Source organism: Bubalus kerabau, chromosome 15 (assembly GCF_029407905.1).
Source record: "Bubalus kerabau isolate K-KA32 ecotype Philippines breed swamp buffalo chromosome 15, PCC_UOA_SB_1v2, whole genome shotgun sequence".
Classification (NCBI taxonomy): domain Eukaryota; kingdom Metazoa; phylum Chordata; class Mammalia; order Artiodactyla; family Bovidae; genus Bubalus; species Bubalus kerabau.
Genome location: NC_073638.1, coordinates 30,172,622 through 30,314,959, shown reverse-complemented (window position 1 = coordinate 30,314,959; position 142,338 = coordinate 30,172,622). Strand labels below are relative to the sequence as shown.

At 53.3% G+C, this 142,338-nt stretch overlaps 1 protein-coding gene across 1 annotated transcript; it reads left to right on the top strand.

Moving 5' to 3' along the window:
- The first annotated feature begins 67,347 nt into the window (after positions 1-67,347).
- Positions 67,348-136,184, top strand: NECTIN1 (nectin cell adhesion molecule 1). The gene is made up of 6 exons (XM_055548381.1): positions 67,348-68,191; positions 121,518-121,868; positions 122,385-122,687; positions 123,264-123,381; positions 124,961-125,112; positions 135,640-136,184. The coding sequence occupies exons 1-6, from the start codon at positions 68,113-68,115 to the stop codon at positions 136,182-136,184; spliced, it is 1,548 nt and encodes a 515-aa protein (XP_055404356.1). The 5' UTR covers positions 67,348-68,112.
- The last annotated feature ends 6,154 nt before the right edge of the window (positions 136,185-142,338 follow it).

The window sequence follows — 142,338 nt, the reverse complement described above, 5'->3', positions numbered from 1 at the left end:
AAAGGAGCTGGACCTGCCTGGAGGTTTGTTTGGGGTCACTGGAGACTGTCCACCCCAGAAATGCTGCTTTCCAGCTACCATCTGTGGTCCTCAGATCACACTGCCCACTATTCCAGAGCTGTCTGACCTCACAGGGTATACGTGAGTGCTAAGTCACTCAGTCGGATCCGATTCTTTGCAACCCCATGGACTGTAGCCCACCAGGCTTCTCTGTCCATGGGATTCTTTAGGCAAGAATACTGGAGTGGGTAGCCATTCCCTTCTCCAGGGTGTCTTCCTGACCTAGGTTTGAAATTGGGTCTCCTGCATAGCAGACAGATTCTTTAGGATCTGAGCAACCAGGGAAGCCCCTCATAGGGCAGTGGTCCCCAGTCTTTTGGCACCGGGGATCAGTAACGTAGAAGAGTTTTTCCACAGAACAGGGTTGGGGGTGGGCTGGTTTCGGGATAATTGGAGTGCATTACCTTTATCATGCCCTTTATTTCTATTATTATTATAGCGGGTCCACCTCAGATCATCAGGCATTATATCCTGGAGATTGGGGGCCCCTGTCATAGGGCTCGGGGGGTTACATTCATTGGGACCCCCTGGGCCCCCAGAGCTTCCCTTCCTCCCTGCCTCCACCCTCAACCTCTGGGCTGACCCATCAGATCTGCTTCTAGGATGACAGCCAGTGTGCTGGGAGATGGGGGTGGGGACAGTCATTATCACAAGCCAAGAAAGTCCACAGACCAGAAGCTAGGAAGAAATAGTCGGTGTCCCTCCCACCACGCCCCAGTGAAGTCAGAGAGGAAGGGATTTTCCGTTGAGCGCCGTTCTGTTCTGCGACTCACCCACCACTCAGGATCGGACGTAATCCCCACTCCTCTCCCTCTCTGCACTTCTAAAACCAGATGCTCCATGAATTTTGCATCAGGTTCCCAGGCAGAGATGTGCTGCAGACGCTGCAAGGCTACTTTCATGTAGTGCTGAGGGATCTGTGTGTGTGTGTGTGTGTGTGTGTGTATGCACACGTGCATGGGCCCTCTCTGTGCATGCTTCTGCACACACTGACGCCAAGCCCTTAACTCTCATGTGCATACCCTTGTGTGCACACACACTCCTCTACACTCACATGTCTGTGTGCACACCCCCCATACATTCACACTCACACATGCATACAGCCCTGTGTGCGCACACACTCCTATACACTGACACTCTTATGCACACACACCCCCATACATTCCCACTTGCTTGCATACACCCCTGTGCACACACATACTCCTATAGATTCACATTCCTGTGTGCACACGTACAAACACACCTGTGTGCACACACACTCCTCTACACTCATGTTCCTGTGTGTGCACACACCCCCATACATTCAAACTCCCATGTGCACACACACATGTGTGTACACATGGCCCTGCATTCCTAAAGTACTCAGTCACACTCTCAGGGAGGTCATCACACTGTCACAGACATCCTCGCCCGGGAACTGGCACACACGTGCACTCCGGGCACACACTCTCAGACTCTCCAGCGGCAGCCAAGGGCTCCTCTGAAGAGCTTCCTCATCTCACTGAGAACAAATCCACAGCTGAGCCGACACGGCCTCACACCCACAGTTGGCCATCCACTCCTCCAAACACACGCAGATGCCCATCCCCAGGCGTGACTCACCAGCCGACATTTGGGATGAATGCTCACTCTGCCTTTTCTCTCCATTCATTTAAAAATTCTTTTTTAAAACTATGTATATAGACTTACAAAGCACTGTTACGTAGATTATCTTAGTTCTTCCTCAAATAGCCCCAAGAAGGGGCATTATTATTAGTATTATTAGTATTATTATTACCATTTACTAGGAGCAGATGAAAGCTCAGAGAGCCTCGGGTTCCACGGCCATACCGTGAAGACCAATGTTCAGAGAGGCTGAGGCCTTTCCAGGTCACGTGAGTTGTATGTAACCCAGATGGACTTGGATTCCTGTCTGTCCCATACCTGATATTCTGCTTACCCCTCATAGACTTGTCACTAGCCCACACAGCACCTTTGGAAAGGTACTAGGAAAAGGTGCCCCTCCAGGCAGACAGAGCCCTGTGCCAGGGTGCCCACCTCAATGACCAGGCGTGGGCTCCAAGTCAGACCTCACTCGCCTCCTTGGCTGGGCTCCTGAGTGCTGATGGGTGCCTGGACAAACCTGCTGGGCAGCCTTGATCCCCCCGCCCACCTCTGAGGACCCTAGCATGTCCCCCTTTTCCCCTATGCACTGGCAGGGCCCCTCTCCAAACCACCTCTAAGGAGCAGACCCTCACTTGACTTTGACCCCAAACCACTGACCCTGGCCCAAGACCCTGGCTCAGGAAGCCCCTCCTGCCAGGGTCCTGAAGGAGGGTCCCACAGAAGCTTCCCACTCCAGGAGGTTCCCCAGCCCCCTTCCCACGTGGCACCAATGTCAGCTCACACAGACCACTTCCTCCCTTCAGAGTCCCCTCAGCTTTGACTCCCACCCTCTCCCTGGGAGCTTGCTGGGGCCCTGCATGCTATTTGGTAAATAAATCAAGAGCAGCGGGAATAATATACCTGTCAAACAGCAGCTAGCTTCCAATTTCCGCTGTCAGCCCTGCCCGCCGTGCCATGCCAAGCCTACTGACACTCTGCCACATGCAATCCATTTCCCAAGGTCCCCTCTGGTGGGAGGGGTGGGCCCGTCAGAGCCTGCGGCAGGGCAGACCTGGAGAGGAACTTCCAGCGGCAGACCTGATGAGAGAGGGGCTGAGGATGAGGTGTGGCTGCTGGGAGACCAGGGGAGGTGGGAAGGAGGGGTCCTGGTTAGAGTGACCCTTGGGGTCTTCTCTGCACAGGAAGGGTCATCATACCCCATCACACCAGGAACAACTGTCCAACTCTGGGCCTTCCTGATAAACAAGCAGGCTGCAGCATCCAGAGGTTAGATTCTAGAAGTCAGGGTTAGAAAGAGTCCTGGGGTCGGCGACTCCTGTGCTCTGCCGCCAGCTGGCTGATCTTTCATCATTGCTTGTACAGAGGTTAGTCGGTCTGCACAGGCCTTCCAGAGAATTGGCCACGACAAGTGTTTTTCTTGGGAAGTCCTTTTTCTGTTCCAACCTGTCTTCTACGGCTTCTGACCAACTCCTTTGCTCTGACTTTGCAGGACAGGTCAGTGATGAGCCTTCATGTTCCAGGGCCTCCTGCCACCCCCCACGCTCCACCCAGCCTCTCAGCCCCACCAGCCTCAGATGGAGAAGCTTTATCTCTCCTCCTGGTCTTCAAACTTTGCCTGTAATCCTCCCCAGGCCCTCAGTGACCCGCAGCTGTGTGACTCAGATGGATATAGGCCTCAATGAATATTCTCAGGACACCTGGGGACTTTTACATACCATTCCCTTAGGGGTTCCAAGCAAAGTGTCTCTTCCACTGACAGCTCCCCTGCACCAGGTCAGTGCAAGAGAAGATGCTCTGGAAATTGGGCTGAGGGTTGAGGGCTGGGGCCAGAGGTGGGAAGCAGAGATGCCTCCTGACCACATCCTGAAGACTGTTCCTCCCTCTGGATCTAGCACATGAGACAGAGTTAGGGCCTGAGCCCCCACAGCTGAACGGTTTGCAGGATGATATAGTCTGTAGAACAAAGGCACAGTTTCTCCTCCTGGAGCATTTTGTTGTTACTTCAAGCATGAGAGAAACTCCCCCGATCACAGGGCCTGGGCCTCAGAAAAGCAAGGCACCAGCCAATGTCCCAGACTCAAAGCATTGCTGTCCTCTCCCTACGGCCCTTCGCACCCCACTCCACACCAGTGCCAAGCCATTTTCTCCATTTTCCCACAAGCACTGGGCACGGGTCTGTTCCCCCAGGGAGTTCTTCCCTCCCAGTCTCACGCCCTTGGTGTAGACCAACAGAGGTGGAGGAGCTTGAAATCCTCTAATCTGACTTTTCATCTTTACAGAGGAGGAAACGGAGGCTCAGGAGGGTACAGGGCCTACTGAGGAAGCAAAGCATGCTGAGTGATCTCAGGCAAAGCAGCCTTTCTGGGCCTCAGTTTCCTCATCTATAAAATGGGGAGAGGACACCTAGAATGTAGAGTCCATAGAAAGTACACTCCTTGAGGACGAGGATTTTTCCTTTTGTCATTACTGCTATACCCCCAGTGCCAAGAATTATAGTAGGGTTTTTTGTTTGTTTGTTTTGTTTTTTTTGTTTTTTTTTTTTACTGAAATAGGGCTTCCTGGTGTCCCAGACGGCAAAGAATCTGCCTGTGATTCAGGAGACCTGAGTTCGATCCCTGGGTTAGGAAGATCCCCTGGAGAAGGGAATAGCACCCCCACTCCAGTATTCTTGCCTGGAGAATCCCATGGACAGAGGAGTCTGGCAGGCTACAGTCCATAGGGTCACAGAGTTAGACAAGACTAAGTGACTATCACTTTACTTTTCATATCCCCAGTGCCAAGAATTAAGTAGGTTTTTTTTAACTGAAATATATTCAACATAGATAACATTTTGTAAATTTAAGATGTACATGTTGACTTGATCCATTTATATGCTAATAAGATTGCCATTGTAGCAATAATCAACATCTCTATCATGTTGTATAATCATCATTTTATAGTAGGTTTTTGATAGTAAGGATCTTTGAATGAAAGAATATAAAAGCATTTAGTAGTTGTTCATTAAATGATATCCCCTGTTATCCAAGATCATAGCCAAGCCCAGGTTTCCTGACTCCTGGTGCCAGGCCACTTACCCCTTCTCTGCCCTACCTACATGACTTCTCTTCCTCTGCCCACGTTTAGCCCCTGACTTCTCCTTAGGGAACTGGAAATGGGGGAAGAGAGAGGGACATTCTCCAGGATAAAGGGGCAGGCCTGAGCTAATCCATGCCCCCTACCACATATCATATATTATATATATATATATGGGCTTCCCTGGTAGCTCAGCTCAGCTGGTAAAGAATCTGCCTGCAATGCAGGAGACCCTGGTTCGATCCCTGGGTCAGGAAGATCCCATGTAGAATGGATAGCCCAGTGTTCTTGGGCTTCTCTGGTAGCTCAGATGGTAAAGAATCCACCTGCAGTGCAGGAGACCTTTGTTCAATCCATAGATTGGGAAGGTCCCCTGGAGGAGGGTATGGCAACCCACTCCAATATTCTTGCCTGGAGAATCCCACAGACAGAGGAGCCTGGGGGCTCCAGTCCATGGCATCACAAGGAGTTGGACATGATTGAAGTGACTGAGCATGCACACGTACACACACACACACACACACAAACATATACACACATATATGTACACACATACACACATACATACACATATATACACACCCCTCTCCCATCACCACCGCCGCCACCCCACCCCCGTGAAGATCAGAGACAGAGCAGCTGGGGGAAGAGCACATTTGTTTCCATGTTGTGCAAAGGAACCAAAATAAACACAAACAAATTTGGCAACACAGCTCAGGGTGGGCCAGCCCCCTTCCGCCCTCCCTGCTGGGCCGCTGCTGTCTGCTCTCGGATGGGAGTGTGAGTAACTCTAGCCACCCACTGAGCTGGGAAGCCATCCCAACCCCAGTCTCCAGCGCAGACCCGGGGGCCAGGGAGGCAGGAGCCCCCCACCCTTGCTGCTAGTTCCGGGATCCTAGCGCCTGCAGGGGGAAGGCCTTCCTTGGCTGTGACAGGTAGGTCAGTTCTATGGAGGCTACCGGCACCCTCAGTCTCCTGCACACGCCTCGGGAGGGTGATGGAACATCACTCGAGTTAAAGGAGTGTCCTGCCGGTGCCTGGGGCTGTGAGAGTTGCCTTCTCGGGGCCAGGCTGGACCTGGGAGAGCAACCGAGCAAGGGGCCCCAGGGCAGAGCCCTCCCCCAGTCCAAACCAGGGGAAGGAACCAAGAGAACACAGGGGAACTGTCCCCGCCTCCACAAGGCGTCTCCTTGCACCCAAGGATGCTTCTTCCTGCGTCCCCACACCAGGCACTCTTAAATCCTGTTTCTCTCTCCCTCTGACATACAGCCTGCAGGCACATGCGTACGTGCACACACGCACACACACACACACCAGGATCTGCTTCCCCAGAACAGGAAGCTGGTCTCTGCCCAGGACTGAGGGCGGGCCCTGCAGGCGGACAAGTGTATCCAGGCAGTGAGTGAGGCAGCTGTTGGGACTGTGTTACATCTTGAGCGCCATGCAGTCTCCCCACCCCCCTGCTATCAGGGAGCTGGACAGGAACAGGCAGCGGTGGGCCTTGACCCCAGCCCCACATACATGCCCCATCAGCATGGAAACCACAGGTTCCCCCACACGTGTCTGTCCTCACCATCGCCCCTTCCCACCTGTGCACACACACAAAGCCAGGGCAGAGGAGGGTCTGGATTAGAGGAACAAGGGACTGAAGCTGGAATGGTGTCAGCCAGGACCCAGAGCCAGGTTGCGCACGACATGCCTTTTTGTAACACACACAGAGATGTTACACTTCATCCTCAGCCCCAGGGCATGGTGATCCTCTTCCGCTCCTCGTGGCCCTGCTTAACCATGCCTCCTCCTGGAAGCCTCCCTGGATTCCCCCATCCAGTCCTCTCCCACTGCTTGGCAGGGGGCAAAGCTGCACTGCATGTGCTGTGGAAACTAACCAAACACTTTCTTCATGCGTTCAAGTGAATTATACAAGCATGATACTCATGTGCAAACACAAATGCACGCCTGTGCATGCATGCACACACAAGGAACGTACCCCACCTCTCGCCCCATTTCCAGCTTCAGATGCCATCATTCCGTTGCCCTGGCAGCATGGGTGTGAGGACACTAGCTTGTGGGGTGATGACCTGGTGACCTTGGTTCTTCGCTAACGTCCCTGCCTAGGATCCTGAGACAGGATCAGGCACAGCCCCAGGTCTGCCTCTACCGCTCAGTGTCCAGCTCTGTGATTTTAGGCACATCCCTCCATCTCTGTTCCAGGGCTCCTTGTCGGCCGAGGGGACATGAATAGGAGCTACTTTAGAGCAAGTTTTGAGGTTGAATGAGATCACAGTTCAACCTTCAATGCCGGTTATTCCCATTATATCCCTTCATAAAGGATTCAGGAGACAATGCAGATGAGAGCAGATCCAAGCTCAGTGAACCAGGAGTTGTTTTTAAACGTCCCATCTCTGCAGACAGTGTTAGGCTCTACTCCAGAGCAGGACAGGAGAAGCCTGGGCAGGCTGTGTCTTGCCAGGACCTGGAACACGCCTAGGATAGTGACGGTGCCCACACCAGCTCACTGTAGCCCCCGCAGAGAGCTCCTCCCCATGCACAGGGCCGTGCACACAGCTCTGGCTGCCCCCTGATCACCCCTGCTCCCCAAATGCACACCATGTAGCCTGTTGGTCATTTAACAGGGCACTGGGAGAGAACATGAAGGGGCTGGAGGTAGGATAGCTGGAAAAGGGGCAGCCCTGGTGGCAAAGGTCAGAGCACCCCAGAGTAGTGTCTAGTCCAGCCTGTGGTTACACAGGCACCCTCAGCAGACACAGGACTGGGCTGGGGTCACCCCAAGATGCCTGCCCCAGCCAGAGATTTCTATAGGCTTCCCCAGGCTCCAGGTCCGCTCTGCTGCACACATACGGTGCACACATGTGTGGCCAGCCCAGAAGCCACTAAGTCTAGGATTTCTAAATCTGGAGAACATGGTGAGCTCTCCCTCCAGGGGACCCTGTGAATTCCCACAAATAACAGGCAGAAGTGCATGTGCATGCACACACGTTCACGTCTACATGTGCGTACACGTATGCTTATGGATGGGGAAAGGAGGTGTTGTCCTTACCAGATTTTCAAAGGATCTATGCCCCTCTAAAGCTAGAAACTATTATCTTACCTTAATAGTTTATTTAGCAGCTGAGAAAAACAAAACCCCCAAAAGATCACCCCTTAGTTTGGTTCCCCTGGGGACAGCCTGAAACCCTTGGCTAGGGATGCCGAGAAGACCAGAGGACCTGCCCTGCAGACTCACACAAAGCTGAGCCGTCTCGGCCTCTCCCTCCATTTCTGGGCTGACAGCCTCGCCCCCCAACACACCCACCTCCCTCCACAGTGCCATTCTGCCAGGCCCTTCGTGAAGGACAAAAGAGAAGAAGGAAGCACTGGTGGCAAGACCTCCGCCCTGCCAGGCGCCAGACGAGGGGCCAAGGAGCATGTGGGCACAAGCATGAGCTGCTGCGCCCGCCCCCCCGCCCCCGGCGCACCTGCTCAGACAGTCCGCTGGCCCCCCCGGCCTGCCTTGGGGAGTGATGAGTTTATCTCCGCGAGACAGAGAGGTAGGACTGACGGCAGAGATGACTCGGGCTGAACTCCTCCGTAAGCAGGCTCCCCGGGGAAGGGCTAGGAGAGATGCTATCGCCCCTGGTTGTCAGTCAGTCATCAGGAACCCAGGCTTTGTGAGGCCCCCTCCCTGCTCCCCAGCTCCCCAGAGCTCAGCCTGGCTGTCTTGGCTGCTGAGGGAGCTGTACATATCCCAGGGGCACCTGGCTCCAGGGCCCTGAGGACACAGGAGGTGAAAGCCTGAAGACACAACACCCACCCTCAGGAAAAGGAAAAAGAAGCCAGGCCAGCCTTGCTGCTCTGCCTCTAGATCCTGAAGCCTGAGCGGAGCTCTAGGGTTTAAGGAGCGTCAGCAGTTTGAGGGTGGAGGACACGTCTGGGCCAGAGGGGACACGTCTGGCCATTCCTGCGGGTGCCCCAGGAGGCCTTGTCTCCAGGTCCGCACACCCCGCCACATGTTGCCTCTCACGCTGGTGGGGACTGTCAGCTTCTCCCCTGGAACTCCCCTACCCTACAACTGCCCACTTTACCCATCCATCCAGGTGGCCAGGGCCGATAGGCACGGCCTCTCAGCAAGCCCAGGGTTCAGGGCCCTTCCTCTGGATAAAGGAAAATGGGCCAGAGAGCTGGAGAGTTGGGGACTGAGGTTTGCATCTGCAGGCAGCCCAGCTGATCTCCCAGTGGTGCGTCTGGCCCTGGGCTAGCAGCTTAGGGATAGTGCCTGGAGGTGGAGATGAATGTAGGTCAGGCAGGAAAGGGGCTGAGAGGTCGTCTGGGCCTCTTGAATGGGGACAACAAAGCTGGAGAGACAGGAGACCAGATTAAGAGTCGGCGGACTTCCGGTCCGGAGCACCATGCCGAGGTGGCACCAAGTGGTGGCCATTGTAGCCAGCCACGGTTCATCAAAGGTGACTTCCGTGGGGGCCCCCAGGGCTGCAGCAGTCAGCAAAGACTCCCTGGACGAGGTCCTTGAATCAGCTGCCTCTGCCCTCCTGGCTCTGCCCTCTGCCCTGCCCCCCACTTTCCACCAGGCAGGGGCCCCAGCTCCCTCTTTGTCTGTGAGCCTCTTCAGCTCTGCAGTGAGCAGCCCACCTCCCCAAGGTGGGCAGCGCTTGGTGGGAGTTGACCAGAGACCCTGGCAGCTTCCACCCAGAGCTGGAACATCCCAGCTCCCAGTCTGTCCCCTCCCGCCCTCACCCCTACCCTCTTTTGCACACGTTGTTGAGCAGGAAGCTGTGTGTTGTAAGGAGCAAGTTCTTTACGGTGTGTGCCCTCAGGAAAGACACCAAACATCTCTCAGCTTCAAAACAGACAGTTAATGACCACCTTGTGTTGTCATGAGCGTTAGAGATAGTGCATGCAAAGAACTTGGAAGACCAGACACTCCATAAATGGTCATTACTAGCCTCATGGTTGTTGTAACTCTGGGGGTAGGGGTGGGAGAAGCAATAGGCGCTCCCAACAAGGTGACCATTACAGAGAAATCCCTCAGTGAGGACAGGACGCCCCTGGGCCCTGGGCTTCCGCTCAACACCCCTGGGCCAGGGCCGGCGTGAAGAACAGAAACTGAAGCCCGGGGAATGCAGAGATGGGAGAGTCTGAGAAAGGGCTGGCCCTGAAGACTCCTTTTCCTGGTCTGAGTCATAGAACATGAGGCTCAGAGGGACCTCAGGCACCACTCAATCCCAAGTCTCTCTCCCCATTTGACAGAGCAGGAAACTGAGGCCCAAGTCACCCAGTGTCTGAGAACAGAGCCCCAGGCTCTTGGTCCATTGTTGTATTCGTGACTCAGAACCAGCTGCTGTCCTAACCTCACTCACGGGCACACAACCACCTCCTCATCCACTTCCCTGGAAACGCTGGATTTTTCTGATCTAGAAGAAAGACAGCCTGCTTGCAAGAGAGACCTCTTGAAAAAGATAGATTGAGTTGGAAAATACTACAGGAGGACACAGGCATCTCCACCCATGAGACACAGCTGGGCTGGGTACCTGGGGCACCTCCTGCAGCTCTGGAATCGCCCTCGCTGCCATTCAGAAACACAGTCAGGCTTCCTGACTGCCTGCACCCAGAAACCAGCAGCAGGGGGCGAAGGAGGCAGGAGCACCTGAGCGCAGCAAATGCTGGGGCGTCTTGGGGGCTGCGGGATAGAAGGACGTACTGACACCAGGTGGAATGGTGAGGAGCTCGAGAAGCCGAACCCTGAGACAGGAGTTCTGAAGGGACACCCAGAAACAGAAAGGGTCTGAGAGATCAGGCCCACTCACCATGACTCCCAGGCAGGTGCTGGCTTCCCCTCCCCCACAAGGACTGGATCACATCTGTAAACCTACCTGGAAGGTACCTATGAATGAAGGGAGCAAGTCACCTCTCTCACTGTAGCCGACCTCTGGACGCAGTCACTCAGAGTAGGTGCAAGCATTACCTGGGGACTCAGCATTGGAAGGCTGCTGGAAAGAGGGGGCTCTGAACCTGAGCAGGAAGGAGGTGCAGGTCCAGGAGCAGGAGAGGAGAGGGTGGAGGCAATCGATCATGACCATGACCATGACCATTGACCATGATCATGACCAGCAGCACTGGGACCACTCTGCAAGGACACAGGTCCAGGTGCCCTATTGTGGGCAGCTTGACCTCCTCACCCTGTGGCCAGCATGTCCAGGGCAGAGAGCCCCTCTAGCCATGACCTCTGCCCCTGCCGTTGTGCTTAGCACCATGCTGGCACAGGCAGAGCCCACTTGACAGAGGCTGGGTAGGCTTTGAGCTGATCCACTCACCCGGAAGGTGCTAATTGAGCTGATTAATTGAGCCAATTACCTCAGCCTCCCAGGAGGGCCGGGAGTAGGCCTGGCTCCTGGGGACCAGGTGTGAGGCTGCAGGATGGGCTGATGGAGGGAACCACACTGCAAGAGGCAGAGGTTGTGCTCTGCACCCCCAGGCCAGGCAGCCCACACGGGGGCAGAGGGGAGGACCAAGCTGAGTGTGGGCTCCTGGAGAGAGCCGTCAGAAGAGCAGGCGGGGCCGGAGCAGATGCAGGACCACAGGACAGGAGGGGAGTGTGCCAGGTGAATGACTGCATGAGGAAATGAATTACCCTTTCTGGCCGCACCTTCTGCTAATTCTGGGGTGCGAATGAAAGTGAGAGTGAATGTGACGCGTGAGTCCTCGCTACCGAGCACTGCAGACTGACATGCGGGAACAGCGCGAACCGGCCGCTGCCCGTCATCAATGGCCGGTCTGCCCAGCCACCTGGGAGGCAGGCCCAACAGTTGCTGCCAGTTTCCAGATAAGGAAAATGGGGGCAAAGAGGGTGCTCCTGGGCTCAGGTCACGCAGTTAACAGTAAGGGAAGCAGGATTCAATCTGTCCTCCCCTCAGAAGCTCTGTGGTATAAATGTACAGCGTGCGGTGTGTGGGGGGCTTGAGAGTCAATGAACGTGAGCCTGCGTATGCAGGAAGGTGAGACTGAGCGTCTGTGAGTGTGCAGACCGGGTGGCTGTGAGGGAATGTCTACCTACTCCAGTATTCCATCCTGGAGAATTTCATGGACAGAGGCTACCGTCCATGGGGTCACAAAGAGTTGGACATGACTGAGTGACTAAGAGACTAACACTTTCACACTTAAAATGGGCATATTTTGTTTTATGTAAGTCATATGTCATATGTCCATAAAGCCGGGCTCACATGTGCATGAGGGTGGGGCTGGCGGAGCATGTCTGCCCACAGACGGGCACCTCAAAGAACACGAGTCCCCTCCTGGGACCACCAGCTCCACCCCAGGCCCAGGCCTGACTGAAGGCCAAGGACAGTCCATTGACCCTGGGGAGGGGGTGACACCTTCCAGCCTGGGAAGGACACAGTGTCCTTCCATCTCCTGCTTCTCTCCTCCTCACCATTATTACCACAGTCCCCACCAACATCCTGGCTTGTCTGAACTTGTCCAGTGCTTTCCCACTTCCACACCTGCTCCCTTCCAATTCTGTCTCCATGCATGAGCCAGAGGGCTTTAAAAGACACACAAATCTAATCATAACCTGTTTGTGTTTTGTTTGCGCAAACAGTGTGGACATCTATTTGGGTAACGGAAACTGTAATCGTTTCAGGACAACAATGTGCTGTTTTTCAAATACTAACTTTATTGACATATGACTTACATACAACAAAATACACCCATTCTAGTCACTCAGTCGTGTCCAAACCTTTGCAACCCCATGGACTGTGGCCTCTGTCCATGGAATTCTTCAGGCAAGAATACTGGAGTGGGTTGCCATTCCCTTCTCCAGGGAATCTTCCCAATCCAGGGATCAAACCTGGGTCTCCTGCATTGCAGGCAGATTCTTAACTGTCTGAGCCACCAAGGAAGCCCATTGTAAGGGTATAGGTAATGAATTTTGACAAATATATACCTGGGTAACCACCAGCCCATTCCATTTCCATCATCTCAGAAAGTTCACTTATGTCTCTGACCAGACAACCCCCTAGCCCCCTCCCATGCCTGATCCCATTTCTATCGTTGTTAATTTGTTTTGCCTTTTCTAGAATTGCCACAGTGTGCATGTGTCAATCATTAATACATTCTTTTCCTTGTTCTGTAGTAGTCCATTGTATGGATACACCATTTGTTTATCTGTCCACCAGTTAATGGGTGTCTGAGTTGTTTCAGTTTAGAGGCTATTTATGAATAAAGCTTCTATGAGTATTGCATACAGGTCTTTTCGTGTATATGTATTTTTATTTCTTTTGGGTAAACACAGAAATTGAAATAGAAACACTAGATACGGTAAGTATGCCTTTAATGCTATAAGAAACCGCCACTGGCCCTTAGGACAAATTCTGAGATTCTTTAGCCTGAACAAGGCCCTACATGCCCTGGTTCTCCTTTCTTTTCAGTCCCATCTCCCCTCCCTTCTTTGCTTGTTTATTGCATATCAACCACTCTCTTTCTTGCTGTTCTTTCAAAACACCAGGCTTCTTTTGACCACAGGATCTTTGTATGTGCTGGTTCTGCTCCCTGAGATGCTTTTCCCACTCTTCTGTTCTTCAGGTCTCATCTTAATATCCATTTCTCATGGGGAGAGGGGGGCCTTCCTAACCACCCCTTACTTCATCTTCCTGCGGTGATCCTCATACCTGCTCAAAGCTTTCTGTGCTTTTTTCCTTATAACATACATCATCGTGTTTATTACATATGATTATGTGTAGGATGTGTGATTTCATGTTTAAAGTTCCTCCCCTCCAGTCACCTCTATGTCCTGTGAGTGCAGAAATCATGCTCATTCCCTGTGGGTCTAGCACAGGACCTGACATATACGAGTGACTCAAAAGATATTCCAGGGAATTCAGTTAAGAAGCCTGAACCCCACAGGCCTAGGATGGAGCTTCCCTGCCCTACAGAGGAGACTGGAAGCCCACCCCTTACAGAGAGGCCCAGGCAGCCAGGCTGGGCAGTCATATCACCCCGGATCCAATGATCCAATGACTGGTGGGGAAGGGAGGGAGGGAGCAGAGGAGAGCAGGAGGGGGAAAGAGAATGACTCATCTACAGAGACACATGGCATGGGGAGAGGAAAATGCAATTCAGCAGCTTCTTGACCTTCCCTTTGTGAGGGACAAATGCTCCAGCCCCAGTGAGAGGGGGCGGCAATCGGGTACTCCCAGGGCTGGGAGAACATTTGCCTTGGCCCACGAGCTGTAACAAGAGAGATTTCTCAGGCTCCCCACCCTCAGGTTCTGCCGCTGCGTCCTTGTCTCCAAGCTCCCCAAAGGTGGCTGTCCCCACCTCACCCCAGAGGCTGTGTGTGGCTCTGAGACCGGGAAAGAGAGAATGGCTTCCTCCCAGGACCACTCAAATGCAAAGAAACCTTTTTTCCCAAAAGGCAAAAGGGATATGAATGGCTGGCCCCAGCACAAGGCACCAGGATGAGGTTGCAGGCAGGAACACCTTGGCCATGAGCAAGGCAGGCCTGGGGGAAAGTCTCAGAAATTGTCTGCTGTACATGGAGAAGTCAGGCCCACAAAGGGGAGAGAGGGTGGACGCAGGAGCAGGTATAGAGGCAGCGCCTGTCCGTAAGGCAGAAGGCCTCTTGGCTCCGATTGTGTGGCCTGACTCACTGAAGCAATTCTCCTGTCGCTAAACAAGAAATCTAGATGGGAAGGGCAGGCTCTCAGCCCAGTGGGGAAATGGTCTGCAGGCTTTGCAGGGCCACAAGTGCTAATGGACAAGGACCTCCCTATGGGGTCATCACCCAGAGTTTAACAGAAGCAAATCAGGCTTTTAGCTTCTCACCGACCAGATCTCCCCTGGCAGTTCTCTAACCTTTTCTCCTTCATGTAGGGCTTGGTTTATCATTCCTGAGGTGGTCAGAGTGAGTCACCCCCATCCCCCAACCCAGACCCCTTGCTCCCATTCCCTCCTAGGACACACTCAAGATAAAGCCTGTTAGCCTGGCTTATGCCGCAAAGGAAGCAGTCAGGATCTTGACTGTTGGAGCTGCTGGAGCCTTGGAAGGGTTGTTAGCAGATGAATGGGGCAGCGAGAGAAACTCAGCGAGAGCCCCGGGGCTATTCATGAAGGTCAGAAATTCTCTGGATTCTTCAGGGTATCAGTGGGGACAACCTGAATATGAGAGCATGGACTTCTGGGTGAACCTTGGTTCCCTAATCCCAAAATGGGGACAGAAGCACGAACCTAACTAACACTTGTCAGGATTAAAGAAAGTAAATATTCCAAAGAATGATAGTTCATATGATGAATGTACATTAAATTCTATCACAGTCCATGTTTAATCTTGACATTTTAATCCTCACATGTACAAAGAGTTTCATTATTTATGAAACACTTTCACATTTATGATCTCATTTCATCCTTGTAACAATCCTAGAAGCACATGGGACAAACACTCTGAGCCCCATTCTATAGACAAGATAACAGTGACCTAAAAGCATAAACAAATTGGGCAAATTCCACAGGAACTCACGAGTATACAAAACCAGAATGAAAACCTCCTGACTTCTGGTCTGGATTTTCTTCCCCAGGGGACTTCCACTTTGCCATGCACATCCCTAGCAGAAATTTGAAAGTGAATTAAAATCCTTTCCCACAAAATGTCAAATACTTGAGGAAGACAATAGATACAGGAGCATATTCATTAACATTCCTTAACTATTGCTGTGTAACAAATAACCCCAAAATTTAAACAAAAAAAAATATTTATCATCTCATAGTTTGTGGGGGTCAGAAATTTGAGAGAAGCTTCGTGGGCTGGTTCCAGCTCAAGCTTTCTCATGAGTTTACAGTCAAGATGCTAGCTGGTGCTTGAGCATCTGAAAGCTTGACTGGGGCTGAAGACTCACTTCCGAGGTAGCTCATTAAGATGGGTGTGGGCAGGTGGCCTCAGCTCGTCCCTGCATCAGCTCCCTATAGGGCTGCTTGAGTGCCATGACATGGTAGCTGCTTCCCCAGAGTCAGAAGAGCCACAGTACTTTTTATGACCTAGTCACAGGAGTCACATACCATCACTTCTGCCTTATGCTATTTGTTAGAAGCAAATCTCAAAGTGCAGCCCACACTCAGGAGAGGAGAATTGGGCTCCCCCCTTTAAAGGCAGCATCTGAAAATGTGTGGACATATTTTAAACCACCATAAAGGATTAACCACTCTCAGATAGGCAGAGTGTGCTCAGAGCAGGTGCAGGAGACAACCTGCAGGTTGGGACCAGTAGGCTGGAGGCCCTCCCAGCAGCACCAGGAGGACCCCCCACCCAGCCAGAGCACCCGACTCCTGTCCTCATTGCCACACAACTTGGGCTACCCTGGATCAAGGGGACCAGGAGCCCCAGGGCAGTTGCTGAGATGGAGGAGGACCGAGTTTCCAGGATCTGGTGGAGGCCACCTCCACTCAAGCCTGAGCACGTGAGGGGAGGAGAGACTGGGTACTTCACGATCCTAGCCCCAGGCTACCCTGCCTGAAGCTGAGACGGGGGAGGGCTCCATCTCTACTCTGCCTGGGTAACAGGAACATTTCTAAGGACACCCTTGACAATACTCACCGGTATGGAAAGGAATCTGCCTTCCACTGGATCCTGGCTGGCTTAGAGGAAAAACTTAGGGTCCCCAACTCCCCCTTCTAACAAACCTGCCCACTTAAAATCCTGAGAAGCCAGCATCTTATACCACCTACCCACTGCCTGCTGGCCTCATACTATTGGATGAAAAGTAGACACCTGACCCAGCAAGAGACAAGTCATTGGCTGACCAGCAGCCAATCAGATAACCTCTCTTACGATTTTTGGCACTAAGGGCCCAGAGTCTAGGAGCTAGTCTGGGGCAAGGCCTGGAGCTGGAGGTCAGGCAATTAGGGCAGGCTGTGGGGGGAGGCTGGAGCAGCTATTTTAGGAACATGTGTTGATGAGCAAGCGAAGAAAGCTGATCTGCAAAGTAAGGCAGGAAAACGGAGCACGGAGAGCATCAGGGCTGATTCACTGTGTGGCATCAGAAGGGAGAGCAGGCAGGAAGGGCAGTTCACTCGGTGCCCAGGTGCTTCTCAGCTCTCCTGAGACCTGGGTGTTCTGGCTGTGGGTCCCATGAGGCACACTTGCATCCTTGTGCTAAATCCCTTGCTACTGAAGCAAGCTTGAGTGGTTTCTTTTTAGGCAAACAATCCTGTCTAAGACCTGAACGAGGGGGAAGAAATAGAAGGACTGTGGCCTGGTTGCAACACCACCACGAAGGACATTTGGGTAAGAGTGTAACATTCACATACACACACACTCTTGAAGCCCAGGGAATCCAGAGAAACAAAGCATGACACCTCTCAGCTCTCACGCTGATGTTTTTTCCAATACCACCACCTCCCTGTGTTCCTCCTTACTCTTCCCATGGCTGGTTCCCAGCAGCAATGAGAAATAAAATCTGACAGATGATTCCCCTCCAAGTTCCTTCTGGGCTGAGGTGAACAGAAAAGACAATATGATCCTAAGCAGCAGGTGTTGGAAAGACAGTATGGCCCTTGTTACAGACAAGGTGGCCCAAAGTAGATGGTGTTGGTGTTGTCCTGGGCAGTGATGCCAACAGCCAGTGGGAAGGAGAGCGGAAACAGAGGGACTGGTAGAGTGCCTTAGAAAGCTACTTCCTTCATTGTTCATGGCTCCTCTTGCCCTGAGATTGCATCATTCAGCCTTCAGTTCAGTTCAGTCACTCAGTGGCGTCCAACTCTTTGAGACCCCATGAATCGCAGCACACCAGGCCTCCCTGTCCATCACCAACTCCCAGAGTTCACTCAAACTCATGTCCATCGAGTCAGTGATGCCATCCAACCATCTCATCCTCTGTCGTCCCCTTTTCCTCCTGCCCCCAATCCCTCCCAGCATCAGAGTCTTTTCCAATGAGTCAGCTCTTCGCATGAGGTGGCCAAAGTATTGGAGTTTCAGCTTTAGCATCAGTGCTTCCAATGAACACCCAGGACTGATTTCCTTTAGAATGGACTGGTTGGATCTCCTTGCAGTCCAAGGGACTCTCAAGAGTCTTCTCCAATACCACAGTTCAAAAGCATCAATTCTTGGGCACTCAGCTTTCTTCACAGTCCAACTCTCACATCCATAGATGACTACTGGAAAAACCATAGCCTTGACTAGACGGACCTTTGTTGGCAAAGTAATGTCTCTGCTTTTGAATATGCTATCTAGGTTGGTCATAACTTTCCTTCCAAGGAGTAAGCGTCTTTTAATCTCATGGCTGCAGTCACCATCTGCAGTGATTTTGGAGCCCCCAAAAATAAAGTCTGACACTGTTTCCACTGTTTCCCCATTTATTTCCCATGAAGTGATGGGACCAGATGCTATGATCTTTGTTTTCTGAATGTTGAGCTTTAGGCCAACTTTTTCACTCTCCTCTTTCACTTTCATCAAGAGGCCCTTTAGTTCCTCTTCACTTTCTACCATAAGGATGGTGTCATCTGCATATCTGAGGTTATTGATATTTCTCCCAGAAATCTTGATTCCAGCTTGTGCTTCTTTCGGCCCAAGAAGCTTCTTCTGTTTCTCATGATGTACTCTGCATATAAGTTAAATAAGCAGGGTGACAATACACAGCCTTAAAGCAACATGAATTTCTGCAACAATAACCACACCCATCTTCAAATGAGAGTTAAGTGGAAGACACTTTTGAATTATTCATCGCCTCATTCAGCAAACACTTATTGAGCCCTTTCTATTTGTCAGGCCCTGAACTAGGTACTGAAATCTTGGGCTGCAAAATCACTGCAGATGGTGATCAGCCATGAAATTAAAAGATGCTTGCTCCATGGAAGGAAAGCTATGACAAACCTAGACAGCATAATTTAAAAAGAGACATCACTTTGCTGACAAAGGTCTGTCTAGTCAAAGCTATGGTTTTTCCAGTAGTCATGTATGGATGTGAGAGTTGGACTATAAAGAAAGCTGAGTGCCCAAGAATTGATGCTTTTGAACTGTGTTGTTAGAGAAGACTCTTGAGAGTCTCTTGGACTGTAAGAAGATCCAACCAGTCTATCCTAAAGGAAATCAGTCCTGAATATTCATTGAAAGTACTGATGTTGAAGCTGAAGTTCCAATACTTTGGCCACCTGATGAGAAGAACTGACTCATTGGAAAAGACTCTGATGCTGGAAAAGATTGAAGCAGGAGGAGAAGGGGATGACAGAGGATGAGATGCTTGGATGGCATCACCAACTCGATGGACATGAGTTTCAGCAAGCTCCAGGAGTTGGTGATGGACAGGGAGACCTGGCGTGCTGCAGTCCATGGGGTTGCAAAGAGTCAGACACAACTGAGCAACTGAACTGAGCTGAACTAGGTGCAAACTCTTTTTGGTCTGTGCTGCTGGGTCTTCCTTGTGGCACACAGGCTCAGCTGTTGCCGAGCACATGTTTCTTTACTTGTGGCACATGGGCTTAGTTGCCCTGGGGCATGCAAGATCTTAGTTCCCCAACCAGGGATCAAACCCATGTCTCTTGCATTGGAAGTGGATTAATCACTAAAGCACCAGGGAAGTCCCTGAACCGGATACAAACTTGAAACCAAGCCAATCCCTGACCTCAGGGAGCTCACAGCCCAGGAGGAGTGATGAGAGGTAGAGAGCACTCATAACTGACACTCATGACAGAGCTTTCAGAGCTCTTGGGAAAGCGTCAGGCCGTGAAGAATGGGCAGGATCTGTCATGGGAGAGAAAGACATCATCATGAATGAGGCACTGGAGGGGCCAGCAGGATGCGGTGAGGAGAAACCTGTGGCAAGGATGCAGGGGGCCTGGGGTGTAGTTCTGATTCTGTCATCAACTGAGAAAACCCCTTCCCCTCTCTGGGCCTCAGTTTCCCATCTGTCGACAAGGGAGCTTGACTTAGCGGCGCTGGCATTGGAGAGTCTATGGTGGCAGATGCTGGGGGGTGAGAGGAAGTTGGGAGGAAAGTTTTTACAGTTTGATTTTGTTCAGTGGTTTTCTAGGCAGCTTGCCTGAGCCAGATGGGCAACTGCCCCTAGTCCAGGCCAGGGGAGCCCCATCTGGTAAGACTCCACCTCATTTTTCTTTCTGTGAACACATTGTTAATTCAACAGGGGGTGGATTCTGGGTGCTAGCCCCTCAGGTGAGGGTCCAGGGGTGAAGTGCTCTGTGGCCAAGAACCTCCGATAGCTTGGCAAGGTTCAGTTGCCCTCAGGGAGGACATCCTTGTGTTCACCCTGTGTGGTGAGGTCATTCACATGGGTTTGAGAGCAAAAAAGACACCAGTAGGTTGCTCAACCACATTCTCACTGGATGACCAGGCTCCCAGAACATCTATAACTGCTCTGTTCCAAAGCCCACTCCTCAACAAAGGGGACAATACACTTTGTGATTATGTTAATCTGCAATTTCCCTGAAATGGTTGGAGAAATGGTGGTGCCCTGACCACCTTAGGGGAACACGGGCAGCATGACCCTGGGACTTATACCAGGAACACAGAATAGCCCAGCGTGACTGCTGCTGATGGTGCCTTGGAGGGACGTTAGACCAGAGCAATCGATCAAGGTCAAATCATGGAAGGTCTTACATGCTGGGTTGAGGAGTTGGGTTTCAGAGTGCGGGGGTGGCTGGTGGGAGATGAGCTTAGGAAAATATGCTGACATCAGTGAGTGACACAGACTCAGAGGCCCCAGTGTCAGAGGGCAGGAGGGGGCCCCAGCAGCTGGGAGAGGGTCTTCCCCATGCAGAGGGAGAGGGAACGGAAAGCGGCAGGAGTGGGCAGATGGGCGAGATTCTACAGGAGGAGGAACCCACAGGACTTAGCCATTGTCTAGAAGGGGGAAGCCATGGACAGGGAGAAAAGGGAGGTAGCCTGGGAAAGTTCCAGCTTTCCTCCCAGCGTGGATCCATCAAATCATACCTCTCAAATCACAGAACAGCATAAGGCTGTCTACATAGCACAAAATACGGACGACTCAAAACAGTTAGAAAGCCCCTGGCTGCTATCTGGTCCCCAAATGTCCGGAAAGCCATTCTGCTTTTCGTCTAAATGCTTGCAAAGGGCAGGGGAGTAATTTGGCTTCTCTGCCTTTAGCCCCCACGGTCCCCCACAAAGCATTCTTCAGGAAGGCAGCAGAGAGCCAAGGTGCTGGGCAAAGGGGGAGCCAAGCCCCTGCTCTCATCAGAAACCACGCCGGTATTTTTAGCACTGCAATCAACAACAGGGCCCGCCTCTGGATCGGCTCAGGCAGCCTGGGCCGAGCAGGGCTGTTAAAAATGGAACGGCACATGCTGCAATCAGTTGCGGCGGGCGAGGGGCACCCGGCGGGGCAGCAGCTGTGGCATCTGAAGCTATTGGCCCTCGAGCTGGCGAGGGGGAATAGGGGAACAGCCTCCCAGATCAGGCTGGGGTTCTGAGGTCACACGTCCCATACCTTCACGTCCCAGACCCACCTGTGATGCTCCTGAAGCATCCAGGAGTTAGACCCCTGCCCCAAAGCATTGCTTTCACTCCGGCTGTTTACTGTGCCAGAAACCCCACCATTAGCATCAGTACCTGCCCTCTCCCAGCAGGCTTGTCTGTCACGCCAAGGCCAAGTGCCTGGGGAGCCAAGGGTGAAAGGGGGAGGGGATACAGACCAGGGATGCTCAGGGCCGGAGGATGGAGGAACCCCGAGGAAGCTGGACAGCACAGGACACAGGGGGTCTATCGTGTCCACTAAAACAGGGGGGACCAACTCTTGCTGCCTCTGCTGCCACTCACTTCCCTGTTCTAATAGGAAAGGGAGCTGCACAGGGAGCCCCAGCCAAGACAGTGTCCCTTCCAGGGCGGGGTGTTGTAGTAAGCAGCTGGAACAGTGTGTTCATCACACTGAGACCCAGGAGGCCTGGGTTTGGAGCCACTTCTATCTGTCTGTGATAGCTTTCGGGGCTCAAGCAAGAGCCTCCTCTCTCTGGCCACCATGGCTTTATCTGTAAAATGACAAAGTGGGAGTAAGACATAGACACCCCATATTCTGAGTTGGCAGCAGGCTGGGTGCAGAGCGATGGATTCTTCAGGGGTTCTGGTCACACCTCCTCCCCCATCTCAGAGCAGAGGACTCCTGGCCAGGATAGAGATGGGCCCCGCAAAACACGGGGACTCTTGGTGCCTCCTCCCAGAGCCCAAGGGACCAGTCGTACTGGGATACTTTTGGCATCATGATCTTGCCCCAGTGGGAGCTGAGAGGGCTCTGTGGGGGTGCAGAGAGAACAGGAAATGAAGCGGGAACCCAGAGTTATCAGAGCAGAAGGGACTCCAAAGGTCAGGCAGCCCCGTACCCTCATTGTGCAAACCCTGGAGCTGAAGTGAGCTCACAGACAAAGGGCACCAGTGACCCAGGCAGACATGTGCCTGCATGAAGGTGGGCATGGGACAGCCGGAGCCAGGTCAGCCCTCTCTATCCTTCCCCTGGACGCTGGGTCCTTCAAGTGCTCCTTCCCTTGGGGTCTTTAGAACCCCCATTTGCCCCCAACCGAGCCTTCAGCCTCACAGACGGGCTGTGGGGGCTTTGCAGTCATCTGTCAGCCAGCGTGTGGGTGGGAGGGTGGGATGGTGGTATTTATTGAATCCGTGGAGGAGCGTAAATCTGCATCAACCTGCCTCAGAAGTGTTCAGCTGGCAGGCGTGCTGTCTCGGAAGACACTTCACTGCCTGTCCTAGAACCCTTTACCCCCTGCGCCCCATGCTTCCTTCAGTGGGACAGATTCAGGCCTGACAAGCCAGGCACCTCACATGAAGAGGCACCTTGACAGGTCACTCCTTCCATCCCCCTGCCTCACTCCCCTGGTGGCAGCCATGCCCCGTCAGCATCTTCTTCGCGGAATACCCTAGACAAATGTGCTCCAGGGCTGATGGGCCCTGCAGATGTTCAGCAGCTGGATGAACCCCCCTTCAGGCATGGGAAGCCCCCCGGCTGCCTTCTCTGCAGGGACCTGTGCTCCCGGAGTCAGTGGCAGGAGGAAACACCCCAGTGCTCCCCACCTGTCTCTGACTGCCCTACAGGCATCATGTCCTCCCACCTGGAAGGTGGATACCCAACCCCCCCGGGCATGCAGACTCAAGCACCCAAGGCTGGCATATGGCAGAGCCATGTACGTCACTATGGAGTGGGTTGATGATGCATCTCGTGTTTCCTCAACACCTCAGAAGGCGGGATGAGAATCTGCTGTCTGACAGCCTCAGGCCCCACAGCCTGCAGAAGGCTGAGTCGCATATCTACCGCTGCAGATGGCTGGGCAAAGTTGGGGGAGGGGGCGACTGGCTCTCTCGCTGCCACTGCTGTTCAGCCTGGGAGATGGGTGATGCCCGCCCACCCAGCAGCAAGGGAAGAGCCGAGTGCCGCCCCCCCATCCTGAGGCTGTCCTGCTGGGCAGCAGCAGGCTTGGCCACTGCCCTCTCTGAGTCTTGGGAAGTTCTCTGCTGATGGCTCGAAGTCCCCCCAAAGTAGCTGGCTACACGGGACCAAGAGAGGGGCCGGCCGAGATGCAGCAGAGGGTGAAAAGAAAGAAACTGCATGAAGAAGAACAAGATTGTCATCTCTCCAAAAACAGCCAAGGGAACAGCGACTTCTCCCAAGAGAAAAGAGGAGCATCCACCCTCGAAGCCACGTAACAGTCAGAGCTGAGAGATAAGAGGTCTCAGGAGGGGCAGTGCAACAAAAAGGGATGAGAAGGAGAGAGTGGGAGATGGGGCTGGGAATGCCTCAGTGTCTTCACCTGCACAAGGTCCCTGAGGTCTCTCCTGGCTCTGACTCTATGATTCTAGAAAGGCAAAGACACTGATCAGCGACTCCATTCTCAACCTGTCCCTCCATCCTTCTCTACTCTGGGTCCATCCTTTGAGCAGCTCTCAGGGTCTGCCTGGGAGACCCTGCGTGCCTCTCAGTCTTTCCCACATCTCCTTGTTTGCATCTGCCTCTCTCTAGTGGCATCACCCCAACTGAGGGTCCTGTGCAGGGACGCGCTTCATGGACTTGAGGAAGCGAGCACCCACAGTTCAGAAACACTGGTTTATAACTAGGAATCAGCTCTGTAGAGAGGATAAAGCTGGTCACCAGTGCTGTGCAGAAACAGTAGTGGAGAGAAATGAGAAGGGGACCCATCTACTGTCCTCTTTAGCACACAGGAGATTCTAGAGCAGAGGGCTGCCTATCCTGTAGGCACTGGTGGGATCAGTGCCGGGTGATCCAAGGCAGCAGCCCGGAGCATCAGGAAATGTCACGGAGACAGAACACAACTCTGTAGGAGAAAGCTTGGATTCTCCTCACTCACCTCCACTCTGTGCTGTGTCCAGGGCACTCTTGCTCTCTAAACTGTCTGAATCCCCTAGAGGACTTATGCCAGCTCCTAAGTTTTCTAGAAATTTCCTGTGTATCTGTTTTGTCTCCCCAGCTGAACTATATATAGTCTTTGAGGCCAGAGACTGTATTTTATGTTTCTTCAGACACCCCACTATCTATTTCCACTCCGAGTACTTGATGGAATCATGGCATCTCAAAGTGGAAAGTGACTCCCTGAAGTTCTCCTGCTCAACTTCTCATCCATGCAGCATTCCCTTTTGCATCAACCCAGCTGCAAGAATATATTCCCTTGGTCACCTCCAGTAATGGAGAGCTCAGTACCGCTTAAGTCACCTATTCCAGCATTGGATGGGCAATTCCATTAGAATAAGAGCTTTTCAATATTCTAGAACAGCTTGGGGGTGGGGGTGTGAGAGGAAGGAAAGGTGATGCAAAATAGAATGTAGGGTCATATAGGCTGAAATCTTTTATGCAAAAAGAAATATAGCACCTTCTATTTGTGGGAAACCTGAGAAAGCAAGGTTAGAGCCTTCTGGTGCTATAGAGAGGAAGCAGAAATGATCCCCCACTTTTGCAGGAGCAGGTGACAGAAGCACAGAGGACCAGTCCCCGCTGGTTACAGAGTGAAGAACAGGAGCAATTGAGCCTGAACCCAAGCTTTGGGGTCCTATGGGCTTTCTAGACCCTTGCCACCCAGCAACGAGGCCTGGGGTGGTGTGTATGCCACGTGCACTCAGATGGCCTGTTCTCAGCACTTAGAGCTGTTGAAACGTGCTGCCCACGCTACCTGGGACTACTGAGCACTGGGAATGTAACCAGTGTGAAATGAGATGTGCTCAAGGTATAAAATCTGCCACAGATTTTGAAAAGAAGAATGTAGAATATCTCATTAATATTTTTAAATATTGAAATGATACTGTTGGGTTACATATATTATTAAAAAAAAAAAAAAAGAACTGCTTAAGCTGTGGCATGCCGAAATGGAACTAAGACACACACATAGAATATGAACTCCTTGTCAGTGTTAAGGGGTCCAGAGAATCAGTGGCCCAGGAGTTTAGGAAAGAGAAAGCTCACTGCAGTGTGAGGAAGGGGTTAGGGAGGGGTGATGAGGTGGCCATGGAAGAATCGGAGGTGGACAGATGTTAAGAGGAAGAGACCCACATGGTGGGGAAGTGGGGTGCACTGGCAGACCAGCATGGCTGGGGAGAGAGGTTCCTTGTGAGTGCAGTAGAAAATTCATCAGGGCAGGAATGATAGCTCCCAACAGAAGCCCATCCAAGGATGAGGTGGCCATGGAAGAATCAGAGGTGGACAGATGTTAAGAGGAAGAGACCCACATGGTGGGGAAGTGGGGTGCACTGGCAGACCAGCATGGCTGGGGAGAGAGGTTCCTTGTGAGTGCAGTAGAAAATTCATCAGGGCAGGAATGATAGCTCCCAACAGAAGCCCATCCAAGGTCCTGTCTTTAATTATGTCAGGATCCCAATCCAAACTTCACTCTCTGTGGCCTCTTTTCTCAAAACTGGGTCAATAAATTAGTCACTGAAAGTATTACCACCTGCCAGGCACTCTGTTGTGTGTTAGGGGCACAGCAGTGAACAAGATCTTCTTCTCCATTCCTGTCTTCAAGGAGTTTACAGTTGGGACATCAAACAGGCAGAGCGTGACCTCTGCAAACCCAGTTCTAGCACCTGTAGCCCTGGAAACATGTCCATGGGTCCTCCCACCGAAGGATCAGCCCAACCCCAAGACTCCATCGCATTTGCTGACCAGTCCTAGGCAGTCAAGCCTTCTGAGAGTCCAGTCATGAAAAACCAGTTCACCCAGTATCTTCAGGCCCCAGTTCTGGATCTGCTGGGAGCTCTGAGCATTGGCACCCATAAGCACTCAACCCACAGGCCTGGTGGGGGCACCAAAGGGCATGAAGGGCCGTCCTGGCTTCGCAGCCCTATCATGAGCCCTGTCCAAGGTGCTGAATTTACTGAGCTTCTCCAAAGGGGGAAAATACTGCTTTGACTCTACTATCCAATCAGACATTCCCCAAGAAAATGGGACATGGACTTTAGCTTATGTTCTCAGATCTGCCAGACTTGAATTCTCAGTCCTGTCTTTCCATCTCTCAGCCAAGTTCACTGAAAGAGTTGCAGAAGGTAGGAAGATGAGGGCCAGGCCCAGCCCTCTCCCCAAACCTTCCAGCCTGACCCAAAGGAAGCCAACAGATGCAGGAACAAAGCATTCCTTGGCTTTCCTGAGTTGGATTCTGTCACCCATTAACATGACTCATTGAATCTCCCCTAAACAAGAGGAAGTGAATATCCTAGTGTCATCCCACAGATAAGAAATAGGGCTTAGAGTTCTGCACATACACTGACACAATATGTGCACAATTAGTGTATATTCTATGGCCCTTCCTGACTCCACTCCCCTCCCCTCCACACACAGACACACACACACACACATACATGGACACAAAGAAAAGAACTAAGAAAACAGTCCACTGGATGGAGACTGCCTCAGTGTAAGAGGCTCTGTCACATTGCTGGCCCCATCAGTAGGCTTTTTGGCAGCCCGTTCCAGTCATTATGACAAGGGCCATCACTCAAGGAAGGAGCTAGATGAAGCTGCTCAGAGGTGGAAATATGGAGGAGCCATCCTCATGCCTTAAATCTCCTTCACCAAAGTCCTTGATCCCTCTTTACCCTTTGCCCTGCAGTTCTGAACATCTAGTGACTGTCCCTGCTTCCAGAGAATAAAAGTACAGCAGGAAAAATAGAAGCTAGATAGGAAAGCAGACGCTAGAGCAGGATCCAAGGAAGGTTAGCTTTGTATGACCTTGAATAAGTCATTTTTCCTCTGGGCTTGCATCTCACTCTTTCTAGGAAAGTGAATGATTACAGAGGTCCCTGACAGCCTCGGCATTGAAGGCTCCAGGGTTACATGGGTTTGTCCTCTGGAGCCTGGCATGCTGACAACATGCACATCAGAGCCAACATGAACAACATATGTGCCAAAGGATGGCAATTGTGTCTGTGGGAAATCAGCCTGGCACTGCCCTCTATGGGGACATGGAAAGAACACAGCCCTCCCCTGCATCCCAGGACAGCCCACAGGATCTCTCTATGTACATTGTTAAGTAACAAATGCAAGAGCCTGGCACGGTGCCTGATCCATTGCGGCTACTGCAGAAGGGCCCAATTCCCCTTCCTTCCCCTCTCATGCCTGGAATGTTTATCTATTTTCTTAGAGGATGGTGACGACAGGGGGAAATCGGAAAGAGGAGGGGGATGAACAAGGTCAGGGAGGCTGGGAGAGTGAGGGGGACAGAAGCTGCCATCATTAATCACCTTCCTTGGCAACCTGCATCTTGTGAATCAGCATCTGTGATACTGATAAAGGCTTCTGGAGGGATGGTGGTGACATAGTCAGAGACAGGATGTGATTGCCTGGGGGAGGAGGAGGTAGGGGTGAGTCTTGCTTTTAGGGTTTAATCTCAGTTGGATACACACACACACATTGCCGTTCTGCAGGCTGCAGAGCCCCCTCCTCCTGCTGCCACCCCATCTGTGCTCAGGCTGCAGCCCCTCTGTCTACTCCCCTTGGCCAAGCAGGACAAGGATGGCAACTGCTACTTAGTATTTTACACGTAAGAATTCCAGGAAGCCAGTCCCATCAGAGGGGCAAGGACTGTGCAATGAGGCAACCTGGCATAGTGGAAAGTGCAAGAGATGGCCTAGGACACATGCGTCCCCTCCCAATCCTCACATGGAGCCTGCTGGCTGAATGAGAGGCCTTTGGTTGATTCCCAGTAAACCTTGCCACCAACTAGCTGTGTGACCTCACACAACTCGCGTCTCCTCTCTGGGCCTTGGTTCCATCATCTGTGCGATGTTTGGGTTGGATCCCCAAAGCCCCCGCTGGCTCCAGCAGCCTGTAATCCTCTGATTCTATAAGCTATGTGTGTGTCCCAGCAGATGGCCAAAGGCAATAGTCATTGGTAGAGCCGGTTCCCACCAATTCCCTGTAAGAAATGAGCACATAGAGCAAATGCTCTTTTTGGTTCCTATCCATGTGGCAGTCACTGTTTATAATTAAAATTTTGAATTATCAACTGTTTTCATTATAAGCAAGAAAGGGAAGCGCAGAGCAGAACAGAATTGCAGGTGGGGTCTGTGCAACCCTTTTGTTCTATACCTACCACTGTTTCCTATCTTTAAATATCCAATTTCTCTCTCTCAGTAAAATATTGTGATAGGCACAATTCTAAGGTAGCCCCAAGATTCCTTCCTCCTCGTGCACACACCCTGTGTAATTCTCTTCCCTGCAGTGTGGGTGGGATTCATGAAGATGATGGAGTGAAGTAATTAAGGTCTCAAATCACTTCATTTTGAGTTAATTAAATGGAAGGTTATCCTGAATGGGCCTGACTTAAGTAGTGAAAGCCCTTAAACAGGGACTGGCCCTTCCTGAGCAAGGACAGAGTCTCCTGGTGACCTTAAAGAATGTAGCTGCCATGTGGTAAGTGAGTCTATGAGACCCTACAGGGCAGCAAACTGGGTGCTTCTAGGCATCAAGAGAGGTCCCTGGATCACAGCCAGCAAGAGAATGGGACTCCAATTCTACAGCTGCAAGGCACTGAATTCTGCCAACAACCACGTGAACTTAGAAGAAGATCCCACCCCACAAAGAGATCCAGATGAGCCGACACCTAGATTTCATCTTTGTGAGACCCTGAGCGGGGAACTAGTTAAGTTGGCCTTGGACTCCTGACTCACAGAATCTGGGACATGATAAAATGCATGTTGTTTTAAGCTGGTAGTTTAGTGATGATTTGTTACCCAGCAATTGAAAATGAATACAAATATCTAATAAATAAAACTCCACGCACTAACACTACTTAATAGGATTTTGCCTGTATCCGACTCTAATGCCAAGCAAGTGTGGCTCACCTTCTCTGCTATTTGAGAATTGATTAAGACCTTCCCTCTGACCCCAGTCACTGAAACTAGGCTGCAAAGATGGTGATGCTACCCAGGGAGATGCTGCCTTCTCCCAGATGAAGGCTATGGCATCTGTCCAGTGCAGTGCCAGCACAGGATGGCAGAGCCCACCCCAGGGGACAAGCGCCCTTCTATTTCTCCCAGCCAATCTGGTGATAGCATGCAAATGACTCTGTTAGCTCCCAGGGCAATTGATGGGCCACGCCCTGTGTTATGTAAATTGCCTCTAGGAGGATGTCCACTTCCACCTCCCATAACATAGCACCTTGGCACCTGGTCCTGATGCCTGCCCTCTGTACTTCCTCCTCCTGTGTGCTCCCTCCTGCCCCATGGGATACCAGTGCTCACTGCCTTTGCCTGGCACTTCTGCCTTACTGCAGCAGACGCCTTATCCAAAGTGACACCAGAGGGCGGAAGGACAGGGAACCCAGCAGAGGGTTTGGAATGTGCCATAGCAAGACTCAGGGGATGAGAGTGGAGCAGAGGTTCCACCCCCCTTATCCAAGCGCCCCTCCCACCCTCCTCTTACCCCCACTACAGATGCCTTACTCCTTCCCTGATCTGCACAGGTTGAGGTTGAGCCAGGAGAACTTCTGGAAATGAGTAAGTCCTGTGGTGCAGTCCCAGGGCCCAGAGTCTCTTGATTTTCCCCATGCTTTTGCCTCAACATGCCAAAATGACAACTGCCCCCAAGTCACTGAATAGAAGTCCCTGTTGATTAATTCTTTCCCTGAAAAGTGCACCCCTGAACTTCTCTGTTTCCCTATCTTCCTTCCTTCATGCCCCTGTCCCTACTTCCCCTTGGAGCAGGCAGAAAGTGAGAAATGGGGCCATACAAGATGGTAGAGTTTCTAAAACTCAGCCCAGAAGAGCTTGAAAGACCCCTACAGTTTGTCATTTTATTAAAAGCAAAGAAATAGTCCCTGTCTATAGAAACTTGAGAAATACAGGAATAGAGAGAAAAGAAACTGGCTCATCAAGAAGCCATTGGCCCTGAAAAAGGACTTGCTGTGTTTGATTTAGTCCTTGGGGCTTGTTGGTACATATCTACAAAGGCCCATCCTCCAAGGCTGAGTTCCTGAACACTCAAAATTCACAACCATTCACTCTAGTGCTTCTGGGTCCATGCTGCTGCTAAGTCGTTTCAGTCATGTCCGATTCTGTGCAACCCCATAGACGGCAGCCCACCAGGCTCCCCCGTCCCTGGGATTCTCCAGGCAAGAACACTGGAGTGGGTTGCCATTTCCTTCTCCATTGCGTGAAAGTGAAAAGTGAAAGTGAAGTCGCTCAGTCGTGTCCGACTCGTAGCAACCCCATGGACTGCAGCCTACCAGGCTTCTCCATCCATGGGATTTTCTAGGCAAGAGTACTGGAGTGGCTTGCCATTAGACCAAGTAACCCCTCCTCTGAACAGAGCAGACCTTTTGCCTCTCCTACCTCTGTATAGGCTGGGTGGAGCCTCTCCAAGTATGGGGCTTGTTCGAGCTGCAGGTTCTTGGCCTTCAGCTGCATGCACACTGAAGTTTGAGACCCATTGTCTAGTTTCTTTGCCAGCATTACTCATATCCCGGTACCAGGTGAATACCCAGGGAGAAAACTATGTAGGAACAAGATTATATCTTGGTTCATTTATTGGATTATGTGATACTTACTGGGCAATTTACTTAATCTCTCCAAGACTCAGTTTATGCAGCTATAAAATGGGAACACCCATGTTGCAGTATTCTTACAAAGATTAAAATGACATTTACTTATTCCACATTATGAATTAAGCCCATATTCTGTACCAAGTACAAAAATAAAATGAGAGTCTCTGTCTTTCTAGAATTTAATCTTGTAGGCAGAGATGGCTTAGATATAATACCAAAATGCATGATCCATAACAAAGGATATTAAAAAATTAGGCTTTAGCAAAATTAATAACTTTTATTCTTTGGAAGACACTAAGAGAATGAAAAGACAAACCAGAGACTGGAAGAAAACATTTGTAAATCACATATATGATAAAGCACTTGTATCTAGAGTTTGAAAAGTACATTGCACTATTCAATAATAAACAACCAATTTGGAAACAACAACCCAATTTTGGAAAATGGATGTAAAATATTTAAACAGACAGTTTACCACAGAAGATCTACAAATGTCAAAGAAGAACAAGAATAATTCCTTAATATTAATTCATCATTGAAAGTGAAAGTGAAGTCACTCAGTCGTGTCCGACTCTTTGCGACCCCATGAACTGCAGCCCACCAGGCTCCTCCGCCCATGGGATTTTCCAGGCAATAGTACTGGAGTGGGGTGCCATTAGGGAAATGCAAATTAGAACCACCATGGACAACTACTACATAGCTGTTAAAGTAGCTACAAATGAAAAGATTGACCACACCAATTTTTGTCAAGAATGTAGAAGAACTTAACTCTCATTCACTGCTGTTGGGAATGTGAAATGGTATAACCATTTTGGAAAAGAGCTTGTATAACTTTTTTAAAAGTTAAATATGATCCAGCCCTTTTGTTCTTGGGTATTTACAAAAGAGAAACAACTAACACATAAATGTTCATGCAGCTGAATTTATAACAGTCAATCCCTGAAAACAACTCAAAAGTCCATCAACAGGTGAACAGATGAACTAATGGTGGCTGCCCTGTACAGTGGTGTGTTACTCAGCAGTACAAAGGGATAAGCCATTGATTCATGCAACATGGATAATTCTCTAAATCATCATGCTTTGTGAAAAAAGCCAGACTTTCCCCCCAAAAGAGTACATCCTATATGATTCCGTTTATATGAGATTCTTAAAAATGAAAACTAATCCACAGTGACAAAAGGCAGATCAGTGGTTGTCACCGGGTGGGAGAGAAAAGGTTGGGAAGGAGAGGAGGAAGGAATTTCAAAGATACAAGAAACTCTGGGGATGATGGATACATTGACTATCTTGACAGCAGTTATGGCTTCACCCATGTTACATATGTCAAAATGTATCCACTGAACATTTTATCTCAGTAAAGCTGCTTTTTTAAAAATATAGTGGTAGGATGGAATATCTCATGGCTGCTAGAGATTAGCAATCACAGAAGGCTTCTCTGAGGAGGTGGTATTAAGCTGAAATCGAGTGATGAGAAGCAGCAGCAGAGCAGAGAGGTCTGGCGAAGAGCATTGTAGGCAGATGGACCAGAGTGCACAGAAGACTTGGGAGGCAGGAAGACTGGCTTGTTTGAGGAGGAGACTGGTCCACTGTTGGGGAGGGGGCAAGTGATGCAAAGTGGGATCAGACAGGCAGGTAGATCCCAAGTTAAGGAGAGCTTCATAGGTCAGGTAGAGAACTGCGGATTTGTATATGAGAAGTCAGATCACAAGCAAAAGAGTGACATGACTCCCATTTTTAAAGCTAATCTATTTTGTACTAAGGGCATGTATTACCTAGTAAAGCTAAAATATATATTTAGAACAAAATCATTTTTGCTGTTACATGGAAGCTGGATTGCAAAAGGGGCCCCATTAAAAGGCAGCTGCAGCTGCCAAATGAGAGGAAGATTGGACTAGTGTGGTGGCCATGTGCATGGGGAGGATGCCTTTGGTCTCTACCCTGGAGCTCCGGTCTAGACCTTATCCGTGGGGGCAGGCGGTGGGTAGACATCAAAGGGAGTCGGTGTGAGCTGTTGGCCCTCGGGGCCCATTAGCTCTCTGATTTCCACAGACCTCCCCCATCGTCTTCTGCCCCCGGGCAGCCCCACAGCATCTGGTACAAACCTTGGCATTGCTCTGGCATGTCTTACAGTGGTTGGTATGTGTCTGGCCCAGGAACTCTTCTTCCAACCTCTGCACCCAGTGCCTGGCACAAGGCGAGCACACAGCAAACACTTGTGGAATAAATAAACGAAAGAACAAATGTCTAATCAGCAAATTCGCTCATGAGAGTGGAGTGAGGAAAACACTGCAACCTGCCTTGGCCTTGATGTCAGACCTTGTCCCCCACCCCCTGCCCCACCCATCCCAGCTTCTACCCCCACCTTCTCCAGCAGCTTCCCCGCTCTCATTCCCCAGGAGCAGCAATCACGTGGCCAGGCCGCTGGGCAGTCAGTGCTGGCCAACTCCTGCCAGCCAGCAGCAGGGCCTGACCTAGTTTAGAGCCGGCCGAGGTAGATGAGCCAGCGTGAAGAAGCTCCTCAGGGCTTAGCATGCTGAGCTCAGAGGCTGGAGTCAGCTTTGAATGTCAGATATTTGGACAGAACAGTGTCCAGGGGGCTATCTGAGAATGAGGTGGGGGACCCGTCCAGAGGAGCCTCTTTGGAGATGCCACTCTTTTCCTGGGACCCCAGTCTTGGGTTTTCAACCCCTTTTAGGGGGTCCAGATTGTGGGCTCCAAGACTTGACTCTCCTTGTCCCATGGGGAGGACTGGGGTACACTGGGAAAGAACAGGGGGTAGAGATAACTCCTTGAGCACTTTTTCCGTGGTCCTTGTCATTGATCAACAGACTAACCCAAGCATGTTCTAAACAGTTTTTAAATGTCAGCAATGTAGGCCAAGCATAGAGCTACTGTTGAGGGTCCCGAGGTGATAAAGACATTGTCCCGGCCCTCAGTCACTCACTGTCAAGAGTCAGGCAGAGACAACAACCAATCCACATGCAGACCGATGCAGTTACAATGGAGATGTGCCCAACTGGGCAGTGTTCCAGGGGGAGCAGAGGCCAGGGGAGGCCTCTCAGTGGATGTGGGTCTTAAAAAGAGATGCGAAGGATCGGTAGACTCTTTCTAGATGGTGAGGTCAGTCCTGGCAGGGGTCAGCGTTTGGGATGTTTGCAGCCTGATGGATGCAATGGAGGCATAAAGGTGGTAAGGCTGCAGGCAGAGCATGGGGAAGACTTAAGACGGTGGGGCGGAGTAGTGGGGAGCACATGTGTGATGAAGCTGGAAGGGAAGGCTCAGGCCAGACCTTTAGGGGACAGTCAGGAAGGTCAGGGGAGGAGGGGAGGATGCGGCCAGCCCCAGTGCTCTGGGGCCCAGCTTGTGCCTTTTATCCCCAAGTCCTCACTCCTTAGGCTGGATACCTGCAAAGCCACGTGCCCCCCAAGCAGTTCCTTCCTCAGGGATGTGGACCTGTGCCCTCTCTGCTCTCCCTTCACTGCCCATGACCCCCTCCCCATCCTCAACCTACTGCTGGGTACAGAGGTAATGGTTGAGAGTGGCAGACACAAAGCTGAAGATGGGCAAGGCAGAAGGGGAGCAGCACTGGGGGCGAGGAGCTATAGGTCTCCCTGGAAGCTCATCAGTGTACTCTCTTGGGAGAGGTAAGGTCTGAGGATCTCCTGCATCACAGGATACTGCTGCATCCAAGAGTCTGTAGGGTACCATATCTGGACCAAGCCCACAGAGAGGGGCTGTGGGATCCTCAAAGCCTGGATACTGCCCATCAAACCAGGAGCTAGGAAAAGAGCCTGCCCCTGAGGAAGGTTAGATGGAACTATTGAGGAAACAAGGCTCCCTGTCCCTTGCTGAACACTCAGACCCTAAAATGTGGCATCTCCCAAAGGCTGGGCACCCAGAAGCCCCTAACTGTATCCCAGGGGGTCAGGAATGCCACCAAGCATGGCACCCAGGAGGAGGAAGGGAAAGAGGGCCAGGCAGCTGATCCCTTGGCTGGCGGGAGTAGGTCCTGAGTGCCTGCCTAATGTGGTGTGACACCCAGGACCCCATGGCAGCATAAATATCCATGTCATGATAACTGAATCTGACATGTCCTCCTTGACGCTCCTGGTGTTCGCCTTCCCCAGCCAACTCTACCCTCAGACACACCAGGGGCAGGGCCAGGCCAGGGAGGGCCCCAAGCCCCGCTGTTATCACAGCAGGCTTCCTCTGCAGGGCAAGCCTGCCCCTACACCAGCATGGAGGTGAATGGAAGGGGATGCTCCCTGGCCTGTGAGTCAGCTCGGATGAAGCAACAGTTTAGGAGTGGAACAGGGGCTGGGAGAAGACAGATGCGTTGGTACATCTGATGCAGGTGAATAAAGGCAGTTTGGTGTGACGGAAAGAGCCCTGGAAGTAAGACACCCAGGTCTCATCCTAGCTGGGACACTCACTTGGGCAAGTCTCTTAACCTCCCTGAATCTCAACATCTTCATCGATAAAAGGGAGAGCAATATTTCTATTACAGAGGGATCTTGCAGAAAACAAAGTGGATACATATGGGGGAGCTCATTGAAAGGAAAATGCTGAACAAAGATCAATCAAGGTTAAGGAAAGATGAAGCTAGATCCATTGGCAGTGAGTGCAGGGTGGGCCACCAGGCTAGGCAGGAAAGTCAAGTTCTCCCTCTTGGAAACAGAGGTGATCTGCTGCGTGGGTCTGGCTCCACCCATTGCCCCAGGAGATCCTCAGGGATCAAGATTCTGAGGGTTCATCCTACCCAAGTCTTAATCAACTACCCCTTCCCACAGTCTGAAGATCAGACTGGGGACCCCCAAGAACACAGATAACCCCATCTGAGCTCACTCACCCTGGGCTTTCTGATGGGCAGCTTTAGAATCCACTTTGACCTTCAAAAACCCATGAGTTACATTGTATCAAGTGGGACAAAGTAAGAAGATATATCCCATAGTAACAGTAGCAGTGTGCATGTGTGTGCATGCTCAGTCAGGCAGTTGTGTCCCAGTCTTTGCAACCCCAGGGGCTGTAGCCCGTCAGGATCCTTCCTCTGTCCATGGGATTTCCCAGGCAAGAATACTGAAGTGGGTGGGTTTCCACTTCCTCCTCCAGGGGATTTTCCTGACCCATGGATGGAACCTGCGTCTCCTGCATCTCCTGCCTTGGCAGGTGGTTTATTTACCAATGAACCACCAGGGAAGCCCCAAGAGTAGCAATAGCTTCTAGCATTTGAACAGTATGGTAGAATTTACAAAGCAACTCCACTGTAATGACCTGCTTTTTAAACCTTACTGCCACCCTAGGAAGCAGGTGCGAAGTTATTATCCCCATTAGCAAGTGAGGATACTGAGGCTCAGGGAGTCAAATAACTTGCCTAAACTCACACAGCTGTGTGGCGACAGAGCCAGGCTCTGAGCTGCTTCTCTCTCCTGACACCCCACCACCAGCCAGGTGACATCACCTGAGTACCCACCACTGTGCAAGCGCTGTGAGGGCCACTGGTGATATGAGTGCCACATGGGACCCTCAAAACCAGAGACAAAAACCATGGAGGACAGAATTCCATGACTTCACATCAGGAAGCCTTGTGGTATCTGACCCAAGCTCCTCACTCCATAGATGGAGAAAGGAAGACAGAAGTTTCTAGAACAAGGGATGGCAGACTTTTTCTGTAAAACACAAGGGTAAATATTTTAGGCTCTGCAGCCACAGATGTCTCTGCAGCATATGATTCTTTGAGTTTTTTTTTTTTTTTTAAGCAATTCACCCCTTAACAAATGTAGAAACTGTTTTTAGCTTGAGGGCTATACAAAATAGCCCAGCTGTAGGCAGGATTGGGCCCACAGGCTATAGTTGGCCAGTCCCTGTTCTAAGGGATCCTACAACCAGTTGCTTCCTGAGCTGGGTTTCATTCAATGAAACAATTTTTTGAGCACCTGATAAGTTCCAAGCCCTATGCCAGGAACTGGAGGCACAGAGAATGATGTCATATAGTCTGTGCCTTCAGGTTGCCTACAGCTGGTGGGGAGGCAGACAGGTGAGGAAATAAGGTCACCTCAAGGCCTGATGGGAGGCTATACAGGATAAGATGCTCAGAGCAGACTGAAACCCACCACCTCTTCCTGGAGTCACCCGGCTGCCACCCCTCATGATGGCAAACATCACAGTGTATTTTAATCTCTATTTACTTCTCTCTGCCCCTCCTCCTAGTCTGTATATTACTTGGGGACAATGACCTGTATCCATCCATGGTGTCCACCCTGCCAGCCCAGCACCCAGGACAACGCCTGGCAGTAGTAAGCACGCACTATGTGCCGAATGAATGAATGAGTAGCAGTAACTACAGAGCTACAGCTCTGGTGCTGGGGTGGGGTGGCTGGCGAGACTGAGGAGCGTTCACCCTGTCCCCCGCAATTGTTGAACAAAGCAAGTTGATTGAGCCTAGAAATCCACCCCCGGGCACCAGCAGCCTTCTGTTCTGCTCTATCTGCATCCCCCTGGTCCTCTCTGCAACTCTGACCCAACGCTGATTCACAGCAGCCACTAATCACACCCCAGTCAAGCATGCTTAATTAAGCCCCAGTTATCCACAGCCTCCTAGCAAGAGGAAAGGATGGGACTCCAGTCGCAGGCCAGGCCAGAGGGGGCTGGGCTGGGCGTGGGAGCTGGCGGGGAGAGGCATGCAGGGGACAGCTAGCCGTTCTCTGCGGTTCTGCAGTAGCAATGGTCATGATTATAAAACCGGTGCAGCCCTCCAGACTGTGCTATGTCAGGCATGGCTCTCATACTTCCTGTGTGTTAACTGAAGCCTCCTCAGAGCAATCATGACATCGGTACTATTATCAGCTCCATTATACAGGTGAGCAGATTGAGGCTCAGAGAGGCTCTGTGACTTGTCCAAAGTCATACATACTAGTAAGTAACAGAGTTGCAAGGACTCTCCTTTTCCTGTTTTCCACTGCCCCGGGGGAGGTAGTCTTCAGGAAGAGGAAGGGCAGCCATGTCCAGAGCCCCGACCTCACTGCCCAGCGGCCTGGGCTCCTCTGGATAGTAAGGCCACCCTGACTCACACAAGGAGATGCAATTCCACTTTAAACTCAACCCACATATATCATATACCTACTATGTGCCGGCTCCTGGAAACAGGAGCTGGAGAGCTGGAGTCTGTCCTGGAGACAGACAGCGTCCCGCCCCTAAAAAGCTTGCAAACCCATTGGGTGGGCAATGTCCATACTGCGGGAGCCAGGCTACATGTACAACAATAAATATACATCCTCGTGCATGGAACTGGTGAAGAAAAGTAGCACCTACTGAATACCTCCTGGTATCAGACCCCAGGGATATCACATCATTTACTTTTCTATCATAACCTATAATCATATATGTATTGGTGTGATTATTTATTAAATATTATTAGTGCTATTGGTGTGATGGATTATTCCACACTATACCATGTACTCCATGGTACTAGCCAAGTGTCCCAGCATCAGACACAGTGCCTAGTGTAAAGTTGGCACTCAATAAGCATTTTTAAATAAGTGAATGAATGAAACATTCCCTGCCCTCAAGGAACTTGCATTCTAGCCAGGGAAGTGGAGCTGTGAACCCATGGTTGCAGTGCAGTGGGATGGATGCAGGATAGGAATAAGAAGACAAAGGTGTATGGGAGCAGGAAGAACAGACACACTTGGAGCAGGGGAACTAGCAAGGTATCCCACAAAGGGAGATGTGAAAGCCCTGTGTTTTTAAAAAATATTTATTCCTTTTATTTTTGGCTGTGCTGGGTCTTCACCACTGCGTACAGGGTTTCTCTAGCTGCAGTGAACGGGGGCTGCTCTCTAGTTGCAGTGTATGGGCTTCTCATTGCAGGGCTTCTCTGATTGTGGAGCACAGGCTCTCGGCGTGCAGACTCAGTAGTTGTGGCACAGGGCCTCAGTTGCCCCTCGGCATGTGGGATCTTCCCAGACCAGAGATCAAACCAGTGTCCCTTGCATGCAAGGTCGATTCTTAACCACTGTACCACCAGGGAAGCCCCCTGAAGCCTGGTCCTGAAGAAAGAGCCAGAGCTTCCCAGGGAGCTGGAGGAGAGGGAGGCAAGGTGAGGAGATCCTTAGAGCTGAGAGCACAGCCTGGGAAAGACAGAGGTATGACCCATCAGCTTTGTTAGAGAAACTCCCAGTGGCTTCGCGAGGCTGAATTATGGGTAGGGTGTGAGTGAGAGGGAGACAAGAGACACAGCTGGGGAGGGGACTGGACCAGATCTCAGAGGGTTTTGCTGCTGTGCCAAGGAGATCGGACCTTATTCCTTAAGCAGTAAGGATTCTGGCAGGATTTAAGCAATGGAATATGTGATTCAATTCATTTTAGAAAATGGCCCTGGCAGGGTGTGGAGGATGTTCTGGATGGTGAGCTTGGGGGAAGGCAGCCCAGTCTCAGCCCAGAGACTGGAGAAGGACTGTGAGGGTTTAAAGTGACAGAAACAGTGGGTCTGGGCAGGGAGGCGAAAGGCATAAAAGTGAGACCAAATGAACAGACTGAGTGACCATTTGAGGAAAGAGGTCACTTAAGCTCTTAGAGTCTCAGCCTCCTCCTCCATCAAATGAGGATAAGATGATCTACCCAACAGGGTCATTGTGAGCTTTCTCGGAGCAAAGACTAAAGGCTCACACGGGGTCTGGCAGGCGGTAGAAAGCTTTCTCCTCTTTGTACCTCGCTGTTCCTTTGTGCCACGTTTTAGGCTTTTGCAGCAGAGTTCGAGGGAATGCACAATCCTGGGATAGGAGGGAGGCAGCCGTGGGCTCTGGCAGCACCGGGGCACGTGCCCCGGCAGAGGGATGGGGTGGCTTGCCCAGAACAAGGCAGCCATGGCTGTAGGCCTCCAGGTCCCAGGCCAATCAACCCAATCGGACCTGCTGCTGGTACACAGGCTTTTCTCTGCAGGGAATACTCAGCACAGTCACTCATGTACCCTGCTCAGCTCACTGAGAAAGCAGCAACCACACCAGGCCTTTCAAGAAGAGGGATTTAAATTAGGGATTTAGTTGTACAGCTGGAGAATAGGTCAAAGTGAAAGCGTTAGTTGCTCAGTTGTGTCCTACTCTTTGAGACCCATGGACTGTAGCCCACCAGGCTCCTCTGTCCATGGGATTCTCCAGGCAAGAGTATTGGAGTGGTTGCCATTTCCTTCTCCAGGGGATCTTCCCAACACAGATATCAAACCTGGGTCTCCTGCATTGCAGGCAGACTCTTTACTGTCTGAGTAGGACAACCCAGAGATCAGCAAGAAACCACCGCCTTCCTAGCACTGGATAGAGGGGGCAGTGTTTCAGGAGCCCAGGAGCCAAGGCCTCCAAGCAGAAACTGGACCAGCTGCTGGCCTGCCAGAAGGAGCTGGGCCATGCAAGAAGGGGTTTTTCCACAGGAGCCAAAGAAGAGACACGGATGTCACAGAAATCTGGCTGGAAACAGAGTAAGGGGCAAAATATCCTGGCTTTCCCCCTCCTCCCATGCTCTACCTTACTCCAGCGCTTCCGATTGGCTGAACCCATCCAGAAACCAGCAGTTAAAGGTACATGGGAAATGTAGCTCCTTATGCCACAAATTAGGGCAGAGAAAGGCTGGACATGGGTCTGGGAACAACAAGGAAATGACCAGCATGCTCATTCATTTCTTCACTCACACCACTTCACTTCACTTCACTCACCCAGTAGACATTTATTGAGCAGTATGTGCTGGGGATTGAGGTGCGTGCATACTCAGTCATGTCCGACTCTTTGTGACCCCAGGCACTGTAGCCCACCAGGCTCCTCTGGCCATGGAATTTTCCAGGCAAGAATGCTAAAGTGAGTTGCCATTTCCTTCTCCAGGGGATATTTCCAACCAAGGGATCGAACCCATGTCTCCTGCATTGGCAGGCAGGTTCTTTACCACTGAGCCACCTGGGAATCCCTAGGTGCTGGGGAGATAATGATAAACAAGAATTCTGTGTCCTGCAACACCTGGACTGCACCCCTTTATAGCCCACGCCCCACTGGCCATGGGTACCTGCTCAACTAGGCTGCAGGATGGGGTTGGTGTGGAGTTTCTGGAACCCCTGGGAAGCTTCCAGTGTGCAGAGAAGATGGATGCAGGCTCTGCTTAGGCTCTAGATCTGGAGGAGCAAGAATCTCAGCCGACTCTACCTCCTCCCCAGCTGAAAGCTCACAGCTCAGAATGCAATGTCTCCAAAAAGGAAAGAAAACCCTTAAATCCCACTGTTTGTCTTTGGAGCCTGGGAAGCAAGGATCTAATGAACATGAAACGTGCAGGCCGCTCAGAAGTTGCCTTTGAAACCTCCCCAGGCCGGCTTTGTCAAGGAGCGGCATTGCCTTTCAAAGCTGCCTGGCTCCAAACTCCTCTCTCCTTCCTCGGTAGCAGGCAGTGGCTAATTAGCTGGAGATGTTAAATGCTCCTTAATTCACTGGAGAAGTCCCCACGCATCCGAGGAACTCGTAGCTGGGCTGGCGAGCTGAGTACTTCCACTCCCCCTACTCTCTCCCACAGGCAGTCCCCGCCCCTGCCAGCCTGGGTCCTCCAGCATCTCCTCCATGCCTGGGCTCGCCCTCCCCACTCCTTTGCATTGGGCTGTGTCAAACACAACCTCTGTTTCTTGAAGTCTTATCTTCTGGAATCTGCCTCTTCCAAGAAGCCTCCCCAGATGTACCGCACACATGATGACCAGCCACACCCTGAGTTTTCACCCTCAGCGGGGTCCTTACCTTCACCCTTCTTCATGGGGCCAAGCCAGGCTGCACTCACTGCCTACCACTCAGCACAGTGCTCCTGCAGGAAAGAGCTCCAACCCACCCCAGGGGGAGGAGAGGCCACAAGGGAAGCACATTCAGGGCTTCCCCACATAGATGTCCACAGACTGGTCATCTGGCCAAGAGTCAACCTGACCTCATGGTACTTTCTGAGACTTTGGAAAGGATAGGCTCCTCTCTGGGCCTCTGTTTGTCGTCTATAACAAGGGGTTGTACTAGCCCAGTGCTTCTCAAACTGCAGCTGCCATAGAATCATTGGAGGGTTTAAGCGTAAATTGCTGGGCCCACACCAGATCTCTGACTCAGCAGGATTGGGGTGGGAACTCCTGAGAACCTGCATTGCTAATAAGTCTCCAACTGTTGCTGCTGCTTCTGGTCCAAGGCCCATACTGGAGAAGCAGTGGGCTGGATGGATGAGTTTTAAGCTATATTTATCAAAGCTCCCTGGGGCTTCGGGAAGCTCACTCGCTCGAGAGACGGTAGGAGTGGGAATGGGGGTGGGGGACGCTGAGTAGGCTGGGCCCCAGCCCCCGGCCCCAGACGTTTGATTCTAACCAGTGGTGTTTGTTTGTACGCCCAGGTAAGGTTTAGCCAGAACCAAGTTTTCATGCTTTAAGTGAAATGTTTGGAACTTGCCGACTAGACTAGTGATCAATGTGGCCCCTTCCAGCTGCGATGTTCCAGGCCCCCGTGTTCATTCCACACCTCTCCTGGGCTTCTCTCACCTCTTTTTTTCTTGTTTACAGTCAAAGGGATTGGGGAGCACAGTAGGAACGAGACTGTAGATTCAGGTCTTTACTCTTGCAGGGGATGTGGGGATGGGCGGCGAGGCTGTGATCTCGAGGTCATTGTCATGGCGGGGTGGGGGGGACATTTCAAGACAGAGATGCACCTCAAAGTGATGTGAGTGTGTGCACATGTGTGCAAGTGTGTGCATGCATGTGCATACATTTATATGCACATTCACAAGCCCACAAACACACACACACATGCTCCTCTACTTACAACCCCCACCCTGAAAAGGAGCCTGGGGCCAGTTCCTGGAAAACACAGTGGAGCTGCTTTCAGATGGGGTACGGGTGGTGCATGCGTGTATCTGCATGTTTGCATGGATGATGTCTGTGCATACAAATGAGCTACAGAGAGAGATGGGAAATGATCAGGGTGTGGACAGATTTTAAATAAAGCAGAGGTCTCCTAGAATCTCAGCCTTCCAGAACTACACTGGAGACCATCAGTTCCAAACCCCTTGCATATCCGATAAGGAAACTGAGGTTCTTCTGGAGCTAGAACCAGGGTTTCCTGGCTCCTGGGTCAGTGCTCTGCGCCCCACCCCACCCCCACCTACACGGTCTGCAAGGACGTCAAGCCTCTCTCAGGCACCAGGATGATGTCAGCTGAAACCAATGAAACTTCATGGCAAATGGACAAAAATGTTCACCAAAAGGATTCCAAGGCAAACAAATCCCTTCCCAGCCCTGCCTGCCCCCACCCACATCGCCATCCTTGGCCAGCTGCTCCCGGAGATGCCATTTCCAGGGGGCGACTGCCCAACCCCGCCGTGGGGCTGGGAGAGCCTTCGAGGAGAGCACAGAGGAGGAAAACACGGGAAGAAACCACCCAGGCCTTTGAAAGATTCATGGGGTTCTCTGGAACTCAGAGTTGTGTGTGGATTAGAGAGACATTAAAGATCAGCAGACAAGCAGCTGAGAAGCAGAGGAACAGAAAGAGGGTGTGTAAGTGTGTGTCTGTGTGCACGCGTGTAACGAAGACACACAACAGATTATCAGACTGTGCATATGTGTTTGTGCAAACCCAAGAGAAATCAACAGACAGCAGCATGTTCTGCAGGCTGAGGAGGAACACATATGCGAGCACACTCGCACACACACACCCAGACACACACACACACTGGATGTGTGTGGGGCTGGGAACAAGGGAGCTGGGGTGAGGCCAGGAGGTGAAGGGCTGTTGGAGCAAGCCAGCATGCAGGCCGTTTGTGTCCGCAATGGAGTGTGTGACACAGGATGTCAGGGCACGTCTGTACATGTGGACAGGGTGGAGCCCGCCCCAGGGACCCAGAGAGGGAGTGGGGAGGGCGGGCAGCCCACAGCACCCGACGCCCTGCACACACGTGCCCTCATACTTCTGGGGGCCAGGCAGCCCCCACACCAGGTCCCCTTCTCTGGGACCCTGCTGATGGCCCCCCTCAGCCGCTGTGAATGTCCCCTCCTGCCTTCGCCTCCCATTCTTGCACCCCAGCCCTCAGCGGGGGAGTTCCCTCCTTCCACCCCAGGAGTTAATGTCCCCAGAAAATGATAGTCTCCAGTCTGGGACAAGTCTCTGCTCTCTGCCAGCAACCATGAAATCCCTGCCCACACCCAACCCACCCCCTACTCCCACCCACTTCTATCTCCCAGCAGGGCAGCACAGACCTCCAGTTACACAACCTCGACATCAGATCTTATCTCTGCCTCTTACACTGTGTGACCTTGAGCAATATTTAGGCCTTTCTAAGTTCTAGTTTCTTCTGTTTAGAAGAGGGGAAAAAAAGAATAGTGCTCTTGTGAGGATTACGTGAGATAACCCGTGTGAAGCCCCTTGCCTTGTGCCAACCATAAAGTACCTTCCCTTTCTAGCTTCTTAATGTATGCTCCCAGGGGTAAGGGTTTTGTTTCAAAGCCACAGGGACTTCCCAAGCAGCCCCAACACCTTGAAACCCTAAAGCTGGAAGTGATCTTAGAAGTCATGTGGTCTAAGCACCTCATCCCTTGTTGTAAGTGAAAACACGAGGCTTAAAGACATGTAACTTACATCAATAATGGAACTGAAACCAGAATACAGATCCTCTGCTTGACAACCACCAACTTTCAGTTTTCTCTCTTTAGCCAGAGCCAGAGGATATTCACAGTGATGTTCCTGGAAGGTTTACACCCCCTTGGTTTGGAGGTGAGACTGAGCCCTGAGGTGTGAGCTGGGACAGAGGGTGGAGAGGGAGGGCTCTGCAGGACAGAGCCATGTCCCCCTCAAGTCCTTAGCAATTCAGCTCTGGCCCCAAACTTGCAATCCCCATTAGCAAAGCCAAAGCTCTGGAAAGAATTGGATCCCCTCAGCATTTCCCTCACTCCCACTTAGAAGCAGCTTTCATGATCTGTCTCATGTGGTCCCTTGGGAGGTTAACTGCCCCCCATCCATTGTAAGTAATCAAAGGGTTTCTTCTACCTACACCTCCTTGAAAGGTCATGGCAGGCTTCTCCACTTCTTAATATTTCTGTAGCACAGACCCACAATGCCAGGCAGCTGCCTGTCTCTCCAGACCCCTGTTAGGTAAATTAAAGTGGAGGAAGTCTCGTCAGAGAGCAGGCCTCTAACCTGATTCTGACCTGCCTGGACACTCTCTGGATTCCATGCCTGCCTGCAAGTGCAACAAGTTAGGCAACACTTTAGATAAGAAAGGGAATGCGTGTGTTGTAAGCCACTTCAGTCGTGTCCGACTCTGCTCGACCGCATGGACTGTAGTCCGCCAGGTTCCTCTGTCCATGGGATTCTCCAGGCAAGAATACTGGAGTGGGTTGCCATGCCTTTCTCCAGGGGATCTTCCCAGCCCAGGGGTCAAACCTGTGTCTCTTACGTCTCCTGCACTGGCAGGTGGGAGTGGATCTTAGAACTCTTGAGCCACTGAGGGTCTGGCCAAGCCCATGGGGTCTAATGAAACCCTATGATTCATGAGGTGAAACACACAACATCATTGTAAGAGAAGAGAAGAGGAGTGAAGTCACTCAGTTGTGTCCGACTCTTTGCGACCCCGTGGACTGTAGCCCACCAGGCTCCTCCATCCATGGGATTCTCCAGGCAAGAGTACTGGAGTGGGTTGCCATTTCCTTCTCCAGGGGCTCTTCCCAACCCAGGGATCGAACCCAGGTCTCCTGCATTGCAGGCAGACACTTTAACCTTTGAGCCACCAGGGAAGCCCAAGAAGCCCTTCATTGTAAGAAGGTTCAAGTAAAACCAGAGCTACATTTTTCACACAAACTGATGATGATGTCACTTTGTAGCCTGAGATTATAAGCAGGGAGCCCCCAAAACTGCAATTTGAAGTCTCACCCGTGGGGTGGACACTCCGCCTGGGACCTCTTCCCAACTGGGACTCCAGATTGCTGTTAATGAGGGGCTTCCCAGGACACTGTTTAAGTCTGGATGTTGGTTGGCCCAATTTGGTAACGTATGTGCTGTTACTTTTCACTACTGTTTCTACATTTTTCTTCTTTTAATGACTGTATATTGAAGTTAAGTCAATTAATCCTCTATTAAATATTGAAACTGTTTATTGTGTGTGATGAGTGGTTTCTTTTGTTAAGGAATCCTTTGAACCTGAAATGAAAGTAAAACTTTCCGCACAACAGCCCCACATTTGTCTCTTTATCTGGCTCTGTGTTCTTATCATTCTTCAGTCATGATAAGGACCCCCAGAGCTGAGGAAGACAGGATGATGCTGAAACACAGCCCCTCGCTGGAGGACAGGAGTCCCAGGGGAGGAGCTGAAGGCTGGTTCCCAAGAGGACAGCAGCAGTCATGCTCCTTGTGTTTGCTAGTATCACCCAGGACGGGAAGGTTCCTGGGAGAGGCTAGTGCATGGGCGGGAGGTGAGACCAAGGCGAGGTCTGTCCACAAGAAGAGCAAGGCATGCCGGAAACTTAAGCAAGGGGGAAGGGGAATGCTGAAGGAGGTGCAGGGGGGGATGGATGTGGCAGAAACCAAGGAAAGGAGTACAGCTGGGGAACCCACATGGCAGGAACCTGGAACCAAAAAGTAGAAGCACTGCCAGATTCACTTTCCTCACCCCCTCCTGCAGTGACAAAGCAGTCCCCCACCCCCACCCCAACGGCAGGAGGGACACCGGAGCCCTGGGAGGAGGTGGAGGTCAGGACAGGAAATTCAGGTTCCTGAGCCCAGGCCTGTTCTTGCACTCCCTTAATCCTAGAGAGAGGCAGCCAGGAACCAGGGCAAGTTAGAGACTCCTGAGTACACAGTCACCGCCTACCCTTCAGCAGCTGGCTGGGGAGAGGTTGAGCAATGGAAAGGAGATTTCCTCCAAGGAGTCTTTGCAGGCCATTTGTGTCCTACTCATCAGGACCATGTAGCTTAATCTTCAGGGTCACACCACTCACTCCCTTCTCCAAAACTCATTTGTCCAAGTGTAGTACACGTGACAAACACCTAACGTGTTTCATTCATTCTTTCCTTTAGAGAAGAAAGTCGTCGTCCTTGAAAGCAAGGACTCTGGAGCCAAACTGCCTGGCTTGATCAGCTGATGGCTGTGTGATCTTGGGCAAGTAACTCAACCCCTTTGTACCTTCATTTCCTCACCTGCAAAATAGGGATAATATTAATAACTACCTTATAGGAACACTGTGAGGTTTAAACAGGCCAATAAATGTCAAGAACTTAGGATAATGGCCAATACATAATAAAAGCTAAATAAGTACTGACTGTACTTATTTAGTACAAGTGTATTTAGTACAAAGTATTATTTATTCAAGCATCAAAAAGTTATTGAGCACTGGCTGTACTAGATGTTGGTCTGAACTCTGGAATCCTATGACGAGCCATCCAACGTGGTCCCTACCCTCAGGAGACTACATTTTAGTGGGAAAGACAAACATTCAATAATCACTAATAAAATTTACATATTTACAAATTGCGATAAGAGCTGTTAAAGACAAAGATAGAGAGCTATGAGAGCATATAGGAGACCTAACAAATTTGCTATCTGGGGTCTGATGTTCCTCTCATTCTTCCCTGCTCATTCTGACCATCCTGGGTTGGGGGGGGGAGGGGGTTGCCATTGTCATTGGCAGGCACCCATTAAGGACAAAGCTCATCTGTGCCCTTCACGGTTCTGGCCACAACCATGCCCACCACTCATCCTCTGCATGAGACGCCCAGGTAGGCTGAGTCCCCATCACCCTGCCTGCCACCACCACTACCCCATTTCTGGACCTGCTTCTGAGCAGAGCCAAAGTCCTGCTCTGGTGCTCACTGTGTCCAGTCAAGAGCAATTGCTCAGAAGGTCATGACTATCAGTCAGGGGTCCTACCCGCTAGAGAAGACTCTTGAGAGTCCCTTGGACAGCAAGGAGATCAAACCAGTCAATTCTAAAGGAAATAAACCCTGAATATTTATTGGAAGGACTGATGCTGAAGCTGAAGCTCCAATATTTTGGTCACCTGATGTGAAGAGCCAACTCACAAAAGACCCTGATGCTGGGAAAGACTGAAGACAAAAGGTGAAGAGGGTGGCAGAAGATGTGATGGACATGAACTTGGGCAAACTCCAGGAGATAGTGAGGGACAGGAAGGCCTGGCACGCTGCAGTCCATGGGGGTCGCAGAGTCAAACATGACTTAGCCACTGAACAACACCTGCTCCCTTAGAAACTGTCCTAAGCCTAATATCTAGCCAGGAAGATGAAGCCAAGTATTGTGCTAGATACATTACAATTCATTTAGCAAATGTATTTCAGTTCTCTTTTAATCATCACAACAACTTCATGAAGTTGGTATTATTATTATTAGATCTAATTTACAGAAAAGGAAACTGAGGCTCTGAAAGGTTAAATCACTTTCCCAAGGTCACACAGCTTATTCGTTGGAACAGCTAGGACCCTGACCTAAGTCTGCCTGACTCCAGATCTGAAGTCTTAAAAAAGCATAGTATGATTTTTTCAATAGCATGAGTAATAATACAATAGCTAACACTTATATAACACTTTCTATGTGATAGGTACCCTTTTATACACTGAATGTCATTAAATCATTTAACCCTCACAATAACCCTATGAGGAAGATGCTATGGTTAGTCTCATTTTACAGGCGAGGAAACCAAGGCACAGAGAGCTTAAGCTGTGTGCCAAGGTCCATTTAGATGAGTCATAAAGTCAAGTCAATCATGATGAGGGTCGCAGAATGGTAGGGAGTGTAACGAGCTTAGCAGCCTTACGTGGAGCCTGAGGGAGGAAGGGATGAGCTCACGGCTGCGGTGGAGCCGCTGGTACCTGGGCAGAGCCTGTATCTCTGCCCCCTGCAGCCTCCCTCACCCACCTGCCTCCAAGGATGCATGTCTAGGCTTCCCTTGGGACCTGGCTGTCTCCTCCCCTCTCCTTGGTTCACCCGTGTGAGCCAGGGCGTGGACACCACCCCATCCAACTCTATCTCCCTTCTATTCATGGGACTCACCACCTGGCCCTGGGCCCCCATCACAAGGCTCTATCAGCAACTGAGTCCAGTGAGGCTGCGAGTCCAGGGCTGCTCTGCCCACAGTGATAGAAGAAGCAAACAGAGCAGGTCAGCTGATGGCCAGCTCAGAGGCCTCAGGACAGGATGGCCCCTCCACACCACTGGGGTCTCTTTCTCCAGAAGGTGACCTCAACCCAGTGCAGTGGGCCTAGCCTAAAAAAACAAACCCCAGGCAGAGCAGGGGCAAAGGGTGCCCCGTGCAATGTCACAGCTCCCAGCCTAAGGAATTTCAGACAACCAGCTTTCCTGTTCCTGGGTACCCCTCCCTCCCATTCCAGCTAAGTCTCTGTCCTTCTCAGGCCCTTCAGGGCCAACCCTCCCCCAAAGAACAGTCTCACCTCCATCTTCATCACAGGATGAGCATGGGGTGATGAGCCAGGGAAAGGAGAGGGCATGGATTAAAGGTACCAAGGACCTGGGGAGCTGGAGAATTCATTTTACTTTTGTCCTTGCATCTGTGGCACCATCCTGCCAGTACCTCCAGGGCCGCGGGGCCCTCCTTCTTGGCTCTGCGTGGCTTCTGAGAGCTCAGCCTCCTGAAGACAGAAGGGCTTGATCGGGGTTACCCCAGTGGGAAAAGGGGAGCCCCATCAGCAGGAGGGTCAGGTGATGTGGGAGTGCAGAGGGAGGGGAGCAGGGGCAGGGCGGCGAACCGCCCGCAGCCCCACAAGGCCACTTGCTGCTGTTTCTCCCTCCTCCAGCCCCTGGCTTGAGTCTCCAGAGGTCTTGTGTGGAGGACAGAGCAGAGATGAAGAGGAAGGAGCCGCTGCGTGAGGCAGAGAGGACCCCATGGACTAGCTACTGACTTGAATGGCCCCTATGGACAGGAAAGCAGGGCCTGTGTGGATTGGGGTGGGAGCTACAGATCCTATTGAGGACATGCCCTCCCTCCAAGTGGCTTAGAAACATCTAGATGAAGCCTTGCGCTGAGCTGGCATGTTTCTACCTCCCAGCTGGACCACAAAATAGGAGGAAACATCCATAAAGTACCCGAGCCGCCTCTGAGGCCCCAAGCCCTGCCAAGGGGCTGCTGGTTCCCCTCTAATTGATCTTAATTTCCATGATTTGCAGGTCCCAGGCTCACCAAGGGCCCATTCCCCACTGTGATGGATGGCAGGAATTGTCGGCCTGGTGAGCTGGCTCCCAGGGGCTCTGGGCCAGTATAGCAGAGTCCTTCGGGGTGCAGGACAACCCAGGCCTTCACCTGAGCCTACTCTTGCCAGGTCACTGCCGATTTGTGTGATGCCTCTGCGCAAAGGAGAAAAGAGGTGCCTCTTTCTCCAAATGGACATAGGCCCCACCCCGGTGTATGGCCATGAGAAGGGCATAGGCTGGATTTCAGCCCCTGTCCACCTCTCGACTAAGAATCCTTGCACAGTGTACAACCTGCCCACCCGCACAGAGCTATTAGACTTCAGGGAGTACACCCACTGAAGGAGCCTAATAGACAAGTCTTAACCTCTCATTTCACAAGTGAGGAAGTACAGACCCAGGAAGGAAGGGTCATTCAGCCAAGGTCACACATCAGGCTGGAGGCAGACCCAAGACCAAAGATTCAGGCATCCCAACTCCCAATCTAGGGCTTCTCCCTCCCCCTACTCTATCCAGTTCTCACTCTTGGGGACAGATGGCAGAGCCGAAACAGCAGGAGAGCTCCTGAAAGCAGCGCCTGGGGAAGCGTTCTTGCACTAATTAGAGGAGAAGTGATAACCTCATCCCAAACTCTGTCTAGACATAAAATTGAACATAAAACTCCCTGAACCATGTACCACCTAACCCTTGGCTGGTGTGCAACGTGAATATAGCTCTTCCCCAGTTATTCTCTGTCTACAACCTCATCTATCCTAGGCTACTTCACTGTCCGGATGTCCCTGAATGTCTGTCTAGGCTAGTACATCTGTCTTAGCATGGGAACTCCCAAATGAATTTCTTGCTTCTGGAGAACTCCTGTACACATACAACGGCTCAGAAGATGACTTTTAATTTAAACCAAGGTGTAGGCAGTGGTGATAGAGGAGGAAAGGAGGAAAGGGGTTGGCAGAAGAAGAGAAAGAAAAGGATGAAGAGCAGTCCCTAATGCATTAGTTCCTTGTCCTGGGATTCCAGTTGCCTGTAATATGACTGAGCTGTGCTTCAGGGAAACGGTGGTGAAGATACACACCTCTGCGTGTGCACAGCGCACTCTCTTGCTCTCTCTCATTCTCTGGGTGCTGCCTGCAGTATAACATGGTGATTAACCTCAGCTGGAGCCAGACTTCCTGGTTCTGAATCCTGGCTTTGCCACTACCTGGCTATGAAATTTCAGGCAGAGGACTTAACTTTCCTGTGTCTCAGTTTCTTCCTCGGTAAAATGGGCTAACGACAAACATGACCTCAAAGAATTTTCTGAAGATTATAAGGGTGAATACATGGGCAACACCTAACGCAGTGCCTGATTGATAGCAGGTATGCAGTAAACATTGGCTGTAACATATACATTGGGGTGCTGTTTCTTGACACCTTGTCTTGCCCCTGTTTTCCTATAGTGTTAGGTGGGCAGGGGTGGGAGGAGATTGTCCAGGCTGCCTGAAACAATTCCCAACTCAGTATTCCAATTGTCTAAGCAGAGATGGATTTCCTTAAGAAGTAGTGAGCTCCCTGTCACCGGGAACAATCAAGTGGAATCCAGACGAACATTTGGCATGGGTGTGGCAGAAGTAGGGTGGGGGTGGAGGGGTCTCTTCCAAAGTCCCTTCCAAACTCAAAACACTATGAATATAAGAATAAATGTGCATCTCCTGGCACCCCCATGGGCACAGCCTTGCATACAAATGAGGGCATACATTCAAGGGTGCACTCTCCACACTGACTTTGGGGACCAGAAAGAAGTACCTCACACCAGGCAAGCCAGCATCCCCAGCCAGCCCCTCCCCTAGCACCTGACCTACTCCTGTGTACACACAGCAGCCAGGTGGCAGGCAGGACCTTTCAGGGAGGCGCTGAGTGGGATTTCAACAAACCTGTTTCCTACCACTCCCAGTTATCTTTTTACAGGCACCCACTGCCAACCTCCCCACCCCCACAGCAGGCCAGCTCCAAGAGAGCGCGTGGGAGCAGGTGGCCAGGCATGGGACAAGGTAACTGGGTATTGATTTTACCTCTGATGTAGGTAGACTAATTGGGAACCTAGAGCAGTCCTGGGAACTCTGGCCTCTAAAGCACCAGGGTGTACAGAATTCAGATGCTGCAAGAGGTAGTTCAGTTCAGTTCAGTCACTCAGTCACGTCCAACTCTTTGCGACCCCGTGGACTGCAGCACGCCAGGCCTCCCTGTCCATCACCAACTCCAGGAGTTTACTCAAACTCATGTCCACTGAGTTGGTGATGCCGTCCAACCATCTCATCCTCTGTTGTCCCCTTCTCCTCCCGCCTTCAATCTTTCTCAGCATCAGGGTCTTTTCCAATGAGTCAGTTCTTTGCATCAGGTGGCCAAAGTATTGGAGTTTCAGCTTCAACATCAGTCCTTCCAATGAATACCCAAGACTGATCTCCTTTAGGATGGACTGGTTGGATCTCCTTGCAGTCCAAGGGACTCTCAACAGTCTTCTCCAACACCACAAAATTTGGATGCTACAAGAGGTAAGGACTTCCTTATTGCAGAAGGAATGAAGAAAGAATTTGTAGGAGGGTCAGATTAGAATTGGAAAAGACCCTGATGCTAGGAAAGATTGAGGGCAGGAGGAGAAGGGGGCAACAGAGGATGAAATGGTGGGATGGCATCAGTGGACATGAGTTTGAGCAAACTCCAGGAGACAGTAAAGGAGAGGGAAGCCTGGTATGCTGCAGTCCATGGGTCACAAAGAGTCAGACACGACTGAGTGACTAAACAACAACAGATTAGCAACCGCCCTTCCAGACAAACCTATTCCTACCCCTGTCTTGTTCTGACTAGCACCCCACCTCACACAGTCCCCCAACACTTCCCCTGGGTGCTGTGTGCCATCCATTAGCCATTCTGTGCAGAGGGCCGAGTGCAGATAAATCAGAGCAGCAGCACATTCAAGCCTTCCTATCAGCCCAGGATGCTCTGCTGTATATTATTTGTCTGCAGCAGCTGCAACAGTTCTTCTTCCTAAAAATCCTGGCTTCGCCTGGTATTAAAAAGGGCCCCTAAGTGCCAGGAACAGTTTGCTAGGAGAGGAGACCACACACTGGGGGGAATGAGGAACTGGGTCAGCCTGGGATGAACCTTTTGCTCCTGCCCTGGTCCAAAGGTGGATGCAAAAATTAGGTGGGGGAAGGGAGGGAAGAGAAGGCAGAACAGGAGGGGGACAAGGAGCCTCCCAAGGATGCAGAGAGCTTTCCCTGAGGACCAGTGCACCAGTCTCCACTCTCCAGGAGGTGGGGTGTATGTGTGCGTGCACGTGTGTGTGTGTGTCTGCTGCACATCCCCTCCAGCTTCCCTACCACAACCCAGCTACTCTTCCCAATCAATGGCCTCTTTGTGGCTGAGAAGGTATGGGGAGGGTGTGGGTGGGGGGAAGCCACATTATATGCGCCTGGGAGCACACGACCCCAGCTTGCTACCCTCGGGTCCAGGGCTCCCAAGAAGGGTCTCCATACCTCTGGACTTACAAGATAAGGCAGTCAGGGGCAGTGGCTGGAGTTTCCCTGACTTCCGGAGGCAGTCGTCTATCCCACAGTCCCGGGAAGACGAGCTCTCCCTGGGCCCACGCCCGCTAGGTGGCGCTGGGCAGTCGTGCTCCTCCCATCCCCCCAGGCCACCCCAGCAACTTTGGAGGCCCCAGGACGCCTGGAGGTGAGCAGGGGTGGCTGGTGCTTCAAGGTGGGGCAGGGAGAGAGGAGTCCCATTCCCTCTCTCATTTATTCATGTCCAAGGAATTTATAAGGCCTCAGTCCTCAGGAACTGAGGATGCCCTTCTCTCTCTTTTAAATTGAAGCATAGCTGATATACAATATGGTGCTAGTTTCAGGTATACAAACAAGTGATTTAGTTATACACATATATATGTCTGCCTGCTCAGTGGCTCAGTCATGGCTGACTCTCTGTGACCCCCTGGCCTGTAGCCTACCAGGCTCCTCTGTCCATGGGCTTTCCCAGGCAAGAATACTGGAGTGGGTTGCCATTTCCTACTGCAGGGACTTTCCTGACCCAGGGGTCAAACTCAAGTCTCTTGGGCCTTGGCAGGCAGGTTCTTTACCACTGCACCACCTGGGAAGATTCTTTACCACTGCACCAATCTGAATATGCTTCAGATTCTTTTCCTTTATAGGTTATTACAAGGTATTGAATATAGTTCCCTGTGCTACACAGTAAGTCCTTGTTTATCTAGCTTATACACAGTAGTGTATATCTGTTAACCCCCAGCTCCAAATGTATCCCTCCCCACCCTTTCCCTTTTGGTAACTATAAGTTTGTCCTCTATGTCTGTGAGTGCGTTTCTGTTTTGTAAATAAGTTTCCATTGTATCTTTTTTTTTTTTTAGATTCCGCATATAAGTGATATTTGTGATATGTGATATTTGTCTTTGATTTATTTCAGATTTAGTATGATAATCTTTAGGTCCATCCATGTTGCTGAAAATAATATAATTTCACCATTTTATGACTGAATAATATTCCATTGTATGTGTGCATATATACATATATATATATATATTTCCACATCTTTGTCCATTATCTGTCGATGGTGCATGTCCTGCTCTTGAAGTTCTAAATGCCCCTCTCCTCCAGAAGCCCACAACCTCAGAGAGACAAGAGATCCAGGAAATGTGAATCCAAGGTAATCTGTGCCAAAGGCCAAATGGAAGTACAGCCAGTGCTCTGAGTTCAGAAACAGCTGTGGGAGGAGACAGAACAGAGCTCTGGCAGGGGTTATCTTGACCATTCTGCTCTGGGCCAATCAGATGGGTGAGAGTCATCCATCCCTTCCAGGGCCAAGCACGGCACTAGACCCTGAGCATCTGACTGTGACTGGGTAACACAGTCCCTGTCCTCAGAAAGTGTGCAGATGTGTGAGGGAAAGAAACACCAGGCAGATAACCACGCAAATAATTAACTGTCATACATGATCAGGTGTGTGCTTCCCAGGTGGCACTAATGGTAAAGAGCTTGCTTGCCAATGCGGGAGATGTAAGAGATGCTGGTTTGATACCTGCGTCGGGAAGATCTCCTGCAGAAGGGCAGGGCAACCCACTCCAGTACTCTTGCCTGGAGAATCCCCATGGACAGAGGAGCCTGGCGGGCTACAGTCCACAGGGTCGCACAGAGTCAGACACAACTGAAGTGACTTGGCACGCACACACCTGTACAAGTGTATAGAGACTTAGGGGGGAAGATTCCGCTCTTACCCTGGGATGCCTGCTCCAGTCCCAACCAGGGTTGGAAGCAGAAAGTTTACATTATAAAGAACATAAGGCCACTCCCTCTTAGCAGACAGAGGAAACAGTTGCCTAACATCCAAAGCACAATCAAGGCTAGGGTGACGTTTTCCCTCTGGGTAAACTGGGAAAAGAACCAATGTTTTCTGAGTGCTTAGTTCCAGGTAACAGCCTGGTTGATGGCTCCTCATTTAGTCTTCACTTCACTCTGTGGAGTGGATGTTAAGCCCACTTTACAGAAAAAGAGGCTGAGGCTCAGGAAGGTTAAGGAACTGGCCCAATTTGCCAAAAGCCGGTCTGAGGAGCTAGGATTGAAATTCGTAACTACCGGGGTCCTAATTCCACTCTTCTGCTGTAACTCGCTGCCTCTGGGGCCATGTTTGGATGCCCAGCTGGGGGCCAACAAAAAGAGTACAGGGGAGGGGAGAGAGAGAGAGAGAGAAAGAAAAAGGAGCCTGGCATGCTAGGACATCACCAGATCAGGGCTCTTGTCACCACCTCCTGTTCACATAGCCAGCCCTTTCTCAGCATCCTGACCAAACCACCACCCGCTTAACATTCCGCTCAGTCTCTATTCCGTTCCGACTCCAAATGTTTATCAACACATGCTGTAATGTAATCAGCTCCTGGGAAAATATACACCAGGTAATGGATGCTGACAAGAGTGTCAAACAGATGTCCCCTCCCTGTCCCTCCCTCCCAGCCAGAGTCGGCACACCCAGGAGGCTGGGGAACGCCTCTTGTCACACCAACCCTCCAGCCCCGGCAAGGGAGGCCCTCCTTCCACAGTGGGGCACGGTGCCGAGGGCTCACACACCTCATCTCATCTCATCCTCATGGCAGCACCTTAAGGGTGGTCTTATGGTGCCCATTTTACAGATGCAAAAACTAAGGCAGGAACCAAGATGATGAGGCCGGAGTGAAGCAACAGGACCATCAGAAGCACGAGAAGGGAGGATTATTCTGCCTGTTCATTCACCAGGAGGCCACCTCCCCTGTGGAGCAAAGGCCTTTGAAGAAAGCTGTCTCATCACTTTCAAAGTTCTTGGATCCGAGACCTCAGGGCCTGGCTTCCATGGGCCTGACAGGCCAGGTGTCGGGCTGGTGGTTTGTTCTGCGTTTCTGTCCCAGCCAGGTTGGGGAGGATGCTGCACGGGTCCTAAAGGCTTAGGACAGGGCAAAAGAGACAGGCTTGGGCTGCAGTGTGGCAGGAGAGAGGGGTCTGAGGGAGGCCGAGGTGGCTGCTTTGTCCTTTTCCTCTCCCTTTCTCCTAGAACCAGAGCTCAAAGACCCAAGGGCCAGCTCAGACAGAGGTGAGAGGAAGTGCGTAGAGCTGGGGACAGCCCCCCCACCCCACCCAGGACCTCTGGGCCCTCCGGGATCAGCTGTCCATGGCTGGATAATCCTAAAGGAAATCGGCATTTGCTTTTCCCTCCAACACAGCCCTTACAGATGCTCCTTTCATCTGACAGGAGTTGTAAACCAGATTTTATGGGATTTCTAATGAAGACGGTTTCCCTTTATCAGCCTCCAATTCCCACTCCTCAGCATGGGTCAGCTCCAGCAAGTGTTCCGACCAGGAATCCAGAATCTAGCACCAGGCCCCCCGCCCCCCCTCCAACCCCCCACCCTGAGTACTGCTTTCCACAGCCACAGCTAGAAGCTGTCAAACAGGCCTTGGAGGCCATGGGAAGCTCAGCTCGACGGAGAAGTCAGAGCTGGGTTCCAGGCTGCCTCCCAGATGGTGTATTTAACCTCTCTGCTTCTGCTTCTTCAACCGTAAACCTGGGGTAATAATGCCTGTTCCACCCACCTCCCTCACCAGGCCGCTGTGAGGATCATATGAGATTATAGCCCTGAAAGCCCTTTGAAAAATATAAAGCAATCACCCAGCCTGGTTTGGCTATTATTATTATTGCTGTTGTGATTGTGTGTAGGTGCAGCTGGGAAAGTCGATTATGGCAACTTGTGTGTCTCTGAGAGAGAGCTTGTTTGTGGGCACAGGGGTGTATGTACCGGGTTCGTGGAAAGATGGAGTTCTTGTGTCAGCATCTGCCTTTTTAAAGATGCCTACGGGCAAAGTATGTGGCTGTGAGTGTATCGATACATGGGCACTCATTCAAGTGTCTTAGTATAATATCACATCAAATGTAGCAATATAACAATCCTACGTGCCAGGCATCTCGATGAACACTTGAGGTGGGGGTTGGGCCCGTGTAGGTGTACAGGCATCGACGTGAGGCTGGGTATGCAGCAGCTGTGACATCTGCGTGTCAGTGCTGGGCGCGTGTCGTGTAATGTGTACCTATTCATTTCATGCACATAGCAGGGAATCTCTCTGTGTGCTTGCCTGAGTTTCAGGGAATCTGAGTGTGCGTACACAAGTATGGGTGTGCACATACATGCTTATGGGTACACAGCCATGCTTGCACACCCAGACACACCTCCCTGTACCTGGGTCGATGGTGCTAACTGTGATTTACCAGCCACCTGGGCTGAGGGAGCCCCGCAGGGCCTGAGCTCACCGTCACGCAGCCATCAAGCCCACACCCACTGTGGTGACAGCTGCGTGCCTGGGAGGCCCACGCTACCCTCCGGAGCCCCTGCCTGTGCCAGGCAGGAGGGGCCCTGCCAGCGGAAGATACAGACTGACTATACCATGCTTGAAGCCACAGCAGGACCCAGCAGATGGACCAGACTTGGGGGGGATGGGGGCGGAAGACAGCTGGGACTGTAGGTCCAGAGGACATGGCTGTAACAGGCCAGACCCAGTGCCTGGCCCAGAGCAACATCTTGCCATAGTAGGGGTGGGATGCTGAACGGGCTTCCCTGGTGGCTCAGACAGTAAAGAATCTGCCTGCAATGCAGTAGACCCCAGTTCGATTCCTGCGTCAGGAAGATCCCCTGGAGAAGGGATAGGCTACCCACTCCAATATTCTTGGGCTTCCCTGGTGGCTCAGAGAGTAAAGAATCCTCCCGCTGCAGGAGACCTGGGTTCGATCCCTGGGTTGGGAAGATCCCCTGGAGGAGGGTATGTCAACCCACTCCAGTATTCTTGCCTGGAGAATCCACATGGACACAGGAGCCTAGTGGGCTACAGTCCATGGGGCTGCAAAGAGTCAGACACGGCTGTGTGTCTAAGCACAGATAAGTGGCCAGGTGTGAAACATCCTTGCTTTCTCTATTGCACCCACCGTGGCTCCTCACTGACCTCAGGATGAAGTCCAAACTTCAGTGTTCAAGGCCCACACTACCTGGGCACACACCTCCCAGCCTCACCCCGCCCCCAGCCCTCCTCCCCTTGCACTGCACCCACCAGACTGAACTCTCAGTCCTTGGATGCACCCAGCCCCCTGGGCCATCTAACTGCCTTTCCTTCTGCCTCCGGTATCTCTGGCTGGCCTGTCCTCACCCCTCAGGGCTCAGCTCACCTCCACAGGAAAGCTTCCCTGACTCTTCCTGACCTCTTAGATTAGGGAAGGGTTCCCATTCACCAGACACTCCCCTGGGGGCCTAGATTTCCTTATCTTCCCACTTCCTAGTAGAGCCTTTCTTCCACATTAGACTTTGACCCCAGCCTCAATGGAGGTGTGAACATGTACTTGGCTTTATTCCAATGCCTAGCATGGTACCTGATCATAGGTGGTGCATAAATACTTAGTGAATGGATTATTGTTAAAAGCCTTTGAGAGAGTGCTTGCCTCAGCGCTCCATGTCTATACATCACAATGTGTATATAAAGTGTGTATAAACATGCTCCTGGGCTTTCAGATCTCAAGGCCGGGGAGAATCATCCCTTCCCCTATGGCCTCCCCCATCCCACCCCACCAATCAGCATCAGCACCATCATCCCCAGTTGGGTTGAAGATGGTAGAGTTTACAAAGTGCTTTTACAAAGGTCTTGGCAGTCATCAGCATCCTTTTACACACGACGAAACTGAGCACAGAGAGATTAAAGTGCCTTATTCACAGGGGACCAGCTCACTCTGGTTTGCCCAGATCTCTCCTAGTTTTAGCACTGACAGTGTCCTGGGGACCCCCTTAGTCGTATGTAGGCAGAACATGACAGCTGGTCACGCTTCTTGTCTAGGATGTAAACCTAGGGCTCCTGACTCCAAATCACGTGACTGTTCCCTGACTGCCTCCTGAGGGTCCTTAGAATTCAATGGCCTGCCCTTTGGATGTCCCCTCCAAGCCACTTGGCACTGTCCTGGAGCACCTCTTAGAAGCAGGTGCTCAAGGAGTGCAGGGCATTAATATTAACCTAAATCAAATACAATTGAGAGAGAGGCTTATTTCTGGAGGAAAAGCACTTTATGTAACATAGAAAAAATTAAACCTATTATTAAAATAACTTCATAATGATATTAAAGCAAATTTTTAGAATAAAAAAAACTTCACTCAAAAAGTTTTCATTTCTCCATATTGCCTTTGCACTCTTCTCTCTCTAGGTGTGGATTTTTTACAGAACTGAAAAGTGCAAGCATCATATTTGTTCCTTTCTTCACTTCACATTACAGAACTCGTGTTTAGATTTGCTTCCTTCTGAATCTTCCACGTCACTAACACCCATTAGCCTAGATCACAGGGAGTCTGGGCTCAGGGCTGCCTCCTTCCTGAAAAACCCCTTTCTCAGCAGGGCTTGCTAGCTCAGGGCCCCAGCTGGGCTTCTGCAGGTTGCCATGTAAACACCGTCTCTGTGCATGTGTGCTGTTTGCAGGGCAGAGGGACACAGTGTTCATCTGATCCTGAAAAGATCAGCACCCTTGAGAAGAACACTCAGACTCACATCCACTCCCAGGGCGAGCGTCCACCATGCACTTTCTCTGCAGGGCTTAGGCTGACCCAGGAACTCTGCTCCCCACTCTGTTCCATTTCTTGGCTTCCATATGGCTCTCAAAAAAAAAAAAAAAAAAAAAAAAAAACAGGTTCCTCTCAATGAGTAGTCCCTCCTGATAATTATCCTGACCCCAGATCTAAAGGGACCTAGAGAATACTATGAACAGAGGAGCCTGGCAGGCTACAGTCCATGGGGTCGCAAAAAGATGGACATGACTGAGCAACTGAGACTTTCTTTTTTCAGATCTAAAGGCACTGTCGAATGGGAAAAGACTGTGGGTGGGAGGTTGAGTGCCTTCTTCCTTTCCGTAAGTCTTTTTCCCTTTCACGTCTTTCTGCATCAGGACCACTCCAGGCTGGAGTTCACGCATCCTCTTCCCGTTTCTTGGTCCATGCAGATCCTCACCAAAGCTCTCTTCTCAGCACCGCAATTGAGTTTGATGTATTCCCACCCCAAATCAGGAATGATCCTGCTGTCACATCCAGAATTCCTTAGGATTTTGGATGTGCTGATTCAGAGGAGCGCTTGGATTTGCCTTCAGGAGTTCCATCTTTCTAGAGAATTGGGTGGTTCAAGAGGGAACTGGGGCCTTTCAGTCATCACTCAGAGCTCCAGCCCCAGAGCCATGGAGATCTTTGGGAAACCATGGCCGGAGAGGCTAGCAGCCTGTTAGCCATCGAGGTACCGCTTTGACACAGTAGATCGTCGAACCGGGGGCAGCTGCTTTCAGCTGATCTGTCGTCTTCCAGAGCAATGGCGGCCGTGGCAATAGAGAAGCTCTGCAGGGATCTCTGTAAGAATAACAAATAATTAGATGTTGCTAAGCACTGTGGGATACAGAGGCACCATCATAATCACCACAGCTACCAGGGTGATGATAACAGTAATTAAATGCTGTGGTTTTCCCAACCACCCCCCCGGGAGCACTGCCTGGGGTGAGGCTGGCCTGTCAGGTTAGGGAAGGGGGCACCCATGCCAGAGGCTCCTCTCTGGAGCTGGCTGGGGCTTGAGCCACGCACTTCCTCCATGAGATTCCTCCTCCTCCTCTGTCTCCCCCTGCCCTCAGCCTCAAATGACACCAGAATGGGGACCGGGGTCACAGGACAGGGGGACTCCCATTCAGCATATCACTGTAATGTAGGTTCATCTCGTCATCTCAACAGATTTCAGGAGGTTGGGGGATCTTGGGGACTTCTTAATGGGACTCCCCTCACATCAAAGTGAGCTTTATTAGCCAATTACTGAAAGATAGAGAGGGGCCTGGGAGACGGATAGGAGGGCAAGTCTTTACTGTATTGACTTTGGGCCTCTCCCAAGCCCCACAGCTGTTTCTCTGCAAGAGTCCATGGAAGCCAAGGGAGAGCGGTAGGGACGGTTTCCTGGGGAGGGCAACTTCCTCTTTTCTCTGTCTAGTCCTCGCCCTCAGCCGTTGAGAAGGTGGTAAAAGTGAGCCCGAGGGCCAGTTCTTTGAGGTGTTGTCATTCCAGGAGTCACTGAGTCTCAGAGTCAGGACAGAAGGTGGAATTCATCCAATCCCTCCCCACCCAGGGCAACAGTCCCATGCAGGGCACCCCTGATAAATGGACCTGGGGCTTCAGTCTGAGAAGGGATGGGGTGTTGGTTCCATTGTTCCATTGATGGGGTTCCCTAAATAGTCTTCCTTAGACTGAGTTGAAATCTACTTCCCTGACTGCATGCGCCCACTGGCCATGATCCTTCTCAGTGAATGCACACAGGATAGGCTGTTCCTTTCCCCTTCGGGGTTTTGGAAGCTTGCTAGTCACACCTCCCTTCCACCTCCTCCTCCTTTATGAGATCTGAGGCCACCTTCCAGCCTCTCTCTCTGGTGAACTCCAACTCCTATTTTACTGCCAAGACCTTATTATTAACTTCCCTGCTTTCTACTCCCGAAACTTCCATCCTCACTGCACTCTTCACCTTCCCTCCAGGGTCAGAGAAAGATGAGTCCTCTCTTTGCAAGGCTGACCCTCCTCCACCTTAGTCCCACCAGACATGCCTCTTGCGGGACCTGCCCATGGAAGCACACCTCCTTTTGCTTCTCACACTTGTTTTGCCAATCCTCGCCATCCACTAGCTCTCTTCCTCCTGCCTCAAGATGCTCAGGAACTTTTAATTTCCCATCACCAAGGAGGAAATGAGCCCCTTGGTCTCTGTTGTTCTAATCCTCTCCAAGCTTCTGATCCATTTCACTGATTCCATTCACCACCAAACTTGTCAAGAGTAGGGTGGATACCAGCAGCCTCTGCTTTTTCACCTTCCACCCCCTTCTCCTCCCACTTTGATATGGGTTCTGCTCTACCCCCAACATCATTCTCCCAAAGGTCACCGGTCTTTTTGCCACTGTATCCAATGACCTCCTCTGATTCCCACCTGCTCTCTGCAGCGTCAGACGCTGTTGGCAACCTCCTCTGTTAAATTCTCTCCTCACTTGGCTTCCATGACAACCCTCTCTCCTTGCTTCCCTCCTCCCTCACTGACCAATCCTCATCTGTCTGTCCTACCCACATTATTGCCAGATTCATCTCCTGGAAGCACAGTTCCGACAGCTCTATGCAACACATAATATACAAGGTAATAATATGTCTAGGGTTCAAACTTTTTAAGCAGCAGAATCCATTAACAAGAAGCTTTCTCAGAAGCCTAATATTTAAAGAGCATGATAACAGTATGCTGGGACTTCCCTGGTGGTCCAGTGGTTAAGAATCTGCCTTCCAATGCAGGGGACATGAGTTCAATCCCTGGTCAAGGAACTAAGATCTCATGTGCTGTGTGGCAACTAAGCCTGAGTGTCACAACTAGAGAGAAGCTTGCAAGCTGCAACCAAAGAAGCCTGCATGCCACAACTAAGACCCAATAATAAATAAATAAATGTCATGATGTACAGAAAGAAAGAATGAAATGAAACAGCATGCTCTTTAAACATGGTTCCTATTGAAGCAGGGAATGGAGATTCTGGGAAATTCTAGGGCTTTCAAACCACAGTTGGAAAGCCTCTGAAAAAGTTAAATTCCTCAGTCTTCAGATGAGAAAACAGGCTCAGAGAAGAGAAGTGATTGGTAGAAAGTGGCACAGGATGTTAGTCAATCAACACATTTTCACTTAGTGCCTCCTGAGTGCCAGGAGCATTCTAGGTGCCAACAATAAAGCTGGGACAAGACCCAGGTAGTCCTGCCCTGGAGGGGCTGACAGCCCAGGGGGTGTGAACCACGTACCATAAGCTACTGAAGTGATCACAAGTACGCAAAGAAAACTTAGGGAGCATTTAGGAAGGGACTCGCCTGGTCTGAAGGGCAGAGTGAACCACCCTGGGGAAGGGGCACATATAAACTGAGCCCTAAAGGACACATAAGCAGCTGGTCAAAAGAAGCGCAAGAGCCTTGGAGCAGATGGAGCAGCGCAGGTGAAGGCTGAGGAAGCCAGTCTGGTGGCCAGAATCTCAGCAAAGCCCAGCAGCTCTGACTCAACACCCTGGAGCAGCATGACAGTGGGTGAGAGTGCAGCCCCACCAGCCTCCTGGGGACTTGACACTAATCTCAGAGGCTGACTGGCCAAGGAAGTGTTCTCAGGCATTGGGACCTAATAATCTGTATGAGAAGACAATTCGATGCTAAATGCAACGTGGTATTGCACATTAGTGGAGGAACAAGACATCTGTAGTTGAGTTAATAGTATTATACCAATGCTTATGCCTTAGTTTTGACAAATGTACCACAGTTATGTAAAATGTTTATATTAGAGGAAGCTGGATGAAGGACATATGAGAGCTCTGTACCATTTTTGCAACTCTTCTGTAAATCCAAAACTATTTTAAAATAAAAAAGCCTTAAATATATATATATATATCCCTCTGGCACCATGGCAGAGAGCAGCAAAACTGGATGTGGGGAGAGAGGTTATAGTAGTAATGATGACTAACACTGAAACTGTCCTTCCTGTTCACTAGGCATTGTTCCAAGCACTTAATGTGTTTAACTCATTTAATCCTCCCAACTCCATGAGGTAAGTACTTTATTTCCCTTTATTTTACACATGAGGAAGCTGAGAACAGACAGGTTAAGTCAGTGGCCCAAGGACACACAGCTGCTGAGTGGCAGAGCTGGGAGTTTAAGGATTCAAATCCAGGCAGTCTAGCTCCAGAGTCCCATATGCTTGACCATTACATTGTACCCCCTCCCCTCAGTGTGCACTGGCTATACTGCCCGAGGACATTGCAAAGATCAGGGAGAAACCATGAGCATGCGGACTAGGGACACAACAATAGAAATGGAGTCCAGTCACTAGACTTAAGACAGATATTGGAGACACACTCAGCTTCTGCTTTTGAATTGGAATATGCTAGTTGGAGAGGGGCTTCCCACATGGCACTAGTGGTAAAGAACCTGCCTGCCAGTGTAGGAGATGTAAGAGACATGGGTTCGATCCCTGGATCAGGAAGATCCCCCGGAGGAGGGCATGGCAACCCATTCCAGTGTTCTTGCCTGGAGAATCCCATGGACTGAGGAGCCTGGTGGGCTACAGTCCATGGGGTCGCAAAGAGCTGGACACAGAGTAAAGTGACTTAGCACACACACACACCCACACTCACAGTTGGAGAAAAGGGAAGAAGCAAGAATGACTCCTGGGCTTCCTTCCAGCTAAACAATAAGGAACAGAAACTTGGTCCTGCATTTCTTCCCACCACTGAAGGAAACACTCCAGACCTTCACAGTCTGTGTGTAGGGACAACCTACCTGTCGCTTTCTCATGTCATCTTCAAAACACAAAGCAAACTGGACCACCTGCTGCTCCCAAACAGGCCCCGACCTACCCCACCTCCATGTTCTTGTACAAGCTGTTTCCTCCAGCAAAATTCTCTCCTCCATCTCCCAGGGTCCAAATCTGATCCACCCTTCAGGGCCGCCTCCTCCAGGAAGCCTTCCGTGCTCTCCACAATGAGAAGCATTCAGACTCTCCTCTGGATGCTGACATTTTTTTCCTTTGGTTCTCTTTGGCAGCATGCAACCTCCATCCTATAATATAGTTATTTGGGTAGGGACTTGGCTCTTGCTCACTTTGGTATCCTCACTTCATAGTATAGTAGAAGCTCAAAAAGATATCTCTTCAGTGAATCACCTATCTGAGTAAACAAGCTCTATCTTATTTCCCTTCACCCCTTCCTGGCTCCATTTTCTATCTACTGAAACCTACCACACACACACACACACACACACACACACTGCTGTTGGTGCTTTGACTATTTCATGTTGGTGCTTTGACTGTTTCAGGGACTGGTTTAATCCACCTCCATCTTCTCCACCCAACCCATCCCTAGGCACCCATTCCAACATCCAGACACACTCTCTCTGGAAGCCTATTTAAGCTCAGGAGAAAAAAAAAAAAAAAAAAAAAAAGCCTCACCCAAGAATGGAGAGATGGAAGAATACAAGCAGGAAACTAGTGGACATTGGTCCATCTGGAATTGCCCCTTTAACCTACTGGGTCCAGCTCCTATAATGTGGTCCTGTCCTGGAGAAGCTGACAGTCCAACGGTGAGTGAATCAAGTATTCATAGGCAGAGTCTGAAACCATTGCAATGAACTCAATCCAGCCCTGTTCCTCAAAGTACTTAGGGCCAGACTGGACTACAACAAGCCAAGTTGATAAGACATTCCTCAGCTAAAACCCTCCTGGTGCCTACCCAGGATTCACTGCAGGTCTCTCCTTTCCCCAAGTTTGGTCTCAGGCTACAGCTTAATGCCCCTCTCCTCCAGCACATGGCTCTGTCTGATAGATGACTCACTCAGTCCCTGTGTCCCTTCCACAGAGAAGCCTTCCCTGATCCCCACCCCAGGCTGAACAGGGCACTTTCTCTGAGACCCGTTAAATCATGTGTGCACATCTCTGGGACACACCACACACATTAAAAGCTTGTTTATAACATCTGCTTCTGTCTGTATCCCCACTCTGTCCCCTAACTAGATTGAGTGCTCTTAGGGCAATGACCAAGTCTCTGTATCCCCAAGCCTAATGTGATGTTTGGTACAAGAAAGCCCAATTACATTTGTTCAGTGTAAAAGATGCATTGAGGAGTGTGAATGCTCAGAGGAGCGCTTTAGTCTGCGGACTTCAGCAAGAAACCCAGAGACACTCCAGGGCCAGATTCCAAACTGCCGGAAAGTGGTGCCCTTATTGCCCATCCTCCTGCCCCTCCTACTCCCAGGAACTAGAATTTACATTTTATCAGGATTGGGCCACTTCCCTTCTGCTTCTGCCTGCTGGGCAAAGGGCAGCAATGGGCAAAGGGAGCATTGTCTGGTCAGGCATCTGGGAAAAAATTTCTTCTCCTTAGTGGGACACTGTCTCCTCCGGGGGTGAGGATGGGGTCCAGAGGGAAGGAGCAGAGGGCAGGCATTGGGCTGCCAAGGACCGGAGGGCTCAGCCGCCTTGGCTGGAAGCCAACCGCACCCGGATGTGGTGGGTGGCCAACGGGATCTGGCGGAGAGTCTCGGCTTCTCGTGGACACTAACTGGATGGGTCCCTTTCTCGGGTACCCTGCAAATCGGTCAAAACAGAGGTTCCCCCCGAAGTGGGTACAGGTCGATTTCTTGCTCTATTTAGCGAGGAGATAGGGTCTCAGTGTTTGGGAAAGGAACTGCTGAAGGGAGAGCGGGTTAGAAAAGATCAGACTCCTCAGGGGCCCCATCTCACCCCGCTAATAGGTCCCCGCATAGCTGCCTCCCCGTTGAGTGTTCACATGATGCAGAGGCGTGAGAGCTCTGGTTACTGAGTTCGACTCCGAGGCCTGCCACTTTTCTGCTTGTGCCCCTGAGGAAATCGCCCTAGCCTTCCCCAGGCCTTTGTTTCCTCATCTGTAAAACGGGGCCAGGGCTGGAGGAGAGGGCCTGGAGAACCCTATTCAGCTCGGACACTGCGGGATCCCGGATTCTCCATACTGCACGCCCGCTCCTCCACAGCCTCGCTCCCCACCACCCAGCTCTCCGCGTACTCCGCCCATCCACCCCGTCTTAACTCCGCCCCCACCGAGCGGCTTCTCCCCCGACGCCGGCCGCTAGGGGTCACTGCCTCCCTTTGTCAGAGACTGAGAAGGGCGGCTAGCCCTCCGGACCTCTCCCCGGCGGAAAGGCGACCGGGGGGCATCTCCCGAGCCAGTGGGCCTGAGCGCGACCCCCACGGCCCTCGCCGGGGATCCCGCCTCTGCCCTGGGCGGAGGGTGTACGGGGCGGGGAGGGGCGGAGGCCGGGGCCGGGCGCGGGCCGCGCGTGGGCAGCCAGGAGGGGGTTAATGCTAACCCCTCCCCCTCGGGCTGACATCACGGGGAGAGCGGCTGAGAGGCTGGAGCTCGGCGAGTGAGAGAAAGAGAGGGAGAGGAGCGAGCGCGGCTCGACTCGGCGCCCGGGCAGCTCCACATTGTTGCGGATCGCCGGGACGCGGCAGAGCGAGCGGCCGCGGCGCGGCGGGGGACGCGGCGCCCCCCGATCGCTCGCCTGGCGCTTAGCCGCGCCGCCCGATCGCCCCGGCTTGCCGAGTCGCGCGCCCTGCCGCCTGGGCCCCGAGCCCACCGCGCCGCCCGCCCGCCGCCCTCGCTCGTCCCGCCGCCCTCAGAGGACGGCCGGCCATGGACGCCTGCAAGTTGGAGCCGAGCGGGAGGGTGTGAGCGCGCCGGGGGCCGGGAGCCCGCGCCGGGCAGCCGGGCGCGCCGGGGGTGGGTCCCTCTCCCCTGCCTGGCTCTGCGTGGAAGAAGAAGAGGGCGGGGACCGGCACCGGGAGAAGAGCGGAGGAGGAGAAGGGGCATGACTCGTGCAACTTGCGGCGGGCATCTGCCGAGCCTCTGAGCCGGCGGCGGCCCGGGGCCCGGATTGCGGCCGCGCGGATCCCACCCAGCCCACCCCGCCCCGGCCGACGGCTGAGGCTGACCTGGATCCTCGGAGCGCCCGCCGGCCGGCAGGGATCGCCTTCGTCTTCCGGGCTGCTTTCTGGAGCGCGAGGAGCGCTCTCCTCGCGGCTCCTCTCGCTGGACCCCCGGCCCCCGATGGCTCGGATGGGGCTTGCGGGCGCCGCTGGACGCTGGTGGGGACTCGCTCTCGGCTTGACCGCCTTCTTCCTCCCAGGTGAGCGCGTTCCGCCCCCTGCCTCCCCACCCCCCAACCCCCCATCCAATGCCTCCCCAGGGCTGGGAGCTGGATGGCGGGCACGTCTGGGTTGTAGGGAGTGAAAGGAGCCAGAAAAGTTGGGTCACGGCTTAGGTAAGAGAGGTGCGGGTGGTTCGGCGGAGAGAGAGACTGAGGAGCCCAACAGCCTGCCCTGCAGGAAAGCAATCGGATGCACGTTTCTGTGTAGCAAGCAAGCACTTTCTCCGCGCAGTTTTTCACACAAAAAATAATAATATGTAATAGCGTTCTATTTATTTAATAACCAGCTCTCAGCTCGGGAAGCAGTTTGGAAACACTGAATGTTACATAAATGCAAAATAATCACCGTAATCACCGTCTCGGGGTAGGAGACAACAGCCCCAGGGGGAGGGCGTCAGTCTCGGAGCTGGTGGGCTGTGGGCTTGGCGGATGGAAGTGGGGCTTCGGGTTTTTTTCCTCCAGCCCCTTTGCCAAGAGATTTCGGGCGCTCCGGCCCCCTCCCGCACCACGTCGCCCCCCTACCCGCGCGGGGAGCAGGCTCCTGCGGCAGAGGCGGCTTCTCGCTCACCTGCGGTTCTTTTCCGGGAGGGTGAGGCCCGGCGGCGCGCTATCGCAATCTCCCCGCCTAGCGCGGAGCTAGGCTTTGCCTTGGAACTCCGGTCCCAGTTTGGGGGGCTCTCCCGCAGGAGGCGCCGCGGGCTTCGTGCCAGCCAGGTGGCTGCGTGACCCACTTTCGCGAGGATGCCCGCGTGTCCTTCCTTGAGATGCTGGCGGCCGAGGGGTTAACCCGACGCCCGACCCCCGGGGTGGCCCCCGGTGGCCCCTCTGACGGATGGGGTAGGGGCGGAGGCTGGGACCGGTCCGGGCGTATTGTGCTGGGGAATGAACTGGAAAATGCGTTTAGGAGGCAAATCCGACCGAGTCCCCGCGGCTGGATTTAACCCTTTGTGTCCCTGGGGAAGCTGCCCGGCTCCCACAGTGGCTGGGGACACCGGCGCGAGTGGGGCGCAGATTGGGGGAGTTCCTCCAGCCTTCGTGGAAGAAACCTGAGACGACCTCCCGCCCTAGCTAGGTGGTGGGGGAGGAGTTGGGGAGGGCGGGGTAGGGTGGGGGCTCGGTTGAAGCACGTGGCCCTGGCCTTAGGTGGTAAAAGAAGGGGTGAGAGTGCAGAGACCAGCTCTGCGTGGGGCAAGAATGTTGGGTCTGGACTCCGCTCGCTGCTAACGGAGGAGATATGGAGGAGATATGTTCGATGCCGCAGACACAAACGGCAGTTTGTTGCCTAGAAGTGGGGCTGGGGTGCGCTCCTGGAAGGCGGGAGCCTGGCCTCATTCACTTCTAAACCCCGTCTGCCGCCAGCTCCCGGCCAGGGCTCAGCAAATGTCTCGTAATGGCCCATGGCTCCAAAGTGGTTTGTGAAAGGCGCACCAGGGTGCCCCCAGCCCTACAGCCTGGGGTAGGGGGTGGGGACGCTGCCCTGCTAGGTCGGTGGGGGTAAATTCCAGGGCACACAGGTGTCACTGCCCATTTCAAAGGTGCATGATTGAGTCTCTCGCAGCAAGGGTGGTTCCGGTGAGAATGAAAGGTCTTCATCTTACACTGGACCTCCTGGGAAACCAATGGGAGATGCTGGAAGCTCGGGTTCTAACATTTGTCTGACCACCGGGGTTCTGGAACCCTTCAATTCCATATTGCCCACACTCAGAACCCAGCAAAAGGCCAGCTTTCCTGGGGCCTGACTAGTCTAGCATACTAGGGGTTAATCTATTCCTGGGTCAGACAAAGAGCAGGAAGATTTGGGGAGGGGGAGTGAACTCACCCCCTTCCTTTTGTCACTCTTTCTCCCAGCTTTGTGATGCTGTCCCTGTAGTTAATTCCATCTTTGGAGGGGTGGAGGCCTGCGCTGCTCCATCCCACTCAGGGAGTGGGGGCAGGGAGGTGATCCTCTCACCTGGTTCAAGTGTAGACACCGCCCCCCCCCCCAAAACCAAAACTCCAGATTGAGGGAGTGGGACACAGATAAGGAATCACAGCTCAGATGGGCACTTCATAAGCATTCCTTGGTTGATCCTAATTGTCATGGCTGGGTAGCATCAGCGGGGCAGCCAGAGTTCCCTGACCAGCCAGGCTCCTCTACCTGGTGCCCGTGCCCCTGGTGCCTCTGTGAAAAGACAGGTGGATGTGGTGGTGCCCACATGACACTTGGACAGAGGCCAGGGGAAGTCACCCTCCAAAACCCATCTACCGTCACCCTCAGGCAATCTCCTTCTCCCTGGGGACCTGCCAGCCTGATGCTCTTTTCTGGGTTCCTCTCGGCTGTGGCAAGGAGTATAGAGGGATGAGGAGAGGAGCCTGATGAGATGGGAGAGGGGACCCCCAGCCCCGGGGGTGTGTGTGGTGGCTCCCTGTCTTCAAAACACTCCAAATTGGGCTCTTAGTGTGTAAACACAGAAGTGTGTTTTCAACAACACAGACTTTACCAGGCAGGGTGGTGAAGCCCCATCAGCCTCTGAGATGAGTCTGGGGTTTCTGCCTGATCACTCAGAGGAGAGAGCCAGTGGGACCCAGGGGCTGCATCCGAGAGGAATAGGGGGAGCCCAGGAGAGGAGGTAGAGAACCTGCCTTAGAAGCGGGTGTGCTGAGCTGGTGTCCCACCTGCACCACACCCTCCCTAATTGGCTTCCCCAAACCTTTTGTCTGGGAAGAGAACACACACCCCAGGTGTCCTGCACACCCTCGGAAGACCTGTCGGGCCACAGCAGCACCCTCTTCTCTGCAGCCTATGCAGAACTCGCCGTCATGATGGTTTTCTTTGAAACCCGGGGAGTCAGGACTGTTGAGTTATCTTCCTGTCTCCCCATCACTCACAGACAGTGGTGTGTCCAGGCTTGCTGGGCAGGACATTATGGCAAAACCGATTCCGCCGGCCTGGGGTTTGCAAGCGAATATAAGCAAGAATCCCAGTGCCCATGTCAGAGACGTGTCTCCGAATCAGATTCAAGGCCAAATAGTCAAGGCTGGAAGGGAGGAGGAAGAGATACTGCAGTGCCTGGGCCCAGCACTTGGGGCTGAGTGGTCTAGAAGGTGTTTCTGAGCCTGATTTTCTGTGTTTATGGGACAGGCAGCCCCTGGTTGCCTGATGCTGGCTGAGACTATGATGTCCATTCCCTTCTCGGCTGCTCAATTTTGCACAATGAATCCACCTCATTGGCCTGATCCAGGACCCAGTTGTATGCTGCCAGGATGGTCTCAGGCCAGAACACTAGTGCTGATGACTGAGCAAGTGGGCCAGGCTGGGGAGGGTGGGGGACTGGGGGGCAGCCCCAGTTGCTGTGCCTCTGATAACTGCCATTGTTTAGCAGCTGACTAATGTTCATTGTTCAGCACAAACAGAAAATACCCAAGGGAGGTGTAAATTTACCTTCAATTTTCCTGATTGTATCTTTCCTTGTTAACCTGGTAAATCAAGTGGCTCCTACCTGCTGTGGGGGCAGAAAGGGTATCTATATATATTTACCTGTTTTGCTGATTTTTTTTTTTTTAACTTTGAATGTCAGCCTGTGGGCCAGGCTAGAAGGAGTAATAGCCAGCTATGGGACTTAGGCTATAACGTTTCTGATCATTTGCTTACGGCCTCACCATCAGTATAGAGTGGGTGCACACACCTGTGTGCAAGACTGTGTGCTTGTGTTGGCCATCTACAATTCACTGTGCACATACAGAGCCACGGGGAGTAGGACAAGGAAGTGTGTGCACTGGGATTGTGGGTCACCGTGGGACAGGGGCATAAATATACATCAAATGCATCATCACGTGCAATTGATTTCTTATGGCTTCTGACTGGGATTTTGTGAGAGGCCTGTGTTTATATCAGAGTGTCAGTGAGGATAACTTTGGAGGAGACCTAGGATTTGCCCTTAGCCAGCTCCTTCTAAGACTGAGCTGCCACATCCTTTGGGGGTAAGAAGCCTGGACACCCCTTTCTTTTTCTGCTCTGCCCTTGACATCAGGCTGGGCCTCTGCATCCTCAGAGGAAGATGCTCACCTGGAGAGATTTTGCTCTGCTTCTCAGGATTCCCGAGCAGCCAGGAGGGGCCGCAGGAAATAGGTTTTCAGCTACTACTTTGGCACCTCTGCTTTCTGCATGAATACTTGAGGAAAAGGGTCATCTGGGGAAAGGTGATGTACTCTGGGCATTTAAAAAGCTGTGAGTCATAGGCTCTAAAAAACCCTGTAGAACCATATGTGTGGCCAGTTCAGCAGCATACATGTGCCTGGAGCACTCCAGTTCACAGAGCAGAAAGCAGTAGCTCCCTTGTTGGAAAGGCAAGTGGGAATGAAGGGTAAGCATTGGGGAAGAGGTCAGTCCTGGGAGCCCAGGTCCTGATGCCCAAGTCAGGCTGGCAAGTGTTTCTGCCCTGTGGTGTCCGCCCCTCTCCATAGAGACCACGTCTGTAGAGCCAGCAGCAGATGTGCTGGCTGGGGCTGGAGGTAACTTAAGATCTGAGCAGGATCACCTTGCACAGGGAAAGCCCTGAGCTGGAGATAACACGCCTTAGCCCAGTTAACCCTTTAAGCTCTGGATTCTCCTGTGCTGTTTGGAACTGGAAAATAGGGAGAGGGGAAAGATAGGTGAAAACACATCGGACCTAATATCTGAACCCTGACAAGGAGCGATTAACTCACTGCCACAGGAGAAACCTAAGGACACAGAGAAAGCCTTCCTGATCACAGACTGTATGTAGGCTGTTCAGGGCAATGGGTAATCCCAAAGATTATCCTGAGGTGGGGGAGGGGCAGTAGGTATGTATTCTCAGAGGCTCATGAGATCTGTGCCTTTCACAGTCTTTTAGGGGCAGAGCAGCTGTGGTCCCAGGGCCCAGTCCAGAGGGAGAAGCAGATAGCTCAGTCCCTCTCCCCACAACCTGGATCACCCCATCTTGACTGCCCAGCAAAGTGAGACAGCAAAGCGAGGCCAGCTGGACTGTATTTGAATCCCAGCTCTACCAATTGCTAGCTGGGTGGGCCTGGTTAAATTGCTTTGTAGGCCTCAGTTTTCCCATCTGTAAAATGGGTTTCTGCTACTACGCTTTCAAAGGTTTGTGAAAATTAGAGCAACAGTAATGTATGAAAAGTGTTCAGTGCATTGCCCAGCTTGTGATAAATGTGCAGTAGTGGCAGCTATTCCTGTGTTCTATGCCTTTCCTCTGAGTGGTCCTGGCTCCCTCTGTGTCTGCCAGCTGGGTTCTGCCAACTGCACACTCTCTTGAGAAAGAGCCACTCATTTGCCTGCCCACTGCTGACCTCGCTTCCCCACCTGGAAATGATGGCAAGGGCTGCAGCAGCCGTGGGGGACTCGGGTGGCCTGGCTGGGTGCAGGCACCTACCTGAGCCCAGCCTGGTCGTGTACTGCACGAGCAGCAGGTGCTGTGTGGCCTTTGTTCTGCAGCCTGTTGCCAAGGGCTCTCCCCAGCACCCGCCTCACTCCCTGGCTGCAACCCAGCTGGGCACTGAGGCCCATCTGGAACACTGGCTGGGGTGGCAGCCTGAGGCTGGCGTAGAGAACCCGGGACTCAGCCCCTGCAAACTTCTACGGGCCACAGGCCCCTCTCCCAGCAGTCCATGCACCAGCTCTTCAGGCAAGATGGTATAGCCAGAGAAGTAGAGATCCCTCCCGAGGTCATGCCCTTCTCACTGACAGAAAGTCCTTCAGTTTCTCCTGCTGCAGATTGAATGCTTTCACCAATAATAACAAAGATATTTGTGATACTCTTTTCAGCTCATAATTTCAGCTGATCCTCTCAATAACCCCATGTAAAGGGTATCAGTAGTTCTCCCATTTTACAGGTGAGAAAAGTGAGGTGTAGATCTAGTACCTTGCTGCCCATCTCAGATTAGACGCCAGGTTTTCTGACTCCAAATCCAGTAGATGAGGAAAGATGAGATGGACTGGGATGGACAGATGCAGAAGAGGCTGAGCCAGATCATGATAGAATGTGTCCAGTGGGGTGGTCATTTGCTTTGCTGGAAACCACCAGCTTGTACTGTCCCCCACCTGGTGAAGCGAGGTATACATGGAGATAGAGGTTAGAGGGCGGCCCTGCTGGAGCTTCCCACAGTTCACGCTGACACAAAGCACAAGATGCCCAATAACAGAACAGCTAGGGGAATGGGACAAGGGGAGCATATCCTTCCAAATGCTAGAGCATCACTCCCAGGATCTGACCCGAAACGTGGGCATGGCCCCAAGGTGTGAGCACAGAGCTCCAGGACACAAGCAGGCACACCGCCAGTGTGCTGGCAATGCTCAGAAAGCTTTGTGGACTTGATCGGAGCAGTGGAGAACAGGAGGGGCTGAGATTTGATAGGCAGAGTTGAGTCCCTCTCCTGGGCTACCCCCACCCCTCTTTGGTCCATGCAGATCCCAGTTTCATTCCCAGTTTATGAGGAGTCTCATTACCTAGCCACAGACAATAAAACCTGCCCGGCCACTCTGGCCCGGATCTCATTAGAGGACATTAGTTCCGCTGGCTTGGTGGCCCCACTGGGACACAGCTGCAGGCGTGGCCCAGGCAGCAAAACAGGCCAGTGGCCGTGGGCACAGGAATGTCCCATTGGGAGTTGAGTTTGATCTATGGGCTTGAGTAGGGTCCTCCCTCCCCACCCCCATCCATGCATTCTTGGAATGCATGTTCCCCAAAGCTGGAAACATGGGGTCCCTCCTGCCCACTTGGACCCTCAGTTCTATCCCCCCTCCACTGCCCCCTGCCTTCAGGAGATAAGGACACAGCTCCTTCCAGAACGGGGCAGGGGAGTCCACCTTCTGAGAAACTCAGCAAAACACTGTCATTCCATGGAGGAGGGCCTTTGGGGACAGGGACAACAAGCCCACTCACAGCCACAGGTCTGGGGACAGCCTGGAGAGACACGTCTGAATTGTAGCCCACCTTTCTGTCCGAAAAGTGGGGATAGAGACCTCAGGGCCCCATGTCAGAAGCATTTTTCATCCCCTATAGATGCAGTTTCACCATCTGGTGGCCTTGGGGTGGTGGAGGGTGGGAGGGGGAGCTTCCTGGTCCCACTCCTCTCCCCGAGGTAGATTAACTGGCCCACAATGGCTGTGATGGAGCCCTAGTTGCATCTTGGGGTTCTTCCCACCAAAGACAGGATTATTCCTTTCTTAGCAAATTCTGGTGCCTATTGACAGCCAGCTTCTCTACCCTCCCCTCCCCTCCCGTTCTGCTTTATCTCCCTTCCCACCTGCAGACCAGCCCATCACCAAAACATCACCAGGGCCCAGTGGATGTAGCCATGAAAAACAAGATGAGGGCAAAGAAAACCTTGCCCCGTCTTAGTGCCTCAGTCTTCTAGAGGAAAGAGAGTGCCAGGCCAGAGTAACTGGTTTTTAGTGCTCCATGCAGGGGTCACGCAGGCCAGCCCACATTTCAGGTCAGAAGCACCCGCCAAATGAGTCAGCGGAGATGGGAGCGCCAATCTGTTTGGGTAGATGTCGGCAAGTCAGCCCTGTTCTGGAGAAAAGGGGGCTGGAGACTTGTACCAGCCCCTGGTGGATGCTCCCCTGTAAGGCCCTGCAGCTTGTCTGGAATTTGAGCCCCAAGTGGGATTGGTCAGCTGCTCCCATGGGGTCCATTCTCTGGCCCCTGAGCAGCACCCCAGGTATCCCCTTAGTCCTGGTCTCTCTTGGGGAAATGCTGTCAGCTGCTGGGACAAAGCGAGTAGACAAGGTGCCTCAGAGCCAAGCCAGCCTTGCTGCAGCTTGATGAGGGTCCCACTGCAGGAGAGGCTGGAAGCAGTATCCTCACTCGGGGGACCGCTGCAGCAGCCCCTGGCTCACCTCTGTCCCCAACTCCTGGCTCTCCAGCTCCAAACTGCCTGCACTGCCTCTTGGATGAATATACTTAATCCGTGCCTGAAAAGGAGGCTCACAAGCACAGAAGCATCTGATGGCTGCCCCCTCCCTGGCTCAGCTCCAGCCACCGCTCCCAGCCAGCCACACAGCCTGTGCACTTTCCCACCTCAGTGCCTTTGCACGTGCCATTCCCCCCACCCCTCCCCTAGTTCCCATATCCAAAAACTGAAGTTGAGAGTATTTCTATCATGAAGCCCCCAGCTGGAGATGACCTCTTTCACTCAGAGAACCACCCCCTTGTTGCAGCACCTCATCCATGCCGCCCATGGCAATAGCCACTCTACATCTTGCTATTAGTTATTTGGGCCTGGGGTTTATCTTCATAAGACTGAGAGCTCCAAACCGGACAGGGTCCATTGCTGAGGGGGCTTGGACTCCCCAGGGCATTGCACAGGGTGGGCCACTCTGTGGGCTGATTACACGGTAGGCGGATACTTCGTTACATCGTCCAATGTTAGGCGGATACATCATTGTTGGTTTGGACAGTGATGATGATAACAAGAGCAAACTGTTATCAAGAGTTTTTAGACACTCAGACACTATTACGAACATCTTACCGGTAATAACTTATTCAATCTCCATAACAATACTTACTTCTTGTGGAGGATTCTTCTCCTCATTTTTAACATACGAACAAATGAGGCCCGAGCAGAGGTTAGGTAACTGGCCTCTGGTCGCAAAGCTATTTAGTGGCAGAGCCAGGATTTGGATCCGGGAAATCAGGCCCAGTGTCCATGATCCTTACTAAGCCTGGGGTAACATAGGACCTTGCCTCCAGAATGACTGTCACCCCTGTGTAGCATCGTAGAGCCTACCCGCCTGCTCCCTTTGATGATGCAGGAATGACCTGGGGCCTTCCTGGAGCGTTGGGGGCTTATTAATGCTCATCATCAGAAACTTTCAGCGGTTGTCACTACTTTACCTCCTGGATCCCCTGTAAGTACTAAAGTGCAGTTGTTACACTCCTGGTGTGTCCTGCCAGTCACTGTTGTGTCTTGGGAGTGCTAATGTGCCTCTGCTGGAGGGAGATGTCTTGACATTATTGCTCTTTCATCCCCTGAGCCTTTGAGCATCACTGATGCCATCTGAGGGCCTCCCACCATGTTTCCCTGTGAGACCAGAGGCAGGTATAATAGCGCCCCTTGGAGAATCTGCCTGGAATTGCCCCCAGCAGGTGTTTCCAGGCTGGTTCCACATCCTGGGTGGATCCACGGCTCAGCAAACTGATCCCATGCCAGCGCCTATCCTAAGCTTCTGGAAGGTCCCCCTCTCTCTTGCCCTCACCCAGAGATCGCAAAAGATGGCAAAGGAGGGGCCCCTACCTGGGGAGTGGGGCAGGGAGAGGATTTAGGGTGTTCACCTGTGCCAGCTGCTTTGATCTCCTGGGATGAAAGGGCCTGGTGCTTCCTGTGCCCCAGGCAGGTTCAGGATGGGGAATCAGGGGACAGAGGCATTGGCCACCACCTCACAGCTGGGGTAGCGAACTTCCCGGGAAGGACGATCACGGGAGCAGAAAAATCAACACCCTTTCCCAGTGTTGTGGCCGAGGACCAAGAGTGGAGTCCAGATGGCCCACCTGTGGACTGTCCTCTCGAGGGTCACCTGGGGCCAGTGCCCCTGCCCCACACCCTGACCCTGCAGGTCACCACATGCGCTCAGGCCTCACAAACTCCCTTGCTTAATTAGGAAGGTAACTCGGCTGCAAAACAGTCATCTGATACATTTTGACGCCAAAGAGAAATTCCTCCCAGACTCTCTGCTGTTCTAGATTATCCATGCTCCGTTAGCTTGAATTACAGAGTGGCCTCTGCGGCCCAGACCCAGGCCAGAGCTGCGGGATCGGTTCCTGGGGCTGGAATCTGCCCCCTACCCTCCCTGGGAAGGACTTGGAAATGATAGGGGGAAGGGGGCCTTAAGACCTGTATGACCTCCATGCAGACCTAAGGATTGCCTTGTCAGCACAAAGGAGCCAGCTCTGCCCTGTGCCTGCCTGCCCTGGGGCCTGCGATGCCCACGGGTGCTTTTGAGTCAAGCCACTTGGATGCTCCTCTTGTGTCCCCTCTGGGCCAGGCCTCCTTTGAGGGCTTTAAGTCAGTGGCAGAAGCTTCTGCAGTGGCTCCCGAGTGAAAAATTGGAGCAGGGGCAGGCACAAGATTCTCCTCGAGTGTAAATGAGACCAGAGCAGAGCAGCCACACTGCACTGTAGATTATTTTATGATGACTGCCCACCTCCCCCACCCCCAAACAACCTGATCTCATTGGCCTAGATTGCTGCATCTCTCAGAATGATGGATGGGCCACCTCTCACTTCCCAGGCAGGGTGGTCGGCCCTGCTACCAAGACACCGCCTCCCCAGCCCCTTCCCAGATTTATTCCCTGTGTTTGTGGTGCCCAGAGAGTAATCAGCATCCTGGGCCGGCTGCGTACTCTGATTATCTCTGCTCGGTTGATGGATGAGCCTTTGGGGAACTTAGATGACAGCCCCCGGCCCCTGTTCCCCTGTGCCCACCCCCGCCTGGGCCTCAGCACCCTTCCCAACCCTCGTCACCTCCCAGGAGTCAGATAATGGGCCTCCAGGTTGGATCTGAAGCGGGGGGGGGGTGGGGGGGGGTGGGGGGGGTGGGGGGGGTGAGGGGGGGTGGGCGGTGTTAGTCATGGGAGGAGGGAAGGCAACACCGTTTGGCCCCCACCTCTCAGCACTGCTGTGGGATAACTAGGAAGGGTGTTGGTGGCTCCCCTTCCCTCCTGGGAGCTTGGGACAGGGGACAGACAATGCCACCAGGGAACTTCTCTGCAGGTCACCCCTCCACACACACATACACCCCAGCTCTGCGTAGAAACACCCTTGCCAGGAAAGAGCTCCATTATCCTCTCCTGTCTCCATCACACCATTACTCCTGCCCCCTCGGCACTTGTGTACACAGTTTGCACTGTAATGATAATTTGTGCTGGTTTCTGTGTTTCTTTACAAGTGTTTTTATGTCCTCTGTGTGTGTATGAGAGAGGTTTATGGCTTGTGTGTGTGTGCGTGTGCCCGCACATGAGGTCACGTGCTCTGTGTGCGTGTGTGTCTGCTCCTGATCAGCCTCTGATAGCCATCTTCTCCCCCGTGGAGGTGGGGGGCTCTCATCTAGCTCCCTGGTGGGAGAAGGGCAGAATCTGGATCCTGAGAGTGAGGGGAAGAGGGGGGAAGGGCAGGCAATCAAAGATGATGACTGTTGAGGCAGCGTTTTGCACTGCCCCCCAGCCGCCACTTGGAGAATGCAGAAGGTCAATCTTAGATAATTGTTTTGTCTATAGGATCACAAACAACTGGTTGGACTATTTTTTTCCCAGCAAATTGACTGAACCCACTGGTTGTTTTGGAGCCAAGTGGTCTCTGCCTTTTGTTGTTGACATGTGGCCAAGTATACATCTGTGTCTTGTCTTCGCTAAACTTGAGTTTTCTCCACTGGAAAACGGGTGTGCAATACTGGGAGGTTTAGAAGAGCTAAACAATGCCTGTAACGTGATTAGCACAGTGCCTGGTACAGAGCGAGTCTTTACACCACTTGGCTGTTATTAGCTGCTGCCTGCCCAAGGACCCTGGGTCTGGAGGGAGGTCTCTTCCCCAGGGCTGGAAGCCAGGCCCAGGAGCCTCCCAGCAGTTCATGACCCAGCACGCTGGCAGGGGGAGGGGATCCCTTGCAGGGTTGCTACGACCTCTCTAGGGTGATCAACTCAGGAAGGGTCAAGTACTCAGGCCCCTGGGCTCCTGGAAAACCACCCACATGGTCACCTGGGAAGGTATCTGGTGACCCATGCCATCCTGTGCTCCCTTCTTAAAGGGTGGTTGTTGTTGTTTAAGTTGCTAAGTCATGTCTGACTCTTTGTGACCCGGTGGACTGTCGCCCACCAGGCTCCTCTGTCCGTGGGATTTCCCAGGCAAGAATACTGAAGCAGTTGCCATTGCCTTCTCCAGGGGATCTTCCCAACCCAAAGATTAAACCCACTTCTCCTGCATTAGCAGTCAGGTTCTTTACCACTGAGCCACCAGGGAAGCTCTTCTTAGAGGGTAGTTAGAAGCAACAGTTACATGCTCTCGACCAAGCTACGCCAGGTCTAGCACTCAGAGTCTAGCTGCCCTGAGAGCCCAGAGCCAGCACTTATGGGGCTCCCACTGCCCTGGGTGTACAATGGGAGAGGGGTGGTGGGCCCGTTCCTACACCCATTCAACCTCGTATGCACTCGTGCCTCCTGGAGCTTCTAGTCCAGCATGGGACAGCACCCACCCTCTGACCTCCCAACACAGCAGGTGACACCTCAGGGTGCCACCTCTTCATGCCCATAGGGCAGGGGCCTGACTGGGAGATGGCGGAGGAGCTGGGGCCTCATGTGGTTATTACTGAAGCCTGTCCTCTCCCTAAACTCTCCCTCCTGGGACATGAAGGGACAGAGGTGACTAGGCAGAAGGTTGAGTGCTCCTTCACCCTTCAAGCCAGGTTACACATCTGAGCCTACTTGTTCCCTCCCAGCCCCAAGTCTGGAAAGAGCCTTCCAGCCGGACTCTCAGCTGAGGGTACCCACTGCCCTGCAGGGGAAGGGAAGACCAGAAGGGTAGGTCACAGAATACCCAGAGTCTCGGCATTAGAAGGGGAGTCAAATAATAAAACACCCAGTGACTTCTTAAAACCCCTCTAACACATCCAACCTGTAGGTTGATCATCCAGCTTCAGCATGGATACCTGCAGTGACGGGGAGCTCACCACCCCACATGGAAGCCAATACAGCTGTGACTACCCCAAATTCTTCTTTATGCTGAGCTGAAATCTATTTCCCTGAAGCCTCCACCAGTTACTCCTGTTTCTACCCCAGTGGAATTGTGTGGAACACATTTGATTCTGCACAGGGGGTCCTTCAGGCATTTAAAGACAGCCTCTGGCACCCAGGGTCTTCTCTCCCATGAGCTCATCCAGCCAAGTCTGACACCTCCTCCATCTCAGATGCTTTCCTGGGAAGCAAGTTGTCTAGATTCCCCAGTAACAGGTGTGATGCTCCAAACACAGGCTTCCTGACCCAGGGATTTCAGCCTAGGAGTCCCCAGCCACAGCCACTGTCCCAGGGCCAAGAGGAGGCAAAGTGGATTGGCTGCCTTCACTCTTCCCCACCTCCTCCGAACCCCTTCCCCACCTCCACCCCACCCCTTCCCCATCTCCACCTCACCCGTTCCCAACCCCTGTTTTCCTTTGGATTAACGATAAATTGCAGTGAGAGATCCGTTTATCTCCTGTGGGACTTAAGGAATTAAGCTGGTGAGGGGCCTGTGAGAGGGACCATATTGCAGAGATTCAGGGCATAAGGAGGACAGTGGGGAGGGCAGAGGACCCTCTGCCTGCAGTCGCTTCACCAGGAGGCGGTGCAGGCAGCCCCCAAATTCTCCCAGCAGCCTGTGTCCTCGTGGGCATGGGTGGGGACCAGTTGGAATGGGTGTGGTCACTGGTGCACAGAAGGATGCCACCAGTGGGATGATCTCCCTGCAGCTTCTTCTGTCGCCTGGCGCTTCATGCCATGGTGCAGCCGCTCTATGGCATGTCCCAGGGCTGGGAGAGCAAGCCACGGCATGTGGTAGGGTGTGGCACCTCACCATCTGACCTTGTGATCTACAGTCTGCAATACAGATTCTACAGCCGCAAGTCCACCACCACCACCCCCAACAGGCAGTCCATTAGTACCGACCAGGCACTAATCACCCCCTACCACCCCACCCTACAGACCATTGTGGGTTTCTTAGTGGTGAATTCCCGGGACCAGTGTTGAAATGAGTCTTTGGCCACTGGAGAGTCTGAGCTTCCCTTTATCCTAAGGATAAACCAGAAATCTCCTTCCTGAACCCCCAGAGGAGGTTAATCAAGACCCATTCCCCCAAGACTCCACCCTAGTCATCTCCAGTACCCCGTCCCTGGAACCCAGGAGACATGGCTTGGAGACCCTTCTCCCGCTTCTCACAGGCTTACTGCTCCTTGCCAACTGCCCTACTCCCTCCTGCATGAGACCCTGGTCCCCTCACCAAACCCTGCAGCTCAGCAGGGGGAGATAAGGTGCTGAGCTACCCTTGGAGTGTGGAAGTGAGGAGGTGGGAAGTGAAGAGAGGATGGCTCCTCCCCCCGGCTGCCCCCTAGGTCACCCAGTCATGTCCCCAAATAACAGTTTCAATTACTGTCATCCCTCTCTCTCCAGACACCCCACCAGAGCAGGGAGTAGGAGTTGATATTCAATGGTAGCGACCACCAGGAAGGGCAGGGAGAGATAAAAAGCAAGGCTGGGCTGGAGATAGCCTGTGGGGGGGTGGGGCAGCAGGCAGAGTGGAGGTGGGGAGTCCTAGAGGTGCTTGGGATGCAACCCTGGTGAAGGGGGAAAGCCAGAAATTGGGCCCTCCAGTCCAAGAGTCTAGCTGGTTAATAATTAGTAACTTGGGTTAATAAATCATTACTGTTTTCTTCCCACTTTCAGTTCCCCCACCTCCAACCTGGAGATCCTTCTAGGCTCTTCCCTGGGCCTCTGAAAAGAAGCCCCACCTTCCCCACCCCCACACCCCCCGCCCCCCGCCCCCGCCTGGTTTCTGGTCTCTTGAGCCAGCATGGTGTTTAATCTCCAAGAGAGCTTAGGGACTGACTGCAGGCCTGCCCCACAGGCCCTTTGGATGCACCTAGATATTTCCTCCTGGGAGGGCAGGCCCTTGGACCACCCCAGAGCATCCCTGTAATCACTCTCCTTGGTGCCCGCTGACTCACTTGGTTGGCCCCGTTCTGCTGGCCAGATGGGGTCCTGGGGTGATCCTGTGGGTAGCTCTTCCCTAATCCTTTAGGTGAGGTCAGTTAGTCAACAGATGCTCTTTGAGCATCTTTTAAGTACCAGATACCTCTTGGCAAGAAAAAGTACTTTTAGCCATTTAAATTGAGGTTAAAGACTTGATTCAAAGGCTGGTGTGTCAGGGGGTGGAATGGGATGGGGAGAAGGGAGGCACATGTCCTTGGGGTTTGGCCTTTGGGTGGCGTTTTTGATTTGTAATTGCTGGAAAACTTCCCATTGGCAGTTTGTGCAGATTTCCAAGCCTTCTCCTGGACTCTTGGTGCCAGCCCATCCTGGTGGCTCTCAGAACATTTCTTTTGTAAGCTGTTTGGCCAGGGGAGCAGGAGCCAGTGAGGGCAGGGCAGGATATGAACAAGGCAATGGGCTGGCACCAGGGACCTCAGAGCCTCCCCTGCCCGTTTCAGTCCTTGGCAAGAGCTGGGGCTGAGCCAAGTCATGAGCTACTGTCTGAAAACAGGTGTTTGCCCGCTCTGAGCATTACTTAAGTGATTAAAGTCCACACAGGGTTGCGAGGAAGACACTTGGGCCCTAACCTAGGGGAGGCTTCCCTGGGGACGTGACCTGGATGCTAAGACCTAGAGTCCGAGTGGCAGTGGTGAGGAAACACCAGGATAGAGTGACCAGGGCAGCCTGAGAGGCCACCCGAGACTGGAGCCTTCTGGCGTGTCTTCGGGATGGGGGGCCATGGAAGGGGCTGGGAAGGCTGTGGGGAGGATTTGGGGCCTCAGAGAACAGTCTTCTCTACCTGCTGTGTCCACTTTCAGCCTGCCCTGTGCCCCGCATCAGCTCCTTGGACTGCCGGCTGGACAGTCCCAGCCTTCTATTCCCAGGACACAGCCCTCACTGGGCTCTCGCCATTTCTGTGCTCGGAACCCCAATTCTGCCTTCACTGGATCTGGGCCCTTTCTCCTCCATCCTCTGCGTCTGATTTGTTGTCAGCTTTTACTGGTCCCATTTCTACAGGACCCCCATCCCCACCCCAGTCTCAATGCTGCCACCCTCTGAGACATGCGAGTGCGGGGAGCTCTCCCTATTCCCTTGTGGCCTGCACACACAGAGCAAGGAGATGCTGGGGCACATCACACTCCTGCTCTGCCTGAAACCCTCGTGCCTGCCCCCTCCCCCCCAATGCTGCTTCTTAAGCACAGACTCTGTGACCGAGGCCAGGGCTCTCACCCGCAGCTGGCACTGCTGATGTCCTGGGCCGGGTGATTCCGTGCATAATAGAGTGTTCAGCACCATCTCTGGCTTCCATCTAGGTAGATGCCAGTGGCGTCCTCCCATCACCTCCTTCCATGGGACAATAAAAAATGTCTTCAGATATTGCTAAATGTTCCCTGGGACAAAGATACCCCCAGTTAGGAACCACTGGCCTAGGCTCTTGCTGTAGCCAGAAGCTACTTTTCCAAAGCTATCTCCCCCGGCCTACCATGAGCACATTCAAGGTTCCATGTCTTCAATCTTCCTAACCCAGGGATCGAACCCAAGTCTCCTGCATTGCAGGCAGATGCTTTACCCTCTGAGCCACCAGGGAAGCCCATTCAAGGTTCCAGCAGGAATTAACTGCTGCCTCTCAGCTTCTCCTCCTCCTGCTCCTGCTGCTGGGTCAGTCCAAAGCCCCCCATGTGAAAATTGCTGTGAAATGCTTGATTGCCAAAGGGCCCCATCCCCTGAGTTCTTCGCCAGTCTCTGGGACTGCATTGTCTGGAACTCCCCCCCCGCCTCACCGTAGACCCTGAAGTCTTTGAAGGGGAGGACTTAACCTTACAATGTCTTCAGGCTCCAGCTCAGTGCTTTGAACATAGAAGGTGCTCCATTAATGTGCAGTACACCAATGGGAGCTGCTGGCTTGCCCTCATTCTCAAGCCCAGTAAGCTCTGAGAATTCCTTCCTCTGCATACCTCTCTGTTTTCCTGGTCCTTCGTCTAACCCTATAACCAAGGCAGGAGAAAAGGGCAACAGAGGACGAGATGGATAGATAGAATCACTGATTCAGTGGATATGAACTTGAGCAAGCTCGGGGACATGGTGCGAGACAGGGAGGCCTGGCATGCTGCAGTCTATGGAGTTGGAAAGAGTTGGACATGACTTGGCGACTGAACAGCAACAACATAACCAAGATGCTAAAACTTCGGATATTTCCCTCTCTCCTGACACTTCCCATACTCCCCTCGTGCTGTTTGCCGCAAACAAAAGCATCTTTTTCCCACTTAGTCAACATTTACTAAGTACCTTCCGTGCACAGAGCCCTGGGGAGCAGGGGGCTCTGATTTTCATGTGTGTGTGAAGGTGTTCATGGCTATGTGGTTTCCCAGCGTGTGAGCTGGTGCATTGCTAGGCACGTTTGTGTTTGAGTGCGAGTTTGTGGGGGTTCTGCTCCTCCACTAGCTGCTGCACCCTGGGCTCACCCCCTCTACTCGCCATCCCTCACCTTTCATTCCTCCCGACCTTTGATCACATTGTCTTCTCTATTTAGGGGTCCTACTTCACTGCCTGGCAAAGTCCCACTCATCCTTCAAGGCCCTTTCTTCTCTAAACACCCCTCCCCAAGTTCATCATTTCCTCCCTGTTACTGTCATGGCATTTGTAAACATTCCTGCCATGGCACCTGATCGCAATATTAGTCCATCGTCCCTTGACCCCACGACCATATCACTCTTTTACTCGTGTGTGTGTGTGTGTGTGTGTGTGTGTGTGTGTGAAAGAGAGTGTGTATATAATTCCTTCTCTCAGTCACTTGATAGATTCTTAATACATGTTTATTAAGTAAATTGAAATAAATTGCTTATTTCGTCTCCTAAAGCATTTTCCTTGTACGGTTCTAAGAATGTGTCTCTGATTAATGACTTTGCTTAACCTTTTTGCGTGTGCCCTATGTGTTTCTGTGCCTGCAAACATGCACAAACACACACGTCTGTATGTATACAGCAATGTTTAATTGCACATGTGTGCTTGGTCATATATGCAGGCAGGCATGTGTTTCGATTTGGTGTTTCTGTAGGTTTAAATGTGTGTTCCCCCAATGCAGCTACTCTCCAAGCCGCTCACATTTGGGAACTGAGAGAGTGAGGGTGCAGGAGACAGGGGATGACTCCCTCCAGGTGGGTTTCTCCGCCCCTTCTGAGAGGCTCCTTCCAGAATTCCCTTCTGACCCTGCCCCTGGTCTGCTGAAAGTGACCAGGGACTTCCTGTCCATCCTGTGGCAGCCCAGCATGGGCAGGTGGGGTTGGAGGGCAGAGCCTTCTGTGGCCCAGTCACATCACACCCCCTTTCTGATCCATCTCTGCCCTGTTTAATTGGAATTTGGCTAGTGGAGACCATCTGTTCTATTCCGTCCTGTTTCCATGACAACCAAGTGGCTTGAGACTGAGGTTTGTGGTTAGAGAAGTGGCCTGGGGGATGCTGGGAAAAATCAGCGAGGTCCTCCTCCTCAGACTGGCTCCACCTCGCCTTTTCCTCTCTGCCCTGCCCTCACCCCCAAGCCCAGAGTAAAAATAAAGTGATTGCTTGCCAGGGCGTGAAGTCCCCCAGCAACCCTCTGCCAACCCGGCCAGCCTGCTCTCTCCCAGGCTTCTCTGGGCTCCCCACACACGGCTCCCTCCCGCTTCCATTCATAAGAGAGATAGCCCTGCCCTTTTACCCACATATGGGGCTGGAAGGGAAATCTAGGGGCTTGAAAGCCTGCAGCTTCTGCGTGTGCTTTTCAGTCTCAGCCACCCTTGCCTCCAAACCGCTGCCTCACCCCATCCAGGCATCCTAAAATGTCCTGCAACCAGGGATCAAACACAGGCACACCCCCCCAATTTACAAGCATCAGAACGTTCAACCCCCTTTGATGGCCAGTACATTTCCCCTCCCGCCCGTGAGGGAACCTCAGTCCCCACGAACCTTCCAGATGACAGGACTTTGAGAATAGAATCCCTTACTTCCCTCCCAAGGGGATGAGTTCTCCCTCAGCCACCTTAGAAACACTCAGGACCCCCACACAAAGGACTCTGTTAGAGCCCCTGTGCCCAGGGCTTTCCCATCCCCCCACCCCTCCAACCCTGATGAGTGGGGTGACCCCAGCAAGTGCATGGCAGACAGAAAATCTCTAAGCCTAGTGCAGATGGGGGTGGGGGGATGGCCCCAGGGTTCCCAGGAGTTCAGACAGGCTCTGACACATGGGGATGGGGGGTGAGGCTTTTTTCTCTCCTATTTCTGGACAGACAGTTCTGTTTTCACGGTGTTATTTTCTGCCCTAATTTCCCCGTCTGCAGCAAAGCTGCTTCCGTGCCTGCTCTATTACCAGGGGACCCGCCTGTCTTCAAAAATAAGTGGCGTGGCTTGTCAGGTGACCTGTCTGTCACTCTGGTCCCAGGTGTAACGTGCTGGGCCACAACACCTCCTGGATGCAGGGCGGGGACACGGGGTGGGGAGCCTGTCCAGAGGTGGGGTCCCAGGATCTCTAGTGCCCCCCAACCCCAGCAGAATCAGCCCAGGGCAGGGAAGGAAGAGAGACCTCAGCAAGTCGATGCTTAGAGCAGGGCTGAGCCAGGGACCCCCACGTTTGGGGGATGTTGCAGTCCTGCAGAGGTCTAGTTGCCAGCCTTCCTCTTTCCAAGTGGGGTCTAGCTCCCTGCCACGCATCATTCCTCGTGTGCCTCATCTTTTATTATTGAGATGTAATTCACCTACCATAAAATTCACCCTCTTAAAGTGTATGATGCGGTGGGGTCAGTATATTCACAAAGTTGTGCAGCCATCACCTCTCCCTAACACAGAACAATTTTGTCACCCCAAAAAGAAGGCCTGTGCCCATGTGCCATTCCCCATGATCCCAGCCACCCCCAGCCCCTGGCAATCACTGTCTACTTCTGTGTCTGGATTCACCTGTTCACGACAGTTAGTGTAAGCGGAAGCACACTCGGGGTGGCCTTTGTGGTGACGCCCTGCACTGAGCAGCCCTCCTGCCTCTTTCCATGTCACCCCCGGCTTCAGCAGCACCAGCGGCTCTCAGTTGCGGCTGACTGAAGGGCAGACCCTTGTCTGGAACAGAGCCGTCTATAAACTGGTGCTCACTTCCCTTTCCTGTCACCTCTGCAGCACACAGCCAGTGCCCACAGCCAGGCTTGTACAGATCCTCTTCCCTCATCCCGTTCCCTCTTCTCTCTCTGAGGGGCTCCTGCTTATCCTGTAAGACCCAGCTAAACAATCTCACCTCTTCCATGATCCTCCACCATCCTCAGAATCGCTCCTCGTATGAGCTCCCATGGATTTTGGTTCATACTTTAAAAAACAAACAAACAAAACACAGCACTTATCACTCAGTAATTATTTGTTTTCATGTCTGGTCTCCTGCTTGGCAGAAAGCGAAGGAGAACTAGAGAGCCACTTGATGAAAGTGGAAGAGGAGAGTGAAAAAGTTGGCTTAAAACTCAACATTCAGAAAACGAAGATCATGGCATCTGGTACCATCACTTCATGGCAAATAGATGGGGAAACAATGGAAACAGTGAGAGACTATATTTTGGGGCTCCAAAATCACTGCAGATGGTGACTGCAGCCATTAATTAAAAGATGCTTGCTCCTTGGAAGAAAAGCTATGACCAACCTAGACAGCATATTGAAAAGCAGGGACATTACTTTGCCAACAAAGGTCTGTCTAGTCAAAGCTATGGTTTTTCCAGTGGTCATGTATGGATGTGAGAGTTGGACTATAAAGAAAGCTGAGCACTGAAGAATTGATGCTTTTGAACTGTGGTGTTGGAGAAGACTCTTGAGAGTCCCTCGGACTGCAAGGAGATCCAACCAGTCCATCCTAAAGGAAATCAGTCCTGGATATTCATTGGAAGGACTGATGTTGAAGCTGAAATTCCAATACTTTGGCCACCTGATGTGAAGAACTGACTCCTTGGTAAAGACCCTTATGCTGGGAAAGATTGAAGCCAGGAGGAGAAGGGGCTGACAGAGGATGAGATGGTTGAATGGCATCACTGACTCGATGGACATGAGTTTGAGTAAGCTCCAGGAGTTGGTGATGGACAGGAAAGCCTGGCAAGCTGCAGTCCATAGGGTCGCAAAGAGCCGGACACAACTGAGTGACTGAGCTGAACTGGTCCCCTGCTAGACTGAACTTGCACAGAAAAAGAAAATGTCTTATTCTCCTCTCTTATCCTTCTGCCTTCCTGCCTCTGGCCACTATCACCATGGCCTCTACCCAGTGAACTAGCACGGTGCTTGGCACACACGATGTGCTCAGTAACGCTCCACAGGCACATAAGGGCCAGTGCCTAAAATATCCTGGAGGAGAGAACCCGGTGCAGGAAGAGGGAGGGCAGCATGAGGCTTAGGCTGGTGGGGTGAGTAGGAACCCCATTGCCCAGGAATATTTGTGACAAGGTAAGGATGGTAGCCTTTACGCCTGTGTCTGATGAAAACCTCCCCATCCTTCAAGGGTCCCTTCAGGATGGAGGAACTCTCCCTGACCACCTCAGCCTGCAGGGGTATCAGTGGTCCTATGGTCCTGGTCAGACAGAAACTACTAGATAGAAATTCAGTTCAGTCACTCAGTTGTGTCCAACTCTTTGCGACCCCATGGATTGCAGCGTGCCAAGCTTCCCTGTCCTTCACCAACCCCTGGAGCTTACTCTAACTCATGTCCGTTGAGTCGGTGATGCCATCCAGCCATCTCTTTCTCTGTCGTCCCCTTCTCCTCCTGCCCTCGATCTTTCCCAGCATCAGGGTCTTTTCAAATAAGTCAGCTCTTTGCATGAGGTGGCCAAAGTATTGGAGTTTCAGCTTCAACATCAGTCCTTCCAATGAACACCCAGGACTGATTTCCTTTAGGATGGACTGATTGGATCTCCTTGCAGTCCAAGGGACTCAAGAGTCTTCTCCAACACTGTAGTTCAAAAGCATCAATTCTTCAGTGATCAGCTTTCTTTATGGTCCAACTCTCACATCCATACATGACTACTGGAAAAACCATAGCTTTGACTATGCAGACCTTTGTCAGTTAAGGAATGTCTCTGCTTTCTAATATGCTGTCTAGGTTTGTCATAGTGGATGTAAATTACTAGAAGGCAAATGATGATTCTAAAACCCCTCGCTCCTCACCAGTGACATGAGAAAGAACTGAAAGTCCTCTCCTTTTTTTTTTGCCAAACCATGGGGCATGGGGAGTCTATAGTTCCCCAGCCAGGGACTGAACCTCTGCCCAATGCAGTGGAAGCACAGGGTCCTAACCACTGGACTGCCAGGGAAGTCCCTTGAGGGTCCTCTCTGACCTTCTCTCCTCCTATAGATATTATTGGTCAAGTGAGTATAAAAGCGGGATCATAATAGTATGGAACTTTGAGAGTTTAATTGAGGATTAAATGAGAGGGGACAAACAAATGCTCTGAAAGGTCTGGGGTGGGGGAGCGCATTTATTTATTCTCAAGGGTGCTATCAGCACAGATTAACTAACTGAGAGAAGAAAGTGGACGCCCAGGGTCTCTGGTTTGAAGGAATCATTAAGGCCCCTTCTCTTTGCTTGTCTTTCATGCCCTTTCCAAGAGATTAGAAACCTTGATGGAGCAGTTCCATGCTGTTTATTATTATTTGAAATAGGCTAGAAAGCAATCAGAATTGGATTTTCTTGAAGGGAGGGTGGTGAAAGAGACAAATTGAGCCTTCACCCCTACTCCGAGGGTTGGGTTTGTAGGAAAAAGAGAATGGGCTGGACTTGGGGGGGGGTCCCTCCCTCTTCTTGGACACCAGCAACTGAGGGAAGATGGTCCTTCCTGCTGCTGAGGGAACAACGAGGGGCTGGAAGCCGAGGTGGGCTGGGACCTAGCAAGACTCACAGCCTTCTCCACAGGGAGTCACCAGAGCCGCTGGCCCTCCCCACGGTGGGATCCAGTTCCCAAGGAGGGTGCCAGGCAGACCTTCTGCCCCTGCAAAAACAAAGCTGCCTAATTGCCTTTTAATCTGGGGATGTCAGTCTGCTGGTGTCGGTGCTGAATTGTAAGGGGAGATAGTATCTTTCCCTTTGAGTGAGAAGTTATTTGATCTTTGAGTCAGAGGAAGGCCTGTGCCCAGGGAAGAGGTGGGACGGAAGGGAAGGTGGAAGGAGAGAGAAGAGTGAGGGCCTGGCTCCCGGCCGACCTGAGGCTTTATTTGTCCCCATAACAATCATAAATAAAGGGAAACAAGCATCGCTCTTGTCTTGGCTCAAGGCCATTGTTTGGTGCAGGCTTCCTCCTCACCCCTGCCCCTCTTGGCCTCTGTTTCAGGCCCAGGAAGGGGAAGACAGCTTGTCTACAAGGAGAGGGAGTGGGCTGCCAGCTGTCTCACCTGGAGAGGTGGGAGGGGGTCTCCCAACACCTGAGTGCACCCCACCCCGCCCCACACTGCCTCTGGTCTCAGCTCTCCCCATCTTTGCAGAGGCTCCTAAGAGGTCTCAGGTGATTGCAAGAGGCTCCTAACCAGTGCCTTGGCCTGCACGCCCTACTGAATCAGCAACCTTGCCCTAACTCATGTGTCCCCCCAGCCCCTCCTGCTCACACTCCCCAGCAGCTCCCATCTCGCTTGGAAGGGAGGCCTGGGCCCTCCATCATCCAGCCCCTGCACCTCTCCTCTCCAGACACGCCCACCAAGCTTACCAGACCCATGCCCCCCTCAGGGTCTTTGCAACTCTCCTCCCACCTGAAATGCTCTTCTCCCAGCCGGCCACACAGTCGGTTGGTGGGCTTGCCTCCCCTCCTTGGTTCTTTCCTCAGCTGCCCCCTGTCTCAGTGAGGCCTTCACTGGCCACCGTTTATCTCAACTTAAGCAGCCGTCGCATACACCCACACAGATACACCCACACTGTCACCTTGAAAGTCCTTTCGCCACAACCTGCTCCAAGAGCTGTCCCTGACCTGTGCATCCCTGCCCCTCTGACAGTGCCCCGCTTCCTGCAGGGTTTTATAGCGTCTACAGAGTGCTCGTGCCTCATTCTCCCAGCATCCTCTGCGGGTCAAGGTGGGCACCCCGATGTATCCTTGAGGGTTCTGAGAGGCCCAGGACTCACTGGAGAACCCCACTTGTGAGTGGCAGGCTCTCAGCCAGAGCCATGCACATTCTTCATAGAAGCTTCTGCTGGGCTGAGTGGAAGAAGATCTGAGCCCTCCCCCAGCCTCAGGCCTAACAAGTGGCCTAGGAAGCAGGCTGTCTGTCCTGGAAGCGGCTCAGTGCCTGCTGCCCCAGGGCCCAGCTCATCTGGGTTCCCTCCTGCCTCCTCCCCTCACTCTCTGGTGTGTGCACAGGCCCAAATGGTCTTTCTGCCATTTTTCTGCACCTATCTGCCTGTCTGGAGAGACCTTCCTGGGAGGGGACGGCCTGTCTCCACCCCAGGGAGGAGAGTCGGGCACCCTCTGAGCCTTCACTGTGCTTAGTACTCGAAGTTATAGATGGAGAGGTGGATGCTGGGAGGGCCCCGGGGGACCTCTTCCTGGGCTCAGGTCAGCTCTCTGCCTCCAGAAGCCCTTCTCTCTCAGCTCTGGGCTCTCTGCATCTCAAGAAACACTGGGGGAGCCCTGGGAAAGATCCAGGAGGAGGAGGAAGGGAGACAGCCAGCCCTGCACAAGCAGGGACATAGGGACACCCTCTCTGTGGCCTTGGGTAAGGCACTCCTCCCACCACAGATCCACATCCCTGGTGCTAAGGTGGGTCCTTGAGCTGGGCACTTGACGGGCTCGTGGGAGCAGGTTCCTGACGGATCTGAGCCCAGAGGGTTGAAAAGAGTGGTGACTGGTCCTGGAGAAGAGGCACGATGGAGTAGAGTGGACAGTCTGGAAGGACCGAGCATGCATTAGATTAAGCTGGCAGCAGGCTACCTTGCATCGTATGTAATTGATCCTTTGGGAATCTTACTTGGAGCATTAAAGGCAGGAGTTACTTTGGCAATAATGCAGGGTGACAGGAATCAAATTTGGAAGTCTCACCGGAAGCGGCTTTGCTGACGTGGGCTGTGAACTTTCAGGGAAAGAGCGCCAGCCTCTGGTATAAAAGTCCTGCTCAGCCACTTGCTGGCTGAGTCACCCAAGGCACTCTCTGACCTCAGTTTCCCCATTTGTACAAGAGGGTTGAGCTTCCCTAATGGCTCAGCGGTAAAGAACCCATCTGCTAATGCAGGAAATGCAGGTTCAATCCCTGGGTCCAGAAGACCCCCAGAGAAGGAAATGGTGACCCACTCCAGTATTCTTGCCTGGAGAATTTTCTGGACAGAGGAGCCTGGTAGGCTACAGTCCATGGGGTCATGAAGGGTCTGACACAACTTAAAGACTAACCCACCACCACCACAGCAAGAGGGTTAGACTAGGTGTCCCTGTGAGTCCCTGCTGGTCCATACTCGGTGGCCAGTGAACCAGTGTGTGGGACCAGTGACCAGACTTCACTACTTGGGGAAGTCCATGGCACTCAGAGACCGAGAAGGGCTTGGGAGGATGCAGCGCTGGGGATACCCAGAAGCCAGCCGGTCCCTGAGCCCTGGAGATGTCCAAATGCCTTTTCTATCAGACATGTCTCTGTCCCTTTGGCAGCTGGTATGAAGGCCCTTCCTGACTACCATTGGGCCTCAGAATAGAGCCAGGCAGGACCAGGCGCCCTCTGTCTCTGCCAGAATTTCTCAAACCTGCTGGGTCCCAGACTCTTTCCACTGGGGTGGGGGAAGCTCGGCGCCTTGGCTCCCTCTGGTCATGTCAGGCATTGGTCAACTCTCGATGACCAATCACTGAGGCCCACATGCAGGTCTTGGCAGGTCCAGCCTTGAGCAGTTGGGTGCCATCTGTGTTCTCATGGAGCGTATGGTCTAGTGGGAAACAGACAGTGAACAGGTCACTGTGGGTGTGGAAGTGGCCAAATGGGATGGCCCATCTAGAGCACACAGAAAGGGGGGGACCTGAAGGATGAACACCAGAGAAAGGGGAAAAGAGGAGGGAAGAGCACATGTGGGGGCCCTGCATCTAGAACAGGCGTGGCGCCCTTGGGGACCAGTCGGCATGATGGGCAGCAGCACCGCACCAGGCTCTGCTCTCAGGGCTCTGCTTATAGAAATCCATTTCATCTTCCCAACAGCCTCTGAGGAAGTCAGTGGCATTTGCTCCTTGTATGATCTGCTGATCATACATGAATGTCTTCTGCTTTGTTAAACACCCACACAGAGGATGACCTCCCTGAGGACACATTACCGTGTTTTTTTGTCCTCACAGTAGCCAAATCCCCGTGTCAGTTGCTGAGTTCCCCCTCCCCAGCCTTTAACGGCAAGTGTTGTGTCTTTGGGGCTTCCCAGGTAGCTCAGTGGTAAAGAACCCACCTACCAACACAGGAGACGTGAGTTTGATCCCTGGGTGGGGAAGATCCCCTGGAGGAGGAAATGGCAATCCACTCCAGCATTCTTGACTGGAAAATCCCACGGACCAAGGAGCCTGGTGGGCTACAGTCCATCGGGTCGCAGAGAGTCGGACATGAATTAGCGACTGCTAGCAGCAGCTCCATCTTTATGGATGTATACAAGTACAATACAGAAAGCATGTAATCACACAGCGAGCCAGAGGCAGAGCTGAGATTTGAACCCAGGATCCTGAAGCCAGAGCCTCTCTGCTATTCAACTTGAGAGAACCTGAGGTCCCCAGCAGATGCCCCTGATGAGGTAGGACGAGAACGGGGGCTGGTGGCAGGCCCAGCCCAGCCAGAATCAAAAGGGAAAACACGTTTTCTCGCAGCACAGAGCTGGCTCTGCAGTCTACAGACAGCCTCTTTTCCCCAACCCAGGACTGGCCTGGATGAGGTCTGGCAGAGACTGACCCTCTCCCAGGCTCTGTATCAGAAGGCGTGGGGAAATGCCCTTGCTGTTTAGTGAAAGGGATCAAGAGGAAACAGCAGGAAGAATTTCCCAGCTGTCATGAGCATACGCTATGAAAACAGGCAGCCGAGGGAGGTGGAGGCCCCTGGTGGAGAAGGTCAATGTCCTGGTCACTCAGAGCTGCAGAAGAGGGGAGTGGAGGCAAGGGAGGTATGGAATGACCCCTCCCGCTGGGTCTCGGCTCGGCTGGAAGGTGAGATGATGTCAGACAAGTCGCAGGCACTGTCCCACAGAAAGAGGCTATCCGCCATCACCAAGCTGGTGCCACCCTCTTTCCGGGGACTCTGTCTGCCCCAGTCCTGCCATCGGACTTCATTAAATTGCATTTTCCCAGAGCAGGGCAGGCCGGTGACAGAATGAGTCAACGCCAGCTTGCTACAACTGTCGCCCCTGGAGCCTGCGGGCACGGAGGGAGATAATTGGGAGTGGTTTGACAGCTTAATGTCTGGGGTTGGCTTCCCGGAGCATTGAAGGGGCGGGGCGGGGTAGGCGCAGGCAGCCCGCCCTGAGGAAGCGGCAGGGTGATGGGGCTGCGTCCATTCAGACCGACCCCACCAGCCAGCACCTTTCCCCTCCATTTCCCTAGCAGCAGCTTGTTGGGCAGGAAAATAAAGCACAGGGAAGGAAATTAGATCTGGAGAATAAATGAGGCTTTCTTTATTAATTTGTCAGAACTAATTAACGTCTCCCCCAGATTCATCTCCTCTCCAGCTGCCCCCCTGAGCAGGAGGGAGGGAGGAGTCTGGGAGAGGCCAGATCTGGGCTTCAGGGTCCTATTCTAGGGGCTTCAGGCTGAAAGGCACCCCACCAAGTTCTCTGGTCCACTTACTTGGGGTGCTGAGTCCCACTGTGGGTGATAAAGCTCAGAGGGTGGAGCCCCAGAAAAACCCCCTGCACCAGGTCTCAGCTACTTCCCCTCTCTGAGCTTCTGCCAGTTCGTCTGAGAAACTGAGTCAGCGCCTCAGGGCTGTTGGGAGGATATGAAGCAGCCAGTACCTTCCTGGTGCAAAGTCAGCTCTCCATGTCACTCTGGGAGACAGAACTTAAGTACAGTACTGGAAGGAACTCCGAGTTCCTTCATTTTCACAAAGTCATTTTTAGTTCGACCCTAACAGCAACCTCAAGAGGTGTTAAGAAACAGTTAATTGGTGTTCCCATGTCACAGATGTCCAAAAGGGAGCATAGAGTGGTTAAGAACTTTATGGAAACCACCAGTGAATTGCTGCAGACACAGGACTAGAACTCAGCTGGGCACCTGCTCTGCTTGCCGACCTGTCTCATCCCCCCACCCCCACCCCTGACCTCTGCAGAGACCTGACTCACTGCCAGAGTCTCACTTACTAATAGCTGCCTCACTTCCTGGGTTTGAGCTCAAGGTCTTCAGCCCAGGAGCCCCCCACTCCTGCCAGGGAGCTCCTTCAGGCTGGCCCTCGACTTTGGTGAGAGCTGGCATTAGTCTGACAGAGTCGAGTGCCTTCCCTTGCCTCCCGTCCCCATCCCAGAACCGGGCCCAGCCCTGCCGTTTCAGAGAATAACCAGCTCTGAGAAATGCCTCTCCACAACGAGGCAGAGGAGAAGCCCTTGAGTACCAGCCACGCCTGGGTTGCAAAATCCAGTCTGTTCTCTTGCCTGCCATGCTGTGGTTGCGTCCTAGACGTTCCTTTTCTGCCAATCGGCAGCTCCCTGGGGCCTGGGAACATGTGGAGTGAATGCCTCCCACCCCGCAGCATCTCCCCTGTGGCCCCGGAACTTGCTGCCTTCTGCACATGGAACGGGGTGAGAGCTGGCTATGGAGCAGAGACTCCCTGACTGGCCGGGCCAGGGTCAGGGCCGGCGTGGGGGGCGTGTCGGGGGGTGGGTACCTGAAGGAAGCATGGAATGTCCAGCTCCTGTGTTTGAAGTGAGGAAACTGAGGCCTCGAAAAGAAAGTCACAAGTTTCACGGGCTCGTGGCAGCACCGGGGTCCGCACCTGGGTTTCTCCTGACCCCCAGCCCCAGCACCTTTCAGGAGCTAGGTGTTAGCGCTTGGTAAATGGCATCACAAAAAGATGAATGTATTACATCAGGGACCCTCAGAGCCAAGAACAGGCTGAGGGCTGGTGGCAGCAGGACACGGCAGCATGCCTGAGGTTGGGGGGTGAGGGGACATCTGCCCTGTGGGCCAGACCACAAGGCCCAGGTCCAAGGGCAAGGTCACTACCACTACGCCCTCTGGGCCTCCTGGCAGAGCTCTCAGGAGCGGCCGCACCCCTGCAGGGCACACGGCCACGCTCCCTGCCCTTAGATCATGGCCCCACAGTAGCAGACACTCTGTCCCAGCAGCACCGGCCTCTGCAGAGCTTGTCCACTTGCTGCCCTCAGCTGACCCACAAGTGCCGGCATTGTGGTGGTTGGAATTCCCACTGTACAGACGGGAACAGAGATTCAGAGAGGAGCTGGCTTTCCCCATCTTCGTGAGCCTGAAAAGCAGTGTCTTCATTCTGCCTTGAGAGGAGGGGGTTTCATTCACGCCCCCCTGCCCACCAACTTTGGTGGTCCGAGCGTCTCTGAGCCTCGGTTTCCCTGCATATCTCCCAACACCTGCTCTGGAAGGCAGTGCCCAGGCCCCGTGAGTCCACTAATGTCTTTCCAAAGGCCTTATGCCAGGCCCCTGCCACTGTCCCTCACGCATATGTGAGCGGCGAGGGAGCCCGGAGAGATGTCAGAAAGGGCCCTAGCAGCCCTCCCCGTGACTCCAGCCCCGAGGCCCGAGGTGCCAGAGTGCAGGGGTGTGGCGGGCAGCTGGACAGGGGCCTCTGCTCTCCAGGACTCGGGCTGGGCCCTGACAGCGCTGGGTGCGGCCTGCCTGGGGTGGTGGGAGAAGGACGCAGGGAGAGGGTGGGGCTGGCGGAGTTTGGCATTGGCCGGCCGGACCTGGGAAGGAGTCCCAGAGTTCCTGTGAGGACACAGAACTTCCTTAGGCTCCCGGCATGGAGTTTGGGAAAAGCCTCTGAGCCCAAGTTGAACCTCTGGCCCCTCTGGTCCTGCTTTCTTCTGCATCTTGAGAGCCCACGGTGTGAGTACAGGTCTGTGCTGGCACCCCCCTCAGAGGCCCCTTACTCTCTGTGGAAACATCCTCCAAGCTCTCCTGGGTCCCCAACCCAGTCACCCTAGGACTCCAAGGCCAAGCTATACACCAAACTGAAGATGCCAATTTGGAGGGGGGGAAATAATTGAGTCATCTGAGATCTGTCATAGAGCATTAGGACTGCCCATTCTTCTGCAGAAGGGCACGGGGCAGCTTCTAGAATCCAGACGAATGGGTGTAACCTTGGTCTTTGGGGAGGGTCTAGAGTCTACTTTGGGGTGCTAGAAAGAGCCTGCTGCAATCCCAGGGGACAATTTCAGCCTATCGGCTCTGTCTGTGACCCTAAAGTACCTACAGACCAGCGGCCGCCTCCTGAGCAATTACTCTTTGTCACACTATCCACAAACATACATTATTTTATTGAATCCTTGTAGCCCATTTTGTGATAAGATATTAATCATTTTACAGATAAGGAAACTGAGGCTCATGAGGACTCACCACCAATGAGTGGAAGAGCTCAAGCCAGGTCTGTCTGCTTCCTGCATCCCCTCCCTACCTCTCATGTTCTCTCCTTAAGAGGAGGACCTGCCTGATCTCCAGCTCTGGCCCCAGATCCAGCAGGCCCCAGCCACCGAGGGACAGAGTGTACTTCCTCGGCAGTAAGAGGGATTAAGGACAGACTTCACAAAGAACTTCCCTGTCAACAAAGTGTCGAGTACATTTTAGCAGTTTCCCAGGGAAAATGTAGGACTTCCTCCAATGAAGACCTTGAAAGAATGGGAAGAAATTTATTGGATCACCTGGGCAGAGTTTTGGGGGGGTCAAGGTTTGTCAGCGGCAGAGGGTAGTTGACCTCTGACCTCTGGTTGGGCAGTTCAGAAGTTCAGGCTTCCATCTCTGTCTGCTGACTGCCCTCTGCTGCTGCCACCTGGCCCAGAGGGTCAGGCATGGATGTCACCTTTCCCAGGACATGCTTTCTTGCCCAAGTCCACTTGGAGCCCTTGCCAACTGGCGCCTGAGGCGGCAGGCGGGGATGGACAGGGTAGGGCCTGGGTAGGTGTGGCACTCAGCTATCTGTCCAGGCACCGTTTAGTTCCATGGGGAGAGCTCAACCACTCCGAAATGCCGGTCTCTGCTCCTTTTCCCTCCCCTGCTCCCAGAACTGGGCTGGCAGGGGCCATGGACTGGGCACGTTACCAAGGGCTTCAGCCTCCGATGCCTGCCCTGTCCTTTGGGAAAGTCCATTGTATTAATTTCAGCAAATCTGCAGAAAACCTCTGAATGTCAGCCAGTGAGTTGAGCACTGCCCTCCTAGAAAGCTGGAATCTAGTCTTGGGAGAGGTTCTAATTGAACAGATAGAAAAACAGAGGGCAGTCTCATTCTGAAAGTGCACAGAAACCAGCAGACAGCAGCTCAGTTCTGGACGCACCACTTTTTGGCAATGCAACTTGGCAAATTTCTCAACCACTGGACCTCAGTTTCCTCCTCTGTAAAATGGGTATGTCAATACTTGCTCCAAAGGACAAAAGTGAGAATGATATGAGATCCTAGGTGGAAAATACTTCCCAGTACAAAGGAGGGGTTCAGTCAGTATTGGAGGAAATAACTTGATGCAAGAATTCTGGGAGGCAGAAAGCAAATACCACTACTTATTTTCAGGTGTGAGGGAGTCTGCAAAGGAGGGGGGCTGGGCCTCGTGAAAACTTAGGGACACATGCAATCTGTCTAATCACTTGGAGAATGAAAAGTTGCTGGGAAATGCCAACCATTCTGATGGGCCGAGGGCTGAAGCAAAGATGAAGAGACACAGCAAGGCAGGTTGTGTAAAATAAAATGCATATTTTTAATTGCTTAAGTTCACATCTCATAAAAGAAAAAAAAAAAAGCACAAGCCCTGGCCATCCCCTGCTTTCTCTGCCATGAGTCAAGAACCAGTTCCCACCAGTCTGTCCTGGGTTCAAAGCGTCTCCCCGCCCTAATTCTCACCCCAACCTCCCCACCCCCTACAACTGCTGTGGGTGAGGAGGCCCTTCCCCTGAGCAGCGTGGGCACTGCCCCTCCCCAGGCCACCCCCTGCCCGCTGCGGAGGGCAGCACCCAGTTGTCAGGCCTGTTGGGAGAAGGCGCGGGGGTAGGGGGCAGTAGAGATGGAAGATAGGAGATAAAGGCAGCTTCCCCCACCTCTGCCTGCTAGCCTCCTGTTGATTGTAGCTGACTGTCAAAGTGAAGTGGCACAGCTATCTCACTATCAGGCCTCACCAGATTCTTCCCCAGACAATGGCCGCTAGATGTTGCTTCCTACCTGGCCCTCCATCCAGCAGTCCTGCTCCCCGGACCTGTCTGAGGCTGTGACGGGGAAGCAGGCACCTTGGGCCAAACCCCGCTGAGCCAGCTCTGTTTCCTTCCCACCCTGGAAACCCACCCTTCCCCTGGTTCCTGCCAGTTCCTAGTCCCCGTGTTTTCCGAGAGATGGGACAGACCTTCCAGCCCCCTGCCTGTCCCTCTGTTTTTCCCTTGGTTCTCCCCTCCTCCCTGTCTCCTCCCCCTTCCCCTCGCCCTGACTCACTGCCTCACTTCCCACTCAAGCTGTTCTCTGGGACGTGTTGGGACAGGGCACCTGGGTTCTGGTCCTACAGGCTCCAACTCTGCCTGCTCTCAGTGGGGGTGGGGCACGTGGGGAGGATCTGCTTTGACCTGCTTCTTCAGGCTTCCTCCCCGCTCCATCCCCACCCCGAGGGGGCAGGCTGGGGGTGAACTCCAGAACACCTCCCAACTGCAGCCTTAAGGGGCCCAGCCTAGAGCCACCGAGGGGAATAGGGGAGACGCCCACATTCACCTTGATCTGGGCCAGTCTAGGTCTCTGAAAACACGTCATGGGACTCCAGCCTGCCCACCAATGACTCCTACCCAGACGCCTTCACTCAGCCAGGCGCTGTGTCTATGCCATTTCTCTTCCTCATCCCTTTGGGACCCGGATAATAAAAGGAACATCAAGAGACTTGGATTCACTCTCTGCTCTCAGTTAATTTATTGTACACATGCATGCATGTGCATGCTAAGTCGCTTCAGTCATGTCTGACTCTTTGCGACACTATAGACTATAGCCCACCAGGCTCCTCTGTCCATGTTATTCTCCAGGCAAGAATACCAGAGTGGGTTGCCGTGCCCTCCTCCAGGGGATCTTCCCGACCCAGGGATCGAACTCAAGTCTCTTACATCTCCTGCATTGGCAGGCAGGTTCTTTACCACTAGCACCACCGGGAAACCCAATTTATTGTATAGCCTCGAGTAATCACCTCACCCTTCTGGGTCTCAATTTCAACATCTACTAAATGGGCAGCACCTTCCTCTGGATCATTCCAGAATCTAGGATCATCAGGGGTCTGGAATGGGTCTGAATGGGTCTGAAAGCAAAGTGATAGGATTAGCCCTGGCAGGCTGAACTGGATTGCAAAGAAAGGGTGGGGGGCAGGGGGGCCAGTTATACAGTTTGATGTTGTTTACAGGGCCTCTGAAGAGCTCCAGTACCGCAGTCCTTTATGTCTCCGCACAGAAAGAATTCGGTAAGAGGCAAAGTGATAGATAAGGAGTGATTCATTAGAATAGGATACTTGTAAGGCTTATAAGCAGGCAGGCAAGATGATGCCTCACTCAAAAACTTAGTGGACTACAGCTTTATAATCAAAGGAAAAGTGGGGAGGGAGAGAAGAACTGTCATTCTTGAGGAGATGTCATGCCTCTAGCATCGGCTCCTCCAGGTTGGGCAGGGGAGTTTTCTTGTCCTTACCTGGTCAAGCTGGGTCCACAGATTGTTGTTGTTTATGTGTGCAGAGAGAATGAGGTGGTTCCATAGCATCATTAACTCAAAGGACACGAATTTGAGCGAACTCCGGGAGAGAGTGGAGGACAGGGAATCCCGGTGTGCTGCAGACCATGGGGTCGCAAAGAGTTGGACATGACTTAGCAGCTGAACAACGACAACAATGTATGCAGGGAGCATGTCCTACGGATCATTAATTTACTGAGTTCACTGGCAGCATGTAGGTCTCGTGTCACCATTGTTTTATTGTTTGGAGGGCAGGTCTTGTGCGTCTGTTGCATGGTTTTTTCCTAAGCAAGCCTGCTTGGTTTTGCGGTTAAGCAAACCTGCTCTCTCGAGTAATCATTAACTTTCAGGGGTCTTCCACACTTTTTCTATTTACAGTCCCCTAGTGGGATGAACTATTTAATCACCTACTTTGTCCTTTAACTCTGTCCCTACCAGGGGGCCTCCCACCCTCCCACTGGGGCCTGGATTTCGGTGCATCTCTCACATACGGGGCCTCTCGGCCTTTCTCTTATAGAGAATTCTTCCTTTTTATACATAATCATGGCATTCTCCAGGGGTTCTGCTCCTCCTTTGATCGTGAGCTCCCTAAGAATTCTTGATTAAAAGATCTTGGTGACCAGAGCAGTCAGCAGAGCACACCGTCCCAGAGTCTGTTGTCTGAGATTTGATGCTAGCCAGGCTCACAGCTCATGAAGCAAATGCAGATGGGGGTCCTGCCTTATGCGGGTGCAGGGGCTTCAGAGTGACTCAGAGATAACCAGTACTGCCTCCCCCTCCCCAGGGAGAGCAGGTGCTATGGGCCCTGGGGCACCAGGGACCTGACTGTTGTGGAGGGTGGGGACACGGGAGAGCTGGAGAAGGAGCTGGGAATACAGGCAGGGACAGATTGTGGAGGCTGATAAGCAGCTCAGATTTGCTCTAGATTTCCCCTGAGGCAGTGGAGAACAGGGGGAGACCAGCGTGCAGAGATCTGCTTTGTGTTCAGATCCGCTTGTGGATTAGACAGACCACTTCACCAGCCTGAGCCTCAGTTTCCCGGTGTGAATGGGAAGACTTCTCTGGGAGGAATTTTGTGAGGATGAGATGAGATTCACCGCCTAACAATACCTCTTAGGTAGTGAGCAGTCACTAAAGGTGGGCTGTTTTTAGTGTAATCTGTGCCAGGACTCCAAATTAGAAATGCCAGAGGCCTGAATTCCCAACAGAGCTGCCATAAGCGCCACAGGGGCTCCCCAAGTGGTGCTGGTGGTAAAGAACGCACCTGCCAATGCAGGAGACGTAAGAGACAGGTTTGATCCCTGAGTCAGAAAGATCCCCTGGAGGAGGGCATGGCAACCCACTCCAGTAGTCTTGCCTGGGAAATCCCATAGACAGAGGAGCCTGGTGGGCCACAGTCCATGGGGTCGCACAGAGTCAGACACGACTGAGCGACTGAGCACGAGGATCAGAAGGTCAAGGGCTCTACTCTAGGAATTCAGAGGAAGGAGACTCAAGCGGGTATAATGAGGTGACTGATGTGGGGGGTGGCCTGGGAAGGGCGGAGCAGCTGGAGAGAAGGGTTCAGCTGGCAGGTGGATTCTGGGGGCCCTCTACATAGAGGCATCACCAAGGCTACAGAGGCACGTGGGCCCACGTAGAATGGACCGAACATCCACTGCCAGGCAGCTGGCCTCTCCCCTCCCATCACCTCATGCTCCTTCCTCCAGCCTTCTCCCTCCCCAGAATACAAAACATCCAGGTCACCGTGAGGTTCCAGGGGCAAGTGTCTTATCCACCTCACCATCCTCCCATCACGTCCAGATGAGGCTGGTGAGTGTAAGCCAAGTAGGAAAGACACAGGAGATGCCTTAAGAGGTGGCTGGGGAGACGCCCACCCAGCCCTTTCCATATGAACCAGAGGGGAGAGAGAACCCAGCTAGAGGAGGTGCAGAGGTGGCAGCCTTCCACTGACGCCCACCACTCTTTTTACACCTGACTGCCTCCTGGCTTGATGAGCTGTTTGCTTATCTAAGGACCCAGAGGCAGGGCCCTTGTAACCACAGCAAGAGAAACACCCACAGTACATCGCTATGGGCTGGTGTCTGGCTGATGACCGTCCCCAGGTGCTCTCACGGCCATTGTCACAGTACTGAGCTCAGGCTGCTAAAGTCACACCTTCCCGCTGCTCTTCCAGGGCCCAGCTTTGTCAATTCCTCCTTTCCCCAGTCCCACCAACTTCTTGGCCACTTCAGATAAGTTGCTCTTCTCCATACCTCCTTTTCCTCACCTATAACTGGGGAGGTTAGGCCAGATGGTCCCCAGCGAAGGGACCCACCACAGCTGAAGGACTCTCAAACTGGTCCTTCCTCCCTGTGTCTGTCTGAATTCTCTGTCCCTTTGACTTTCCTATCTATTTATACACAAAATTCACCCACAACATTTCAGTTTTCCAATAGCATCATTAATTACCCCAGTAATTAAACTCAATTAGCTAGTGTAGGGGCCTTTCTGAGTGAGGAGCCATTAGCCAGGGTAAAAATGCATGGGAATGAGAGAGAAAGAAAATCCACCCTTTCCCAGCATTAAAAATGAAAGCCCGAGACAGCACAGCAGAGCAGAGGACCCCAATTAAAACTGGGGCCTCACTCATTAAGCTAATTTGACCTGCCATCCCACCCAGCAGCCTCTGATGGGAAGCCCGCAGGAGGAGCTGGCTGAGAGATGTGTCCAAGCTTCTTGCTCATCTTGGGGACCGAGCTGGGCCCCCCAGCACCCCCTCCAGCTGCCTGCTTGGGAAAGGACATGAAGAGTCTGCCCATTTTTCATTAGCACCTGCTGCCCACTTCTTAGGCTTCAGGGCAGAGAATAAACCAGAGTGGGTAGGGCTCAGCTGCGGGTGGTGCAGGACACATGGGAGGAGCAGGGATGAAAAATGGGAAAGAAAAGAAAAATTCTGCATTTCTGGGGCCTTGGGAAAAGCAAAAGTTAACAGTCACTCTCCTCTCTGGGTCCGAGGCTGAGGAGACCCCACCGCCACCCCAGGATGGCTGTGAAGACTGAGATTATATATGTCAATGCCTGACACATCACAGGTGCTTAATTAATGGTGACCAGCATTAGCTCTTTGCAGGCCTGGTCCTCCCAGCCCCACAGCTGCAGAGGCAATGGGGAAGAGGTGGCCACCAGCCTTTCACAGGTAGGGAGTCCCAGGGACAGAAAGAGGAAAAGCCACAGCCAGAGATCAGACTGGAAGTCAAGTATCTTAGCTCCTGGACTGGGAGGAAAAGAGTGCAGGGGAAGAATGTTTGAAGTACCTGGAATTATCCCTTTGGCCAGAGCTGCCCTGGGCCTAGCCGGCCCTGTGGTCCGGACAGCAGTGGGATTGGGGGTTCAGCCTCACCCAGAGCCTGGAGGAAAGGAGGAGAGGAGATGGCGTCTGCCCTCCCAGCCCCATCACCGTGGCTGCCAGCAGGCAAGGGCCCCATGTGTCAAGTGCGCCCTCGCCCATGATTCTGGCCTCGGTATCTGTGTGCTGGCTGCTGGTCTCTTCATGCAGCGGGGAGGAGGAGGCCACGAGCAGCCGGTGTAGTGGCGAGGAGCCTCTGGAGCCAGAATGCCACACCAAACAGGCTTCACCCACTGTGTGACCTTGGGCAGGTTACTTGACCTCCCTCTTTCCTCATCTCTAAGAGATAACAGTGGTATGGAGCTACCGGAGTTGTGAGGATTAAGTGAGTTAATATCTGTAAACATTCAGACCTGGGCCTGGCACAGACAGGTAATATACATGTGTTACCTGCTCTTGCCATTGGCAGGACCCTGGTGGGGAACGTCGTGCTTTTGTCCTTTCAGTCCTCGGGAGGTGGGGAGCACACGGGACCCTAGGCTTCAGCTGCTAAGGGAGGGGCTCAGTCTTGGAGAGGCAGCAGGTAGGGAGCAACACCCTTCCCAGACTTAGCGGAATGTGGGGGCCCGCCCCTCCCCCATGCACATACCCGCTCCCTCGGTGGGGGGGGGGCCCTGTTGGGCTTTCAGGGACCACGCCTGGCAGAGCTGTGGGCAGGGCGAGGAGGGCATGGGAATGGGAAGGAGAGGGAGGGAGGGGAAGGGAAGGGAGGCAGGTGGCCGCAGAGGCTGGGCTGCATCCTCGCAGCTGGGCACCGTGCCCTGCTGCCTACGTGCTCGCTTTCTCCACAAGGCAGGACGAGAAGCAGGTCCCGGCATGCCAGCCCCTACCCAGCGACTCCTGAAACCCCAACAAGTCTGAGCTGGAAGTGGGACTGGGCGAGGTTCCTGATAGATTCATGTTGGGCAGAGGGATGGCAGGGAAGAGAGGTGGAGAGAATGGGAAGGAAGACCCCCCACACACACTCAAAACTCTGGCATTGCCAATAGCAGGGGACAGTGCACAGGGCTGGGGTGGGGGGCAATGACCAGGGCTTGGTGCTTTCTCCTCCTGCCTCTTGAGTCCCCTCTCACCCCACCTGCCTGCTAGGGTGGAGAGAGGATGGGCTATGACAATGGCAGGGACCTGTCCTCTCAGCACTTTGCCAAGAAGAGGGAGATGACTTCAGTGCGGCCAGGAAAAGGAGCTAAAGAGAAGGACCAGGGAGGGCAGATGGCAGCCCAGTGCTGGGAGCACTGCAGGGCAGGCAGGAGGAATCCCAAGACCCTGGGACCACGGAGGTCATTTTACACAGAGGCCCTCACTCCATCCTTACTCCAGCCGAAGGGGTGTATGTGCTTAAGCCCATTTTACAGGTGAAAGATGCTGGGCTTTGGGAAGGTTGTGGGACACGATCGTAGGTCCCTCTGCTAGTGACCGCTGATGCTAAAATTGCAGCAGGAAAAATTGGGTAGCATGTATCACTCCTTTCAGCCTCCTGGGTGCTGGGGAAAGGACCAACCCAGGGACTGGGTGTATCCACAAGGTCCTGGGCCATGGAGTGGCATGGGGAGAAAACAGAATGAGCCACCAGTCAGACACAGACCCACCCCACAGGGAGGCCTTCAAGCTCACCTGGCCTCCCCCTGAAACTCAATTGTCAGGACCCTTAGAAGAACCCCCTTTCTTTGGCTGCCCCAAGGGGGAACTATTGGGTAGGAAGAAAATCATGAGCCGTGACTGCCTGCCTTCCTGGAAGCCACAGAGCTGAGACCGAGTTCAGACCTGAGGTTAGAATCACATGTAGGATTCTGCTTCATTCTGTGGTTAAAACCAGGAAGAGGTTAGCACGCATGTTAGGGTTGTGACCCAGGTCTTGTGGTCTAGGTTGGCACCGACATGGAGACTTGGCTGGGGCTGGTATTGGGGTTCACGTTGGTGGTTGAGGAGGATGCTATTCTGGGTTAACCCTGAGGTGGGTACGATAAATTTGGGGTTTCACAGCTAAGGGTGTTATCAGAGAGGCTGAGGATCCAGCACCGACGGCTTACATGTGGAGGAGAAATGGTCACTTTCACTTGAGCCTTGGACTGGGGAGAGGAGCAGTGTTGAGGCTGGTAGCTGAACCAGAGCAGGTTGAGTGTAGGGATATGAAAAAGGGAGGGTGTCTGAATGTAATGCAAGGACCATTAAAAGACTCTCCCTTCCCTTTGCCCGAAGCTCTGCTCACCTGTCCCATCCTGTGACCCAGGCCGTCTCAGGTGTCATTCACCATGCTACCCAGACCTCAACCTGAATTCCTGCAGTATCAAGAAGTCTCTCCTCTGTGGGGACTGGGTTCTCTCATGAAACAAGGGAGCACAAGGACTGGGCTTCTCCTCCTCCTCTCTACCCCAGCAGGTCCTTAGACGCTTCCTGGCCCACCTCGAGCCACCCCCTCTTCCACTCCCCCGCTGGAGACCCTTTGGGGAGGCTCCTAGGACAACACTACCTGCAGGTCAACCAGAGAGAAACTGCGACCCGGGCATTCGCTGGTTCCCTGCTTCCTGCCTCCCTGTCTTGTCTGCACACTAGACCCTGCCCAGTAAGGAAGTTTAAGGCTGCCCATAGTGGGTCAGATCAAGTCTGCTCCCTGCCAGCCTGGAGCCTGGGAGCAGATATCATAGGCTGGCAGGAAAGTCTCTTGGGGGGATGAAGGCAATTCTGAACCAGGAGGTGTGGAGAGAGAGGCTGACCTGCTGGAGTCTGGGGCCAGGTTGCAGCAACAAGACATCCAGGAGTGATTATTCAGGGAGGGGCCCTCCTGCTGCACCCAAGACCTTTTCCCTGAACCCAAGGCCAGAGGAGGCCCCATTGGAACACCCTATTCCCATCCCCTGCCCCCATGATCTGCAGAAAGTGTCCCAGGAGAGCCCCCTCCCAAGACCTGGTTCCGTCCTTGTACCCATGAGTACAGTGAGGGGGCCCCTCCTGCCCTACCCGGAAAGGTTACGTTTGAGCTAAACCTCGGACTGCAGTGTGGCTACAGTATCATTCATTTGGTCTGAACCACTACTTCCTGCCCAGAGATGAAATAGCAGGTTTGGTGGTGCCTGCAGCAGCCACCCTTCCCTTCTCAGGCCCCTTTTCCTTCTTAAGGCTCATCAGAAGCAGGTGGAGGGAAAGAGGTTGCCCTGGGCCCTAATTTCTGACCTTGTCCATGAGTCCAGGGTCGCCACTGTGTCTTGGCTACAAAGCGTCTTCCTAGAGGCTACTGCATTTCAGCGCTAGACGGTTGAGATCCAGGACTTCCTGTGGGGCAGGGTCAAGAGCCCATCTTCCCCCGCCCCCACTCCAGCATGCTTCCCAGGACCCTCACCGCTGCACAGGCAGGGCGAGTCCAGCACAGTCCTGCCCCCTTGTTGGGCGTGTAGCCCTGGAATAAGTGGACATGGCCTCTTGAGTGGCAGGGCCACCGCCTCCTCACTGGCCCGTGAGCAGCAGTGCCCCACCCCCACCCTGCAGCCTGAATGGGTGAACCCTCTCACTCCAGCCCTAGGGTCCCTCCCGGCAAGAAGAATTCTGACCCTAAAGCCTTTCCTAAGAGGAGCCCCCAGAGACGGGCGCTGGGGGGTGGGGTAGGACTCAGAGCTGCCCGCCCATGTGGAGGAGCCTGGGGTGTGGACAGAGAAGCTGGGAGCCACAAATGCCAGCCCAGGGTGGGACGGGCACAAGGGCTGGTGCTGGAGGGTCTAAATGCCACAGGGAGGGGTGGTGAATGTGTGTGTATGTGTGTGTGTGTGTGTGTGTACACAAGTGTGTATGTGCGTGTGTATATGTGTGTATGTGTACGTATGTGTGCATGCATGTACATGTGTGCGTGTGTACGTAAGCGCGCGCGTGTGTGTGTGTGTATACATAAGTGTGTACGTGAGCTCATCTCCTGAGCCCTCGAGGCTGAACAACCTGCATGGCAGCACTCAGGCTGCCTGCGTTAAAAGGAGAGACAGAGGCGAGCCAGGCCTGGGGTGAGAAGAGCAAACAGCAAAATGTAATGACTTTAATATGAAAGAATTTGCCACTAATTAAGCACAAACACTCCACTAATGCAGAGAACACATGTTGTGGATTTCACTTAAGCAGGAATCAAATGAGGCGAAAATCCTTCCGAAACGATAGCAGTTTACCCGCCGAAGGAGGATGCTGCCGACCACGTTCCTGCTCTTAGAAACACAGCCCTCTTGTCTCCGTGGCCTCTCTGCGCGTGTCCCCCTGTCTGCGTCTCTTTCCCCGACTCTCCCTTCTCCATGCTTTCCCGTCCTCTTAGGACCGCGTGCCGCTCTGTCACCCATGTTCTGACAGCAAACAGCAGTCAGATCCAAACTCCCTGGGCCTCTGGTTCTTTCCACCTATGCCCCCCAAACATGTACCTCCTCTCCAGACTGGAGCCTGAAGTTCTCTGCCCCGGACAGATGCGGACACATCCTCTCCAGAGCGCCCCCAGCCCTGTCCCCCTGCCCCTCCTCGCCCAGCAGGCTCTGCCCTGGATGTCCATCCCACACTCCAGCACCCCTGCCTGGGCTCCATGCCCCTTCCCCTGGGCGAGTGGTCTTAACTGGAGGCAGGTTTGCCCCCCAGGGAACGCTTGGCAATGTCTTGGGATGTTTTTGGCTGTCACACCTGAGGGCAGCTGCTACTGCATGGAGCAGATAGAGGCTAGTGATGCTGCTAAATGCCCTAACGGTGCACGGAACAGCCAGCACCACCAGGCATCATCAGCCCCCAGGCGTCAGCAGGGCCGACGCTGAGGGCCCAGGCTCTGGGAGGATGGTCTTACCACGACAGGGACCCACTCAGGGATGGGCTGGTAGAGCTGGGATGGAACCAGCCTACCCGACTGCTCCGCAGCTCCTCTCCCCAAGACCACAATACTGACAGTAATACAACCATTCCTGTAGGCACACACTGTGCTAAGAGCTGATGTGAAGTCTTTAATTTTCAAATCCACCCCAGGAGACAGTCCTATATGCTTCCCCCTCCTTTTTTTATTTTTATTTTATTTATTTATGGTTTATTTATTTATTTTTTTGCTATTGTGTCGTCTTAGTTGCCCTGCGACATGTGGGATCTTAGTTCCTCAACCAGGAATCGAACCCACAGCCCCTGCAATGGAAGGCAGATTCTTAACCACTGGACCCCCAAAGAAGTCCTGAGTTTATGTGTGAGAAAACTGAAGCACAGAGAGGTTGATGCAACTTGCTTGGTCACCCAGAAAATAAGGAGCAGACAGAAGCCTGGGTCTATCTGAGTCCAAAGTCAGTGCTCATGGACGAGTGAACTACTTGTATACCCCAGCCCCATATCCTCTTAACCCCTCCCCTATCAGTCTCCCTAACCCTGCCCTTTTAGAATGAACCTTGCCTGAAGCTGGCACTATAAACCCACCTGACTGCCTTCCCTCCCCGCACAGGCCCAGCCCCCAGCCACTGCGGCAGGCAGCTGCCTGGAGCTGGACAGGGCTTCTGCAGAGCTTGGCAGAGCTGGGCCCTGGGGTGGTCCGACAGGCCCTTCCCGGTAAAAGGCAGACCAAGAGACCTCTACTTCTATACAGGTGGTGACCACTGGCACGGAAGCCAAGGGCTGGCCCAATGCATCTGTCACCCCTGAGCTTTTAGAAGGTTCTCCTTGGGAGGCCTGGGGATTCTCCCTGTGTTTTCTCGCAGCCCCCAGCCTCTCCCACCCCCACACTAGCCTTCCAAGGAGGCTGCTGCCTACACTTCCCAAGATGTGTCATTAAAAACACACTTGCTGAGGGGAATCCAGGCTGCCATGTGTCTGCTGGGAGACGTGTTGTCTGCAGCAACTGGGGTGGAGAGGGCTGGTGTCAGCCGCAGAGAAGGGACCTGTCTGAATGCCGGCCTGAGAGCCAGGTGGTTCCAGGTCCTTAAAGCCTGAAAAAGCCTGGCCAGGTGGGGAGAAATCCAGGCTGTAGAGGGAGTGGTGTGGAGCTGGGGAGCGTGCCGGTTTAGCAGGGCTGAGACCTGGGGAGCAGGCCCTTGGGGCCTCAGGGCCGCAGCTCACTGGGGTGAGAAGAACATTTTTCACCTTATGGTCTGGAGTGAGGAAGGAAGTGGGACTGGGTGCTAGGAACTGGGGCCGAGGACAGAGGGAAGAATCTGGAAGTGGCAAGAAGGGAGCAAGCAGAGGACGTGGGGTTGAGGGACCTATGAGAGGTCAGACAGACCTGCGCTCTTTATGGTGTGGCTTCCTGGTTGCCTCTAGAAGGAGGAGATTCACACCCTCACCTGCGTCCCTTCCGGGCAGATGCAAGGCCTCATCTTCTGCCTCTGTCCTCCGGCCCTACCTGGCCACACCATACTGTGTCCTCCCATACAGGCCCCGCCCCTCAGCTAAAGTAGAATTTGCAGGAAGCCGCAGTCAGACCTGAGAAATGGCGAAGCCTGGCCCGGGACCCTAGCTGGCTCACAGTCTTCTCCAGCAACCCCTTGAGGCCCCTTATGCTTTCTAGACTCCAGGCACAGGGCTGAAGTCCTGGTCTTTCCACTCAGTAGGGGAAATACCATGACCGGTGAAAGCTGAGATCCTAGGGCCCTCAGGGTGCGGGAAGACCTCACTCGTGGGATCTGGGGGAGAAAGCTTCCCCAGAAGTCATGGCTAAGGGCTTTCAGGAAGGATGAAGAGGTGTGGGCAGGTAGTAGGGCATGTGTTCTGTTTGTTTTTTATTTATTTGACTGCATCAAGTCCTGGTTGCACATTACATTATCTTTAGTTATGGCATCAAAACTCTTGGGTTTCCCTGATAGCTCAGTTGGTAAAGGATCTGTCTGCAACGGCTCACTTCCAGGAAGATTCACTGAAGAAGGGATAGACTACTCACTTCAGTATTCTTGGGCTTCCCTTGTGGCTCAGCTGGTAAAGAATCCGCCCGCAATGCAGGAGACCTGGATTCGATCCCTGGGTTGGAAAGATCCCCTGGAGAAGGGAAAGGCCACCCACTCCAGTATTCTGGCCTGGAGAATTCCGTGGACTGTATAGTCCACGGGATTACAAAGAGTTGGACACTACTGAGTGACTTCCACTTTCACTTTTGAAAACTCTTAGTTGAGGCATGTGGGATCTAGTTCCCTGACCAGGGATTAAACCTGGGCCGCCTGCCTTGGGAATGGGGAGACTTAGCCACTGGATTAGCGGGGAAGTCTCTAGGTCATGTGTTTAACAGAGGGAAGAACATAGCAGGGAACTGGTGGTCTTGTCCCACGTGGTGGGAGAGAAAGAGCAGGAGGAGGCTGCTGGAGGCTGGAATGCCCAGGATGAGACCCAGAGCCCAAAAGGACTTTGGACTTGATCTTCAGGGCTGCAGGAAGCCATGGAAGGATTTTAAACCATGATTTTATGTTTTAAAGAGCAGAAAATGGGTTAAACGGGCAAGCCTGGAGGCAGGTGTGTATCTGTGTCACAGTACGGGAGCAGCGTGAGAGGTGACTGTGGCCGCCCCAGGGGCAAGGCCCGGGGACAAGGGGTCAAGGCACCCGGATGAGATAGCAGGTGCTGGGTTCAAAGGAAAGGGGTTGGGGCTTACTTAACTGGGATTTCCCAGCCCAGGAATGTTGAGAAAATAAGGAAGTGAGACTCTGCTGGAGGTGGAGTGGTAGGGAAGGGGCTGAACTGGGGTGAGGAGACAGGAGAAGTCTGGATTGGGGCCAGTGGGGATGGAGAACAAAGATGAAATCAAAGGCATTTAGGAGCTAGTATCGGCTGAGCTTGCCTGGATGTTCCTAGCTTGCCACTTAATCAGTCTTCCTGGAGGAGCTGGGCAGTATACAGAGGTAGAGTAACTGCTGGCTAGAGAAGTTCCAGAGGCCGATCCAAGGCCAAGTGCAGAGCTGGGGCAGAGAGAGAGCTGGACAGGTGACATCCAAAGTCGAGTCCTCCAGGGTCCAACTCTTATTTTACAGAAAAGGAAACTGAGGTCAGAAAAGCAAACCGCCCTACCTAAGGCCATAGAGAATAAAGGTTCCAAGTAATGGGGACCAGAGCCTGCCTCTCCCAACGTCCAGTTAGGAACCCTCTCTTCCCACCACCTGGTCAGAGAAGAGGTGGCAGGTACACGATGAGCAGAAGAGAGAGGACCGAGAGGTGGACCCTGGAGGCTGGCGATGGAAGGAGGGGACAGAATTGAGAGAGGCTCCTGTTCCCGGGATGCTGAGGGGAGTCAGGAGCTGCTTGGGACCAGGCTGCCCTGGGCTTTGGGGATGGGCAGCTAGCATGAATCAGGCCTGTAGGAGAGCCGTCCAGGCGTCCCTGGGCACTTGCTCCTCAGAGGGAGAAGGCAAAGCCTCACTCCCAGGTTCATCCCTGTCCCCCAACCCGTCCTGCTGGGTTTCAGGAAGAGATGGGACTTGCCGGAGCAGCCCCCACCACCACCACTCCCCCGGGGCTTCCACACTGCCAGAAAGCAGGGCTGGCCCGGCCTGCCTGGAAGATCCTGGGCTCCCACTCTGGCTCCTTCTGGGGCTTTTCCCAGGCTGCCGCGCCCCCTCCTCTCCCACGCACTGTGCTGACCCGCCCGAGGCGCCAGGCGCCAGCTCCACAGCCCATCATTAGCCAGCCCTGTGTGGGGAGTTGGGGGTTGGGGGGTGCATCAGCCAAGAAGAAAACATTGGCAGTTTCTGTGACCCCAAATGAGGGTGGAGGCGCCTGGATTCGGACAGTAGCAATTAGCCACCGATTGTGGGATCATGGGATGTTATCACCTCTGCTGGCAAGGTGGATGTGGAGGGGACTCAAGGACCCAGGACAGCCTGGGGCCACCCCAGAAGGCACCGCTCCCAGAGAGAAGCCCACCAGGCAAAGGCCATGTGCTACAGGAGGCAAGGGACGCCTTCGTGCTGAGCTAACAGGGGCGTGGGGTGGACTCGGGCCCTCACGCCCCCGGACCAGGTGAGGGGTGCTAGGGGTTGCAGGCACAAGAGCTGGGCCAGCTGCTGTTCATTTTCCTCGCCAAGCCCTCTGCCCTCGTCACCCTGGGCCCCATCCTAGAGTAGCAGGGAGACTGGAGGCTGGAGGTGTAGCCTGGGCTCTTGGAAAGTTCCTGAACCAACAGGGAAACATGCCCAGGGTGTAGATGCGAGATAGGACAAGTTCAAAGGACTTCAGTGAGAGCCTTGCTCATGCGGGTTCCTGCTGACAGAACGACTGGGTCCAGGTGACAATGATTGGCAAGACTTTCCCAGAGAAGATGACCCCAGAATGGGGCTTGCTTTCACATCTCCCCCTCTGCCTCACCAGCCTGTCCTCCAGGAGGCCAGGTTGTGACAGAAGAAAGAGGAGAGCCAGCCAGCCAGCCCTGGGAGCTGACATTTGGAAAATGTAGCAGGGCTGGGAGGAGGGGACCTATAACCTTTAGGTCACTATGCTGACTCAGCAAGGTTTCATCTGGCAGCCCTTCTCCACCCCCCACAGTAGGTGAGTCATCCCCACTTACCACTTAGCTGGTTTCTCACCGGATGTCCTGTTCCTTTCTGCCAGTTCCAGGGCAGGGAGCAAGGGAGCATCCCTGGAAAGCCCTAGAAATGGATCCCAAAGGATGCTGGTTTCAGAGAGGCCTTGTTGGGAAGCCCAGTGTCTCCACCCAGGCCTGCCACTTCTGCCCACCAGACTGAGGCACCAGGGCAGAGTCTCTGGAAAAGAGTGGGGAACAGAAGAAGAGGCAGCCCATGTCCAAATGCTCTGAATGCCCCTCCCCGGCCTTCACCCACCACACGGGCCCAGTCCCACCTGCTCAGCTAGGGAGAAGAGGGGTCTGGGGTTTCAAAGCTTAGGAGGAGAAACTGGTCCAGGTGGTATGGGTAGGAGAGTGCTGCTTCCCGCTCCCTCCGCCTGTCCGCGCACACGCGCACACACACACACACACACACACACACACACACACGCTTTCTGAGACACACCCAACTGCGTGGGAACCTGTGGCCCCAGCCTTGGATTAGCTCAATGGCAGGCAGGGCAGGGCCTTGGGGAGCAGGTTTGTCGGCCACAACTGAAGAGCCTTTGTGTTTTGTTGCTGAGCTGGGGCTTTTGCAGGTCCATGACGTCTCGGAGGCCGGCCCGACGCCTGCCTTGTTGGCTCAGCACTTCTGAGAAGCCATGAAGGAGGCCCAAACTGCCCAATCTTAGCACCAGTGGGGAAACTGAGGCACAGGTGCAGACCTGGATCCCAGACCCTAGAGCCCATAGGATGACCAGGGACAAAATAAGCAGTGCTCAAGGTCAGGAAAAGCAACGGACTCATTCTTTGATATCCCCTGAATGCAAGAACCCCTCTGCCAAGGACACGAGCACTCTCCCCCCTCACTCCCCACCTCCCTGGCTTTTCCCTGCTCTGCACATAGCAGCCCCCTGCAGGTGCCCCCAACCTGGGTTCCTAAAAGTCCCTGTTCCTAACCTAGCACCTGACACCCAGTCACTGGACTCCGACAGGGCCTCCATCCCTGCCCCCAGTCCCTTGACCTGCCTGCCCACCAAGCCCAGTGTAGGCTAGCCCACAGGCCCTGCGATTGCAGCACTGTAACTGGTGTTTGTGTGCCCGTGGAGACACTGAGGTTACACTCCAGGAGGGACACCACCGAGAAAGTCAGCTTGAGAACCTGGGTTTATTTTTACGGCAGAGTGCCAAGAGCACTGGGGTGGGTGCTACTGTCTGTATCCCTGAGCGAGTGACCCAACCACTCTGGACTTTCATCTCCTCTGTAAAATGATGCGTTGCATGGTCCTTTGAGCTCCACCATGGTACCTCTTTGGTGGTCCTGATTCCCACATCTGGGGCAGCCTCTACTTCTCATGTACACACTACTGTCTTTAAAATGGATAACCAACAGGGACCTACTGTATAGCACAGGGAACACTGTTCGATGTTAGGTGGCAGGCTGGATGAGAGGGGAATCAGGGGAAGAATGGATACATGTATACGTATGGCTGAATCCCTCCGCTGTTCACCAGAAACTATCACAACATTGTTAATCGGCTACATCCCAACACAAAATAAAAAGTTCATAGAAGAAAAGAGGGAGCCTGTGGGGAAGAAGAGATAGTGCCTTCTGCCCACCAGACAGCTGAAGAACCTACCCTAGCTGTTCAGGGAACCAGACAGTCTGTAGGGTATTCTGCCGGCATCAGCCATGACATGATCAGCTCAACCCAAGGCCAAACCCGGCTCCTTCCCTCTCCCACAAGGACTGAGGTCTGTTTAGAGACAGTGGGGATACAATAGAAAACATGCTAAACACACATGTCAGGAAACAGAAAAGGGTGCAGACTCAAGTTATATGCAGTTGGGCAATAGAATAGAGGTGTCGGCTGAGTAAGAGGTGATGAGAGTCCAGAAGGGCTTCCTGGAAGAGGGGAACTACAGGCATCCCAGATGATGCCTAATACTCGATAGGTGTCCAATAGGCATTTGTTGAGTGAAGTTCCAGGAAGGGAGGCCTCCTTCTTCATAAATGAGAAATGATGATGATGGTGATGGTGATGAAACCCAGAGAAGGCTTCCGACCCACCTCTTCTGCACAGAGAAGGGCCCTGTTCCTGGGCCCCACCCCCATCTAGCCCTTTCTCCTCCTTTTGGTGGTGCCTGCAGCTATCAGAGTCGCTGGGGTGGGGTGTGCCCCCCTCTTTGAAAACCTCCCAATCCACCCAATCTAAAGAACGAGGGACATTCTACCCCACCTGCATCCCGCGGATGGGGTAGGGGGGCAGATTGGGTTCTGAGTCCCTGAGCCTAGAGTGGGGGGAAGGTAAGGGAGGGTCTTCAACCCATATCAGTCTTCCCAGCCCCTCCCAATTTCACACCTCTGGGATCCTTGTCCTCAGTGGCCCCAAACCCCGAACTCCAAGGGTTCCCCTTATGCCCTACCTGACCCTGCTAACAATAGCAGTTCTAGGTACTTTCACTGAAAGCATTTTTACTGCAAACATTTGGCCACATGACGAATTGGCTATGAGGCAATTTTGCCGTGAAAGATGAAATAACTGGTCGACAGTTTGGTTTCATCTGGTTGAGATGCTTTTCTTCCAGTTAGTGATATTACTGGTGGCTTTATTGAGCTGACAGAAGATAACAGTTTGCGCTAAGAGTTGGTTTTATGTTTTTAAACATACTAATTGGAAGAGAAAGAGGCCAAGGAGAAAGAGGCCAAGGAGAAAGAGGCCAAGAGCCTCCAAGGTACAGAGTTGAGCCTGTATTTCCCATAAAACTTTTTTGAGTCTATCAACAGACCTGAGACGATGTGCTAAGAACACACTACAGTGTGGAGGCTTTCCCAATGCAACTCAAGGGTCAATTACAAACACACACCCTCATGTTTGGAAACTGATACCTCTCTCAATGAACGAAGAAACTTCAGTAAAAAAAAAAAAAAAGAAGAAGTTCAATGCCAGATGAGGAGATGAATCAACAAGCAAAAAAAAAGTATAAAATACTATGAGTGAAAGACTTGGTAGGCAAGTGCTTACTGCTTACACAAGGACAACCCACAAAACAAAATCAGTTCTCGGTTCAGTATTGCCATGCATTCACACACACCTTCTCCGGTGGCTCAGTGGTAAAGAACCCACTTGCCAATGCAGGAGACGCGGGTTCAATCCCTAGAGAAGGAAATGGCAACCCACTCCAATATTCTTGCCTGGGAAATCCCATGGACAGAGGAGCCTGTCCATGAGGTCGCAAAAGAGTCAGACGCAACTTAGCGACTAAGCGACAACAATTTTGTTTCTCCTTTCTCCTGTTTCACTATGTCCTTTTTAATGTCCCTCTTATTTTTTTATTATTTTATCTTTTTCGGCAAAATTGCCTTAAGGACAATTAGTTACACAGCAAAAATGTGGCAAAGATGCTTAAGGTGGAAATAGCACACAAAGCTAATAGTGGGCCATGGACAGAGAGGCCCAAGTCAGAATGCCCCTGCCTGCTCCTTGGAAGTCCTCCCACCTGCCTGTCTGCTCATCACCAGGCAGAGGGGCAAGGGCCCAGGCCACCCACTTAGTGCCCAGTGAGCGGGCACTCAGGCACCTTCCTCACTGCCCCACCTGCCATGGGGTTGCTTCTGGGGGAGTCATACAGGACAGGAGGCAGCAGCCTCATCCCAAAACACATACAGGGTGGGGAGGGCCACCTCAGCCTAGTGAGGCGATAATGGGTGAGAGGCAGCACCCCTGGGGCACCTGAGCCCTTTGCAGCAGCCTCCGCTCCCCACACCCAGGCCGCTGTCTGCCTTCTCCCCTCCTGGCACTCTGCAGGCTGAGGTCGCTACTGAAGATGTGATAAATGAATGTCAGTCTGTGTCCAGGCGCTGAACACCACGTGGCCCCATACCCCAGATGGTGGAAGGAGCGGGGTCGCTGCGGGCTTGGCAGGCTGTGCCCTACTCTAGGCCCCGCCACCATGCCCTGGCACCAATCCCAGGATGGATCCTGGTGTCTACACCCCTCCTGCCCCCACTATCCCCACCCTACCTCCCCCTTCCCCCAGTGGCCCGAGCCCTCCCAACTGGCTTTTCCTGTTCCAAGCTTTGTGTGGTGAAAGTTCCCCAATTATACCCACATTATCTCAGCTGCTGGGCAGCCTCCAGCAGGCTTGGGGAGTGGAGGCTGGGGGGTGGGGGAGGGAGCACCCACTTACTCTGCTGGGAGGGCCTAGGGCTTAGGTCCTTGCCAACTGGCCAGTCAGCAGGAGTACCGGGCTGACTGGCCCGCTGACCTCACTGTGGGACGGTGTCTGGGGTGGGGCACAGCTGGGCTGGGCTGTGGCTCAGAGAATCATAGACAGTGGAGGCCAGAAGGGACGAAGGAGATGGTGAAGTCCAGTCTGCTCCCTCCGGTGGGAGGAGAATAGGGCTCAGAAAGGGGAAGTGACCTGCCAAGGTGCCAAGGCAAGCTCTAGACGGAGGTGGACTAGAAGCCAGCACCCCCAGCCCGCTGCTCAGTGTCACCTCCACAATTCCCCACCAACCCACAGTGTTCTCTGCCGGGGACACGTCAGAACCCCACAGACTGGCCAAGGGGACAGCTGGAGAGATGGCGTGATGGCATCCCAGGTGGACCTTGAAGGGCTGTGTGGATGTGAGCGGACGCAGAGGAGGGGAGCATAGGGAAGCTTTCAGTACGTGGCAACGGCCTGGCTTCGAGGGCCAAAGATATGTTTGCTCAGCAGGCATGTCCTGAGTGCCGGCTGTGTGCCAAACATGGGAATACCGCTCTGACCTAGACAGACCTGGCTGGTACCTTCTTAGGGGAGGTGTGAAGGGCAGCATACTTCACTGACCATAGTCTTAGGAGCCTTCAGAGGAATATGCTCTGCTCCCACCTCCATCATGCAGAGGCGAGTGTAGCCCCGAGTTCCCACTCTGGAAAGCAGACTCCCTTGGGGGCCCATTTAGGCCCTCCCCTACCTCGGGGTCAGTCCAGGGCCTGATGTTGATCTTAACTGATGGTGCTCCATAAAGTAACTGAGTGAAATAAGAAAGCAAGGATGGCTGATGACAGAACTCAGGAGTGAGCCCACTGGAGGGCATGGCAGGCCCAGGTAGATTAGAGGACTGAGCCAAGTTCAGAGTTAAGGAAAAGCTCAGACAAAAGCCATTCGAGAGGGAACAAAGCAAAATCGGCAGGGAGACTAGAGGGCGTTCATTCATTCACTCGATGCCACTGATCACTCCTTCCTGCCTGCAAGTCTCTCCTCTCCGTCTTCCACTGCCATTTGTCTGGCCACAAATGTTTACTGAGCACCTACTATGACCAGAGGCTGGGCCCGGCACTGGGGATACAGGGATGGAAAAGACTCAGAGGCTGCTCTGGGAAGGTCATCATCTGGCAGAGGAGAAGCCAGAGGTGTGAACAACCACATTCCCAGGCAGAAAAGAGCCACAATAGGGTTGAGAGGATCGGGGAAGCTTCCTGAAGGAGGTGGCCTAAGTGGGACAGCTATAGGTGGAAAAGGGCCTGGGCCTTCTAGGGAACTGCAGGAACAGGAGTCTAGACGTGTAGCATCAGGCACTCCCTGGGGGCCCAGTGGTTAGGACTCTGTGTTCTTACTGCCAAGGGCCCCAATTTGATCTCACACATCTCACTGTGTGGCCCCCCTCCCCCCCAAATTAGATGTGTAGCTTCTACAGCTCTGTGCTCCTTGGAGGCTGGGACTGAATCCCTCATTGACGTGACTCCAGTGCTGATAGCAGACTCAAAAAGTGGCACAAAAATGGGAGGAGGGAGGAAGGAAACTCAGAAACATGGCATATTCCGCGGAACAGTCCGGTCGGATGTGATTGGAAGGCCTCATGTACAGAGAGATGTGGACAGAATGGCAGGGCCCAGATGATGAGGACGTCAAATGCCAAGTTATGACAGCCAGACGTGACTGAGAAGGCGAATGTGAGCCAGAGAGGCTGAGCCTCATGCAGTGCCTGCCTCTCTCAGCCCGGTTGGGTAGGGGGGCCGAGCCAGTACACTCCAGGGCCCAGGCACTCAGCCCTTTGTGGGGAGAAGACAGCGAGGGTGGCCTTACTGATGGGGCCCCTGGGGCTCCCCTAGTGCTTCCTGCCTCCTGACGCGTACTCATCCATCATAGCATTTGGTTCTCTTAGCAACCTATGAGCTAGAGAGGACTGGATTATCCACCCCATTTATCAGACGAGGGAGCTGAGGCCCAGAAAGGTGAAGAAGCTGATGGCTCCTCAGCTGGCCCTCTGCCCAAAAAGCAGCACATTCAACCCTCATCAAAAATAAGGGTGCGGAGGGATATTTACTGCCATGGAGCAACATTGATAATATATCACTCAGTGAAAATACAGCTTAAGGAATAGTATGTACAGTATGACTCTGATTTTGTTTAAAAAAAAAAACATGGTTACCAAGATATATGGAGAAGAATGTAAAAGAGGTTGTGCGTGCATGCTAAGTCACTTTAGTCGTGTCTGACTCTGCAGCACTATGGACTATAGCCCGCCAGGCTTCTCTGTCTATGGGATTCTCCAGGCAAGCATACTGGAGTGTGTTGCCATTATCTTCTCCAGGGGATCTTCCCAACCCAGGATCTAACCCACATCTCTTCTGTCTCCTGCACTGACCGGCGGGTTCTTTCACCACTAGCGCCACCTGAAAAGCCCGAACAAGAGGTTACTTCCCATCAGGTGATCCGTGATACGTCCGAGTGGTGGAATCATCGGTTGTCATTTTCTTCTCAGTATTTTTCAATATCCCCCACAGTTCTTCTAAAAACAGATAATTATTATTTTTATAGTCAGAATTTGTAAAATAATGACTGCTGGAAAATAAAAGACCAGCACACAGGGAGTCAGAGTGGGGGCTCTGGCTGACCCTGACCATCCTCTGCCCTCTCTCTCGACCAGGCACCCAGGCCCAGATGGTCCAGGTGAACGACTCCATGTACGGTTTCATCGGCACGGACGTGGTGCTTCACTGCAGCTTCGCCAACCCGCTGCCGGGCGTGAAGATCACCCAGGTCACATGGCAGAAAGCCACCAATGGCTCCAAGCAGAACGTGGCCATCTACAACCCAGCCATGGGCGTCTCGGTGCTGGCCCCATACCGCGAGCGCGTGGAGTTCCTGCGGCCCTCCTTCACAGACGGTACCATCCGCCTCTCCCGCCTGGAGCTGGAGGACGAGGGCGTCTACATCTGCGAGTTTGCCACCTTCCCTGCGGGCAACCGAGAGAGCCAGCTCAATCTCACAGTGATGGGTAAGCTGACCTGACCGTGCCTCTCTGCTTGGGCATGTCCTGGGGGCTGGGCCATCTTCAGTGGATGCAGAGGTTCTCCTTGGGTTGGCATGCTCCCAAGCTCTGGACATGGCACTTTCAGTCCCTTCTCGCCACACTGTCCCCATTCACTAGGGATGGGAGCTGGCCTTAGCTGTGGGCAGAGTTGAGGATCAGTATTCAGGTTGAAGCCCCACTGTGGGGCACTTTCTGGGTGGCCAGGAAGCAGGCAGACACCATGGTAGGAGAGCATGCCAAGACTCCAGGAAGACTTGTGCTTGATAAAAGCTCATACAAAGAACAGAGCAGGAGGGCCATGGGTGAGACCCAAGGAGGTCCCTGTGAGAAGTGCTGGGAGGGGCCTTGGTGAAGCACAGCTGAGAGGCAAGCATGCCCAGGGTGACCTTGAAGCAAGGCCTGGCAGGCCTGCCCTCCCAGCCTGTGCGTCCTTGATAAGGCAGCAGAGCCAGACCCATGGCGCTCTCTTGTTCCCGGCAGCCAAACCCACCAACTGGATAGAGGGCACCCATGCAGTGCTTCGAGCCAGGAAGGGGCAGGATGAAAAGGTCCTGGTGGCCACCTGCACGTCAGCCAATGGGAAGCCTCCCAGTGTGGTGTCCTGGGAAACGCGGCTGAAGGGCGAGGCGGAGTACCAGGAGATCCGGAACCCCAACGGCACGGTGACCGTCATCAGCCGCTACCGCCTGGTGCCCAGCCGAGAAGCCCACCGGCAGTCCCTGGCCTGCATAGTCAACTACCACATGGACCGCTTCTGGGAAAGCCTCACCCTCAACGTGCAGTGTGAGTGCGGCAGGGCGTTGGGGGCGGGGCCTCCGGGCGGGGGCGGGGCGCGTACTGTTCCCTCCCACCACCCCCCAACCCCCACCCCCCCACCACCCCCCCAACCCCCACCCCCCACCACCCCCCCAACCCCCACCCCCCCACCACCACCCCAACCCCCACCCCCCCACCACCACCCCCCCAACCCCCACCACCCCCCCACCACCAGCCCTCTCTGCTTTTCTTCCCACCTCCTGCCGCTCTCCCCGCCCCTTCTTCCCTCACCGGCTTATGCCTCCTTCCTCTTTCCTCTTTTCCTTCCGCCTCCCTTTCTGGGGGCACTTTGTCTTCCCGTCCTCTCTTGCCCTGTCTTCTCGCTTTGCCCATCCTCTCCCCGCTGCCTTGTTCCCCTGCTGCTTCTACTCTGAGGGTCTGTGACCTCCCAACCCCTGTCACTCTTCCCCCGTCTTCTGGCTTTTTCCTTGTCTTTTCCCCTTCTGAGGCTCATCACCCTCTGAGGCTTCCCCCCGCCCCACCTCGCCCCAAGTCCTGCTCTCCTGACCTCACCCTTTACAAACATCACCCCTTGTCTCACAGACGAGCCCGAGGTGACCATCGAGGGGTTTGATGGCAACTGGTACCTGCAGCGGATGGATGTGAAGCTCACGTGCAAAGCCGATGCGAATCCCCCAGCCACTGAGTACCACTGGACCACGTAAGTGCTGCGGGGCTGGCTGGTCGCCTTGCAAGGAACCTTGCTGCACCCACTCCACCTCCAGAAACCTTGGGCAGGGAGGAAATAAAGGTCTAGATTCAGGTTTCTCCGTGAGAAGGAGAGAGGCCGTGAGACACACACACACACACACACCCTCCCATGTTTGACTGCATCAGGGTCAGCAGGACAAACCATTCTGCCAGGGGTCTTCCCTCGTGATCTGCCTCCTTTCTGCTCCCTAATCAAGAACGTTGTCATTCTCCTTTGGTGATTCAGTCTGAGTCACTCCCATCCCAGCCCCCAGTATTTATTTTTATCGAGGTATCCCCAGGGAGGCTGGCTTTCTGGAGCATCTCAGATCTCTCTTTGTTCCTTTTCCTTTTCTCCAGCACCCCCAGATTCTCAGGGAGAGGCAGCAGTCAGCCCAGAATGCCTGTGTTCATGGAGTGCTTGCCCCAAGGCCAATCCCATTCTTGGCTTTGTGGTTTTGGGGCTTAAACCTTTCAGGGTCTAGTCTCCCCCTCCAGCCAGCTGTGACAGCCCGAGCCAAGGTTCTTCCCAGAGAACAGCTGGATGGAACACACAGAAGGAGAGGGGCATGGGGAAGCCAAGAAGTAGGTTGACTTGGGTGACCAGAGGATGGCTGCCCAGACTGTGTCTGCGTTCTTTTTCCAGGAAGTACAGGGCACTGGCACACCCTAGCTGTTTGTTACCATCCACTTCCTGGACCAGGAGTGGCTCTGAAGGTGTGAGTGGGCAGGGCCTCCCTGCCAGTTTCATTTCTGGGTCCAAAAGTTTTGTGGCACTGAGGATCAAGAGGAAGGAAAAGGGTCTTCTGGGTACAGGAAACTTCTGGAACTCTCTCGGCATAAAAAAGACTTGTGACATGCCCAGCAAGGAAAGGAGATGGTGAAATGGAACACAGTTCCTAAACACGGGTCACGTCTCATTACCCGAGTAGCCTGTTAAAATTCTAGGCCAGGACCCCAGCCTTAGTAGATTTGAGGTTGTTGTTTAGTCGCTAAGTCATGTCCAACTCCCCACAACTCCATGAACTGTAGCCCACCAGGTTCCTCTGTCCATGGGATTTCCTAGGCAAAAGTACTGGAGTGGGTTGCCATTTCCTAACCCAGATTTGGGGTTAGGACTTTAAATTATTAACCAACTGCCTAGGAAACCAAGAACTAACTACCAAGAACCAGTGTAGTAAAAAGAGCACTGTGCTGAGAGTCCAAAGATCTGGTGAGATCCCCAGTTGTCACTTTCTAGCTATGTTTCCTTGACCCTGAACCTGGTTTCTCTTACATAGTATCTCTTAGATGCTGTGGGGCCAGTATCTACCTGTGCCATCTGCATTTCAGTTCTGTGATGAGCAAATGTGAGACACCGAATAATGTAAAACTGGCACATGCAAGAGATTACTGTTATTGTTACTTTTATTGTTTTTACTCCTTCCAAGACAGATGCTGCCTATTAAGGCAGCCAAAGGGCTGAGGTCTTGGAGTCAGGTGGGTGACACAGGGGTAGCTTCGTGGGGCTGGAGAATCATAACCCTCTGCCTGTCTCCCAACCCCTGCAGGCTAAATGGCTCCCTCCCCAAGGGCGTGGAGGCCCAGAACAGAACTCTCTTCTTCAGGGGACCCATCAACTACAGCCTGGCAGGAACCTACGTCTGTGAGGCCACCAACCCCATCGGCACCCGCTCAGGCCAGGTGGAGGTCAATATCACAGGTAGGAAGTTGCGTTCTTCCCTGCCTCTCCCCACCCACTGCTTCCTCTGCTGCCAGCGTCCCCTTCCTTAGGGCTGGGTCATGGGAGGAAGTTTGCTTCTCTTGTTCCTGCTTCTCTGCTTTTCCTTTGAGCTGTGGCCGTTGGCCTCACTTTACTTTTCTCTTTCCTCTATGAAGGCTGTGTGTGAAACAGGGTGACCCCGCTCAGCCAGAATGGGCAGGACAGAGTCCTCAGGAGGGAGGGAGGAAGTGCTGTTTACATCAGTGCTGGCGGTGGTGGGGGCTGGCCGAGCCTTCTCCTGGATCTGTGACAACACGCCTGTGAGGCTGGCTTGGTGGGGTGGGCTGGAGGAAGGACCTTGTCTCCTCTGAGTTCTGCTCCTGCAGTTCAGAAAATCCTCATGGGCTGGAGGGTGGGGCTTACCTCAAGCAGGGATACAGAGGGGAAGGCCAGGAGGGAGCCCAAAGTCACGGTGGGCTGTGTGTGCTGTGAGTGGATTACTGTTTTCCCTGCATTTTTCTCTGTCAGGGCAGATGGGAGGGAGATTCAGCCTCCTGACCTCTTAGGGCAAAGAGAACACATGGGTTGGGATGTTCTGGGGAGACATCACATGAGATGTGAAAAGAGTGTGGGCTTCAGTGTCAGACAGCTGCACACAAGCCCTCATCTGTAAAATGGGCATAATATGATGCACCTGGAAGACTTGTTGTCAGAATTTATATATGTAGGCCAAGCACCTAGCACAGACCAGTCTGTCAATAAATGGCCCACGTTCTATGGTTATTATCTTGGCTCTGTCATTATCATTATTAATGGAAGGATCAAAACAAGCTGATAGAGGGGTAAATTGCCATCACAACTTTCCAACCAGGGTGTCTTTAACCTGTACCTGAGCTAGCTGCAGGGTGAGAAAGTGACAGGAAGAAACTCTTAGGACGGGAGGTGACCTGTGAGGGTGTCATGCTGCTACAGAGCTGGACAGGAAGTGACCTCATGGAGACCTGAGCTAGGCTCAGGGATACAGGAAGTTGTGTGGTGGTTACTGGGCTCCAGGAGCAGAGCTTGGGCAAGTCCTGAGGATTCATTGGCTCTGAACCTGTTTCTCAGAAGTGGGAGACCTCATCTAGGGGTACATACAAGGCTCAGCTGATGATTGAACATCCCAAAGCTGTCCAGGGGCTGTACCTACCTGTCTTCGGGGCTGTTCTGTCACCTCTCTAGCCAGGGGTCAGGGGAGGGTGGAGTCACTTGTCACTTGCTCTTTTCTTCAACTCCCTGCCTTTGGCTCTCGGACTGGTTAAGGTGGTAGAAATGTCAGAGAGACACAGAATTTTTAAGGGCATGAGCCCGCTGTGTCCCCCTTTGCCTGGCAAAGTAATAAACCTATTCTTTTCAACTTTACCCCCTCCCCCAAAAAAGAGGTATCAGAGGTGGAGCCTGGGGAAAGCTGAGACAATCTAGGATTTGGGGGGTTCCCATAAGTTGGCAAGGATGGAAAGACCAGAGTCACACACTTCTTACCCCCTGGAGAAAGTCTGAGCAAAGGAAAGCTCAGGAAGAGCCTCCTGGGGGCATGAGCTCTGGCCCTGGGGCCATGTGGCACAGAAGGGTGAACACTGGTCGTAAGGGAACATGCTCCCCTGGGGGAGGCAGGTTGTGTGAGGGACAGCACAGACGTGGCCTGACTGTGTTTGCATGCGGGCTCTTCCCGGCTCTGTGTGCCCTTCACCTTGTAGAGCCTCAGCTTCATATGGAGATCAGCATATTTATCTCGGTCTTCTCATACTCAGGCCAAGTCCACTTTCCACATCCCAGCACACAGCGTGGATGCCCTGCATGGGGATAGCTTCCCCCAGCAGAGGACCACTGACACAATCACTGCATCCCCCTCAAGCAGGCAGGCTTTCTGGGGAAACTGCTGACTGGGAAATCAGGGGCAGAGGCCAAGAAACCCCAGAGCAATGACATCCCATTGATCCTATTCCCCAGCATGAGCGGACTGGTCAGAGGTCTCAGGGCCAAATGGTGTGCCCTACCCCAGAGGCACGGCCAGGACAAGAAAGTCAGGGCCTCCCTTCTCCCAAAATCCAGGGAGATGCAGGACCACCATGAAGGCAGGGCTGCTCATCAGAGTCATCAGATCCAGGAGCAACGGGGAAGGAAAGAGGGCAACCTCCCAGATCCAGGCTGGGAACAGAGAGGAAGGAAGGGAACAGAGAGGAAGGAAGGGAAACCAGCGTGAAGGGGAACCATCTCCTAGGGCATGATCGCGCCAGTGGCGACCTCCGTGGGGTCTGTGGTCAGGCCGAGGTGGTCTTTAGGGAAAAGTGGATGGGGCGGGGGTCACACAGGGCTCCAGCTGGAAGAGGCGCATAGCGTGTCCTCTCCTGCTCCCTGAGTGGAGAGCAGGATGGGGGCGGCCACCAAAGATTCGCACATCGGGGGGGAGAAGGGCCTTGTATAAGGGGACTCTGTTGTTGACAGCCCAGTTAAGCAGGAGCCAGGGAGGTGTGATGCTCGCGGAATCATTAATGGGCCCAGGAGCTGTGTAGCTAGCCGTCCCCGAGGGAAGGTCTCTCAGCCCCTCAGGAAGACTCAACCAGGCGGCCTGAGCCTTTTCAGAGCTGTTTGTTCTCATACTCAAGGGCAATATCCACACAGCCTTAAACCCCACCCGCCTTCATCCCTGTCGACTGGTCTCTGGGGGGAACACAGCCTTGCCCTGTGCTCCAAGCCCTGCTGATCTGGAGGGAATGCATGAACGAGATGGATAAGTAGAAATTTAATTTTTCATTCTGGCCATCCGTCCAGGTAATAGTTCTGCCCTGGGCTCATCTGGAGAAGGAGAGACGAAGAGCAGGGCGGGGAAAGGCGTGCAATAGGGTGTGTGCCAGAGACACATGTGTGTGCAGGGTCGCCGCATCGCCTGTACAGACCCACTTTATCCCTGACTTCTTGGGGGAGTCCCGGATCCTGGGAAAGGTCGTCTCTGAGTCGTTCCTCCAAGGATGAGTGGTGGGCGGTGACGGGGAAAGTAGGGGTTCCCCGGCAGGGGGAGCATGTGGAAAGACAATGGCTGAGCAAGTAGGCAGGAACAGAGGAGCGGGGCTTCCTCTCTCTTGGCCACGGGGAGCCTCTGAAGGGTGCTCAGCAGAGAAGCAGTGAGGTGAGGAGGGTGACTAAGACCGAGTGCCTGGGGGGCTGTGTGGATGGCACTTGGGAACTAGTTAGGGGTTGTATGCACAATGAGGGTTTTTCTAGAGGGAAACCACAGGCCAGGCTGTGGCCGTGCAGCCGAGAGCAGAGGAGACAGACCCACCAGAGTTTGCAGGTATGCTTCACGGGGCCCTCAGGGAAGCCCATTTCCCAAGAGCAGTTTCATGGGTTTGGCCCCATAGCCATAAAACAAAGCTGTGAGTTCTCCTTCCTCCACCCTCTTGGGGGCAATGCTGGGGGCAGAAAAGGAGCCCAGGATACGGCCTTGACCAGACTAAAGAGGCCAAAGGAGGCGACATCAGTCCGGTCCATGGAACAGGGGTGTCCAGAGAAGAGTGTCCAGAGCCCTCCCAGGAGCCAGCAGGGAAGCCCCTGGAGTGCAGGGGGTCCCCAATTTCCATTTCCAGTGCAGGGCTCGCTCAGCCATCAGGGTGGGGAGAGGGGGTGAGGCAACAGGGTCTGCACCTTAGGCTGGGAGTCCTTCCGACCAAGGGTTGTGGGGCTTGGAGGTCCCTCTGCAGGAGAGGGCTGTGTGAGCCTCTGAGCATGTAAATGTGCATGGGCAAGCAGGAGAGCGCTGTCTGAGTGCTGAGAGTGCAGAGGGCTGAGGACCTTCGTACCCTGCTCCGGGCCACACATGGCAGCCCGTTGGGGAGCCTGTGGAGTGGGCAGCTGCGTCCGCACCCCTGGGAGGATTCGGTTCTCCTCCAGCGCCGCTGTGATGAGGCCCTGCCCGCTGCTCTGCGCGGTGTGCAGCTGCTGCAGCTGCAGAAGAGCTTCCCAGAGCTTGACCTCAGGCCTCCCCACCCCCGCGCCCGGGCCTGCAGCGCTGCGTGCTGGGAGGTGTAGTTCTCACAGCCTCCCTGGCCCAGGCTTCTGGGGCCCATGCTCTGCCTGCCTGCCTGCCTGACTGAAGAAGCAGTGGGCGTTGAGAAGCCCAGACATTGATCCCAAACCTCCTCTGGATCCTAGAACCAGACTGTAAACCCTAACTAACCCTCACTCCACCTCTGAGCCATCCAAGGCCCCCACATACCAGCCCACCCACCTCAGTCAGGAAACCCCTAGCCCCAAGGGAATGTGGAGCCCCCACTGCCCCGGGGTCCCAGCCAGCCTGTGATCCCAGAGGGGAGGCTGCCGGCCTTCAGCAACAGGGCCCGGCTGCCCCTTTGTTAGCGGAAGTGAGGGGAGCCGGCAGGGCCCCCACCAGGAAGCGCACAAGACCCCCACGGCCCAACTCCTCTCTCCCGCCAGCTGCGGCCTTTGAGGCTCTGCTCCTGGCACGAAGACAGGAGCTACTGGCTGAATGTGACAGCTGGAGGGGTGGAAGGGGAGGGCACTCCATTCCACGCCAGGCAGCCACCTCTGCTTACAAATGAGTTAGGTCCCCACATCCACTCCTTCCACACCCTCACTCGGCATCTTCACATCGAAGCCTGCGAGTCTGGAAGGTCATCCTAACCAGTCCTCTGCCTCTAGGCAGGCTGACCCTCAAGTTGGCACAATAGCCAAGGTTCCCTTTGGTCCCAAAAATCTCCAGGGAAGGATAAGCTGGCTTAGGACCTAGGGCATGCTTGCATGTATGCACTCATGCATGCTAAGTCGCCTCAGTCGTGTCCGACTTTCTGTGACGCGATGGACTGTAGCCCGCCAGGCTCCTCTGTCCATGGAATTCTCCAGGCAAGGAGTAGGACTTAGGGCAGGGGGGATTATATGAAGGCTCTAGAAGGGAAAGAGGCCTACAGACTCACCTCTAAGACATGACTTTGCCTTTGTAGTATTCACTCACTGAATGTTCTTGAACCCTGACCGTGTGCCAAGCAGCCTCTGTGCCTTGGGGTACGTTGGCGAGCCAAAGCTGCCATCCCCATGGAGCTTATGCTTTAGCTTAAGAAGGACTGGCAACAAATAACAGTTAAAATACATTTGAAAAATTATGTGGTCATTTTGAAGGTGATACGGAAAAAAAAAAAAAAAAAAAGCAGGGTAACGGATTCACAGTGCTAAGGGCAGGCTGTGATTTGCAATGTTAGTCAAGGAAGGTCTCTATGAGAAGATGACCTCGATGAGAGGAGGCAAGGGAGCGAGGCTAGGACTCCTGGGGCAGGAGCCTTCCAGGGTACAGAGCTGCCAGTGCAAAGGCCCTGAGGAAGCTGGGAGCAGAGCGAGCTGGGAGGAAAGCAAGAGATGAAGGCAGAGGCACAGATCATGGAGAGTGTCTTCAGCTCTCAGAGTTCATGGCCTCTCTGTGGCTGCCGTGTTGAGAATAGTCTATAGAGGAAAGGGAATCGGGGAAGCCAGTTAAGCAGCTATTGCAATAATCCGGGTGAAAGATGACAGTGGCTGGGATCAGGGTAGTAGTGATGAAGAAGGTGAGAAGAGGTCAGGTTCGAGATTTACTTTGAATTTGGATTTACAGCTAGTTTGGGACACCAGCTACTCATGAAATGGGTAATACAGTTAACCTTACCAGAACATGATGAGTAGGCCCTCCAAAATTCAATGGAGTCAAGTGAAAAGTAGGAGGGATTTGCTTTTCTTGGGTTTCTGTTTCTACAGAGAGCATAAAAGTAAATACAGTGGAACTAATGTTGTACACGACTGTAACACATTGAATTGTCAGTCCCCAATTATCATGATGCTGCCACCTCCTCCACGCCTTTCCCTGTTACTGCAGAAGAGAATTTTAGCCTCTTGAAAACTGGCAGAAGGACCAGAGCCAATCATGGTAGATCCTAATTTGCATTTATTGCAAGTTGTCCTATCAGGCTTTACTGTAATATGTTGCTGCTGCTGCCAAGTCGCCTCAGTCGTGTCCGACTCTGTGCAACCCCATAGATGGCAGCCCACCAGGCTTCTCCGTCCCTGGGATTCTCCAGGCAAGAACACTGGAGTGGGTTGCCATTTCCTTCTCCAATGCATGAAAGTGAAAAGTGAAAGTGAAGTCACTCAGTCGTGTCCGACTCTTAGCGACCCCATGGACTGCAGCCTACCAGGCTCCTCCGTCCATGGGATTTTCCAGGCAAGAGTACTGGAGTGGGGTGCCATTGCCTTTTCCAAATATGTTAGTATATGATTAATAAAATAGAATGCTGCTGCTGCTACTGCTAAGTCGCTTCAGTCATGTCCAACTCTGTGCAACCCCACAGACGGCAGCCCACCAGGCTCCCGCATCCCTGGGACTCTCCAGGCAAGAACACTGGAGTGGGTTGCCATTTCCTTCTCCAATGCATGAAAGTGAAAAGTGAAAGTGAAGTCTCTCAGTCGTGTCCGACTCTTAGCGACACCATGGACTACAGCCTACCAGGCTCCTCCATCCATGGGATTTTCCAGGCAAGAGTACTGGAGTGGGGTGCCATTGCCTTCTCCGAACAAAATAGAATGAACTATTGTTTATACAAGAATGAGAGCTACAGACCACTGGTACGTAACAATTCTGAAGAAAAAAGAGAAGTGTGAGCTGAAGATGAACAAGCAAAACAAGAGACAGAAGCACTAAAATAGGCAGAAGGGGATGAGGTAGGGCAATTCCTGGCAGGGGAATTAGCAAGAACAAAGATCTGCAGTAAAGAATGAACTTGGACAGCAAGTTGACCAGACCCAAGATGAAGTTTTGAAAACCAGACTGGTGTCCAACAGGCAATGGGGATGTCATTTTGAGTCTTTGAGAAAGGGAGTGATAGTGTCTTCACAGTGAAAATTAGCCTGGTGACTGTGGATGGAGTGACTAAAGCAGGGCAGAGACCAAATGAAGGTGGGAGATTCAGGGATCCACTATAACAGTAAACCATGGTGTCAGGAGAGAAGCTGCTCTGTAGGAAGAGTCAACAAGATTTGATGGCAGATTTTGACCCAAGAGATGAAGAAGGAATAGTCAAAGATCAATGAAATTCCAAGCCAGAAGAGTAGACAAATGGTGGAGGAGTTGTGGTGTTGAATGGAGGGGGTTTGAGGGAAGATGGTGGACACATTGTGGGAGGATGGGGGTGGAGAGGATTCCAAAGGAGGATGTGCTAAACAGAAGAACGTTCAAAGCATGTCCCCAAATACTTGTCCTGTGAATGCTCCTTGAGTCACAAAGGGTGGGGTTTGTGTTCCAATAGGCTAGGAAGCACTGCGTGTTCCTTACAGTTAACAGTGTGCGTGAGAAGATGGGTTCTGATGCTTTGTCTGCAGTACATTTCCCAAAGCATTTGACCCCAGTATTTTTGCCCACCCTCTGAGCCGATGGCTCGAGGTTCCATGGTCACATCTGGGAAACGGTGGTCTGTGAGGCCTTTGGAGTTAAAATCTCAGAGTTGCAGGCAGAGCTAGCTACCCAAGATGGTTTGGAGAGCCAGCAGGATCGAGGTAACTCGTAACCCCGAGGCCAGGTCTTCCCCAAGGACAGAGAGCAGAGGGTAAGGTCCAAGGATGGAGCCCCCAGCCAGGCTCCTGGAGCAGAGAGAAGGCCCCGCAGTGCAGTCTGCACACAGAACTCTCCAAAAAGAAAGCCGAGGGTCAAGGACTCCTTGTATTTTTCGGAAGGAAGAGGAAGCAAGTCAGAAAGGAAGGGTAGGTCTCTCTACCTGATGCCTTCCTTATTCTGCTGGCCTTTCCCAGTCCTCATCATCTTTCAAGGCTTGGCCTCAGTCTTCTCTCCTCCAAAAAAGCCTTTCCAAGCACCAGGCCACAATGCTGTCTTGCCCTGCACTCCTGAAGCTCCTAACCACCAGCACCCTTGATTTCTGCATGCTGGTTTGCCTAAGAGTGTCATTTGGTTCCTCAGCTGGGTCCTGAGTTATTTGTATCCTGTGACTAGTGAAATAAATAGATGGTCGGTACGTGTTTGCTGAGTGGATGGGTGAGTCGGTGGGTGGGTGGAGCGATGATGAGGCAGGTGGCAAGAGGCAAGAGCACGCAGGTATGGGATGAGAACTGAAGAGGGAGCTGGCAGGTTGAAAGTACAGAGGCGGTCAGGTTCCTGCCAGCTGCCTCTTGGGCATTTCTTGTGGCAGCAGCTCCCACCTCACAGGGAGCAGGTGTGCAGCTCTTTTCAAGGCGGTAGACAGATGGGACCTGGTGAACCAGGAGAAGACACTTGAGCTTCAGGGACATTGTTCTGGAAGTGGGCGGAGAGGACAAATATTCCATAAACATTTATTGGGCAGCCATTCGGTGACCCGCACCGAGGACACGGTGACAAGTGGGAAGCTGAGTCTTCAGGGGGTGCGCTTCTCTCTACTAACTTCCCCCTGCGAGAAGCCAGGAGCAGGAGCCTCTGGGTGGCTCTGAAACCATCAAGTGGCATTTCGGGGGCTCTGAAGAGCTCTGGTACCATAGGTCTCAGCGCAGCAAGAAATCGGCAAGAAGCAAAGTGATAGATAAGAAGTGATTTATTAGAATAGGATGCTTGTGAGGCTTATAGGCAGGTGGGCAAGGGGGTGCCACACCCCAAGAACTTACTGGGCTACAGTTTTATAATTTAAAAAAAAAAAAATATGGGAAGGGAGAGAAGACATCTTTGTCATTCTTAAGTAGACATCATGCTTCCATCATCAGCTCCTCCTCCAGGTTGAGCAGGGAAGTTTCCGTGTCCCTACATGGTCAAGCTAGGTCCACAAGTTACTGTTTTTTATGTGTGCAGAGACCATGTCTTGGGGATCATTAATTTACTGAGTTCACTGGTCAGGATGTGGGTCTCCTGTCACCATTGTTTTATTGCCTGGGGGCAGGTCTTGTGCTTCTGTCGCAGGGATTTTTTGCTAAGCAAGCCTGCTTGGTTTTGTGGTTAAGCAAACTTGCTTTCTTGAGTAATCATTAGCTTACAGGGGTCTCCCACATGTTTTCTACTTGGGATCCCCTAGTGGGATTAACTACTTAATCACCCACTTTACTTTGTCTTTACACAAACGGACCCCTTCACTTGGTCCCCGTGTTTTCACTAGCCCTTCTAGCATGAGCTCCTGGACAGCCCTTCATCTTCTCTTCGAGAATCCCTGCCCTGCTCCCGCCACCGCAGACAGCACATCACACACTCACACCCCAGACCAGCTCCACTTCTGGGAGGAGGGACTGGCCAAATAGGAGGAACAGGATTCCCACGGAGTGAGTGATGCTGAATCAGGGAGTGAGCTGGCAGAAACTGATTCCCAGAGGCCAAAACATAGGCCCACATCGACCCTCTCCCTTGGCCCAAAGAGAGGAGGGCTGAGAGCAGCCAAGGTCAGCCGCCCAGGCCTGCCCCAGACCTGCCCACTGGCTCCTCCTGTCCAAGGCCAGCCGTGGTCTCCAGTGCCACCCTGTGGCGGTGCTGGGCACCGCCTCCCTCAGCCTCACCTGGGGACCCCTTCAGCCTCTGGGGCACCCACCCGGCCTTTCCTCCCCACCCACCCTCTTCCTTTCTCGTTTCACTTTTTCTGCCTTCTAGTTTCTCCTCCATCCTTAGCATGCACATATTTGTACACACACGTTCATCACGGCAACACAGGTATGTGGGCTGGTGTGACAGCAAGGGCGTGTGCCCGCACACGTGCTCTCCTGTGTATACTTGTCATCTTTGCTACTCACGTGCTCTCACGCCCCCTTTCTGCATGGTTATGCTGAGTGTCTTCTGCTCGTAGCCCGCGTTGGCTGCACCCCCGGCCCCCACCTTGCCCTGCAGGGCCAGACCGCAGCCAAGAACCACAGCCCAGGTTTCTGGCACACACAGGGCATCTACAGGGCCAGTACTGGGGCTCCCATCCTCCTCTCTGTACCCTGGGAGCAGACGAAGTCAGGCGTGGGGCACCCAGTCTGCTCCAGGCTCGGCGTGTCAGAAGCCAAGGTGTGGTGCTAGGGCACAGTGAGCAGCAGGTGTCAGGCAGAGGGGCAGTGGTGACCTCCGCACAGGCTTTCCGTGCAAGAGAACCAACAATGTGTCATTGGCTGGTGGCCTCGTAATCCCTGTCTCATCGTATGCCGGATGGAAATGAATAGCATACCACTTTATGGGGTGTCAGGGACACTGAGTGTCATGCAACTGGCATGGACACCAGGTCGTGGCTGGACTGGCTCCACCTTCAAGGAGAAAGTCAGTGTGGAGGCTCTGGGGCCACAGGACTGTCTCTTCCTCTGTCTTCTCCGGCTCCAGCTACCAGCGCGCTTGCTGGTCTCCTGGATTTGGGGCGAGGGGGTTGCCAGGGGCACCTCTAGAACAAGAGCTGGCCTTGGGCTCACTTCCTGCCTTCGCCTCCCCATCTCCCTCTCGTCTTCCTTCCCTGCCACCCCTGCTGACTCAGCCACCGGAGCAGACACTGACACTGTCCCCCTCCTTCTCTTTTCCTCACCCAGAGTTCCCCTACACCCCGTCTCCTCCCGAACACGGGCGGCGCGCGGGGCCAGTGCCCACGGCCATCATTGGGGGCGTGGTGGGGAGCATCCTGCTGGTGCTGATTGTGGTCGGCGGGATCGTGGTGGCCCTGCGCCGGCGCCGGCACACCTTCAAGGGCGACTACAGCACCAAGAAGCATGTGTACGGCAACGGCTACAGCAAGGCGGGCATCCCCCAGCACCACCCGCCCATGGCCCAGAACCTGCAGTACCCGGAGGACTCGGACGACGACAAGAAAGCCGGCCCCCTGGGCGGGAGCAGCTACGAGGAGGAAGAGGACGAGGAGGGTGGAGGGGGCGAGCGCAAGGTGGGCGGCCCCCACTCCAAGTACGACGAGGACGCCAAGCGGCCCTACTTCACGGTGGACGAGGCTGAGGCCCGTCAGGACGGCTACGGGGACCGGACTCTGGGCTACCAGTACGACCCTGAGCAGCTGGACTTGGCCGAGAACATGGTCTCTCAGAACGACGGGTCTTTCATTTCCAAGAAGGAGTGGTACGTGTAGACCCCTGTCCAGAGCCTCCGTCCCAGCCCCCACCCGCACGCCCCCTGCCCGGCCCCACCGCCCACTCCTCCAGGAGCTCGCCAGAGACTCACGCAGCTGCCCGGGGAACCTGGGAGCCCAGGGCACACGACCTGGCTTTGTTTTGATTTCCTCCCTGCCCCTGCCCTGCCCCATGGTGTTGTGTTCACTGTGGCTTCGGTGTTGCTGTACCTTTCCTTCCCAAACCACCCCCTTCCTGCCGCCCTCTGAAGGGAGCCCTGCTCTTGTCTTGTGTACCTGGGCGTCCCTCCAGGGTTTGGGGAGCCAGCCCTCCCCTGCCCCCAACACTGGAATTTGTTCGTGTCCTTCCCTTTGCTGGTGGACAGCTGAAGGGGCTCCAAGAGGAACAGTCCCCTCCCTGGACCCCAGATGCTGCTCGTTTTTCCCTGGGAGAGGGAACCCAGCAACCTCCCCATCCCACCATGAGCTGACACAGTGGAAGTTTGGACCCCTGGTCTAGGCAGCCATGGCACGCAAGAGGTAGGGGGTGGGGACGGCTTTTCCAAAGCACCCAGGGCTGTCTTTGTTCGTTAGGTGAATCAAGTTGAGGTCCCCACCTGGAGTCTTGGGCAGTGTGTTTTCTTGAAGGCTGGTTTTACTTTTTTTTTCCCTCATCAGCCTCCCAAGAGTTAAGTTGGCACAGCTCTGGTGGTTCCTGTTCGCCTGTCTGCACCCCACATAGCAGGACTCCAGGTCACTCTGGCCCACACTTCCCATGCACCTCTACCAACACATACCCACACCTACATACACACACACGTCGTTCGTGTCTACCCCTGTACTCCCCCTGGGGTCACATGCCTTACCCAGGCAGGACACTGCCCAAGGCCCGCCTCTCTGCTCCATCTCACCCCTCCTTCCTGCGGAGGATGGGACAGGGGTCGGGGGCGGCCTTCAGAAGCTTCCAGGGAGAGCTGAGGCAAGCCCCCTAGGTGCCTCCACCCTAGCATCTCAGGCCGGCCCTTAACCACTTCCTACAGCATGGAAGTTTCTTGAGTTTCTCCCTACCTATCAAGTGCTAGCAACTCTTGATTCTCTTGGGGAGTCAGAGCTGGGATCCCAGAAAGGAGTGACCTCAGGGAGTGGAGGAGGATCCATGCAGAGGGCACTGGAGAAGTCAGCAAGCACAGTTGGAGCTCCGCCATCACGGGCTGATGAGACTCTAGAGTGCAGGGAGCTCCTCGCCCACCCAAGAGAAGGACAGCATGAGGGGAGGCGGGGTCAAGAATCCTGAGTCAGCTGTTCCTGCTCACCACCCGCCCCGTCCTGCTCAGTTCTCCCTGGTCATCATTCTGGATGGGGTGGCGGGGGAACCCTGGAGATGCTTTCCCTTTGAGTTGTAGATTCTCTTCTTGAATGGGGCTCTGGGTTCCTGTCAATCACCCAAGACCGATGGTCTTCCCATGGACACCCTGAAGGAAGGCCCCTCCTGGGCCCCCTCTCCATTCCCCTGGCTCAAAGTGCCTCAGTCCCTCCATCTGCTCAGCCCGTCTCCCCCAGCACTCTGGATGGGAGAGACCCTGGGATGGGAGAGGCAGGTTCGTGTCTGCCCGCGAGGATTCTGGTGAACTCAGCCCAGGGTACAGAGGCTCTGTGGGATGGCAAGTGTTGAGGGGAGGGAGGCAGACCACTCTGTGCCCCACGGGCACCAACCTACCCTTGCCATAGGCTTCCCAAGGGAGCCCCCAACCCCCTGTCCTACTCTTCCCCTCCCGGGTGCTGCTATTGAACCCCTAGCCAGCTCCATCTCTGCCCTGGCAACCCTGGACCCACCAGCTGAGTCACCCTTCTCACCCAGCCCCTGCTGCCCTAGCCCTAGCCCAGTCCGCCCAGTAGCCACGTAGCAGAAGTCTGAAGCCATGCCAGCCCTGGGGCGGCGCTCCCCTCTCTTGGCATTGGGGGTACTGGATGGGGTGGAGTTGGGAGAAAATTCTGGGGTCTTTCTAGCCACAGGGCAGAGAGGGTGGAAGAGCTGGGCTGCATTTCCCAGCAGTATCAGTGTCCCCTCACCCCAGGGCAGAGGAGCTTTTCCATGTTACATCACTGCCCCATCCCGCCTCATACCACTCTGGCCCCTCTGCTTCGGCCCCTTGCCCCCTAGCAGGAGGAAATCCCAGGGGCCTGCCAGATAGAGGCATTCTCCACCCCCTTGAAATCACAAGACTGAAAGGACTCCTCTTGTGTCTCCCTTATCCTGCAGTGCCACCCTCTCTTCCTCTTTCTGTGATGGACTTAGGAGGCCCCCAGGCCTAGCCAAAGCACTGAGTCCCCCTTAAGGCAACTCCCAGCCCTCCCCTCCAGCAAAGCACAAATTTGGGGGTCCGTGCCACATGTATGGGCCACGTGGGAGGCTCCAGATTTGCCAGAGGCCCATCAGCAGCGTGCCCAGCCGGGGTGCTGCTACCTGGGGCCAAGAGCGGGCGTGAGGCCGGGGTCAGCACTTGGGCCTGCAGAGATGGGGTTTTGTGTACCCTGCAAGTTTGTGGGGAGATGGCTACTACTGCTGGGCCCACAGGCAGCTGGCATGGGGAGTGGGGGAGGGGGTCTGGCCCAACAGAGACCAGGACGTCTTGCTTCTCCTCCATGCCCCAAGCATGAACTGAGCTTCTGCCTTTTGCTGGAAATGAAATAAACTTGGTCTACACTGTGCCAAGGCCTCCCCACTTGTCATCCTGCCTCTGTGACCCTCACGGTCCTTGCCCGCCGATGCCCTACTCCACCGATACCCCTCCTTTCCTTAAGATTTTGATATTGTTCTAATGTGTAACAACCCTCCGAGTCCCCTTTGATCAGAAGGATCTGAAGAGCAGCAGCACAGAATCGGGGAACGCAGGCACGTGCAGCCACGTCAGGCCCAGTCCATGCGTGCACGAGTTTGCACAGGTGCCCAGCACATACACGGCGCTCACCCCCAGCCCCGCAGACACACCAGGGGGCTGGCCTGGACCTGCTGAAAGCCCTTCAGGAAAAATGGATGTCCCAGCACTCGGGCCATAAGAAAGACTCACCCGGGCCCTGTCTCCCAGGCATGTGCCCCCTGCCCTCCCCCTGCACCCGCCAACCCCTGCCATGTGCCCGAGTCACTGGTGCAATAAATCTTCTGCCATCCTCCCGAGCAGAGGAATTGGGGATCGAGTGAGGTGATGTGGGCAGCTCGCCTGGAAGGAGGGGAGGGCTGCCAGGCCTCCCGGAGGCCACACAGAGACCTCCTAGGCCTGACTGCCCCCAGGAGCCTGCAGGTGGGCCCCCCAGGCCCCAGGCCCACGGGGAGATGTGCCAGGGGTCCCTGGCATAAGGCACTTCCGGGACCTCGCTGCTGCTGCTGCCGCCCCCCAAGTGTGAGGCCAGAGGAGCCCCCATCCCACCGGTGCTGCTGCTCTTTCGACTCCTGCTGTGAGGAATGGGATTCTTGGCCAGGAAAACAAAAGTGGTTTTCTTTTTTTTTTTTTTTTGTATAAATGGAAAGAAAATCCAGGAGAAGCTGCCCCCCTCCCCTCCCCCCAAAGTGTGATGCGCTACCGTTGCTTCAATTTCTTAGTCACTGTTTTCGTCTTTGGTCCAGGGACCACCCCGCAGATTCTCCTGGTTCTAACCCAGGGGGTGTTTGCATCACCCCCTTTTACTTGTATAAGAAAAAAAAGAAAAAAAATGATGGGTTGAAAAATGTACTGAGAAAAAAAAAAATGTACTTTTTTATAAATAAAGTCTTTAAAACAACTCTGGTTCCCTGGTTGCCTCTCGTCACTCAGGAGCTGGGCCCTTCCCCACGGCTGTTGGGGCGGGGCAGGGTACAGCTGGATTGAGGCCGGAGCCCCAGAGCAAGGAAGGAAGACCCCACCCCATGCCCCAGGTCCTGTGGTTCTGGGACAGTGACTCATACCCCGAAGGACCCCCTGCACCAGGCAGAGGAGCCCCTGCCCCTACCCTCTTGCAGGAGCCCCAAAGCAAATGTGCAAGTCCCACCTGGGTCCTCACCACAGCTCACAGGCCGCTGCTGAACCATCTTCCACACAAGGGGGGCAACCGTGGCCCGCACCCTCGGGATGGCTTGGCTGTTCAGGCACAAGCAGTGAGGACCTGCAGGTTGAGATACTGGGGAGACCAATCGTGCAGAGGGAGGGGGCCTGTGCTGGCTGGCTCCCCTGTCCTCCTGCCCCAGAGCTCCCACTCAGGCTCCTTCAACACTCGTCCTCACCCCAGCTCCCCACTGTCCTGCTCCTTCCTTCCAAGCCCCTCCTGTGGCTGTTAGGAGAAACAAAGCAGCAGTGTCACACCTGTCGTGTAAGACAGACCCCCAGGGACAGGACAGAGCCAAGAGCTTTATCCTTTCATCTTTGGGGAGGATCCTGCCGGCTGCATCCCCTGCGAGCTCTCAGAGACCCCATCACACCGCCCCCCCCCCCCCACCAGGAGGTTGGTTGGAAGAAGGTCTCCTGCTTCCTTGGTTACCTCCCCCTCCCCATCCAGTACCATCTGCTTCCCATCTCCTGGGCTGGAATGCAGGACAAATCGATCCTGGGGTGGGAGTGGCAGGGGCTTCAGTGACTGCCCCCCTGCCAGCCACCCCAGCAGCATCTCCTTTCAGTGAAATCCACACCATACCCCCCCCTGAGAAAAGCGGGTGGGGACTCTGGAAGCCTACACGGAGGCCCAGCAGCAAGCCCTCCAGCTCCTCTGGGGCAAGACCACGCCCTCCACACCTAGGAATGGGGCTGGAAGAGTTAGAGGCGGGAGTAGGAGAAGCCAGCAGCTGCTGGCAGCTGGCTGGGCCCCTCACTCAAAGGCCAAACCCAGCACCCCAGACTGTGTTTGGATACTGATACTTGAATGAGATGCAAATTGGTCGCTTAAGCGGTCACTTCCTCAGTTTTCCAGGCTGTCCATTTAAGTTAATTTTTAATTTGTGCAGGCAATAAATGCTTAATTACATTATTAATACATTGGAAGAGAGCAATGGACAGGATGTCCTAATTGGCATTTAACTAGAACGTTCCGGAAAATTAGCCAAGACTTTCTCCGGCAGTGGAAGGAGGGCAAGCCGATTAGTCCCAGGCACAACCTCTCCAGGTTGGCGAAGCCAGACCCAAGCCCATCCCCCAGGGTACCAGAAGGCTGGAACATACCTAGCTCTCTAGTCGAGCTAGGCTTTGGAAGAATATCCAGCTAGTTAGGGTACTTCCGCCCAAACCTCAACCCTTGCCCTCATCCCCTACCCCATCCCCACCTTCAGCAGAGCAGAGGCGCAGACCCTGGATGGCTTGGTTACAGGATTCATCTGAGAGGCTAAGGTCCCCCTGAGGTGTGCCCATCAGTGCCCTACCTCAACTATGGGACTAGAACCTAGACAGCTGGGTGGCCAGAGCTCTTCTCTGGAAATCATGGCAGCCCCTCTCCCATCCTCCTTACCTTACCCTCTGCAGATGGTTAAGGGAAAGAACTTGATGAATTGAAGGATTCATTTACCCTCTCATGAAATCCATTCATTTGGCCACCCTGAGCCAGGCACTGTTCCACACTGTGATAGTCCCACCCAGAATCCCTGTTTTCAAAGACTTCAGATCCTCCAGGGTCTTAAACCCCCAAACAGTGCCATGCTAGCCACGGACTGAAGCAAGGCTATGTGCAAAGTGCCATGGTGGCACTGAACAGGAAAGTCTAATTTTGTCTGGGAAGGTCTGAAAGGCTTGTAGATGAGGTCACATGTCCCCTGGGCCTTGAAGGATGTATAGGAGTTCTCCAGACCAGAGGTATACTAAGAGTATTCCAGGCCAGCTTGGGATTTAGCATCTTATATTCAGTTCAGTTCAGTTCAGTCGCTTTTTCAGTTCAGACTCTTTGAGACCCCATGAATTGCAGCACGCCAGGCCTCCCTGTCCATCACCAACTCCCGGAGTTCACTCAAACTCATGTCCATCGAGTTGGTGATGCCATCCAGCCATCTCATCCTCTGCCGTCCCCTTCTCCTCCTGCCCCCAATCCCTCCCAGCATCAGGGTCTTTTTGAATGAGTCAACTCTTCGCATGAGGTGGCCAAAGTATTGGAGTTTCAGCTTTAGCATCATTCCTTCCAATGAACACCTAGGACTGATCTCCTTTAGAATGGACTGGTTGGATCT

What these genes read in the sequence shown, in the direction of transcription:
- NECTIN1 (XM_055548381.1), top strand. Translation starts at nt 68,113, where the DNA reads ATGGCTCGGATGGGGCTTGCGGGCGCCGCTGGACGCTGGTGGGGACTC. An exon ending in GACCGCCTTCTTCCTCCCAG is followed by an intron (nt 68,192 to 121,517) that starts GTGAGCGCGTTC and finishes TCTCTCGACCAG; the next exon opens with GCACCCAGGCCCAGATGGTC. An exon ending in ACTGAGTACCACTGGACCAC is followed by an intron (nt 123,382 to 124,960) that starts GTAAGTGCTGCG and finishes CAACCCCTGCAG; the next exon opens with GCTAAATGGCTCCCTCCCCA.